The sequence below is a fragment of the Osmerus mordax genome, chromosome 12 (genome assembly GCF_038355195.1).
Source record: "Osmerus mordax isolate fOsmMor3 chromosome 12, fOsmMor3.pri, whole genome shotgun sequence".
NCBI classification, from domain to species: Eukaryota; Metazoa; Chordata; class Actinopteri; order Osmeriformes; family Osmeridae; genus Osmerus; species Osmerus mordax.
The window spans coordinates 16985248-17129426 of NC_090061.1; the positions used below are offsets into that span (position 1 = coordinate 16985248).

Sequence of the window (144179 nt, forward strand, 5' to 3'; positions counted from 1 at the left end):
TTGTGAGGCTTGGTCTGAAGATCATCTCTGGTCATTTTGAAGAAGATATGACAAAAATTGTAGGAGGAGTAGGCTTTCAAAGGTTTTTGATACAACCGGAAATAGCGGAAAATCTATATAACCGGAAATTGACGTCATAGGGTGCGTTGAACTCGTCTTGATCCAGGGAATCCAATGGTACCTCATTTTAGAAAATCAGTCATACGGTTCAAAAGTTGCGTGTGTAAACACAAGTCCAACTTTGACCCATTGGTGGCGCTAGAGTGGTCTGATGGGATGCATGAAACTTGGTGTAGGTATAGAAGGAACTGTCCTTAATGAGTGTGCCAAATTTAACAAAAATCAACTTTTCATCTTAGAGTCAACTTTTTCTGAGATTTGTGTACTAAACATTCTCAAGAGTCTTTATGAACATGTGATTGAATCAGAGTTTTTTGACTGGCGGATGTGTAAAGCATTATTTTAGCGTTAGATAGAAATAAATTAGATTTCCTTTATTTCAATCATTTTTGAAGATATTAATTGGCCTTCTCACATGGGAACATGATGTAGTGTCTTTCACGTGACACACCAAGTTTGGTGGTGATATTTCAAAGATTTGCTGAGATTTGATCCAACTTCCTGTTTGGTTGCTTTGTTGACGATTTTGATTGGCTGTACCGGACAAACGGTTTTGAAATTCAAAAATCTGTTGAAGAATTCAGTGAGGGTTGCTCTGACGATGATACCTGCTAATTCTGGGGAAGATTGGACAAAAATTGTAGGAGAAGTAGCAAAAAAACGTGTTTCCTAAATCTTTATTGTACAAAAAAATCCAATATGGCGGCCGTTATAGGTTATTGAGGCTTTTTTGTTCCTCTTGAGAAATAAGGCATATCTAATGAATTTCAGAATTTTGGGACAAATGGGATGCGAATGGCATCACTTTGTAAATGGAAAATTGGGGCTTGGCCGTAGCGCCACCTATAGATAATGGTGCGTCATTTGTGGTGTGGTAGTTACTCCTGGCCTATACTATCAATGTTTCAGGATTTTGAGAACTTTTTCTAAAATGCATTAACATCAAGATCCACAAGGGCCTTCACTTCAAGCCAAGGAATGAGTGGGGGCTTGGTCAGCCCACAATTGCCTGAAATGTTGTGTATGCGTCTCGTCAAGCCCGCCCGTGTCAAGGGAAAGGCTGAGTGTGTGAGAATGTGGAGCGCGCGCGCTGAGGAGCAGAGGGAGACATTACATTGGAAATTTCGTTAGCAATTAGCCAAGCATGCATGTTTCAAATATTCACCAAAAATCGACTTTTCATGTTACAGTCAACTTTTTCTCAGATTTGTGTACTAAACATTCTCAAGAGTCTTCATATGAACTTGTGATTGAATCAGAGTATCAGTTTTTTACTGGCGGATGTGTAAATCATTATTTTAGCGTTAGCGATAAATTTGATTTGCTTTATATCAACCATTTTTGGAGATATGAAATAGCCTTTGCATATGGTAACATATGTTGTAGTGTCGTCCACCGATATACCAAGTTTAGTGTTGATATCTCAAAGATTTGCTGAGATTTGACCCAAGTTCCTGTTTGGTTTCTTTTATTGCTGATTTTGATTGGCTGTGCCGGACAAACGGTTTATAAAATCAAAACGCCATGGGATAACATTTGTGAGGCTTGGTCTGAAGCTCATCTCTGGTCATTTTGAAGAAGATATGACAAAAATTGTAGGAGGAGTAGGCTTTCAAAGGTTTTTGATACAACCGGAAATAGCAGAAATTCTATATAACCGGAAATTGACGTCATAGGGTGCGTTGAACTCGTCTTGATCCAGGGAATCCAATGGTACCTCATTTTTGAAAATCAGTTATACGGTTCAAAAGTTGCATGTGTAAACACAAGTCCAACTTTGACCCATTGGTGGCGCTAGAGTGGTCTGATGGGATACATGAAACTTGGTGTAGGTATAGAAGGAACTGTCCTTAATGAGTGTGCCAAATTTAACAAAAAGTTATCCAAGGGTTCTAGGGGCTGCCATTGACTCCCATGGAACTAGAATAATAATAATAAAACTAACAATAACAATAGGTTTCCTCCTTACGGAGGAATCCTAATAATAATAATAATAAAACTAACAATAACAATAGGTTTCCTCCTTACGGAGGAATCCTAATAATAAATATAGCTGCAAGCAGCAATGGCGGATTCCTCCAAACATTGCAAACCATAGAAAAATGTATATTCTTTACAAATTGTCACTGTATATAAAAATACATGCTGCAGACTTACCAATGGGATAGCAAATCTGAAATGCAATACCATCAAGATCCACAAAGGCCTTTATTTCAACCCAAGGAGTGAAGGGAGGGGGCTTAGTGAGCCTACCCATTCCAGAAAGCCTTGTATCTTTGTGCATAAAGGCGTGGCCAGTAGCGTCACCTATGGGTGATGTTGGGACATTTGTGGTGTGGTAGTTACTATTAACCTATACTATCAATGTTTCAGGATTTGGAGAACTTTTTACCATTGCATACAAAATCGGAAATGCAATACCATCAAGATCCACAAGGCCTTTGCTAAAGGCCAAGGAATGAGTGGGGGCTTGGTCAGCCCACACTCTCCTGAAATGTTGTGTATGCGTCTTGCCAAGCCCGCGCGTGTGTCAAGGGAAAGGCTGAGTGTGTGAGAATGTGGAGCACGCGCGCGCTGAAGAGCAGGGGAGACATTTCATTGGAAATTTCGTCAGCAATTAGCCAAGCATGCATGTTTCAAATATTCACCACAAATCGACTTTTCATGTTACAGTCAACTTTTCCTCAGATTTGTGTACTAAACATTCTCAAGAGTCTTCATATGAACTTGTGATTGAATCAAAGTATCAGTTTTTGACCGGCGGATGTGTAAAGCATTATTTTAGCGTCAGCGATAAATTCGATTTGCTTTATATCAACCATTTTTGGAGATATGAAATAGCCTTTGCACATGGTAACATGTTGTAGTGTCTTCCTTGTGACATACCAAGTTACGCGTTGATATCTCAAAGATTTGCTGAGATTTGACCCAACTTCCTGTTTGGTTGCTTTTTTGCTGATTTTGATTGGCTGTGCCGGACAAACGGTTTAGAAAATCAAAACGCCATGGGATAACTTTTGTGAGGCTTGGTCTGAAGATCATCTCTGGTCATTTCGGCCACGTCCATTCGAATTTTATGAAAAGTTATTAATAGTCAGGCTTGATATCTCACAAGACATCAACCGACAAAGAAATTACTTTATTAAGGTAAAAACTTCAACAGTTATTAGCCAAAACATGTTTATGCTTCCGGTCACGCCCCCTTTTAGTCACATGACACAATCTTTGGAGGACATCCTCAAAATAAGGTTCCGAGGCGGCGTACCAAATTTAGTTTCACTGCCTCAAACAACTGCTGAGATATGACTTCCTGTTTGGTGGCTTTTCTGCTGATTTTGATTGGCTGTCACGGACAAACGGTTGTGGGTATCAAAATGCTCTACCATAACTTTTGTGCTGCTTGGTTTGAAGAGCATATCTGGTAATTTTGAAGAAGATTTTACAAAAATTGTAGGAGGAGTAGGCTTTCAAAGGTTTTTGATACAACCGGAAATAGCGGAAAATATATATAACCGAAATTGAGAAATTGACGTCATATGGTGCGTTGAACTCGACACATTGGTGGCACTAAAGTGGTCTAATGGGATACATGAAACTTGGTGTAGGTATAGAAGGAACTGTCCTTAATGTGTGTGCCAAATTTCACAAAAAGTTATCCAAGGGTTCTAGGGGCTGCCTTTGACTCCCATGGTACTATAATAATAATAATAAAACTAACAATAACAAAAGCAGCAATGGCGGATTCCTCCAAACATTGCAAACCATTGAAAAATGTATATTCTTTACAAATTGTCACAGTAAAAATCCATGCTGCAGACTTACCAATGGGATACCAAATCTGAAATGCAATACCATCAAGATCCACAAGGGCTTTTATTTCAATCCAAGGAGTGAAGGGAGGGGGCTTGGTGAGCCTACCCATTCCAGAAAGGCTTGTGTCTTTGTGTTTTAGGGCGTGGCATGTAGCGTCACTTATGGGTGATATTGGGCCATTTGTGGTGTGGTAGTTACTCTTGGCCTATACATCAATGTTTCAGGATTTTGAGAACTTTTTACCATTGCATACAAAATCGGAAATGCAATACCATCAAGATCCACATGGGCCTTTGCTGAAGACCAAGCAATGACTGGGGGCTTGGTCAGCCCACAATTGCCTGAAATGTTGTGTATGCGTCTCGCCAAGCTTGCATGTGTGTCAAGGGAAAGGCTACAACCGGAAATAGCGGAAAATCTATATAACCGGAAATTGACGTCATAGGGTGCGTTGAACTCGTCTTGATCCAGGGAATCTAATGGTACCTCATTTTTGAAAATCAGTCACACGGTTCAAAAGTTGCGTGTGTAAACACAAGTCCAACTTTGACCCATTTGTGGCACTAGAGTGGTCTAATGGGATACATGAAACTTGGTGTAGGTATAGAAGGAACTGAATGTGTGTGCCAAATTTCACAAAAAGTTATCCAAGGGTTCTAGGGGCTGCCATTGACTCCCATGGTACTAGAATAATAATAATAAAACTAACAATAACAATAGGTTTCCTCCTTACGGAGGAATCCTAATTATAAGAAAAGGTAGAAACACTTGAGGTGGCTGCGCCGCTTCGCGGCTTGGCCACCAATAATAATAATAATAATAATTATAAGAAAAGGTAGAAACACTTAAGTGGCTGCGCCGCTTCGCGGCTTGGCCACCAAATATAGCTGCAGGCAGCAATGGCGGGTTCCTCCTCAACATTGCAAACCATTACAAAATTGACATGACACACATGTATTTCATACATGTACCCAACATTTCAAGACAATTGGATCAATGGCTGATTTTAAGTCATTTTTTGAAATTCTTCACAAATTGTCACTGTACAGAAATAGCCATGCTGTTGACATTATGGGTTCTTGAGACTTTTTTGTTCCCCATTGGCAATAAGGCATGCATACCAACTTTCTGACATCTTGGCCTGATGGGGTCAAAATGCCACCATTTTGAAAGTGACAACTTTGAAGCGTGTTCTGTCAGGCCACCTGTGCTCTGGTCAGGCCCATAATGCAGAGATCCATTCTTTAAAAGCTTTGATTACAACAATAACTTTATGAAAGTGAGGATACACTTCACTAAAGGAAGTGTGTAGGTTTTGTACTACTACTGCTTGCTCTGCCCACACACTTTCCCCATCCATGCTGTTTCCCTCTTTCCCAGCGCAGGTCATGCCAAGGCATAAATGCGGCAGCCGTATGAGTATTAGAAGTAGCACAAAAATCATACCATACACAGTGACACTGTTTTCAAAACTGAAACTGGTTAGAAGACCATGGCTATTAGAACTCTACCTGAATTGAGCTCTCTCTAGAGTCTCAGTCAAACAACTGTCAAGAGTCATGTAGGGAACTGGACCAAGGTATAGGTAATGTCCAGCTGTTGGCAAGTGTACCTTGTGATGGTACAGCAGCTTGATGATATTTTATCATGGTCAGACTCTCTTATCCCATTAAACTACACAACATGCACAATCAGGGTGACCAACAGTATTATCTTAAGTCAAAAACAATAACATTACACACATTTAAGTGAACGAACACAACAACTGAAATCCCTTGCACAGCTGTTGTAACCAAAATATTTTCCACAACTATTTGCGTTTTTGGTGTGCACTGCATGCTGGGTACCTAAGGGCGCTGACGCTACAATATTTATTATCTAGCTGTCTTCCGGCTGTGTAATATAACGAGATGCTAGCGATGCAAACATGAAAGCTTGTCTCGGGGGGTCATGCATGTGATCTCACTACAAGCTTTTGATTAAACGTGAGGACTCTGTTAGCAAAGTATTTCTATTCATGTTTTGTTAGTGATTGAATGGTAATGTCAGCTAGCTAAAAACAATGTTAGTTAGCTTGGCTAAAATGGTTTTCATAGCAACAGATATCAACAAATCAGACCAATCTAACTTTATTCAGAAGGGGGAGGGGTGGGAACATATACACTAAAGGTGAAATGGTAGGCATTGTTCTGCCTTGAAGCTGCCTGCGCATCCTCATTGTTTGTAACCACCAACCCATCTATTTGTAAAGATAACATCCAAGCTAGCAATTTTGCCAAATTTGACTGCACCTTTTTTACACCATATGTACTTTGTTATGGTTTTTGAGTCAAACAACTTGCTAAATGATTAAATGTCTGTTAAATGTCAAATCCAACTTTAAATGTATAAAAGAGAGAATTAAACCTAGAAGGCTACGTTTGTCTAAACTGACATGCACAAACTCAGAGCACTGAGTTTCAACATCCATGAACACATTTTGTCTCTATTTTTTACTCTGCTCTTAACGCATGACTATGTTTAACTTAATGTCAGCACGTTCTGTCATAAATTGTCTCTGGAGTGGGGGGTGGGGGCTTCTTATCCAACAAATTACATCCCTGAACTTTTAAAACATATCAATGGCCTACTACAATTGTAAATATCCTTTGGCCTTCCCATGCTGGTAAGAAAACTACAGTTTTTCTTTGATTAAACGTTGACCTTGAATAAACGCTGCACCAAAAATGAACATTGTGTAATAAATGGCACCTTCGATTAAACGCCTCCCCCCAAAAATCAGAAAACGGTTATTTCATTGGTTAAATTAAAACACAGTATTTATTACACAAGTAATTTACAAGTGTAGCATACTATTATCCCATGAAACACTGGCAGGCACAAGTGTCTTTCTTGCTACAGGTTTATTTGAAGCTTTTTCTCCAAATCCACCGTTAAAACTAAACTCACGATGTAATGAGAAAATAAAGACCACATTAGCTTAATATGAACATGCAATGACATGCCCAGCATGTAAATAACGTTCATCAAAGTCAAATACAGACACAAAACAACATACTTTGTTGGCTGCATGCTGTAGCCTACACAAGGGAATAGAGGTTTCCTTAGATTGCTAACAACCTCTATAACAACCTTAAACTTATCACTTAGAGTGAATGTGCATAAAGCTCCAGGACCTGACAACATCCCTGGCTGTGTTATCAAGGCCTGTGCTCCTGATCTGGCAGGGGTGTTCACTGACATCTTTAACCTCTCCCTGTCGCAGTATGTCGTCCCCAATAGCTTCAAGGGGGCCACCATCATCCCAGTCCCTAAGAAACCATCAGTGAGCTGTCTCAATGATTACCGCCCTGTTGTACTCACTTCTGTTGTCAATGCTTTGAGAGGTTAGTCAAAGACCACATTACATCCTGCCTGTCACCTGCATTAGACCCATTCCAGTTTGCAAATAGGCCGAACAGGTCTACAGATAATGTTGTAGCTTTGGCCTTGAACACTGCTCTCTTTCACCTGGATCAGAACAACATATACGTGCGGATGCTCTTCATCGACTTCAGCTCCGTTTTCAACACCATAGTACCATCCAGGCTCATCATGAAACTACAGGACTTGAACATCAGATCTTCCATGTGCAGCTGGATATTGAACTTCCTGACAGACAGGACACAGGCAGTACGGCTAGGTAACATCACCCCACCAGTCTAACACTCAGCACTGGTGCCCCACAGAGTTGTGTGTTAAGCCCACTGTTGTACTCTCTGTTCACCTATGGTTGTGCAGCCACAAACAGCTCCAACACTATCATTATGTTTGCTGATGACACCACCATTATTGGCTGCATCAAGAATGGTGATGAGTCTGCCTACAGAGCAGAGGTGGCAACAATGACATCCTGGTGTCAGTATAACAGCCTGTTGCTTAATGTAGCAAAAACCAAGGAGTTGATAGTGGACTACAGGCGGCTGCAGGGAGAACATGCACCCATTCACATCGAGGGCACAGCTGTGGAGAGTCAAAAGTTTTTGAAAAAGATTTTTTGGTATCAACATCAGTGAGGATCTGAGCTGGACCACCATATTGGTGTGGTTACAAGGACAGCGAAACAGAGGCTCTTTTTTCAGCGGCGACTGTGGAAATTTGGCATGGACTGCACTATACTGACCAATTTTTACCGCTGGACCATTGAGAGCATACTGACTGGTGGCATTACAACATGGTTTGGCAACAGCACTGCCCAGGACAGGAAGACACTACAAAGAGTGGTCAAATCTGCACAGCGTATTACAAGGACTGCATTACCATCCATTCAGGACCTTTACAGCCAGCGGTGCAGGAGAAAGGCCAAGTGGATCATTTCTGACCCTAGTCATCCCTGCCACAGTCTTTTCTCCCTCCTGCCTTCTGGAAGGCGATACAAGAGTATAAGGTCCTGTACCAGCAGATACAGGGATAGTTTTCTCCCACATGCCATCAGGATGCTGAACTGTCCTTGAAATATCTTTTTGCACTACAATTTTTCTTATTTTTTCTACCCTTTTTCTCCATTCTTTAGTATTTAATTTTTTTATTCTGTAAGTTGAATGGACATTGAGCACAAAGAATTTCATTACTTATAAAAGCTGTTTATGAGTATATGATAATAAACTTGAACTTGAAACTTTTATCAGAGCTTTAAATTGTCTGTGCTTCGCTAGCTGTTAGGTTGTCGACTCTCTCAGTCATGAGCATCCCAATAGGCCTTCAAAATAAAGTCACGTAATAATTCAGAATACAATTATATAATTCAAAATTAAGACATTGCTTGAAAAAAAATTAGACATTATTATAATGCAATTGCGACAATTGCATTCAGGCCTATAGATATAGTTATACATATTGTATACAATATGGCGAGGTAGCTGACTTAACCATTCCTGAATGTGCTTTTCATCAACACCAAGTTTGCGTGCTATAGATCTGTTGCTGGTGGTGAGTGCTTTCTGCACAGGTTTCTGTTTGAAAGCTAAAGTATAAGAATGTTACGGCATGCTGCGTCAGATTTGTACACAAAGTAGAGACACGCGCAGCATACATTTTACACTGGGCTTTTGTTTGACTTCCTTGTCTATTCTGTGTTTGTCTATGGCTGCACTGCAGCTACAATTCACTGAATCTCTCTTACCAATTAAACGTTGCCCTTGAATGAACGCCACCCTCGAATAAACGCTGCACCACAAATGATCATTGTGTAATAAACGCTGCAGCGTTTAATCAAAGGTGGCCCCAGCTTGCCCCTTATGGTCTAGGTGCATTGCAAATTAAGACAAGAGCCTTTTCATTTGGCCCAGTGGCAGACTGTCTGAAGTTGTCAAATGTCACCACTCATGGAATTCTTCTTGTCCAATAAAAGTAAACCTACTTGATTGAAACAAATTGTTTTGCATACTATTATATTCCAATTATAAACAAACATCAAGAAAAATTGTATATGTACAAAGTTGCTTCCTAATTGCATTCAGTCTTATTTTCATAGCTATTGTGGTGTCAAAGTAGAATAAATACATATGTGTTTTACATAAACATACGTACTGAATTTTAGTCAGTGTAATTACATGTGGTGATATGTCCATGTCATTGTTGTGTTGGAAATGTATGTGAATGCTGGGTGGTTGACTATTTGATATTGTATGATCTGTGTGAGATGTAAGCAAGGTAAATATTCTGTGAGGTGCTAAGATAGACAGCAGTTTTACAATAAACAAATACTTTATTAGCAATGAACAAAATATAAGTTAAGACAAATGTAAGCGTAAAATGAACATGAGTAAAATAAGAACGTATGTTTAAAAATAGGTGGTTTTTAACCTTTTGTAATTGTTTACAATAAGCAAAGAATTTACTAGAAATGAACAAAAATACAAGTTAAAGACAAATGTATAAGTAAAATGAAGATAAGTAAAATGAAGATAAGTAAAAGAACGTATGTTGAAGATTAAGTGTTTTTACACATTGCAGGTTTTACATTGAAAACACATTTAAAGCGAGAGTAAAATGAATGTGTTTGACAATAGTAAGAAGGCAAAATATTTACATCATGTGATTTACTGTGTAGGGGTTGTGGAATGGAGGGGTGCTGTTAGAAACATGTACAAGGCAAAAATCAAATAAAAACATTTACAAGTATAACAATTATGAAGATTATTAAGATAGCAACTGTGAAACAATAGGATTATCAAATGTTAAGGGTATGTTTATGACAAGTGTTGTATGTGAAGATGTATGTTTTGGTGAGTGTAATGCAATAAGTTGTCAGAACTATGTGGTGTGTTGTGTTGATTTACACGTCACTGGTAGAAGGCGTTTCATCCAAAAAGGTCAAGAGGGTCTCATCAGCGATGTCTGTATCTTCTTGAACAGATGCAGAAGCTGTGCAGGGGTGTAGTGTCGAAACAGCATCATCTTTGACACGCACAGTTACTAAGCCTATGGACAGGAAATGTGCAGTGACTGTGATTGGGTCTGTGTCCAGGTAGATGTGCTTCGGTGCCGTGTTTAAGACGACTGTATGATCCATCTTCAATTCTCTTGTAGTGGTGTCATTTAACTCCAATGTGAGGGTAACATTCCATTGGTGCCGGAGCTTTGGTGTAATATAATGTTGGTTACATGTAGGGCACATGTGGAAAGGTGCACCAGGAGGACAGTTGGGAAGAGGGTGCCTTTTGGGACAGGTGATGGTTGATGTAGTCATGGCTCCAATGATGAGTCCAGCGACTTCTTCTGAGTTGTCCGTTACTGGTGCAGCTACACCATGTCTGGGGGGTCAATTGATGGTCTCTGCTGTGGTGGATGGTGATGTGCTGACAGTTATGGTGTTGTTATAGTCCTTAACAGTGACAGGTGAGAGGGTGTACCAGCTGTTTATACTGAGGTCCATGTTGTTCCACGTAGTTAGCAGGATACTGGCAGTGCTGTCGGCGACAGTAGGTAGACATCTGTATCTCCCGGCATTCGTGTTGAAGCCAACGGGTGGTGTTGTCTCGGATGTCTTGAATTTTGACTTTGATATTAACCTGATAAACAAGAGGAGAGCATAATTTTAGAAACTGTGAGAACAGATGTAGGCTATGGTAGATGGTAGGTAACTGCAATATATTATTGTGTGTTGTTTCAAAAGTTAATCAAAGAAATGTAAATGTGTGTGTAGCTGAAATGTGCATTGATTAGATATGTTAAATTATGAGAATGTGTTGTATAGGACTATACAATTAAAGGTTTGATTTTGTAAATAAAATAATACTGTGTGTAAAATGACGATGTATGAATGTGTAATTTATATAGCTGTGTGGTGTATGAAATTGTATTGGAAAGTTGGAGTAAACATTTACCTGTTGACGATTTCTTGGTTTAGCTAATATTTCAGCTATGGTTATGGTTTTGTTTTCCATTCTGGTGCTTGGTTGTTGGTGAATGAAGTGTAGAGTTGGTATGATGTCCACTGATGTACTGCTTCCAACCAACACAGAGAGCTCTTTGGGATTGTGCAACGCAGGGCGGAGGGTTGGATTGGTGAGCGCAACTGGGCTTCTGAAATAAAAATACAAATTGGATGGATCAGCATTCAGAATATGGTATGGAAATTTGTAGGTAACTACATAGTTAATTATGTATGTCAAAAGCTGGTGCTATGTCTATTAATGGATGGAGAAAGGATTAACATACTTGCTAGTTGCAATATCATTAAAAGCAGAGTGCTGTTGCTTATTGAACACAACGATGTCCCTGTATGTTGTCTCTTCTTGGATCGTTGCCGTGAAATAAGGTTTTTGCTTCTGGCTCATCTTGATCGGTGAAACATTATGAATGAAGCCTGTGACTTCGGTTTTGGATTTCTTGGTGGGTGTCTGCATCTGAAGTAGACAGGGAAGATAAAAACAGACACAAATATTGGAAAGGTTAGAATCATGGCAACAAGATGACAGCATGCATAACAGCACCAATTTGATAAGATTGTGAAGACGATCTTTCGTAGCCTAGGCTAGGGCCATTACAGCAGAAACGTAATTAGCCAGCACAGAATTCTGACGAAGACCTGCGGAATTTAAAATAGAATGCTTTGGTATGAGGCCAATTTTAAATAAACATGTCAACTGATATTACGTGTCTATTCTTGCGAAATATTTAACCTGTAAACAGAGCCCATTGCTACCAGTGTAGGTCTGTGATAGCAATCGAAGGAAGTTTGTCAACCCTGAAACTGATAAATAACATTCACTTAGCTGTAGGAAATATTAAAACGTTAGCCAAAAATACAGAGATTCAGGCCTGCCTGAAGAATGGACACGGAAACACGTACAACCAAAATTACATCAATAGACAGGGACTTTTTAGGCGATCTTTAAGAGGGTGGATCAATACTTTTTTTATAAGTCTATCAACATTCAGTCGAACATATTCGGCGTCAATTGTTGTAAAACATCTGCGGTCATCATAACAACAGAACGGTAGATTTTCAGTCTGAATAACCGCAGAAAATGTGAAAGAATCCGCCGAGATTTAGTTTGGACTTGGTCATTACCGTAGCATAACACAAAATGGTTGCCCAAACAAATTGTTATCGTAATTACATTGTGTACGTTCAGCTGAATACAAAACTAGGCTATACCTCACATAGGCTATAAGAAGTGTTTAAAAGGCTATTATAAATCATGGATCTAGGTAGGCTACATCCTAAGCAAACATCTACACAAGGCGAGTTAGGAAGGTGACGATTTGGAATCTCATGTCGGTCTAAGTTAACATGAAAATTGCAGTTTACCAGTCTCAATTTGAATAATGGTGCGTGTTACGATGAACGTATAGGGTAGGTCCTAAAGACGATTCTAGGCTAAATTAGGTGGTGGTCAAGGTCAATGTACGCATTTAGCGGTTAAATGAATTGAATCATAGCTACACATATGGCTTAGGCCTAAAAAGGTTAGCTTACCCAGTTATAATCAATTCAGTACACTAGTTTGAGTAAAATAGCCTATGTGGTGGCGTGTAGTGCACTCAAGTTTACGTTTTAGTCTTTAAATAGTTCAAATGTTAGCCAAAGATATAGGCTAGTGAATAATTTAGTTCGAACTTACCGAAGTAGATGGACGAGAAGACATTTTCAAAGTTTTGGAAATTGAAAATGTTTGAGTCGCGCAAAAGAAAGTCTAGAATTTCAAGTGAATGAACAGACAATTAAAGCGATATGAAGGTAACTGTAGTATTATTGGGGTTTTATTCAGCGCCGTGCATCTGTTTCATTGGTCGGCTGGTGCCCCAGGCATGGGCATTTACATGTAAATGTAGAACTTGTGAAATAGGTGTGTCTCTTCGTTGTGGGCAGAAATGTATAAACGTTGCAATTAGGCTACTAATTTTCTAAAAGTTTAACTAGCCTACTTTAAAACACAAGCACATAGCCTATGTGGTAATTAGGCCCTACTCATTAAAACAATGCTTGTGACAGTTAACAGGAAACTATGTCGTGAACATTAGTTAGCCTAACACCTAACAATTATTTGGCAGTCTATAGCCTACTTTTTACATATCTACATTTGAATATTTCTTATGATTGTCACAATGCCAGAATTGATGCTGTTTACATAAGTGTTTGCTGTGTATTTAATATTATTAAGGAAAGATCAATTTTGGATTAAATAAAATAGATTTACCTATTCAGTGTTGTGAGCAAGCGTGAAAAAGTCAAACACACATTGGGGTGGACAGCTGTGGGACTTTCTGTGTTGGCGTAGGCTATACACAATTAATAAGCAAATTCGAATGTTTTATAAACAAGAGTTCGAATGTTTGTAATTGCATCTGATCGTCAAACCAATGTATACTTGCTCTATGATTCTAGCATTAGCCTACTGCCATATAGCCTAGCCTACAACAGTAACGCAATTCCTGGGATGATGAAGGAAGAAAGAAGAAATGGCAGGACTCTAATAATAATAAAAAAATTATAAAAAATTGCTAGATAACCCAGTAACGTGGTCCAAAACGGTAGCTGGGTAGCTGGGTTTACGTTTGACAAGGCTGTCTCTGACCGCACCGTTTGCTGTAAAGCCAGGCTATGTTACCCTGTTTAAGCTGTATAATATTGCAATCGAAATGTGCACTAATTCTACAATTTGAAATTCTATTCAAATGCACCTAGGGATCATGTTAGCTAGGCTAGGATATTTACCATCGATAAATGTGCCAAATGTCTGTGTGACTTTGCGCTCCTAACTCAGTCATTGACGGTGCACAATAGTACAATTATAGGGAAAACATGACATGGATTTCAGGAGAAATAGGTTTCGTGGATGTATGGTGTAGGCCTAAGGCAAATGGAATAGATATGGGAAATGGACCGGCCGGGATTTGATATTTTCGGAGCTGCAAGAAGACGGTCCACATTTATATTGCCTGTATAATTATACAGTATGATCAGATATTGAGAGACGTGTCCCATAATCATACAGTAGGCTATGATCAAATATTTTAGACTTGTCCCCCTGTTCCCCATATAATTATGCCTATATGGTTGTGAGAAATCAGAATAATATTATTATTTGACTTAGCAACAGTTTAATATCCTAAGGTAGGCCTAAGTCTGCAGTTGAATCACTCATTTCAATGTTTTGTACTCATGGTGAATTACCTTATTTGCTTAGTTCACTGAGTATTGAACATAGTAGTGAATAAACCAATGTTCAAATGTGTATGGAAATATTGGCCTCAAACATTTTAGGAAAATGAGACAGCCATGCCATTGATCATGAAGTAAAGGATACTCTTCAGATGTCCAAGGGACAATTCCATTCAGCAAGAATGGATGTGTGTGTGTTTGTGTGGGGGCGACTGAATAGATGGACTGAATCAACATAATAAAGAATATATTGTGCTTATTAAAGTTATGCATTGTGCTTATTAAAGTTATGAACTTAGAAGTGTGCTCAGGCTTAAACATTGGGTCTCACACTGAGTGTGGGAAGCAGGCTGTTCTTTGTGTCTCTATCTCTTCATTTTCAGAAACAACCTTGAAACCGGGTGGAGACGGCACACGAGCAGGTGGGACGCGTAGGCAAGAACAACTCCCTGATGCACGAGAGAACAAGCTCAACCCTTTTTTAATACTTGTGTTTCAATTGCACTGTATAAATATATGCTGGGGAGGGACAGATAGCCAGTTGGACTTCGTGAACCAGCCCAAACTCTGTTGCGGGTAAGGAAACTTAGAAAACTCCAGAGCTCTGTACTTGTTGATTTCCAACTGCTGCATTAAAGCTGATATTATCGGACCTCTGCGACTCCAGACCACTCTTTCTAGAACACAGATTTGTGTCATTGAATACTATCATTACATATTGGAATAGACACATTGTGTTTGAATCCTTCAAATGGTGACCCAACGCTGAAAAGAGGGAGTCCAGAGGGTTCCGGCCCGACCGACAGATCGGGAGAAAGACCCATACACCGGTACGAGGAGGCAGACGTAATCGTCAGAGGCGCCTCAACATTAAAAAAAGGTAAGCAGACACCTGTTAGTTCAAAGTACTGCTATTCGGAACTGAGAACCAAATTTAGACGATTACTATGTTTCATCGTACCTAATCAAACCAACAGTGGTGGGAAATCAACCGTGTTTACACGTTGTCTTTGTCCAAGGGGAGGTTAGAGTCCCCTCCAGGGGTTAGAGTCCCTAAACTCGTTGTCTTTGTCCAAGGAGAGGTTAGAGTCCTCTCCAGGGGTTAGAGTCCCTAAACTCGTTGTCTTTGTCCAAGGGGAGGTTAGAGTCCTCTCCAGGGGTTAGAGTCCCTAAACTCGTTGTCTTTGTCCAAGGGGAGGTTAGAGTCCTCTCCAGGGGTTAGAGTCCCTAAACTCGTTGTCTTTGTCCAAGGGGAGGTTAGAGTCCTCTCCAGGGGTTACAGTCCCTAAACTCGTTGTCTTTGTCCAAGGGGAGGTTAGAGTCCTCTCCAGGGGTTAGAGTCCCTAAACTCGTTGTCTTTGTCCAAGGGGAGGTTAGAGTCCTCTCCAAGGGTTAGAATCCCTGAACACTGTCTATTTGTGTGGAGTCAGATTGAGTTTAATAAAAATAGAGAGGAGTGTGGTGTGTCTTTTCTTTGTCCTCTCCGGTACAAGAGGGTTACAGAATTGAATTGATGTGAAAAAGTAATATTTGTGTGAAGTCGGGTTGAGTTGAACGGTATTTTAAACAGATCTGTCGTTCTTTAAAAAATAAAATAAAAAATAAAAAGATCCACTAGGTGTCCTCCAAGGACCATAATTGCCTTCAGTGCAAAATCTAACAAGTTGTCAAATTGTGAGATCACTCACTTTTATCAATCTCGTGCTTTTTTCTTTGACCAAGAAGTTACAGAAATCCTGAGGAGAGTTGGAGAAAGGTGGGGGCTGAAAGAGTCCAGTTACGTTGAGATCTTACAAAGGTGATCCCAGAGGGTATACCCCTGGTTTATAAATTGGTTCTAATACAATTGGAAGAGTTATACTAGAGCAAACCAGCTGTGTTGGTCAAAGAATGGTTTGAGGAAATGTATGTGAAAAATTATGAGGAAGCAATTGGAAAGTTACATAAAGGATTGGTTTAGAGAGGATCATGGAAGGTTATGAAATAAAACAAGAACGTTTTGTGGATGTGAAGAGATGATTGTTTTAAACACGGATGTTTTGAAGAGAAAACTATGAATATACTTTGATGGTATATGGGATAACATTTTAAGTCAAAATAGTAAAATCTAGGGTTTTTAAGAGTTTTGATAAAAGTATTAGATATAATTTGGTTAAAAATGAGAAAGAGAACATAACTAAATGTACTTTTATTTGGAGTTTAATTGTAATTTGGTTTTACGTTTTATTTGAGAGTTTTATCAGAGCCTGGCATACTGTTTGGGATAAACAGTTAGGCTGTGATAATGTTGTATTATGAAGAGGGTTATTTTAACATTCAGTTCTGAAATAATTTGGGAAGACTCATCAAGTCTGATAAATTGTGGTTATGATGGTTTGAGCTAATTGGCTCGTTTTGAACTGCAGCAAAACGAGTTATGAAGTTCTACCTATCTGACCTTTATAGAAAATATAGTTGGGAAAAATGTTTGGTTAATAGCTACATTAAGAACATTATTTGGTTTATATTTCATTTAAGAACCATACGGATTCTGGTTTGGCATAATGAATATTGCTTTGATCATATCTTTGATAAAAAGAGCTGTGATTTGGTAAAATAGAGAATCTAAAACAATAATGGTCTTAAACTTAACTGTTTTAAAAGACAGAAAATGTTTTTTGGAGTGAAAGAAATTAGACTAACAGTTGATTTTCTAAAGAAGGGAACAAAGAAACAGATTGTCATTTCTAGGCATGACTAATAGGAGTTGAATATCAAATGATGATGTATGGTCTTATTAGATGCTGTTAAATGTGTTTGCTCAACAATAAGAAAACTGAAGGGTCAATACTGCCTGGTAATTATAGATATGTTCACAGTGGATTGAAATCTTTCCCAGTCCTGTACCAGATGCATTAACAACATTTGAATTGAATTATGGAAGATCATAATTCCACAACTTAAACCTAATGCTCACGAGAAAAGAGATGTCTTCTGCTAAATTCTGTTCCAGGTGAAGCAGTAAACCAAAGAGTGGAGGAGTCAATCGAGGAGATTGGGTATTGATTAAAGTTATCAATGAAAGGAGGGATCTTATGAAAACTTTAAAATATCCTGTCTTATTTCTGGTTTTTCTATTTGTTTCGAATTTATTTTATTTTATTACAATTCTAAAAGCTTGGCTAAAGTTGTATGTGGTAAAGGGGGCCTGTGAGCATGTCCAGGTCTGCCGTGGATTCATGGATGTCGAATGTCCACTCTGTGGAGTGACGGTGGGTTTTCCCCTATAACATCATTAGGGTTTTCCCACTGTGTCCAGTGTGTCCACACCACTTGGCCATAACACTGCATAGTCTCATCATTATTGTTGATTTGTATGTCAACATTGTGTAATCGGTAATGGGATATTTTTTTTATTTGGGTTTGTTGTCACACCTTATAAGGGTGTGAAAGGAGGGATTTATTTGAACTTTAAAAATATCCACTTTAAATCCTCAAATGGGTTCTTGATTTCAATATCTGTGTTTAATCATTGTGTTCGACTGTTCGCATCTCATTTGACTCAGTTACTGCTTGATCATGGGAGATAAGGTGAGGCTGGGACTTTAACTCTTTTCTGCTTCAGGACAAGTCAGACCGGCTGGTCTGACTACCTAACCCCTGTTCTAAGGCCCCATTCCCCTGGAGACCATGTCCCCCCCCTTTCTCACTGGATGATCTACCCCTTCCCCTTGGAGACCCTGCCCCATCTGCCCCAATACATCATCAGATGTTCGGGGAAGCCTGTTGTACATTTATGGACAGGACCATTCAAGGTCATCGAGAGAACCTTGCACGCCCTAAGGGTGCTGGGGAAAGGAAGTACGTGGTACCACTGGAGCATGTGTTGTGCTGCTTCAGAATCCAGTCGTACGTTGCAGGAGTTGGTGGAGAAAGGCCAGTGAACCTTTTGCTATTGCTACGAATGTGAGAGTCCGGAAAAGAGGGTTACGACTAGGTCAAGAGTGATACTGCTTGACCACACTAGAATTGTACTGGACTAAGAAGGTTTCCGCTATTTTACTTAAGAGTGTGCTGTATCAATATCAACATGATTGTTGCTGTATCCCGTGTATCAGGTCCCTGTGAAACCGAATCATTGTCTCGGCTGTGGAGAACCCAAAGACGGGGTTCCAAATGCCGTTGCTGGGGCTGGCTGACCAGGACGAGGAGACGGTGGTTGGTCCGGGCTATGTTGATTGATCTCTGGTGTTTTCAGAGATCAAAAGAGGGATTAAAGAATATATTGTGCTTATTAAAGTTATGCATTGTGCTTAATAAAGTTATGAACTTAGAAGTGTGCTCAGGCTTAAACATTGGGTCTCACACTGAGTGTGGGAAGCAGGCTGTTCTTTGTGTCTCTATCTATTCGTTTTCAGAAACAACCTTGAAACCGGGTGGAGACGGCACCCGAGCAGGTGGAACGCGTAGGCAAGAACAACTCCCTGATGCACGAGAGAACAAGCTCAACCCTTTTTAATACTTGTGTTTCAATTGCACTGTATAAATATATGCTGGGGAGGGACAGATAGCCAGTTGGACTTCGTGAAGCAGCCCAAACTCTGTTGCGGGTAGGGAAACTTAGAAAACTCCAGAGCTCTGTACTTGTTGATTTCCAACTGCTGCATTAAAGCTGATATTATCGGACCTCTGCGACTCCAGACCACTCTTTCTAGAACACAGATTTTTGTAATTGAATACTATCATTACATATTGGAATAGACACATAGATTTTGAATCCTTCAATAATCAACTATTTTCTTGAGAAGGATTACAAATTGTTTTTCAAAGTGAGTGAAAGCTACTTTTTTTTGTTGTAAATTTACTGATAGTGAAATAAAGAACAAAGAGTGTATGGACATTTTGAGGGCATGCAAAAAATATAAAATGAGATTTACACCTAATGTGGTCATTTCAACTTTTGTCTCACCTCCTTCTTTGTTTGAAAGGCAAGGATGGTTCTTCGTCTCGTTCACTCTCTATTGTTTCTTTGTATAGGAAGGCAGAGTGGGTGCTTCATCCCTCGTTATGTTCTATTGTGTGTTTCGTCTGGCAAAGGTGTGACGAGTACACTGCATGGTGTAAATTGACAGACTTTGAGGAGACAGGGAGATTTTTTCAACAATTGTCATCATGGTTGAAACTGTATAGGTATGTACATATGTTTTCTCAGTAAAACAATTTATTAAGAACAGAATTGTTTTCCCCCAGAGAGAATAATTGTGTAATTGTAATGAGGTAAACCTTATTATTGGGTGTGCTTTGCCTTCGGCAAGGGCACAACCTTTGTTCTCTCACATATATATTATTATTATTTTTTTTTTCTTCTTTTTGCCCCCCTAAAACTCAGTCAATATTTGGCCTACATAGACAACGTAGGTGTCAAAAGTTTCGTCTTGGTAGCGATTGAGTTGCTTCTATTGGAATTAACGTTCCGTTGCATGGTTTAGGCTCAAGTTAAGTTTTTGTGGCGAAAAGTGAAGCTAACGGTGGCTAATTTGCTAGCCACAGTCACTGACGTTACTAACGTCACGAAAACACGCGTGACTACCTTTTGCAGAACATTCGTTTTGCATCTGTTAACTTGGGGGATAGCTAGGCTAACTATAGCTTTACTGCAAGGCAGCTGCAGAAACGCCACAAGCAAAGAGGCCAGGGTGATAACTATTTACTCATTTTACTTTGTGATATGACACACAATTGTGATGTGTAATGTACAGTATAAGCTGATATTATTAAGGAAGTACATTTACTTTCGGAAACAGTAGTCTACTATTTCACTGAAGTATTAGCATCATGACCTTAGCCTGTGTTGCCCGGGCAACACATACTACAGTGGTCTATGATGTAGCGTTATCTGTTTTCAATCGTTAAAATAAACATTCCTCACATATACATTTTCGTTGTAGGATTTATTCTGACATTAGTAAACGATTTGTTGGTGAAATTACCATTACCTGTGGTTTCAAACCAGTGTAGCTCACTGCAACGCTGTAGCTTACGCGAGACACACTACAAAAACATCCACACTACACAGCTGTTTAGGAAGTCAAACGGCGACAGAACATGTTCGGCACTCCCCTTACTTAAATCAAAAGTCTATCTAACTACTAACCTGAACTTCATTGCCACAGCCTAAACGTTGTCAATCTGTTCATGAAAATAATTAATTTCAGCTTAAACCGTACAACGGAACGTTAAATCAAATTCAACCAACGCAATCGCTACCAAGACGAACAGTAGTCTAGTACTTTACCGTAGTAGTACAATTTACCGGGGCAGCTTCTCCACACAGGGCTATATCGCATTTTGCGTTGTTACTGACAATGATCGCTACCAGTGAGCTTTTTATGAATGAGCGATTTTCCACTAAATAAATGTCAAGCTTATTTACGTTTTGGGGGGCATATTTTCAGTTAGCAGATGGTACTGTTTGAATCGCGATTCCATCTTCTACTTCCGGTAACGTCGTAGAATAATCTTCAAAGGGGGTTCTTTATTAATAAATGAATGCAATATGAGTAGGCTAAATGCCTGAAAATATCACGAGAAGGGAAAACTTAAAAGGACGTTTAAGTCATAGAGATTAGGTAAATTTTTACACCGGTCTGCCAAATTTATTCGTTTTGATTCAGCTATGAGGCTGCCTCTTGCAGGGGAAATGAGAAGACATCTATTTCATTCTACACTTCACTTGTATTTTCAGTTGTAAATGAGCAGCAAAAAAAAGATGCTTTTAAATTTATGTAATATTTATAAATAATAAGTAGGCCCTATGCATTTTAATATAAAATATACAGAAATATCAGTTGTAAAAAATGTCATTAAAAAACGGATGCACCCCTGTGCAACCGACGCAAGCAAGCACACCCTACAATTTCCCCAGAAATTGTACCCTCTCTAGTTATATAGTTGGTTTCCTATGCCAATGTCTACATTTACTTATTGAATACCACACTTGCTTACACTGAGCAGATATGTCCGTCCGTCCGTCATCTGCCGCTTGTCCGTGGGTCGGGTCGCAGGGGCAGCAACCTAAGCAGGGAGGCCCAGACTTCCCTCTCCCCGGCCACTTCCACCAGCTCTTCCGGGGGGACCCCGAGGCGTTCCCAGGCCAGCTGAGAGACAGTCCCTCCAGCGTGTCCTGGGTCTTCCCCGGGGCCTCTTCCCAGTGAGACGTGCCCAGAACACCTCACCAGGGAGGCGTCCAGGAGGCATCCTTATCAGATGCCCGAGCCACCTCAACTGGCTCCTCTCGACGCGGAGGAGCAGTGGTTCTACTCTGAGCCCCTCCCGGATGACCGAGCTTCTCACCCTATCTCTAAGGGAGAGCCCGGACACCCTGCAGAGAAAACTCATTTTGTCCGCTTGTATTCGCAATCTCGTTCTTTCGGTCACTACCCACAGTTTGTGACCAAAGGTGAGGGTAGGAACGTAGATCGACTGGTAAATAGAGAGCTTCTCCTTTCGACTCAGCTCTTTCTTCACCACGACGGACCGATGCAGAGCCCGCAACACTGCGGACGCCGCACCGATCCGCCTGTCGATCTTGCACTCCATTCTTCCCTCACTCGTGAACAAGACCCCGAGATACTTGAACTCCTCCGCATGGGTCAAGATTTCCTCCCCGACCCGGAAATTGCACTCCACCCTTTTCCGGTCGATAACCATGGCCTCAGATTTGGAGGTGCTGATTCCCATCCCAGCCGCTTCGCATTCGGTTGCGAACCGCTCCAGTGAGAGCTGAAGGTCATGGTCCGATGAAGCCAATAGGACCACATCATCTGCAAAAAGCAGTGATCTGATCCTGAGGTCACCAAACCGGACCCACTCAACACCCTGGCTGCACCTAGAAATTCTGTCCATATAAGTTATGAACAGAATTGGTGACAAAGGGCAGCCCTAGCGGAGTCCAACCCTCACCAGGAACAAGTTCGACTTACTGCCTGCAATGCGGACCAAACTCTGGCACCGGTCGTACAGTGCACTGCTTACCCCTCCTGAGTCGCCGGATGGTGGTCCAGAACCTTTTCGAAGCCGCTTGGAAGTCGTTCTCCATGACCTCGCCGAACTCCTCCCACGCCAGGGTTTTTGCCTCTGCGACCGCCAAAGCCACATTCCGCTTGGCCTGCCAGTACACATCAGCTGCCTCTGGAGTCCTACCAGCCAATAAAGTCCAATAGGCCTCCTTCTTCAGCTTGACGGCATCCCTCACCTCCGGCGTCCACCACCGGGTTCGAAGGTCACCGCCGCGACATGCACCGACCACCTTGCGGCCGCAGCGCCGGTCAGCCGCCTCAACAACGGAGGCCCGGAACATGGCCCATTCTGACTCAATGTCCCCGGCCCCCCCCCAAGACATGATCGAAGCTCTCCCGGAGGTGGGAGTTGAAGCTCCTTCTGACAGAGCATTCTGACAGCCGTTCCCAGCAGACCCTCACATTACGTTTGGGCCTGCCAGACCTGACCAGCGTCCTCCCCCACCATCGTAGCCAACTCACCACCAGGTGGTGATCAGTTGACAGCTCTGCCCCTCTCCTCACCCGAGTGTCCAAAACATTCGGCCTCAGGTCCAACGACACGACTACAAAGTCGATCATCGAACTGAGACCTCGGGTGTCCTGGTGCCAAGTGCACATATGGACACCCTTATGCTTGAACATGGTGTTCGTTATGGACAAGCCGTGTCTAGCACAGAAGTCCAACAACAAAACACCGCTCTGGTTCAGATCGAGGGGGGCCGTTCCTCCCAATCACGCCCCTCCAGGTCTCACTGTCGTTGCCCACATGAGCATTGAAGTCCCCCAGGAGGACGAGGGCATCTCCGGGAGGAGCGCTTTCCAGCACCCCCCCCACAGACTCCAATAAGGGTGGGTACTCTGAGCTGCCATTTGGTGCGTAAGCACAAACAACAGTGAGGACCCGTCCCCCCACCCGAAGGCGGAGGGAGGCTACCCTCTCGTCCACCGGGGTGAACCCCAACGTACAGGCGCCGAACCGAGGGCAAACAAGTATTCCCACCCCAGCTCGACGCCTCTCACCAAGGGCAACTCCAGAGTGGAAGAGAGTCCAGCCCCTCTCAAGAAGACTGGTTGTGGAGCCGATGCTATGCGTCGAGGCCGACTATATCTAGCCGGACCCTCTCTACCTTGCGCACCAGCCAGGTAGAGAGGTAGAGAGGCCCCCAGCCCCAGGTGGCAGGCAAGGGCAACTGGGAACCATTGTTAACTTTCTTCATGGTAGGTTTTTTTGGAGCCACGCTTTGTCTGGTCCTTCACCTGGAACCTGTTTGCCTTGGGTGACCCTACCAGAGGCATAAAGCCCCCCGACAACTTAGCTTCCAGTATCATTAGGACACGTAAACCCCTCCACCGCGGTAAGGTGGTGACTCAGGGAGGAGGAGCAGATATTTGAAAGTCAAAATACCTTTTTGTTTTCCCCCTCGCTATATTTGTCAGATCTCTATACAAAAATGGCAGAGTCTGAAAAGCGGGTCCTAATGGCAATTCAGAGAATGCAGGCAGACATTGCCAATTCCATGGAACGCCTGGTCCAGGCTATTCAAAACACACATCCTGGTCCAGGGGCATCTATGACCATCCAGCCACATGAGGCCATTGAGAGGCCCTGCAGAACAGTGCAGGAGCTGGCAGAACTCCAACTTAAATTAGAGGGCCTCCAACAACAAAAAATCATGGTATGCTGATTTGCTATGTACCTTAAATACCTATTTGTGTGCTTATGATTTGTTTATTTGCAACACTAACACTTGCTTTTAAATAGTTTTCTTCATATGTTGCATAGACCAAGTTTTTGAAATTGATTGCAGCATTGGGGACGCTGTCCGAAGAATACTTCGCAAACTTGCAACGAATGAGACATGGTCCAACTACAGGGCGAAAGGGAAAACTGCCCTTCATGGGGACAACCCTTTACAATATTATTTTACGTAAGAAATTCGATTTCATACAATGTCTATAATTATTAGAACTTTTCATATATAATGCTTTTTAAATAGGAGCTTGTGCTGAGCAGTTCCCAAGGGTGAGCAAAACGGAGATCGAGGCGTATATAGGAGATACCCTTAAGCATGCACCTCACCGTGCCAAGCTGGTCCCAATAACTGTAAGTTTTCCTTTAATTAAACAAACTAAGGTAGCATAACACTGTAGCACCCTGCTAAAGTGTTAAATATATTGTTCTATTGGTTTTATGTAAAAGAAAAACGTGGGCTGGTTCAGTTGTCCCTAGTGTTTAATAACTTTCTTTGCGTTTGTATTGGGTGCGGTCATGTTTCAATTTTGTGACTAGCCAATCAGAGTCGGTAAGATATTGTTTGTGGGGAGGGGGCGTAAATGAGAAGAACAAGAGAAGACAGATCGATATCAAGAGGAGAAAGAGAGACGCTGAGAGTAGGGAGCGAGTTTATTTTTTTTCCTATTGGAATGCAGTTAGAAAACGGGGGATTTTGTATTGTGGTGTGGCTCTGCTGAAGTGGGGGAGTGAACTGTGGTCGAGAGCGGTTTCACCGGGTAACGCTGGGTTTTGCTGAAGTGGAGATAGCGGCGTGGCTGCAGGTGGACTGTTGCTAACTTCCCGCTGAGGGTGGACGAGACTGCTAGCTAACGGCTTTTTGTTGCTGAGGAACAGTGAGTAATGACATTCTCTCTACAGAGCTCCAACAAGCGCGCCAACGTTGTGGTACCACACAATAACAATAGAAAACCCCGGGTATATTTTGTTTATTTCTCTGTCCGGATACAATTGAAAAGTCTCTGTAATAAACCTGTTATAATGTGTTCAGTGGTGGTGATGTTAATGTGTTTCATGTATCAAATAACAGTATAGCTATATAATAAGCTAACCAGGCCTCTCTGCACCCTAGGCAGTCATATGCCCGAATTGTGGCTATTGTAAATAAATATTATTTGTACATTTTAGTAACCTTCACCAATTCCTCTCCCATGCTGCGGATCTATTAGGACGATTAGAATTGAGTGAGAGGGCTACAACACTTTACCATTAACTTTTTCACTTTTAAAAAGTTTCTTTTTCTTTGATTATTATTAATGGACATCTATATTTTAACCAGTTAAAATCTTACTTTGTCATATCAATAGCCACTCTTGTATGGCAAACATATTTACAATTACATTACATTTATTCATTTAGCAGACGCTTTTATCCAAAGCGACTTCCAAGAGAGAGCTTTACAAAGTGCATAGGTCACTGATCATAACAACAAGATAGCCAAAAAACATCGCGAGTAGCCAAAACATGAAGCACACATTGTGAACAACCAAAGTAAGTGCCAAAGGGAAGAACCATAAGAGCATGTAGTTAAACAAGTTACAATTAAACAACATGAACCGCTATAAGTGCAAGTGTACCTGTGGAAAAAAGCAAGCAACAGTAATAAAAACAATATATCACAGCGAGAACAAAAATTTAAAACAGTTACCACTAACCACAAGAGCAACAAGTCTCTAAGCAAGAGTCATTGTGATCCTTGAGGAAACTAACATCGGGTCAAGCAAACCATTCCTAAGTATCCATTCACTGCTCGGAAGGTTAATTTGGTTAATACTCTCCCTCATAGTTGGATCTTATACATCTAAGTGTAATTAAATGCAACAATGAGAGATTAATAGAGTTGTTTTTTTTTGCCAGGCACCAGAAGAAGAATCTGGGGCACAAGAAGAAGAATCTGGGGCGCCAGAAGAATTAAGCGTGATTAAGCGTTCTCGCAGTCTCTCACTCTAACTCTCTGACTCTCCTATCATTTCTATGTTTATTTTTTCAATAAAATATTTTAGATTAACTTTAATTCAAGATTCTTCATTCCACGTGTTGTAATGTTTATTACGATGCTCACCCACAGTAGCCTATAAGCTGAAAAAGAACAATGAGAATGTTTAAACATATTTTGATGATGTTTCAAGATAACAATGTTTGGATCCCTTAAAGGGTTCTCCAAAAGTCTTGTAATTAGTTTATATGTTAAAGGTTCTGCAAATGTTCTATAAAGAAGTGTGGACCCAAAAGCATACTCCAAAATATGCGTCCTTTTTTTGGAAATAGAAATAATATACAAAAAGCAGATTGTCAAAAAGCAAGGAACTCTAACTCTGTGGCATGTGAGAGAGAAACTAAGCACAGAACTAAGAATCCAAGCCACTTAACCCTTGTGTTATCTTCGGGTCTGTTGACCCATCAGTCATTGTGACCCCCCCACGTGTTGCAACAACTTTACCTCATACAAAAATAAAGTGAAGCATTTTCTTTTAACCGTCAGGCTGTCTCACACCCCCCACAGCGCGAAGGTTATAAGAAAATGCTTTTTATTCGTTTTTGTATTGGGTAAAGTTGTTGCAGCACAACGATGGGTCGTTGTGAACCTTTGGGTCATTGGTCCTCATTCACCAATATCTTCCTAAGTTATTTCTTACATTTGTTCTTAAGAAAGTTCCTAAGAAAAGTCTACGTGTGATTCATGACATGTTCCTAAACAGCAGAAATGTTTGCAGGTGTTGTCTTAGAATGATGAATCCCAATATGTCGTAAATTGAAAGCCTGTAACCCGTTGCTCCTATTTAGCATAGGTAAATGCCCCGTTAATTCCCATAAAAGGACATGAGATGGCAGGGCCATGTGCATACTCAGAAAAAATTCGAAAAGACATAAAATTTAACTGATCTATGCGAGGCTGATTTCTCTGCTCTGACAGCAGTTAAAACTAAACATCGGCAAAGACCGGATGCTGTTGAGAAAGATTTGAGGCTTAAACTGTCTTTAATTGCGCCAAACATCAGAGAGCTTTGTGCCAAGATGCAGGCCCACCCGTCACATTAATATAGGCACGGGTCTCAGCCAATCAGAAAACAGAATTCCTTGTTGCCGGGTGAGGTCTGACATAGCAGTGGACGTAAACCCCCCCCGTTCCATGAATGAACAGCGGACGTAACCGCCCGCCCGGTTGTGCGCAGATAACAAAGTTTGGGAGCCACTGATTTACGTTATAAATCTATGTGGTCTGGTGGCCTACGCCGAACAGCTCCGCTATTTCCTTTATTTTTAAACCATTTAATAGCTTTCAATGGACTCGAACGGGATGTTGATGGTTGGTCTTCCTTGTTCCATTTGAGGCTCCACAGCATCCAGCCGTTCCAGGACTGAACAGAGGTTTACTATGGCAACCTCATTAATGTGTAAATCTGTGACAGCAGAGTATTCAGCCAAGCTCTCTATGACTTGTTCTACTCGGTCACGGGCATCAGACTCAGATATATTATTAGATTCTACCTGCTCAGCTAATTCTAACAGTGTTTGCACAAATATTTGAGGGAGCGCCATGATCTGTGATGCGTCCTCTAAAGACCCGGCAATTCAATAAATTTCCAGGCACATTTGCAATGTAATGCAATGCAGATGTGCACACCGCCCCCTACCGAACAAGATGGGTAGCTCGGTCAGCAGGGAGCTGAAGAAGAGCGGCTACTGACGTCACTCTACTGCGCCGCTCAGATCGCTTTTTCATTTTTGAATTATGGGCAGTACTTTGCGGGCAGACCACGAAAACGAAAAAGCAATGTCCGCCCTGTTTTCTTTTTGATTATGGCATGAAATGTGCAGTCTTGAAGAAGAAAATGCAAATAGAATGATTGATTACTAATTGTATTTATGAGTCCAATAATGCAGCCACATTCTTAAAATGAAAAAGCATTTCTGCAAATGCATTTTAATTTTCAAATTTTACATTTCAAATTGAATTTTGGTATTTATTTGCTCGGGCATATTTTGAAAATTAAATCTCAAATGTCTATTTCATTTTAATTAAGTGAAAGATTGAGCACTCTTGAATAAGAAAATTAAAATGCAAACAGGATGATTGATTACTAATGTCATTTATGAGTCAAATAATGCAGCCACATTCTTAAAATTAAAATGCATTTGCAGAAATGCTTTTTCATTTAAAATTTGGGTCACGATTTGCTTCCATAGTGTTCCCTCCTCAGGGCACGATCTGCAACATTTTGCAGAAGCAGGAAATAAGCCATTGTGTGGTGTAGTCCTAGTATGCGGAATAGGCCTACTTTGGGCCTATAAATACTGTGATCAGTCACTTATTATTGGATGGCAAGGTTCCTCGTTAACATAATTGATTCGAATTGAAGGCAAATCAAGGCTAGTTAATTTATATAGGCCTAGCACAATTCATACACCATGGCAATTCAAAGTGCTTTACAAATGAGCAGAAGTGTAAGTGTAGTGTAATTATTAAAACAAACACAATTATGTGTAAAATAATACAAATAATTAGTTGCAAGATTATAAAGGAGAGAAAAATTCAATTTTAAATTAGAACGGACGAAAACGGTATAACTACTTATTTTGCGCAAACATGTCAGCTCTCAATTGTGTGTAAGTGTGCCTAAATTCTGTTCTTACCCAAGAACAAATCCCAAATAAGAAAACATTGGTGAATGCAAGAATCTTCGTGAAAACTGCGTAAGTGGGGTTTAAGAACAAATTTGTTCTTAAGAACATTTGGTGAATGAGGTCCATTGTGACCCGAAGGCAGCACAAGAACAAACAAGGCACAGGTGTAAACAATGTCATAATGAGAACAGGGGCCCGTTCTCCGTACGTCGCTTATTACATCCGAGATCAAATGACACATCCAAGATGACATCATCTTGCTTATCATCTTGCTCACAAAAAAACGATAGGCTATCCTCTCAAAAAGTATAGGCTAGCATATCGCGCTGTGCTTAAGGAGCCTCACGCAATGAGCAATTAATTCGGTTTCATGTTAAATTCTGCTAATTATTCTTGCACCTTCTGCAACAGGTTCCTGTAGTAAAAACGGACAAGACATGTCTGTGACAGACTTCTTGTATCACCTCTGCTTGTAAAGCCTCAATCTAATCGTGTTTACATAAAATAAACCTGCTCCCGAGCAGGTTTAAGTTTACGGACCTGTTGCTATGACAGCAAGTCCAGGATGAGCTTCGAAGAACCGAACAATCCAAGATAATGACAAATCGTCAACAATCAAATCCAGCTAACTGAGTTAGCGACGTACGGAGAACGGGCCCCAGATTAACAGAACCAAAACCAAGAAAACACAGTGAGGGCCTCTGGTGGCCAACAAAGGGTCACAACCCTGACAAAGATGAAGCAATATTGTTCCAATAATGGTTCAGGTAACGGGATGCAAGGACCGGAAACACATTATAGGTTGGTCCCCTGAAGGTTTGATATGTGACTTAAAGGTTCTGCAAATGTTGTGGAGCGTAGCATTGATACAGCGGAAATGTCCTGTAATGGTTCCCTAAACATTTCCAGAAAATCCTGAAAGGCCCTGAAATAAAGTCCTCCTAAAGTTTAAAGAACTCCACATTGAGACCAACATGGGACGTTCTGGGAACGTTACAAGGCGACGTCCATTACACCAACGGGAACGTTCTGGGAACGTTCTAGGAACGTTTCTAGCTGGGGCAATAGCATGGAAGCATAGATGGTCCAAACGTGTACAGACTTTAAAAACGGCCGTGTACAGACGTCAAAACGTGTACAGACGTTAAAAACTGTGCCTGATGATTGAGACGTGGAACTTGCGATGTGGCTATGATCGGTGATTAACTTCCTTGACTCTGACCACCGAAATCATACTAATTCTAAACGTTGGATCTTCTGCTGTAGCTACTTTCTACATGCGCTATAGATACAGATGCAAAATGTTATTGTCCCTCATGACTCCATATTACACAATTAATGGACGAGGCGAAGGCAATTTTCAGAAGAGTTGAGAGCTGTCTCGAATACAGTTTTATGCCACCTACCAGCACCTCACGCCAAACTTTAGATAAAACTTGAGAGCCCAGTAAACATTACAGTGCGTTCACACTGCAGCGACGCGAATCGCTTGAACCACAGAACGAAGTTACGTAATGTGACTAGACTGAATTTGAAAGTACAAGCACCAACAACTTTGGCAACCTTGCGCCATGCATCGCTTTTTTAAATTAACATCTCTGTACGAATACAGTTATGTATCGTACAGGACTGGGTAAGCAGCCACACAAACGATTAGTTTCTCCTCCACCTTGAAACCTAGAAAGCTAGAAATGTTCACCATGGTTGCTACGTTACGAAAAAACAAGAAAACACTCCAATTGGCCATCGCTAGCGAAAATCGCTCCTCATTTGCATAAAGTTGAGAAAATCTCAACTCGGTCGCGTCGCTACCCACAATGCACCACGCAAGCGATTTGCCTGGCTCCATAGAAGATGAATGGAAAACACGTTGTCGCTTGCATCGCGTCGCTGCAGTGTGAACGCACTGTTACTGTCTGAATCCAGGGGGCCGTTCTCCGTACGTCGCTTATTACATCCGAGATCAAATGACACATCCAAGATCATCATCTTGCTTATCTGGCTAATTCGGTTCTTCGAACACACTTGTTGTTTATGATTAGTATAGCTGGATTGAGTTATATGTTGGTCTAAAAGGGGGTATGTATCGATAGTAGAAACCTTGATCAGCAACGCTTCTATTGGCTGCTCTCATAAGTCTATGGCTGCTCACCATGGCCAAAAAGGGCGCCCCGAAGGCTACTCCGAATTTGAAGATTTAATCAGAACGACAGGGAACACCTCAGTCTGCAAAATTCAAGAAAGAGGGCTGGGAAAAACAGACCAAATTAAATGTAGGCCTATAGCAGTGACCACGTTAGATGTTTTATCGCTTATTACAGTAAGCAGGCATGTTTTTTTCATATCGTAAAAACGGACAAGACATGTCTGCGACAGACTTCCTGTATCACCTCTGCTTAGATAGTCGCAATCAAATCTTGTTTACATAAAATAAACCTGCTCCCGAGCAGGTTTAAGCTAAAGGACTTGTTGCTATGACAGCAAGTCCAGAATGAGCTTCAAAGAACCGAACAATCCAAGATAATGACAAATCGTCAACAATCAAATCCAGCTAACTGAGTTAGCGACGTACGGAGAACGGGCCCCAGTGCTTCACTTGCAATGTAATGGTATGCAAATGAAGACGGTGCTGCCTGCTCACCAACAATGAACTAGCATAAGTAATTCATCCCCAGTGTTAGAAGAAACCTTGGCCCCTCTATTATTCTCGGAGCCTTTCTAGTTGCTCGCAGTCCATTGAATGCGACATTTTGTCAGTAAGATTCGACTCTCCGCCGTCAGCAACTGTGTTCATTGTTGGTAAAACAGAGAGCATGATGAGAATGATATCCGGGGGCTGAGAAGACGAGACGCGCATATCATCAGTGGACCAGCTGCGGGAGAGCAGCGAAAGGCTACGGGCTACGGGCATATATTAAACGCACAATCTTCTAGCCATGGGTAAGTAGAGCAGTTGCAGTCGACTTTAAATACACAATTCCTCATAGATGTCGTTGTGTCATTTTATCAGTGCAACTGACAATGACTAATAAGGGATTTCAAGTGTAGCCTACTTCTAAGTTTCGGAGTCGAGATCTGCTGCAGTGGTGATTATTTGCTTGAATTGGCAACAGGTGCTTCTTGACAGACCCTCGTCGCCTCTGCTTTCTTTAATCTCTCCACGTTAAATAAACCAAATTAAACTCGTTTAATTAAGTTTAATTAAGTTAGTGTCAGGGCTCTCAAGTTAATCAAAAGTCTGGCGCGTGATTACCATACCTGTCAACGTTTGGGTAGCCCACTAAAATCTTGGAGACCGGTGGGGTGTATAACTCGAGAAGGCGCTCAACTCGGTAGAAAACTTCATGTACCTGCACCGTATGCAGCCTGCGCATCATCCATACATTTTATATAGCGGGACAAGTTATCCCTTAGGCCTACTTCTCAGCGTGAGAAATACAATGTGTGAGTCTCACGGCGATGCTTGAGATTTGAGAGCCCTACTAAATTAGTGTCATTTGACAGGAAAGTAGGTCCCTCAAGGTAATTGTGCCATGCTAGATAAAAGGATGTATTGATACTTGTGCTACAAGATGTTAGCCTGGGATACTTTGTAAACGTTTAAGTAGCATCTTAAAACATCAATGTACTCGCTTTAGAAAGGAGTAGTTATGGATATCAAATATTGGTTGTGTATGAATGATTTGAGTGATGTCAGTGTTGATGTAGTCAAACTTTTTAATTCCTTGAGAACAGATTTCCATGCCTCTATGATTATACAATCTGGATGGCAGCCTGCAATCACACAGAGCATGTCTCTCTCACACACACACACCCTTTGGGCTGGCACATCACCCACCAGCCCCCCTCTTACCATCTGTGCCAACTGTAATGGTACCAGCCACTGCTTATCCACTTCCTGTGACTGTGTTTCCACACATACTTAGACAGCTTTCAGATGGTTACAGCCTACAACTACAACAGCCTATGCGCTTTTGTAAAGCTCTCTCTTGGAAGTCGCTTTGGATAAAAGCGTCTGCTAAATGAATACATGTAAATGTACAACTATCTCCTATAAATCTCTGATGGGGAATATGTGGCAGTAAATGGAGAATGATGTGTGTGCGTGCGCATGTGTGTGTGTGGGATGGAGGTGGCTCTGGTCTTTGTTTGTTGGTGGCTCTTGTATCCCTACCACACAAGGGAACAAAGACTGTTGTCTCCCTGGTCACAAAAGCGGTCTCTTTCTCCTTCTTTCTCTTTCGGCCCTCCCTCTTTTCTCACACTTTACTCCTATAGTGTGTCTGGGTGCGTAGGGGATGACTTGAGTGCTGGGGTCGTTGCAGGCGTAGGTCCATGGCCTTGGCATCTATTCAAGCAGCACATGACTTTAGAAAAGAATGGTCAACTAGAGAATAGCTGTAGCTTATTTCATCTGGGCTGGACTAGACAGCACAGTGGATGGGCACTGCTGGTTTTACACTATTGTTGAGGATACATGGCCTTTGAGGCCATGTTGTCACATAGTTTACAGAAAATGACAGTGAAGTGAATGAAGTAATCTGCTCCCCCTTATGATTGTTATTTATTTATATATTTTATATAACTTACTTGTGTATTAATTTATGTAAAACATGATTTATTTTGGGAAAAATATTAATCACAGCCCATACAAAACACATAGTATATTAGTCTATTATTTATTTTTTGTGTGTTTTGTATTGGATATAATTTAATTAACTCAATTAAATTACTGGGTTTATGTTAAGGTAGATGAGGACATGTATTGTGTTTTATAGTGCTGCCTGCTTCAGGTATACGTGTGTGTATTAATTCTGTTTCTTTGTATGATTTCTAGGTTGCTATGACTGCTGTATGCGCTGTCTGGGTGGGGTGCCCTACACCTCCCTTGTAGCCACCCTGCTGTGTTTCTCTGGCATTGCTCTCTTCTGCGGCTGTGGCCATCAGGCCCTCACAGAGACAGAGAGGCTCATTGAGACCTACTTTGCCCGTAACCTCCAGGACTACATTACCCTGGCCTACCTGTGAGTCTCCAGGGCTGCTTCTCCAGGGCTTGGTCCTAGACAGGGTTTCTAGGCAGACACAATAATCTTGTTTAGGTATTTTTGAAGTCTTCTGCAGTTGAAGGGATTAACTCACCCTGGTCAGGATGTCCTCCACCTTTAATACATGTCTTTCACAATATCATGAATTATATTTTGAAAGCATATGTGTCAGGTGGCTGAGCGGTTAGGGAATCAGGCTAGTAATCAGAAGGTTGCTGGTTCGATTCCCCGGCCGTGCAAAATGATGTGTCCTTGGGCAAGGCACTTCACCCTACTTGCCTCGGGGCAATCATACTGTACTTACTGTACACACACTTTACAGTAAAATGTGTGTGTCCAGGTGGTGTAGAAGGCCAAAATAATGTTTCATCTTCTCCATTTCTCTCTCCCTTGCACTCCAGTATCCAGTATTTTCAGTATATCATTTATGGCCTGGCCTCCTTCTTCTTCCTCTACTGCATTGTGCTTCTGGCTGAGGGCTTCTACACAACCAGTGCCACACGCCAGACCTTCGGAGAGTTCAGGAGCACCATGTGTGGACGCTGCCTCAGTTCCATGGTCAGACTGTGTGTGTGTGTGTGTGTGTGTATGGGAATGCTGCTCCAAGTTCCTTGGGGAGGGAGATATTGAGTTTTGGAGAGGAGGTAGGTGCCTTTGCTCGTCAGTAGTAAGAGAGAAGTGTGAGGAGTGGATGAGAGAGGGATGGGAAATGGAGAGACTTGAAGATGGTGCAATGAAAGAGGAGGAGTAGAAGGGTGGAGGAGAGGTGGCATAGTGGAGGATGGAGATGCAGCCTATGCCTGCCTTCTAGGATTACAGGGTTGAGGTGTTTAGGATGTTATGCAAAAATGGAGGGGAAAAAGTTAGATTCTAAACCATAGATATTTTATGCCATAGATCCCAGGATCAATAACTTGTATGTTTGCCTGTCGGTCGGCCCTTTTTTTCCAATCACAGTTCATTGTGGTGACCTACGTCTTGGCTGTTTTGTGGCTCCTGGTGTTTGCCTTCTCGGCACTTCCTGTTTACTTCTGTTACAACATGGATGCTACCTGTCATACCATTACTGTACTGACCGAGACGCCGGCCAGCATCAACCAGCTCTGCATCGATGCTCGCCAGTACGGTACGCGCACCTTTCTTCCACGCTCCAAATGCATTGTCTTATTTATGGAGGCCCTGATGGGACTTGAGAAAATAGAAACACTTTCCCATTGGAACGTGAAACTTTCTTGTCCGAGTGAGAAGTTTCTCGTTACAGTTTCTGGTGTGTGTATAGCATTACCTATAGCTTCATTGCCTTCATTCAAGACACTTGTATCGTTTACATGTATGCTACTGTTTTATTATTGACTTGTAGCCTATTTTTATGAATGTTATAGACCTAACACTAGGCGATTAATATAGGCCCTAGTAAAGCAGAGCAAAGACTATCGTTTCACTTAATTTACGGTACATTTAGGCGTAACTGTTTTGGTAAATGGGACTTGTTAAACATGCTGGCGTATATACATACACAATTAGCAACGTTGACAACTCTTATATTTAACTAGAGAGGGTACAATTTCTGGGGAAATTATAGGGTGTGCTTGCTTGCGTCGGTTGCACAGGGGTCCGTTTTTTAATGACATTTTTACAACTGATATTTCTGTATATTTTATTTAAAAATGTATACTTAATATTTATAAAGATTACATAGATTTAAAAGCATCTTTTTTTTATGTTCATTTACAACTCAAAATACGAGTGAAGTGTAGAATGAAATAGATGTCTTCTCATTTCCCCTGCAAGAGGCAGTCTCATAGCTGAATCAAAACAAATACATTTGGCAGACCGGTGTAAAAATTGACCTAATCTCTATGACTTAAACGTCCTTCTAAGTCTTTCCCTTCTCGTGATATTTTCAGGCATTTAGCCTACTCATATTGCATTCATTCATTAATAAAGAAGCCCCTTTGTATGGAGGATTATAGGGGCCAAAACTAAATAAATAAATACTTGGATAAATAAATAATTATATAACATAAAGCTTAAATAAATGACTAATTATATAATGAAATGCCTAATTGACATACAAAATATATAAATTACAAATTAAATGAGACACTAAATATATAAATGTTACATGTATTTGTGTGTGTATATATATTAGTGGTGGGCATAGATTTTTTTATTTTATCTAGATTAATCTCACTGTAATCTTGGCGTTAATCTAGATTAAAATGGCTCATTTGAATTCCGCCGAAGGCATTCAGAATATGTGTGCTACCCAAATAATGACTAAAAGTAAGTCTTTGAGAACGGGTTTCTCAAGCCAGGTGGCGCATTAGACCAGGAGCTCATCTCCTGTTTCCAAAATGCATCACAAACTGCTTGAGAAAGCTGTTCTACTATGATAATTGGTGATGAACATAAATTATGTTCAATAAGGTGTACTTGTTTTTATTAACTGTTTATTAGATTCGTTAGCTTGGCTGATAGAGCTGTGCTGACAGGCTAGCCTCGGTTGCAGGCAAACACCGTAGTTTGACGACGACTCTTCCCCTGCGCTACATCAGTGCTTGGCCCGGCATCTTCCGCATTAGCTAAGGGATGCTTTGCGTTTCAGTGGTATTTGAGACTGGAAGAACTCTTACAGTAAACTAATTCCGCATAGCACAAGGTGCAAACAACCTTAGACTTGTCGAGGTTTCCATTGGGAAGCTTCATAAAAATACATTTTCCCTGAAGCAAACCAGGCGGCTTCATAGCTGCATCCATGGTAGCACGTCAAGTTTGATGTGATAATTTCATACACAAGGCGTACACACAGGTTCGAAGACTCGTTCTCGCCCCCTACAGTGCAATTCGGCTAGGTATATATCCGCGCTAAAATATCAAGGTGAAAGTCATCATAGCTTGCGTAGTATAGACCCAGCTCCCAACCCAACTTTGAGAATAGATTAACGGCGATAAGTCGCAGCGCGTTAACGCCGATAACGGCCCACCACTAATATATATATGTAAATATATATATAGATATTTACGTTTTAATGTGTTCACATTTAATTATTTATACTTACATTTATTTATTTATCCTTACATTTATCCACAGTGTAACTTGCTGCAGCAAAATAAATCCGTCGTCTACGTCACCAAGTCAGGGGGCGGGTTTAAGCCTCTGATTGGTGGTTCAACTTGAATCGACTGCTTTTGACTCATTCAAGATGGCAGCACCTAGTGCGGATTCAATGAATGAAATATTGCATGCTACAGTGGTCGAAATTTTGTCGGTAGCTGAAGAGATGGAGGCAACTGCCAATTCACTTTTTTTTTTTTACATCATATTGAGAGCTTCGCTGAAATTATAGCAATGATATCGGCCCTGACTGACACAGACATCAATGAAAATGTGTTCACGATCCTCGGCGAGATGGTACAGCATAGGGGGTGGGCGAATCGATCTCAAGACTGATAGTATCGATACCAACGTAGGTATCAGTAGCCTATTGATTGATACGACTCAGCGGCACACACTAACAGTATTTTTGACAAAACTCTTTGTCCTGTGTTTTATTATGACCATAATCACGAACAAGTAATTAAAGGAAAAATCATTAAATGATCATGAAATTGTAAATTTTAATTCAAATTTTCATATTGATGTTGCATTCACTTTATAAATTATGAGGCATTGCGCCTTCGACACAAAGGTAGATAAACTGTTTTTCTAAGTAAAAAGTTATATTGCAAATCAGCAATATTGGTATTGGCAGGGGCGCCGTATGGCCCTGTATTTACTCTTTGGTATCGGATCAATACCACATTTTGCAGTATCGCACACACCTCGCAGCTGCAGAGTGAGGCGATAGAGGATCCCTCTAGATCGAAGAGAGCTTGATCAACTGGTTGAGCATGCCTGGTGTGTAATACTGTTCATTCACCAATCAGAGGCTTAAACCCGCCCCCTGACTTGGTGACGTAGACGACGGATTTATTTTGCTGCAGCAAGTTACACCGTATGGAGGACCAAACCTGCCATATTTACAAATGAATGAATGAATAAATGTCCACATCCATGCATTTAGACAGAAATAAACGAATATATGTATTAATTAATGCACAATTGTCAATCAATAGTTACATATATTTTACATTTATTCATTTATTCATTTATTCATTTATTCATTTATTCATTTATTCATTTATTCATTTATTCATTTATTCATTTATTCATTCATTCATTGTTCCCAATATGATAATGAGAGGAGGCCAGTAGGCGTGGAAACTGACATTCAGACATTGCAATCAATCCAGTGCCATAGATTCAATCTAGCTAACGCCTGGGACACACTGGCTGCGAAGCGGATATCGTTTTTATGGACAACATAGCCTACATGGCCAGGCTGGCCGACCTCGTTGAAAACAAACATTTAATTCACCATATGATATTTGGATAAACAAACATGTTATAAAGAATTGACTATGTTAGTTGTGGGCTATCACTTAACACCCAACTTCACTACGCTGACCGGCCAACCATGTGTTTACCCCGATAAAAACGATATCCGATCAATTCTCAAAATGTAAACATTTAAAAATAAAAAATCCTGATTGTTGATTGTCAAACCAACATTTTTGTCCTGTGTGTAAGAGCGAGATAGACAATCTGTCATAGCCCCCAATCAATTAGAAGAGAAATTTGTGAAGATTGACGACACAAAGTTAATCATCGAAGAGGAAATGTAGCTAGTCCTACATGGAGTTGTATGCCCCACAGCACGTATTTTACAAAGACTAAGGCAACAAAAGACAAACATTGCCACGTTATGTTGGGAATGGGATGCTGTTGCGACAGTTGTTGGAGCAACAAGTTGCGTAATTAGCCTGTAGCCTATGCCATGTTTATGTACCATGTCAGCTTTACATGTATTAAAGGAAAGCTCAGGGAAGGTGAAAGGCTTGGTGACCGGCGTGGAGAAATGCGCGTCTAGTGTCAACAGCATCGCGTCATTCGTAGCAGATTGTGGCGCTTCAGGGCGCTTCTCAGCCAGTGTGTCCCAGGCGTTAGCTAGATTGAATCTATGGCTCTGGATTGATTGTCTGAACGTCAGTTTCCACGCCTACTGGCCTCCTCTGATTATCATATTGGGAACAATGAATGAATGAATGAGTAACTATTGATTGACAATTGTGCATTAATTAATACATATATTCATTTATTTCAGTCTAAATGCATGGATGTGGACATTTATTTATTTATTTATTTATTCATTCATTCAATTGTAAATATGGCAGGTTTGGTCCTCCATAACACCGTGGATAAATGTAAGTATAAATAAATAAATGTAACTATAAATAAATGTGAACACATTAAAACGTAAATATATATACACACAAATACACGTAACATTTATATATTTAGTGTCTCATTTAATTTGTAATTTATATATGTTGTAGTCATTTAATTATTAGTCATTGTAATTAGTCATTTATTTAAGCTTTGTGTTATATAATTATTTATTTATCCAAGTATTTATTTATTTAGTTTTGGCCCCTATAATCCTCCATACCTTTGAAGATTATTCCACAACGTTACCGGCAGTAGAAGATGGAATCGCGATTCAAACAGTAGCTACCATCTGAAAACTGAAAATATGCCCCCAAAAACGTAAATAAGCTTGACATTTATTTAGTGGAAAATCGCTCATTCATAAAAAGCTCACTGGTAGCGATCATTGTCAGTAACAACGCAAAATGCGATATAGCCCTGTGTGGAGAAGCTGCCCCGGTAAATTGTACTACTACAGTACGGTACTAGACTACTGCTGTGTTCGTCTTGGTTGCGATTGCGTTGGTTGAATTCGATTCAATGTTCCGTTGTACGGTTTAGGCTGAAATTAATTATTTTCATGAACAGATTGACAAAGTTTAGGCTGTGGCAATGAAGTTCAGGTTAGTAGTCAGATAGTTTCACCTATTGAAAGACTTTTGATTTAAGTAAGGGGAGTGCCGAACATGTTCTGTCGCCGTTTGACTTCCTAAACAGCTGTGTAGATGTTTTTGTAGTGTGTCTCGCGTAGGCTACAGCGTTGCAGTGAGCAACACTGGTTTGAAACCACAGGTAAGGATAATTTCACCAACAAATCGTTTAATTGTAATGTAATGTAATAATAAATCCTACAACGAAAATGTATTTGTGAGGAATGTTTATTTTAACGATTGAAAACAGATGCATCATAGACCACTGTAGTATGTGTTGCCCGGGCAACAGAGGCTAATGTCATGATGCTAATAGGTGCGTTCGACATGACCTGACTTCATGCAGCGCTGCAGCCGGCTGCAGGCGGCTGACTTGAAACAGTGAATTCTGGTTAGACTTTTTGTCCGACTTGAGACGGCGCCGAGGCTAGGTCACTGTGACGTAGCCATCAAAGTACCGTGAGATCGATTCGAGAACTGCCGGCTGTGTAGCTGTGCGCATTTTCTTAAGAGCAACTGCACAGGTTCTAATGACGACACAGCTATTTCATGATTGGCCAGACTCACACAAGACAACTTTGACACGTTTTTTGTAATTATTCTGACACCTTCAGTTTCGCCAACGCTCAAATCCTGACCAAACAGTTTAATTGAATAAAAAAATAGTTGAAGGGTTTTAGTCCGCCTCTTCACTAACGGAAAGACTAAGTTTAATTATAAATAAAGTAAGCAAACAGCGCTTGGTCCGCCATGACTGACGTCAACGCAGCAGACCACGAGAAGCTGGAATGTCCGACTTTGCAGAGCCGTTTTCAACTCCTCCCCGACTGCAAGCGGCTACTCTCACCGGTCGTTTCATGCAGCCGCAGGCCATGTCGAACGCACCTAACGCTTCAGTGAAATAGTAGACTACCGTTTCCGAAAGTAGATGTGGGCCTACTTCCTTAATATCAGCTAATATTGTACATTACATTTCACAATTGTGTTTCACATCAAAAAGTAAAATGAGTAAATAGTTATCACCCTGGCCTCTTGCTTGTGGCGTTTCTGCAGCTGCCTTGCAGTAAAGCTATAGTTAGCCTAGCTATCCCCCAAGTTAACAGATGCGAAACGAATGTTCTGCTACAGGTAGTCACGCGTCTTTTCGTGACGTAGTGACGTTAGTAACGTCAGTGACTGTGGCTAGCAGGTTAGCCACTGTTAGTTTCACTTTTCGCCACAAAAACGTAATTTGAATTTAAACCATCCAACGGAATGTAAATAAAATACAACCAACGCAATCGCTACCAAGACGAACCTTTTGACAACATACACAACGGGGTGCCGTTGTGTATGTTGTCCAAATATTGAGGCATCCTTAGGGGCGCGAAAATAACTAGAAAAGGCTGTTCCTGCGAAACAGCAGTGAGAATGCTGAAAACCTGAATGGGGATAGCTGACCATGCAAAAAAACTGAAAATAGTGAGAATTTAGTAGAAAGTTATAAGCTGAAGCTTCAAAGCAACCAAAAGGTATTTTTGAAAGGGTCTGGAGCAGCATTCCAACAATGATTTGAAAGGATGTACCATTACTTCTAAAGGGAGAATAATTTGCACAAAAACCTTAATATTTTAAAAAGTATAAAAGTGAGAAATACCCGCAAGCTGAAATGAATTTGAAAAATGTGTGAGTCACAAAAGAGGCAGTGTGGAAGCTAAACTGCATCATCTAACAAAGCTAAGAGCTAAAATAGCCTACAATGCGGGAGAACTGTTAAACAGAAGAAGTAGGCTAGCTAGTCGTAACAAGAATATTATAGTTTTAACAGCTGAAATTATAGTTGGCATAGTAATAGCAGTAGCAGATGTAGCCTATCATTGAGTGCGTTTACTCGGCTTTCTTAGTAGGATTCAATGTGTTGATGGAATGAAACATACAGCAGTAGGGCCGATACAGGAAGACACTGCGACACTTTGTTGCAGAAGGATGATGGTGCAAGTTTCGTCCATGGAGCATACATACAACGATTAATAAAAAAGAATCATGTAGACGCGTTTATTGAGTAATCGCATAACTAATTCCATATGTAAACGGAGTAATCGTATTATTGGCATAAACCGACAATTGCTTGTAATCGGGTTTCTCATGGTCAAGTCAAAGCACCAATCACCTGTGTGAGAGACTGGGTGGTGCGTGTCTGTCGTCCCCGTGGCAACGACAGACACGCACCACTCAGTCTCTCACACAGGTGATTTGTGGAGTCACAAGACAGAGCTATTCAGTCAACTCGTCTCATTAAAAGACTAAGAGCTGTTATGGCAGTTTTTGACATAGTTACAATATCTATGTTTCTTTAAGCGGTAAAAAGTAAGTTCCTTTGTTATAGACAGACGAATGTTAGAAACTGAGGCTCTGTGGTGTGGTTTACTCTGTAGAATGGACACTTAGATTGTCTTAAGGTATTTATGGTGTTGTTTTATGATACCTAACTAAGAGCCCTAACTAACTAGGGAGTCAGGTGGCTGAGCGGTGAGGGAATCGGGCTAGTAATCCGAAGGTTGCCAGTTCGATTCCCGGTCATGCCAACTGACGTTGTGTCCTTGGGCAAGGCACTTCACCCTACTTGCCTCGGGGGAATGTCCCAGTACTTACTGTAAGTCGCTCTGGATAAGAGCGTCTGCTAAATGACTAAATGTAAATGTAAGAGCCAGAGGGTCTTAGTTAGGTCTGGGGGTTGGGGGAGATTGTTATCTCAGTTGAGCGAGCTGACCTAACCTTTTGGCCAAGGAGATTGTGTCCTGTTTGTGTATCATTAACCATCTCCTTCTTTAGAGAGGGAGCTGGGGCATCAAAGAACTGTGGGACACTTGGTATGGAGTCAAACTGTCACTGAGCAGTGCTGACCAATCACAGAGTTTGCTACATTGATAGATTGACCATCAGAAGAACCATTTGATCTAAAGTTTATATAAGGCAGGGTTTTAGGGATGTTTTTCATCACTCTTGCGAACGACCTGTGGCTATAGCACCTCCTTCGTAATGACTGATCAGCAAAGCTTTGTTTAATATTACGTAATTGTATAATCTAAATAAATTGTATTAAAACCACATCTCTTGACTACTCAGATCTACACAGTGCCACTTGAATTTCCACTATTACAGAGCACTATAATTTCAGCTACTAAAACGAATATACTACTTCTACTACTTCTACAGTTGAACAGTTCAGCTTTCAGCTTCTCCCGCATTGTAGGCTATTTAAGCTCTTAGCTTTGTTAGATGATGCAGTTCAGCTTCCACACTGCCTCTTGAAATTCTACTATTCTACTACTATTATTTCTTCGATAATTCATATTTCAGCATTCCAACGCATTTTCTGCAGGAAATGCACTTTCTAGTTCCAACTTCTTAGTTCTTCCGTGTCCTTTAACTAGTCCTGCATACTTTCACCGATTCCTACAATTTTGGAATCAAAACGTTCAGCTCCTTCAGGAGATGTGTGCTATGACTTTTCTCATTTCTCACTTTTATACTTTTTAATATATTAAGGTTTTTGTGCAAATTATTCTCCCTTTAAAAGTAATGGTAAATCCTTTCAAATCATTAAAAAAGCTTCCTCCTCTTTCAAACTTAACTACTTCAGCATACTTTCAGGTAGAGACACCATTCAACCTTTAAAATGTTCACAAGACATTCAGCTATTCCCAAATGATTCAGCTTTTTCAAATATTCAGCCAATTTTGAATTGACAGTTTCAAATACATCAACATTTTGCTCCTTCTTGATTTTTATGAATATTCAACTAAATTGTCAAACAAATTCCTCTAACGTTCATATAGTTTAACTTACAGAAACAAGTTATACCTTAAAATGTAGGAAAACGTGTCCTCTTTCAGCCAATGTAACTACTAAAGAGATTTCGAATCACATTTTCAGCTATGAGCCTTGAAGCGAGAGCAGCCTTTCAAATTCTCTCACTAACTTCAATGGAGAGGTGGGTAAAATTCGTCAGAGAAAACCGAAGGAACAAGATAACGCGCTGAGGGCAGAGAATAACAGAAATGTAGCTAGAATCCACACCTCAAACAAGTTAACGTAGACGCAAAACTATACGTCCAATCCCAAAAAATAAGGATATTTTCCGAGACCCAAGACTCTGCCGAAACCAGAGATGTCCCTTATATGTCTGTGCGGTCAGAAATATGACTCTACCGGCAGTTTCAAAATCTTGTTCTTTTTGCTTTCTCTGACGATTTTGTCACCAGATTTGCATTGGTCTCTATGGGGCGACAGTTGGACTTTGTCTTGCTTTCGTAGGGCTCTGAACAAATGTGTACGTCTGTTGGATTCAACAGACAACTGTCTACGACCAGCACAAAATTAGCTATCTATTGATCCATAAATGAAGCATGAAGAGCGGAAATTGTGGCAATGCTGGCAAACTAGAAATATTTTTTCAATGACATCCGAAGCTCAGGCCTCCACTCTAAGTGTTTCAGTCTGCACTCTAGGGTTTCACGTACACACCCATGTAAATCTCAGAAACGGCTTGAAAAAGTCATGAAACATAATCAGTGATATTGAAAAAAGATGAATTATTTAAAAATTGTTTAGGGTTTTGTCAACATCTTAAAGTTTAAATGGTGGCTCTAGCTGAAAGATTGAGGAAGAAGAAGGATTTGGAAGTTGAAGAAGTTTAAAGAAGTTGGAGAGGATTTGAAAGAAACTCCATTGGAAACCCATGTTAAAAATATTATGAATATTGATTTATATTAATTCAAGCATAAGAGGTACAAAGCTGAAAAGTCATAGCAGGAATGGCCTGACACTGCTGAATTTTTTGATAGCTGAGCGGTTTTAATAGCTGAAGATTTGAAGGCGCTGAAAGGTGCCACGGAAGAAATAGAAGAAAAATAATAAGTTGATTAAAGATTCAAAGAATAATACTTGGAATGCTGAAGCAGCATTCCAACAATAATAAAGATAAACAGGAAAACAATCACAATAATAGATAATATATGTGAGAGAACAAAGGTTGTGCCCTTGCCGAAGGCAAAGCACACCCAACTAACAATAACAATAGATTTCCTCCTCATGGAGGAATCCTAATAATACCTATACAGGGTATTTCCTGCATAGAGAACATTTTGGCGCGCGCCAAAGCTGTTTTCCCGAGCGCCAATGACAAATCCCCAGTGCCAAAGGCAAAAAAAGTCTGCAATGAAGAAAATTTAAAAAAGCTGTGTTCATCACGCGTGCAATGCATGTCAGCGAATATGTTCTCAATTGGATGGTTCAAGTAGGCTACAGCCGAACCTTCTTTCTGTTTTGATCAATAGTAATCGAGTTGATAAGCGTGTCTTCTTGTCTGATCAATACGCAACTGTGAGGTGCGCAAATGGACAGAGTGGCCACTAAACTGTCGTTCCGCTGGAATGAAAGTTCTGGAATGATAATATATAGTGCAATGTTTCCTCTATGGCTAAATTTCTGCCGCCACGGTATCAGAAATCAGACAAAATTTTAGGCCGTCTATCAGCAGTGATTGTTAGAGTGCATGTCGGAGAATTGCACCGACATGCGCTTCACACCGCAGTTGAGATTGCGTGTGTGCGTCCTTGAGAACTGTAAGTCGTATAACTGATGTTGTCAGTTCATTTAAGCCTGTTATTGTAGTCTATAGTTCTTGCAAATTTAAATCAAGTTAACTGGCGATTTTTGTTGTTTGTATTCTTTCCCTGCTTGCTAAATTGCACATGTCTGTTTATTCGATAGCGATTGCTGCCCTTGCTCAGGTTTGTATTTTAGGTGCATTATTATGCTGAAATAGTTTTAATTAATAAAAAGTGGGTTTACTGTTATTATTTGCTACAGAATGCTTAGCCTATCAAGATCAAATGAAGCAGGCAGTGTACATGCTTCAGAGTGGCCTACCTTAATGGATAGACTAGGCTACTGACCATTTACAATAAGTTGTTACGTCAATTATTAATTGGCAGCATTTATGGCATTTAGAACATACTTTATGAGTGTAAGGTGGCTTTAAGTAGCCTAACTTAGTTAGTAGTGGAGCAGTCCCAGCTAATTCAGATGTAGCCATACCTGTAAATATAAATGGCACGTAAACTTGAAACCATCTAATATATTTTGTCTGGAAGAGAAAGTTTCCTTTTTTTTCAGGGGCTCTGTACATTTTACATATGAGGACATTGTGTCCTTTTAATTTGTATACTTTGTTGTGCAGGGAATCGTTAATTATGGCTAGAGACTCTCTCAAAGTTGACCTATGTACATCATTACAAGATGCAGAAAAGCCTATACGAGCCTTCCACGTGGAACTGTTCTATGTGTGCTTTATCTAATATGTCTTCCTTGTGGTTCCGAATTAAACGTTTTTTCTTTCAGGGCTGCTTCCCTGGAACGCCATGCCAGGGAAGGCCTGTGGGATGACACTATCCACTGTGTGTAAAACCAGAGAGGTGAGATTGGTAATACCGTACATGGTAGATGTTGTAGAGACACACAAGTACCTGAGCAGCTTGAGTGACGATAATTTGAATTTCAACCCCAACACAGAATTAACGGGTCAGCAAGGACTGTTCTGCCTTTGTAAACTTGTCAAAGTTCCATGTTGATAAGACCCTCATGACCCTTTTTACAAATTCTACACTGAGTTTGTATAACATTTTCTGTAATCTGCTAGAATGGCAATCTCAGAAAGGCCAAATCTACTCTTTCCAAAATAGTGAAGGTCAGCTGTAAAGTTGACCTTCACTGAGATCCCACCTTCTGGCTCCCGGTTCAGATACCCCCCTGTAAAGAGCGATACAGGCACTTGTTCATTCCCACCGCACTTTCCCTTCTGACCCCGGCCAGGGGGATAGATGGTAGTGATGGTGTTCTTCATTGATATATTTTGATGATGGTTTTATAATATATGTAGGCTTTTTGTATTTTATAGTCTTGTACTATCTATGTCGGTTTTATATGTCTTGTGGCAAAACCAATTGCCCTCAGGGGTCAAATGAAGTTGAAATATAATGGATAAATGTCCTAAACTAATGTGCATAGATGAGTATGTGAACAACTTTCTTTCTTCGAAAACTTTCTCTCACACACTCTCTCTCTCTCTACCACACTCTCTCTCTCTCTCTCTCTACCACACACTCTCTCTCTACCACACACTCTCTCACACACACTAAAGGCAGGAATCCACCGGCTTTGAATTGCCACAAAGCGCCACTAACTTAAATTTGCTATAGAAATCCTATAGTGACCTGCACAGAAAAATGCGCTTCTGGTGGGACACTGGCAGAGTAGACACAGGACTGGACACACTTGAATGCGAGTCCAGAAGTGGACCAGGAATTGATAAATATCCATCATTGTGGAATTTCCTTTGGGATTTTTCAAGTAAATTGAATCAATCCATTGACCCTTCATCTGTGCAGACACAGTGACACATAACTGTACTGTCAAATTTGGTAGAACTGCAATAAACTGTATTCGATGTTTTGATACTTTGCTGTGCTCCTTCTAAAGTTCCGGATGACGTATGACCTCTATATCGCTGCATTTGCTGGAGCTGGCATCACCCTCCTGGCGCTGGTGAGTGAGTAAGTCTCAACTGGGCAGGGTCAAGAACCTGTCCAGCCCCGCTTCAATACAGATAGATCCTGATTTTCACCCTCCCTTCCTTAAAGGTCACTGCACTAAATGGGGGGGAATACATATGTGGAACCTGTGTGAAGAATCGCAGGCTCTCACCTATCCAGAGATCACTTTAAGGAAGGAAGAATGCATCTCTAGTGTAGTGAAACAGGACATGTGTCTGTCTCCTCGTTGGTCCACAGTGGGGAGTTTGTAGTCCACGTTTCCGTGTGACCGTCAGTGACATACTGTGTAGGCGTTCAGGCATCTCAGTCCTGCATGTCTGAACTGACTGCTGCCCTCTGTTCACGCTCCAGTCTCAGCTGATCCAAACAGCTCAACAGTGCTGTAATACTATTTGGCAATTTTCCAGCTGATGAAACGGTCATTTATAGCTTGATGCCTCTTAGAGGTTCTTATATATTTATGGTGTCTTGGTATATGAATGAGGCTATTAGATCTCAAATCACATCTATGGTAACAGATAAGTGATAGTTATAGCGCTTATACCAGAAAACGGGAGGAGTTTAACCCTTGTGTATCTTCGGGTCACTGTGACCCATCAGTCATTGTGACCCACCGTCGTATTGCGACAACTTTACTGCATACAAAAACAAAGTAAAGCATTTTCCCGTCGAGCTGTCTCAGACCCCCCGCATCGCGAAGGTTAAAATAAAATGCTTTTTATTCGTTTTTATATTGGGTAAAATTGGGTAAACACAACGATGGTTCGTTGCAAACCTTCGGGTCATGTGACCCGAAGGCAGCACAAGGGTTCAAATGGTTATTGGGTCTGTTCAAGCACTGAGTACTGTTTTGTTTCTTTTTTTCTTTCTCTCTCTCTCTCTCCAGCTCACCTACATAGTCTCCACCACCTATAACTTTGCTGTTCTCCGGTACCTCGGGAGAAAGGGCATAGGCACAAGGTGTTAGTCTCTTTTCTTCCTGCTCTACAACACAACACTGAGAGCTAGAGGAACAACTGGGACTCCCTGTCCTCTCTTCCCTTTCCCCGCCTCTATGGAGACGGCTGCTTGGACCCATGAACATTGTTCTATACTGTCTCCCCTGTATCCCAGCCCAAACAACCTTTCCCTGTTTCTTCAAAGTCTTATGTTGGGGTTCAGGGGAACCTATTTACACCACACAAATGTCTTCCTAAATGTATAAATGGACGTGTTCATCATTTGACTCTGCTATTGTGAACAATACTTGCAAACCTAACTTACTTAAAATTACTAGATGCCTTGATATCCTTTTATTTTTGTTAGTTATGCAACACTCACGGTGTCATCTAAAAAAAGGCATTTCCATGGATACTATCCTTCACATCTTGTTGTCATGCTGCTAGAAGAGCGTGAGTTTGGGGTCTTGTACTGACCTCTGGGGATTTTCTCACCAGCAAATGAAAAGTCATCACAATGCAGCAAGGCTGACTTAAAAAGCTAGCCAATCAGATATGTGCCCCAGGGCCCACCTGCTCAAGGGTTTATAGCAAAGGGTCATGTTGGGTGTCAGTGTAGGTGAAGGGGTTGGCGGGAGGGACAAAGAGAAGGAATGGCTTCTCACAGCCCTGAAAGACATGCCCTACTTCCTGGGACAGCGGGGCCAGAGGCATTGCAGAGAGATGATGGCTCAAGGACCAGGGTTAGAAGGGGGTAGATTGAGCATGATTAAAGTTTATCTCCCAACAAAACATTTTCTTCAGTCACTTTGAACTGATTGGAAGAAGTTTAAAAATAAAACAAAACATTTTAGGGAAATGGAAAGCATGCTATACATTTCCACCTGGATTTATTTAGAGGACTGTAAAAGGACTGATACCACCAGAGCTAGGGAAATTGTCAAATTCTTGTGTTTGATCTTCTTTACTCCAACAGTCCTAACTGTGAGGCACATCAGACTGGGTTACCTTAATTTGCTTTCATGTATGTGATCTCTGTAAGTGGTCCACTGCCCTGCTGTAAAGTGTGGGTGAGACAGACTATTATTATAATATAATCGGTAATTTTATAGGATAACATGTAGTTATTGTATAATACATGTGCATTTTATGTACTGTAGATAAATGTACTAATCTTAACAACCCTGCAAAAACAAAAGCACTATGTGTACTAACAAGCCATGTTATTTAGATGAGTCATATAGTTAGTGGCTGGCTCTGTTTGCTCAGTGTTTTATGATGCCATGTTGGTAATATTTGTTAATAAAAATATGGGCCTACATTTCAAGACAAACTGTAAATTGTTCCTTGGTAAGCCTACATCTGGTTGTGTGTGTGTGGAAGATTCCTTGGCTTGCTCCTAAGGTATATTTGTTATGATATTTACCATCCTAGAGTATTCTCTGTTGTCCTGTGACTTGCTCGGAAACTACTAGGAAAGTAAAAAATGTTCTGGGGTTTTGTGGGTCATCTACTCTCAGGGCATGTAGGGGATCATGTGGTTTCATATCCCTGGTTCTGATCCTTAATATTCCACAGTGTTGTGTGTTCCAAGAGACCAGGTCAAACCAAACTGACAACAATTCTGTCAATTGCATTAGATTTAGTGCACCTCAATGGGATTATTGGTACAGTTCCAAAAATGTAAAAGTGAGTTCAGTGTACCCCATAAGTATCAGGTATCACTCTCCCTCCTCCCCAGGTACTCTGGAGTATCCAGCTGGCAGTGAGCAGGGGGTCTCTGAGCGACCAGAGGGAGAGAGAGGAGGAAAAGAGCTACACCCTGTATGGGAAACTGCTCAAAGACAGAGGGGGGAGCTTGTTCTCTCCCTATGCGCCACACACACCCTCTTCCTCATCTTCACTAAGAAACTAATCCCATTGCCAAGTCGCAAAATTTCGACCTCTCCAATGTGCCAACTCAATTTGTGGTACAAAATAGACTGTTAAAAGGCTGTAAAACAATTTATTTTGAGACATTCTCAAGTTATATTCAGAATATTCTGACCACACTGAGTTATTCTTTGAGGATTTAAAATGTCAAATGAAAAATTAATTTGGAAAGCTGTTGTACTGATCCTCTTTTTGTCTTTGTTCGGAGGACTGGATTTAAAAAAAGATGTTTGTCCATATTGTCCCCAACATTATATTCAATTTAAATAAAGACCAATGCAGTGGTTCATTATTTGTATGAACTAAAACAAAACATCACAGAAGCATAACATGTTAAATGGTGTTTTATTCAAAGATAGACAGACTAGTCTAGGAGTTTACGTTATACGATAGAATAGTATTCTCCATCACACTAGTCTAAACATATTCAGTCTGGATCCTCATGGTTATGAGGGGTACATGAAACTACCTGTATGTGATATACAAACAGCAAAGCAGGTGTAACTGTAATAAAGGTCAACCACATCCTTTCACATCGTTAAAATCATATCAGATAGCACCGAGGTAAAGATAGGATTTGTATTCTGTCTGTTAAGTTAACTTAAGAATGTCCTTGTCAGTGTACATATTACATCATATGGTTGTATGCATTATGGAAAAAACTAACATTCCTTGTTTCAAGATCGAAAAAACTGGTATGTTTTTATTATAATTCATTAGTGTAGATGAGGAAAAGCTTCTTCAGTCAAGCAATCAATGAAGGATGGTCGGGAAGTGCTGTCTACATACAGCCCTGCATCTCACCTCTTGTCAAGTCAGGTAATGTTTTTCTATATGGGATATGGTTCACAGACATCATTACACAATCTAGTTTAATTACTGACATTAATAAGACATTATTCCCCCCCCCAAAAAAGAAGCCCATTAGTTATGTTACAAACTATAAAACATGAATAGAAGCAAACACTAACTTCACAAACACTATCTGAAGTGTTGGGTCAGGACTCACTGCTGAATAGAACAGTGGGCTGTTGCAGAATACATATCAAGTAAATTCAACACAGTACTTGTTTGAATTGATTATTTCTTCTGTGAGCTTCCTGTAACAGCTATTCAAAAGCTAGATTATGTTATCATTATAGAAAAGCAATAGTGACGTACCAAGAAATCATTCAATATAAATCAACATAATACAGAATATGATAAATGTAACCTGAACCATAGTCAATTATGCATGCATTATGCATGCTAATAAATATATTAGTTTTATTTAACTGATGCAACAATGTCACCGGTAAATCACACAACCCAGGAATTACCATGAATACTACACCTATACTGACAGTGGACAGCCAAAATAGAGATACGGACACTGGACAATTTGTTTTTTTAAGTTAAAGGACAATTGAAGGGCCCATAATTACTGAAATCCAGTCAAACACATCCACTAAAAAGCTACCCCCTACAGACTATAATGTAAAGAACAAATCATTACGTACCCTTTAAACCTGCCTCTGAACACTGAAAAAACATAAAGGCTTTCAGATATCTACAGCCTTGTTTGACTCAGTATGGATAAGAGCAGATATCAGGCAGGTTTTTTGTTTTAAAGAAAACAGAGCTGTCTTTGTACTCCAGCTGTTTCACATTCAGTTAAGATTAAGTGTATCTAGTATGACAATGTTAATAGCTAAGATTAGCCAGCATAATAGTATTACTAACAGTATCCATAACCTTTACTGCTAGCTAAGACTACAATGATACTAACCAAGTGAAGCCAGCATTGGTTGGAGTTTTAATAGCGTATTAAACAGTACTACCCAGTATTATGGTATTACTAACTAACAGTACTGTACCCATTATTACAGTAGAGTAGCCAATATTTTAGTATTACAAGCAAAGAGTAACCAGTATTATTGGCTATCATTGACAAATCTTTATCAGTAGAATAATTGCCATATGTTTCGTAAAATAAGCTATAAACTGCACCCCACCAGAATGGGAGCTTTTTGTTTGTAAATCTGAGTATCCTATAAACCGCACTGGAATATATGCCACACTTGATACGGGAACAATGATACCAAGCAATGCACGAATATAGGCAGTAGACATGCCATTGTGTAACACACTTCAAAAATGAAAGTGCGTAATGTATGTTTTCTATTGCCTGGGAATCAACAAATATTTACCTTGAGACGGGTGAGTTCTAAATATTTCCAACGCTCCCCAAAGCATAAGTTATTTTTCCGAGGCGGTAGCTAGCTAGCTTTAGTTAGCCTCCGGGCTAAATTAGCTAGCATAATACTCGTATCAATTTATTTCTGAAAAATATGGTATGGCTTATGACAGTGTAATAAAAGTGTTCCAAGACTATAATGTCCAGGAAGGCAGTATGGCTGACATACGTCACATAATGTCTCTCGGTCATCATCACCTTTTTCATTGGTTACATAGAAAGAGGCTCAAACCATCATATCCACCCTCGTCAGGTTGAAATTCCCTCAAATACAGAACCATAAACAAGCGCCCAAAGAACAACTGACCTGCCTACCAACACCTTTGTATGTAAGGAAATGTGCTTCTGTAAATTGCCATTTAGTCCACCTTTGTTTTTTACTCCACTTAAAAAGTACAAGGTCTAGTCAATAGGCCTTGTGTAAAGGGATATTTAAACACGGAAGTGAGTGACCTGACAAATGTGCATCACATGGAACATAACTGCTCTGTCAAGCCACTTGTCAGGCAAAACAGCATCAGGTGACTGGGAGAAAATACGAGTTCCAAATGAATCCGTACCATGATTCTGTGCCACATGCATACTGGGCTCTTAAGAGGGGTGAGGAGACAGAGGGGTGAGGAGACAGAGGGGTTCGTTAGTAGCAGGGCTAGCGCAGAAGACTACAGTAGTAGGGATAGCATAGCAGGCCTGGACTACAGTAAAAGTCTGACGAAACACTAAAATGAAACTGGATACGGAAGATATAAATCGAGAGGCTGATTTTTTTGGTGAGTTAAGTGTTGGGAAAAATCTGTAATTGTAAAAATGAAGCATCGATAACTTCTCACCTATAAGTTATAAAACCAGCTGCATTGATCATTGACATACTACTCCTCAAAGGAGCTCTATCAGTCAGTACCATCAGTAACTTACAGGAGAGCATTATCCATAGTCCTTATGGTTGGCGGAGTGTGCCTCTTAACAGACAATTCCAGAACATACCATTTTCAGAAACCAATGGGCTGCGTGGAAATACAGATCCTCTCATGCTCTCCATTGAGCTACAGTCCAGGTACAGCAAGAGAGACAAGAGAGAGACAAACAGACAGGCAGGAAGCAAGTAGAGCGGGTCAACAGTCCTCCAATAGTACCAATCAGCAACAAGAGTACCGTTGTGCTTTGCGGTTGCCGTGGAGATCAATGGTGCTGCTTAGCAGCGCGTGATCAATCTGGTCCTCGGTGGCCAGCACCTCCCTCACTGCCGCCTCGAAGGCCGCGCCCACATTGGTGTCATCCTTGGCGCTGGTCTCAAAGTACGGACAGCAGCCGGTCTCCTCGCACCATGCCCTAGCCTCATCCTCGCCCACCTCACGTTCCTCCTCCTTGTCCACCTGGATAGAATGATTACATTTTAATTTAGGAAATCGACCTAAGAGTAAGAAAGTCAGAAGCCAATAATAGTCTCACATACAGCATCTGTTGATTTACAGCAATGCAGTGTTTTACCTCTGCCTATCAATTAAGTTGATGTTCAACCAGACCGGGGATACTTGGGTGTGCTTGATTTGTCTCATCCACTACAGTAAACCAATGGATCACTCCAAAAGAGCAACCTCTGAGGCTAATCAAACTGTGATAAATCATTCTACATGTTATGTAACTGATTTCTGTATTTGATCCCAATTCTGTGTTCACCATACCTTGTTCCCGAGCACTACAAAGGGAAATCTGTCGGGGTCTCGTACGTCAGAGTAGTACATAAACTCCTTCTTCCAGGCTGGAAGGTTCTGGAAGCTGTGGAGATCGTCCACAGCAAAGGTGAGAAGGCAGCAGTCGGCGCCTCTGTAGAATGGAGTCCGCAGTGACTTGAAACGCTCCTGCCCTGCTGTGTCCCAGATCTAAAAGATGACAGAGTTGTTATGCGTTTTTTTGGAGGTTTAGCCCCCTTGCTCTAGGGCACAACTTGGAAACATTACAGTCTGAACCAACCACTACTCAATGTTCTCTTTTCCCTCGGCCCGATTAGGGACTTGATCTGACAACCTTCAGCTATGGTTCCATTCATTATGGGGTTATGCTTAACTACTTACAGTATGCACAGGTGCCTACCTGCAGAGTGACAAAGCGCCCATCGACTTCCAGGTCTCTGTTCAGGAACTCAACCCCGATGGTGTGGAAGGACTGGGAGTCAAATCGGTCCGTCACATATCGATTCATTAGGGAGGACTTCCCCACTCCTCCATCTCCCAGTAGAATCACCTTCAGCAGTAAGCTCTTTCCACTCATCACTACTCACCTGGGGTAAATGTATTATTATAGTAGCAATTAAACCATCCGCTTTAGGTGCAATTTATTTAGCTCAACCAGTGTAATGACATCAATGTAACATTACAAAGTTTGAAAACATCAAACTCACCCTTTCAAACAATTCAAGTGTTTAGATTGGTGCTTTTGACCAAGGTCTGCATCACGGCCGCTTCACTGCTAGATGGACCCACTGTCATCAGCCCTTTTCTCTGGGGTCTGAGGAGTACTGCAATCAGCCTCGATCCAAGCTAGTCCCTGTTGCCCTATTACATCAATTCAGAGATCGGTATTTAAGCAAAAGGATTATGCTGACATTATGAATAGACTAGTGCAGTGCCTGTGCTCGTGATGCCCCTGCCCCTTGATGCAGCCGGTGATAAAGATGTCAGTTACTGTAGTCGATTCAGTGTTAACTTAATTGGAGTTAGAGCACATGGGTGAACCCAATTCACAATACAGATATTACTGTGCATCCACATGGATTATCAGTAAACACATTAGATTGATTAATTTTGTTACCTGAATTATACAGAAAATAAAGTGTCCCCTTTATATTGTCTTGCTGTTAGCTAGCCAGTATCTCATCCATAACATACAGTGTGAATCAGCTTCTTTAAAATGTTTTTCTTTCATTTATTAGGCTACACCTGGGGCCAAATGTACAAAGACAAGTACGCAAGAAAATTGCGCCGAAACATGTACGGGTGTTTCAACACAGAGATTCATATTTATGAAAAAACACGTGTCATGGGAATCTGCGTACCTTCTGCGCACTTTAGAACCCATGCGTACACCATTATTTGAGATGTGATACGGTGACACAGAATGGCCAAAAGGCAAAAAATAAAGTGCATGCATAACAAATGACAGTTTTACTTGATCTACAATGTGAGTAAATTCTGTAAGTTATCAAAACATTATGCGAACGTGAATGTAGGCCATTTCAGCGGGAGATGGCAGACAGGTCGGAGATAAGCCAGCCCACCCTCAGTCGTGTGATGCAGGGGTGTGGAATGACATGATCCGCCTGTCCCCAAGGTACATGAGATTCTCTTACACTGTGGTTGAACAGGCCAACATTAAAGCGTTTTTCCTAATGTAATCAGTACTATCGACTGCACCATGGCCGGTGTTATCGCCCAACTGGTTTCCACGCTAACTGGTTCCCCAGTTGTGCGTTCACCTATCAGTCTTCCTCTATCACCTGATTCGTCACAAATTCACAAACATCTTACTGGCGATTTTCAAGTCGGATCTCATATTTGCTGCGGCGAATATTAAAGTATAGGCTACGTGCGCACTACATTACATACATTCACGACAAAATAAATGGAGACAAAATAAAACATTTGCAGGCTCGCATGAAGTGGGATTCGATCGAATTAGAGCAAAAACACGTACTACACCAAAGCCCATTGCTTTACACTGTGACCTATTCTAACTCATACAAGATTTGCCAAATTGTTACGTATTTATTAACTACGTTGGCCTTCAGGTAACATCTTGTTTTGGCTTCTTCTGAAACAACTGGGTCCCATAGACACTACCCGAAAGTAGGCTACTAATCACGTATTTGGGGTTGTTTCGAGGCAATAGCCGTATTTACCACAACATCACAGTTCCTTCTGACACCACATATATAAAATTCATACTAAGAACGTTGCTGCTAACCCAGACAATACGATCAAAATGGTCTACACGTAACCCTTTGAAACACAACATGGGTCTATTCGTTTCCTATGCGATTTCGTGTATGGCTGAGTGTTTCTTCGCTATATCTATACTTTCATATTCGCCGCAGCAAATATGAGATCCGACTTGAAATTCATCGTTTGTGAATTTGTGGCGAATCAGGTGATAGAGGAAGACTGATAAGTGAACGCACAGCTGGGGAACCAGTTAGCGTGGAAACCAGTTTGTCGATAACACCGGATGCAGCATGCTTTGACCAGGGGTGCAGTGAACATTTCTGGGGTCATGATTATGGAAAGGGATCATATAATTTCTTATATTTATATCATTTTAGGGACTGCTTAACGATCCAAGTGTTCACATTTTTGGGGCATTCATTTGAGCGCAAAATAGTTTGAGCTTTATGTAGCCTAATATAAACAATACATTGGACTCATATTTTTATATTTGCCGAAAATGACAACCCAAATTTTTACCTAAAAGATTCTGGGCTTTTGAGAAAACATTCGGGGCTCAAACCCCAGAAGCCAACCCCCCGATGCGCCATGGTGTCAATGCTAAGGACTAACTTGTCAACAATCATAACCAATAATGCATAACAATGAAGGTTTGCGCGAATTTGAGATTTTTCAGTACAATTCTGAAAAAGTTATTAAGATTAGCGAGGATTTCATGTTATTTTCAGAGATGAGCAATTTTCTATCATTCTGTTTGAAATGTAATTGAAAATGTAAAGGGTGTGGAAGTAGGCCAGACTTTATTAGAATAATCTGGTGTATATTTGAGATTTTTTGACACCATTTTGAAAAGGCTTATGCTTCGAAACTAGCCTGGTCAGGGCCAGGCTAACTGTCAGGCTTAGCCCGTGTTCTTGCTTAACCAGACGTTCCTGTAACACTGACCCAAAGGGAATACGATGATTTACCACGGACATTCTCATTTTCTCATTCTCAACAGTTCAATATGTAGGCTACATTTATAGAAAATCAACTTAAATACATAGGCTACAACCTTTAGCCTAAGGCTTCAACCTTTAGCCTAATGATTAAACAATGATGAACACTGATTTCAGAATGATACAAACATAGCTTGTTTGTGATTTCAAATGTTTAGGCATTAGGCATATAGGCCTAGCCTGGCTCTGCCCTCCTACGTACTTCCGCTCAATTTTGATTTTGCTTCTGTACTAGGTCTGGGAATTCGGCACCAGTCGATTTTCTCAAATAAACTTTTTGTAGGGCCAATCAGCGAATAGCGGGAGTGGCTGAGAACGATGACGTTGATGCCGTGCGCTAGTTTGAGTTGCAGTTCAGTAATGGCGGCGGAGAAATATGCGAGCGAAGCCATTCGGTCCGTTGTGGCAACGCTGCCGAATATCCAAAAGTTAAAGCCGGAGCAAGAACAATCTTTGCTAAGTTTTGTTGGTGGCCATGATGTTGTGGCCCTCCTTCCCACGGGGTTCCAACTATGGCAGCTAGCTCCGTTACAGTAGTGGTGAAGGAGTTGGCTAAGGCGAACGCTAGCGATTCGTTATGGCAGATCAGAGTGGCTCAGGGCAGATCCAATAGTTTTAAACTTCAACAGAGTACCCGCCTTCAAGGAAGTTAACGCTTGTCAATGGGTGATCCCAGACCCTCTGTACAAATGAAATGTACGAGGGTCTGGTTAGGACCAGGCTAATATAGGCCTATATCTCAATCTAAATTATCCCAGTATAATTATCATAGCTACATAATGGTTAACAATTGCATAACGAACCTAAATCCATACATCTATCCTCAATTTTCCCTATACAAAAACCATGTTAAAAAGTTAGGCTACTGGATAATGTATCGATTAATAGTAGGCTATTTATAAAACAATGTCAAAAAAGTCAATTTAGATGTGTTTAGAGGGTGTCTTTTTTTAATCAATGGTAAAGGTCTATAAAAAAGGACCTTGACCTTTACGTAGCCTATCGTTCACGTCAATAATGGCGTGTCATTTTGATTAAGTGGTGGATGAGGGAGCTGTCATAGTACACGGCTTAAAGGGAACGTTCTTTCTGGAAGTCACGTGGCCATGTGCATTGCTTTTAGCCGTGGTGGATTGATATGATCCATGTTCTACCTCTATGGCTGCTTAAGAATAGGGTGCACGCGCAATTTAGCCTGGTCCTAACCAGACTCTCGTGCATTGCATTTGTACATAGAGTCTGGGCTCAATCCATTGACAAGCGTTAACTTCCTTGAAGGCGGGTACTCTGTTGAAGTTTAAAACTATTGGATCTGCCCAGAGCCACTCTGGATCTGGCACAATCAATTGCTAGCGTTCGCCTTAGCGAACTCCTTCACCACTAACTGAGCTAGCTGGAAAATCAAACAAACCCCGTGGAGATCAAAGATTGTTATTGCTCCGGCTTTAACTTCTTTAACTTTCTCCGCCGCCATTACGTAACTACAACTCAAACTAGCGCACGGCATCAACGTAATCGTTCTCAGCCACTCCTGCTATTCGCTGATTGGCCCTACAAAAAGTTTAGTTGAGAAAATCAACTTATGTGCCGAATTCCCAGACCTAGTACAGAAGCACAATGAAAATTGAGCGGAAGTACGTAGGAGGGCAGAGCCAGGCTACGCGCAATTAGCTTGACAACTTAAATCAGGCTCAAATTAGTAGGAGTGCGTGAGTTGAAATTGGCCTTTATGGAACCGCTTTAGCCCCGCTTGACTTGTTAAGCTAATTCAAGTCAGGTTTGGGACTTTAAGTCAAGCTTTTTTGAGCGGCCTTTATGGAACAGGCCTCAGGTAATGTCCGACTTGATGGAGCCGTTTTCAACTCCTCCCCCGACTGCAAGCAACAACTCTCGCCAATTTTTGAAAATGTTTGGCTGAAGTCAGAAGGAGCTAGGGGCGCCACAGCAGAAAAAGTCAGAAGGCACGGCAGAATTCTGGGGGGGGGGGGGCATAACCTTTGCACCCCCCTATATCCAGCCGCGGACTGCACACGTCACGATAAGCACAATGGGTTGATTAATTATTTTTTTGTGAATCGAAAGCATTTTTACTCCATCAACGTTCAAACATCTGCCACCCTAATGCCATCGAACAAGATGGTCCTCCTATTTAGCAAATTAAGGTCTACATTTCACATTCAGTAAAGTTTGTTGCCTTAGCCATTATTCATTGAATCATTCATTGTTCACAATGGGAACATTGAGAAGTTTATTGAGAAACTTGACAAAATATGGGCGTTTCAACAACCATGTAAGGTCAAATATGGGAGTTGGGGGGGTGTGGACAACAAGCTTGTTCATGTGCGCACAATCACAATTTAAGATATCGCTTGCGCAGTGTTCATAAATATGAGAAAAACGAGTTTCCCTGTTTTCTCCGTATGCATACTTTTACGGATGAGTTTACAGAGTTTGATACATTTGGCCCCTGGTGTGATTTTGATGAAGTACTGTGGCCTATCAGGGAAGAGCGACTGGATGTTCAATGAGACCGTAATATTTCATGTGATGAATATTATAGTAAGCATGTTTCTCATATTCGTGTGCCCAAGAAATCTTTAACATTGACAACAACGTCTGTACACAGTTTGTCCAGTTTTGATGAAAATCCTTGAATTTTGAGTGTCCGTTTTTATGCAATGATCAGAAGATGCTAGACATTTGGTAACATTGTTGTAGTGATTGACTGACTGTGTTTGGAAGATCGTGATTAACATGTTGAGTGCACTTGTACTTGTGCCGCTAATACTAGGAGTACTAGGAGCCCACTGCTCCTGGCTGCCCTGAGAGGAAGGACACTTGGATGGGTAAAAGCAGAGGACACATTTCTTCGGTGGACACTGGAGCATGTGTGTGTGTGTACCAATAAAGATTTCTAACCATTATACTATGACATCTAGATGCAGTAGCAGATTATGACTCAAAATATATATATTTTTAAATCCCTGTTATTTGGAGTGCTTTCATATCCCTCTCCAGCCCAGATGTGCTGTGGTCCAGATTGACTAGCATGTGTACTTACCTTCAAGGACACCTGTTGGAGCAAGGACCTCTCATACTGAGATGAATGACAGAGACCCTGAGAAACTCCCCCTCTCAATACAGACTACGATTGGTGGAACTATAACTGTGACAGTGCTGAAACGAACAGTCACAACTGTAGACCTGCCATTGGCACTGTCTGTGCTCATCCACAAAGTACTGTATTGAGATCTAATAACTAATTAAGCCTAGATAACAGCTTTCGAGAATTAAAACCTGTATTGGGCATATGAATCACTCGAATAGTATGTACCAGTCTAAAACCCCAAAAGACAAAACAACAACAGAAAAACGATGAGTCAGGACTCAGGAGTGGACCATGAGTAGACGGGACTGAACATGTACTTCGCAGTGCACATGCGCAGGCAATCCCAAACACACCAGTTTGCTGTCAAACGTGGCTAGCTAGCTAGTTAGCCAGCTATAACCAAAAACGCTAAGAAAAACGACTTTAAACTACACTTAATGTATAGCTATTATTTATTTGCAAGGCAGTTCATGGCAGCTAACTACTACTAAATGTGTAATATTTAAAGCTACAGTAGCAAGCTTTCCAGACTGACATACATTTTGTAGACAACCAGCCAGCCCAGCAGTGTGTGTATAAGTAGCTAGCTATTACTAGATGGTCTAGATAAATGCTCTGAAATATCTGGACCAAAACCTAAAAAATGCAACAGACGTGAATCATAAACACTACGTTTTTGCTTACCTCATCATCTAACCACTTACTTTCGTGGCTTGCTCTGCCAGTTTTATAGCTCTGGCAGTCTTCTTGCTAGGTTTGCGAAGCCTGTTCCACGAAAAAGCAAGGTCTCATCAGGGTCCTAAAGTCCGCGGGGCTAGTTCTAGTAAACAAACCAACATATCACTCACTGTAACATACATGCATGAAAAATTATGAATGATGATTTGTACATAATTGGTAAATATTAAGAGCTTCTTAACGAATCTGGGAAACCCGGCCAATGTCGATTCCAGGATCAGATGTGAATTTCCAAGGAAAGTTAGTGCCAGTACCAAGGGGACATGAGGACTGTGACACGTGCTATTGTGCAGTGCACTGATCTGACTAGCGTACAGTTCTGTTGTCGGTGGGCTAATATTGTACACGTTTATTATATTAGCACAGGGAACCGAGGATGGTGGTTGCCAAAAATGTAGTCGAGGTCAAGCCTGAAGTGCAGTGAGTCTACCCAAACTGCAGAGGGCAGCAATATGCAATTCGACGTCTTTCCTGTAGCTAATGCAAAGAAAAAGAGGAAGCTGCTACCAAAAATTCCTGTCCGACCTCAGATGGTCGGCTCAACCAAAACACTTCTTACGGTTTCTACTTTGTTGATCATGGTAGGATAAAATACCACATCCGTTATCGTTCTGAAGTGTGACACCATGTATCAGCTGTACCAATATCAAGTTACACTACGAGTTACGATACTTAGATACTTTGCATCTGAAATATAATCGCCTGCTGAGTTTAGAAACGGAAAACACAATACTAGACATAGGCTAGCTTACAACTAGGGTGACCACCATCAAACAAAACAAATGTGGGACGATTCGAAGTTTGTGCGGGACAATGTGGGCCATGTTACCAAAACTAAAACATAACCTGAAACTGTTATATAATGTCTAGCTCTATCTAACTGAAAACCATGTATAACGCTTTGTTGTAACTTAACATGTCGGGGAACACGAATCTCCGCTGTTAAAAATGGGAAAAACTACACCGCAAAATAAATAAATGCTTTTATTAAAAAGGCAAAAGAGTGCACGTATGTTTCTTAATATGATCATTAAAACCAACAGACTGATAAAGGCGGGACATTTTCTCAATATGCGACTTGCAGTAGAAGGGGTGAAAATGCTGTGCGGTACAACGCTACAATATTTTGCTCACTGCTCGACTTTGTCTGTTTCAGATGGTTGAGGAGGGCAGGTTAGCAGCTAGTGTTTGTTTGGGGATGCTGTGCGTCCTGGGCACCCTGCCCGGTTCGGCTGCTCAGGACCTCCAAGAACCCGCCTTAGACCTTCTGGACTCCCTAGGCGAGCAGAGTGCTTTTAAGCCACAGAGCACCCTTTCTGATATAGAGTTTGCTTCTGTCAGTTCCTTCCGTGGCCCCGGCAACAATGACTCCCGTGGCAACAAGGAGTTGCCAATCATCCTTTGGTGGAGCTCTGGCCTTTTCCCTCACTTTCCAGGTGACACGGAGCGCATAGACTGTGCCACCTCCTCCTGCCTGGTCACACGCAACAGAAAGGTAGGACAAATTCGGAACAAATGCAATGATTGGACTGGTTACTTGTTTGTCTTCCTGGCAGAAGTCAGGCAGCACGTTCATGTGTTTTGGAGGGGTGGGATATTTTCAAACTCCAGCTAAAATTGCTAGGTTTGCAAAACCTACCTACCATGCCTTTAAACAAAGTTAAATTTTCTCGACAGAGTTCAGTGACTGACTTTCACAAAATGTAATATGACAACTATATTATTTCTTACAGAAAAACAGTTACTCTTGTGTACACTTGAATTGAAGTGTCAGTTTATAGCAATCTTAATATTGAACTTCTTATGCATGGAAGGTCAAGTTGTATAAGCGCACAGCTTCAATTATCTTCTACGGGACGGACTTCCGAGCGTACGAGGCACCCCTCCCCCGCCTCCGCCACCAGACCTGGGCACTGTTCCACGAGGAGTCGCCCATGAACAACTACTTCCTGTCTCACGCGCCGGGAATCCGCCTTTTCAACTACACTGCCACCTTCCGGCGGGGCTCGGACTACCCCCTGACCTTGCAGTGGCTCCCCTCGCTAGAGTACCTGCTGCAGCCGGTGGCCGTGTCTCTGGAGGAGAAGAACCGTTGGAGGAAGCAGGGTCTGGCTCCAGTGCTCTACATGCAGTCCCACTGTGATGTTCCCTCTGACAGGGACAGATACGTACAGGAACTCATGAAGTATATCAAGGTAGGTTTCTCGCTAAGGAGCGTGGATTGCGCAAAATATAGAAAATATAGAAATTGACATTTGGTGTGTTAGTAGACACGTTGTGCAATGTTCATGTCAAAGCTGTGTGCATAACTCTTAATTTCTTGCTAATTTGTGTCTGTATTTTTCTGAATATTCTTATTTTTTTACTCTCCTGTCCTTTCTCTCCTCTTACAACACTCTTTTGTTGTTCTCTTCACCCAATCTTCCTCCACTTCTCTCCCCACTTCCACGTCTCTCCTTTCGCTTACGGTCCATCCCACCCAGGTGGACTCATACGGTAAGTGTTTAAACAACAAGGCCCTCCCAGAGAGCCTAGAGGACACAGCCACAGCCACAGGTGAGGACGCCCGCTTCATGGGCTTTGTGGCGCGCTACAAGTTCCACTTGGCACTGGAGAACGGCCTCTGCCACGACTACATGACGGAGAAGCTGTGGCGTCCGCTGCACCAGGGCAGCGTGCCTGTGTACCGTGGCTCACCCTCCGTGAAGGACTGGATGCCCAACTCCTGCTCCGTCATCCTCATCGATGACTTCCCCTCACCCAAGGACCTGGCTGACTATCTGATAGCCCTGGATGAGAACGACAAGGAATACATGAAATATCTAGAGTTTAAACACCCCAGCCATGTTACCGACTCTCGTCTTCTGGAGGCAATAGAAAGCAGGGAATGGGGCGTGAATGACATGAGCAGGCCCAACTATCTTAACGGGTTTGAGTGCTATGTGTGTGACCAGGAGAACGCTCGATTGGCATCCAAACGGGCCAATCGAAAGGCTCCCAAGCAGAACCAGCCCCCTAAGCCAAAGATGGCCAATAACAGGCATATGGGGTGCCCTCTCCCCTGCCCGGGGTACGGCGACCTCCAGGATATCCCTGTCAATGACAGGTATGTGTAACCACTGGCCTTTGAGCCAATAATTTGCATTTTGTGAATTGTCCATTAGATTTCATAGTATTCCTAATTTTAGCAGTTAACCTGTATGTGTTTGTGTGTGTAGCTGGCTGCAGATGTGGCCACAGGACTACTGGCAGAGCCTAGAGCAGGCTGAAGGGTTGGAGTCACTGATCAGACACAATGAGTCAAACCCCGAGCTGCTTTGGCACCACATCCAGGAGATTTCCACAAGGATGGCTACGGGCCAACACTGACCCTGACTGGGGATGCTTAGCACCTGGAGTGCCTTCAATGTACCACAGAGTTTGCACTGTTCAGGACTGTTTTGTCATACAGGTTAGGCGAAGTCAAGTAAAAAAAGAAGTACATTATGCCTAATGCTGTGTTCCCACCAAAAGCAATTTTTTTGCGCTGGAGATATAGGCTATTTTCGCTTTGCGTTACTTGCACGTTTATATGCACGATTCGCCTTTCTCTTCAGGAGCTTACCGTTTTTTTTAGTTGTCAACCATGTCCGAAATGACTACCATGGCCACCGGCGTCAGTATTGCCACTGTTGCCATGCCAATTATACTTCTCAATCAAGTATTTCCAGGCAATACAACTTTTTCGCTGACCTTATGGCGTTTATGTCAATTAGAAGACCAAAGTAAAAAAATGAAAACCTAATTTTATGTAGTGAATCTAATTAAATCTGCTGCGATAATTGAAACTTTCGACTTTTGAATGCGCTAGATTGGCTCCTATCATAGACTGTAGCCGCAGCCGGCTGACTTGAAGCAGTGAATTCTGGTTAGACATTTTGTCTTGACTTGAGACGCCGTTGAGGCTAGGTCACTGTGACGTATCCATCAAAGTACCGTGAGATCGATTTGAGAACAGCCGGCTGTGTAGCCGAGCGCATTTTCTCAAGAGCAACTGCACAGGTTCTAATGACGACACAGCTATTTCATGATTGGCCAGACTAACACACAGCAACTTTGACGGGTTTTAGTCCGCCTCTTCACTAACGGAAAGACTAAGTTGAATTGAGTTCTGGTTGTATTATCAATCTGTAGGTTGGAGAAAGAGTTTAACATAGCCCAATTCATAGTTTTCAGTCACGTGACATCCGCGGTGACCTGGAGGGCAGAAAGCTGCTGGCGCAACAAAAGCCGGCAAATTACCTTCCCACGTTTCTTTGGATCACGTCTTAGCTAAACAAACTGCAAGTGTTGGGCACTTACGATCCATATACAGCACCCGCTGCCGTATTTCTGCCCCTAAAAACCGCAAGGTTTTATATATGTGATGACTGTGATATCATTACTGTAAACTAGCTAACCCCTCTCTCAGAAAACTGCTAACTATTCAAACGGAAATTCTTTTCCTTTAATTTTTACTTATTACAACCTCAATTCCAAAAAAGTTGGGAGGCTGTGAAAAACCTAAATAAAAACAAAGGACCAAATGAGTATGAAAAACCAATCAGTCTTAACACAAGCCTCACACATTGTCTTTGTTTTACATTCAGTTGAATATCGGTGTAAAGGGATTTCCCAATCATTTAATTGGGTGTGCTTGCCTTCGGCAAGAGCAAAACCTTTGTTCTCTCGCATACAGTTAGGTCCATAAATATTTGGACATTGACACAATTTTCATCATTTTGGCTCTGTATACCACCACAATGGATTTGAAATTAAACAATCAAGATGTGCTTTAAGTGCAGACTTTCAGCTTTAATTTCAGGGTATTTACATCCAAATCAGGTGAACGGTGTAGGAATTACAACACATTTGATATGTGGCCCCCCCCTTTTTAAGGGACCAAAAGTAATTGGACAATTGGCTGCTCAGCTGTTCCATGGCCAGGTGTATGTTATTCCCTCATGGGAGTTCGTTATTTCATTGACAAGGAGCAGATAAAAGGTCTAGAGTTCATTTCAAGTATGGTATTTGTGTTTGGAATCTGTTGCTGTCAACTCTCAATATGAAGTCCGAAGAGCTGTCACCATCAGTGAAGCAAGCCATCGTTAGGCTGTAAAATCAAAACAAACCTATCAGAGAGATAGCAAAAACATTAGGTGTGGCCAAATCAACTGTTTGGTACATTCTTAAAAAGAAAGAACGCACTGGTGAGCTCAGCAACACCAAAAGACCCGGAAGACCACGGAAAACAACTGTGGTGGATGACAGAAGAATTCTTTCCCTGGTGAAGAAAAACCCCTTCACAACAGTTGGCCAGATCAAGAACACTCTCCAGGAGGTAGGCGTATCTGTGTCAAAGTCAACAATTAAGAGAAGACTTCACCAGAGTAAATACAGAGGGTTCACCACAAGATGTAAACCATTGGTGAGTCTCAAAAACAGGAAGACCAGATTAGAGTTTGCCAAAAAACATCTAAAAGAGCCTGTACAGTTCTGGAACAACATCCTATGGACAGATGAGACCAAGATCAACTTGTACCAGAATGATGGGAAGAGAAGAGTATGGAGAAGGGAAGGAACTGCTCATGATCCAAAGCATACCACCTCATCAGTGAAGCATGGTGGAGGTAGTGTTATGGCGTGGGCATGTATGGCTGCCAATGGAACTGGTTCCCTTGTATTTATCGATGATGTGACTGCTGACAAAAGCAGTAGGATGAATTCTGAAGTGTTTCGGGCAATATTATCTGCTCAGATTCAGCCAAATGCTTCAGAACTCATAGGACGGCGCTTCACAGTGCAGATGGACAATGACCCGAAGCATGCTGCGAAAGCAACCAAAGAGTTTTTTAAGGCAAAGAAGTGGAATGTTCTGCAATGGCCAAGTCAATCACCTGACCTAAATCCAATTGAGCATGCATTTCACTCGCTAAAGACAAAACTGAAGGGAAAATGCCCCAAGAACAAGCAGGAACTGAAGACAGTTGCAGTAGAGGCCTGGCAGAGCATCACCAGGGACGAAACCCAGCGTCTGGTGATGTCTATGGGTTCCAGACTTCAGGCTGTCATTGACTGCAAAGGATTTGCAACCAAGTATTAAAAGTGACAATTAGATTTATGATTATGTTAGTTTGTCCAATTATTTTTGGTCCCTTAAAAAGGGGGGGGCCACATATAAAATGTGTTGTAATTCCTACACCGTTCACCTGATTTGGATGTAAATACCCTGAAATTAAAGCTGAAAGTCTGCACTTAACGCACATCTTGATTGATTCATTTCAAATCCATTGTGGTGGTATACAGAGCCAAAATGATGAAAATTGTGTCAATGTCCAAATATTTATGGACCTAACTGTATATATTTATTATTATTGGGTGTGCTTTGCCTTCGGCAAGGGCACAATCTTTGTTCTCTCACATATATATTTATTATTATTTATTTTTGCCCCCCTAAATCTTCGTCAGTATTTGGCCTACATAGACAACCTAGGTGTCAAAAGTTTCGTCTTGGTAGCGATTGAGTTGCTTCTATTGGGATTTACGTTCCGTTGCATGGTTTAGGCTCAAGCTAAGTTTTTGTGGCGAAAAGTGAAGCTAACGGTAGCTAATTTGCTAGCCACAGTCACTGACGTTACTAACGTCACGAAAACACGCGTGACTACCTGTAGCAGAACATTAGTTTCGCATCTGTTAACTTGGGGGATAGCTAGGCTAACTATAGCTTTACTGCAAGGCAGCTGCAGAAACGCCACAAGCAAAGAGGCCAGGGTGATAACTATTTACTCATTTTACTTTGTGATGTGAAACACAATTGTGTAATGTACAATATTAGCTGATATTATTAAGGAAGTAGGCCCACATCTACTTTCGGAAACGGTAGTCTACTATTTCACTGAAGCATTAGCATAATGACATTAGCCTCTGTTGCCCGGGCAACACATACTACAGTGGTCTATGATGCATCTGTTTTCAATCGTTAAAATAAACATTCCTCACAAATAAATTTTCGTTGTAGGATTTATTATGACATTACATTACAAGTAAACGATTTGTTGGTGAAATTATCATTACCTGTGGTTTCAAACCAGTGTTGCTCACTGCAACGCTGTAGCCTACGCGAGACACACTACAAAAACATCTACACAGCTGTTTAGGAAGTCAAACGGCGACAGAACATGTTCGGCACTCCCCTTATTTAAATCAAAAGTCTTTCAATAGGTGAAACTATCTGACTACTAACCTGAACTTCATTGCCACAGCCTAAACTTTGTCAATCTGTTCATGAAAATAATTAATTTCAGCCTAAACCGCACAACGGAACGTTAAATTGAATTCAACCAACGCAATCGCTACCAAGACGAACACAGCAGTAGTACTGTACTGTAGTAGTACAATTTACCGGGGCAGCTTCTCCACACAGGGCTATATCGCATTTTGCGTTGTTACTGACAATGATCGCTACCAGTGAGCTTTTTATAAATGAGCGATTTTCCACGAAATAAATGTCAAGCTTATTTACGTTTTGGGGGCATATTTTCAGTTAGCAGATGGTACTGTTTGAATCGCAATTCCATCTTTTACTGCCGGTAACGTCGTAGAGTAATCTTCAAAGGGGGGTTCTTTATTAATAAATGAATGCAATATGAGTAGGCTAAATGCCTGAAAATATCACGAGAAGGGAAAACTTAAAAGGACGTTTAAATCATAGAGATTAGGTCAATATTTACACTGGTCTGCCAAATTTATTCGTTTTGATTCAGCTATGAGGCTGCCTCTTGCAGGGGAAATGAGAAGACATCATATTTCATTCTACACTTCACTCGTATTTTGAGTTGTAAATGAGCAGCAAAAAAAAGATGCTTTTAAATCTATGTAATCTTTATAAATAATAAGTAGGCCCTATGCATTTTTATATAAAATATACAGAAATATCAATTGTAAACATGTCATTTAAAAACGGACCCCTGTGCAACCGACGCAAGCAAGCACACCCTACAATTTCCCCAGAAATTGTACCCTCTCTAGTTCCAAATGCATTTTGAGTTTTGTTGTGTGTAACACAGCAACCCAACTATTTAGCTAACTAGCTATCTTTAACTCACTACGACCACTGCAGTTGGTCGCCTCGATACACAACAAACTATGTCAAACCGATTACATAAAGATGTTTTTTATGGCAATACCATAATTAATATACCTGTATATTCTTGTGTTTAACTTTACTTGAACTTGATGTAGTGTTAGCTGCAAATACGTGTATATTTGGACGGCTGGCATTGTTTGCCCTCCTTGGAGACAGAGGTAACGTTAGGTTTAATGGCACAAATCCACAATCTCCTCCTCTCTGGGTTTTCTTTATTGGACGTGGGGTGTGCCCCTTGGAACGTAACGTCACGTGAAAACTATGAATACATAAAATTACAAATTTCAGTGCACTGGTTTGTGCAAGTTCTAATGTGAAAACAATTAAATTCGCAACCATGCAGTTCGTCAGCGATAAAGTAAGCAAACAGCTCTTGATCGGCCATGACTGACGTCAACGCAGCAAACCATGAGAAGCAGGAATGTCCAACTTTAAGGAGGCGTTTTTAACTCCTCCCTGAATGCAAGCGGCAACTCTCGCCAGTCGAGAAAAAAGCCTGTTTTGAAGCCTCGATTTTTGTTTTTTGGAGTTGGGAAGGGGCGAAGGGCGGGAGAGGCCGAGGACAAAATGCACGCCCACCTCGCTAACAGCCTTTCTCCTCTATGCCCCTGGCTAGTAGACCTGTCAATCAAGCCATCCACCCCCCAAAATCTACGGATCTTTGAGGCTTAATATCTACATAATGATCTAATTATTTTCAGATGGACCACCAGGACACTTGTTGAAATGCGTTCATTATGTCCTCAATTGTATGTGATGTAGTGCTGTGCTGTTCTGTGGTTGGATGTATGTTTGTGCCGCGGGGAGGCGCTACCTCTGTAGCGTGTGTGTTGTGGAGGGCACGTCGGCGTCGTTTTTGTTCCAGTTGATTTGTTCAATCAGAAGCTGTCTGACCGTGAGACTGATGTGTCTGCAGCTCATACAATAAATATGCCAAGAACGGCTAAAAGGTGATCAACCTATCGTCCACTCTTTTCCTCCGAATACAACGTTAGCTGCAACAACAGTATAACTCAACAACACTGATAAGGGAATCTAGCTAATGACACCATAATTGGGTGTGCTTTGCCTTCGGCAAGGGCACAACCTTTGTTCTCTCACATAAATATTTATTATTATTTATTTTTGCCCCCCTAAATCTTCGTCAGTATTTGGCCTACATAGACAACCTAGGTGTCAAAAGTTTCGTCTTGGTAGCGATTGAGTTGCTTCTATTGGGATTTACGTTCCGTTGCATGGTTTAGGCTCAAGCTAAGTTTTTGTGGCGAAAAGTGAAGCTAACGGTAGCTAATTTGCTAGCCACAGTCACTGACGTTACTAACGTCACGAAAACACGCGTGACTACCTGTAGCAGAACATTAGTTTCGCATCTGTTAACTTGGGGGATAGCTAGGCTAACTATAGCTTTACTGCAAGGCAGCTGCAGAAACGCCACAAGCAAAGAGGCCAGGGTGATAACTATTTACTCATTTTACTTTGTGATGTGAAACACAATTGTGTAATGTACAATATTAGCTGATATTATTAAGGAAGTAGGCCCACATCTACTTTCGGAAACGGTAGTCTACTATTTCACTGAAGCATTAGCATAATGACATTAGCCTCTGTTGCCCGGGCAACACATACTACAGTGGTCTATGATGCATCTGTTTTCAATCGTTAAAATAAACATTCCTCACAAATAAATTTTCGTTGTAGGATTTATTATGACATTACATTACAAGTAAACGATTTGTTGGTGAAATTATCATTACCTGTGGTTTCAAACCAGTGTTGCTCACTGCAACGCTGTAGCCTACGCGAGACACACTACAAAAACATCTACACAGCTGTTTAGGAAGTCAAACGGCGACAGAACATGTTCGGCACTCCCCTTATTTAAATCAAAAGTCTTTCAATAGGTGAAACTATCTGACTACTAACCTGAACTTCATTGCCACAGCCTAAACTTTGTCAATCTGTTCATGAAAATAATTAATTTCAGCCTAAACCGCACAACGGAACGTTAAATTGAATTCAACCAACGCAATCGCTACCAAGACGAACACAGCAGTAGTACTGTACTGTAGTAGTACAATTTACCGGGGCAGCTTCTCCACACAGGGCTATATCGCATTTTGCGTTGTTACTGACAATGATCGCTACCAGTGAGCTTTTTATAAATGAGCGATTTTCCACGAAATAAATGTCAAGCTTATTTACGTTTTGGGGGCATATTTTCAGTTAGCAGATGGTACTGTTTGAATCGCAATTCCATCTTTTACTGCCGGTAACGTCGTAGAGTAATCTTCAAAGGGGGGTTCTTTATTAATAAATGAATGCAATATGAGTAGGCTAAATGCCTGAAAATATCACGAGAAGGGAAAACTTAAAAGGACGTTTAAATCATAGAGATTAGGTCAATATTTACACTGGTCTGCCAAATTTATTCGTTTTGATTCAGCTATGAGGCTGCCTCTTGCAGGGGAAATGAGAAGACATCATATTTCATTCTACACTTCACTCGTATTTTGAGTTGTAAATGAGCAGCAAAAAAAAGATGCTTTTAAATCTATGTAATCTTTATAAATAATAAGTAGGCCCTATGCATTTTTATATAAAATATACAGAAATATCAATTGTAAACATGTCATTTAAAAACGGACCCCTGTGCAACCGACGCAAGCAAGCACACCCTACAATTTCCCCAGAAATTGTACCCTCTCTAGTTCCAAATGCATTTTGAGTTTTGTTGTGTGTAACACAGCAACCCAACTATTTAGCTAACTAGCTATCTTTAACTCACTACGACCACTGCAGTTGGTCGCCTCGATACACAACAAACTATGTCAAACCGATTACATAAAGATGTTTTTTATGGCAATACCATAATTAATATACCTGTATATTCTTGTGTTTAACTTTACTTGAACTTGATGTAGTGTTAGCTGCAAATACGTGTATATTTGGACGGCTGGCATTGTTTGCCCTCCTTGGAGACAGAGGTAACGTTAGGTTTAATGGCACAAATCCACAATCTCCTCCTCTCTGGGTTTTCTTTATTGGACGTGGGGTGTGCCCCTTGGAACGTAACGTCACGTGAAAACTATGAATACATAAAATTACAAATTTCAGTGCACTGGTTTGTGCAAGTTCTAATGTGAAAACAATTAAATTCGCAACCATGCAGTTCGTCAGCGATAAAGTAAGCAAACAGCTCTTGATCGGCCATGACTGACGTCAACGCAGCAAACCATGAGAAGCAGGAATGTCCAACTTTAAGGAGGCGTTTTTAACTCCTCCCTGAATGCAAGCGGCAACTCTCGCCAGTCGAGAAAAAAGCCTGTTTTGAAGCCTCGATTTTTGTTTTTTGGAGTTGGGAAGGGGCGAAGGGCGGGAGAGGCCGAGGACAAAATGCACGCCCACCTCGCTAACAGCCTTTCTCCTCTATGCCCCTGGCTAGTAGACCTGTCAATCAAGCCATCCACCCCCCAAAATCTACGGATCTTTGAGGCTTAATATCTACATAATGATCTAATTATTTTCAGATGGACCACCAGGACACTTGTTGAAATGCGTTCATTATGTCCTCAATTGTATGTGATGTAGTGCTGTGCTGTTCTGTGGTTGGATGTATGTTTGTGCCGCGGGGAGGCGCTACCTCTGTAGCGTGTGTGTTGTGGAGGGCACGTCGGCGTCGTTTTTGTTCCAGTTGATTTGTTCAATCAGAAGCTGTCTGACCGTGAGACTGATGTGTCTGCAGCTCATACAATAAATATGCCAAGAACGGCTAAAAGGTGATCAACCTATCGTCCACTCTTTTCCTCCGAATACAACGTTAGCTGCAACAACAGTATAACTCAACAACACTGATAAGGGAATCTAGCTAATGACACCATAATTGGGTGTGCTTTGCCTTCGGCAAGGGCACAACCTTTGTTCTCTCACATAAATATTTATTATTATTTATTTTTGCCCCCCTAAATCTTCGTCAGTATTTGGCCTACATAGACAACCTAGGTGTCAAAAGTTTCGTCTTGGTAGCGATTGAGTTGCTTCTATTGGGATTTACGTTCCGTTGCATGGTTTAGGCTCAAGCTAAGTTTTTGTGGCGAAAAGTGAAGCTAACGGTAGCTAATTTGCTAGCCACAGTCACTGACGTTACTAACGTCACGAAAACACGCGTGACTACCTGTAGCAGAACATTAGTTTCGCATCTGTTAACTTGGGGGATAGCTAGGCTAACTATAGCTTTACTGCAAGGCAGCTGCAGAAACGCCACAAGCAAAGAGGCCAGGGTGATAACTATTTACTCATTTTACTTTGTGATGTGAAACACAATTGTGTAATGTACAATATTAGCTGATATTATTAAGGAAGTAGGCCCACATCTACTTTCGGAAACGGTAGTCTACTATTTCACTGAAGCATTAGCATAATGACATTAGCCTCTGTTGCCCGGGCAACACATACTACAGTGGTCTATGATGCATCTGTTTTCAATCGTTAAAATAAACATTCCTCACAAATAAATTTTCGTTGTAGGATTTATTATGACATTACATTACAAGTAAACGATTTGTTGGTGAAATTATCATTACCTGTGGTTTCAAACCAGTGTTGCTCACTGCAACGCTGTAGCCTACGCGAGACACACTACAAAAACATCTACACAGCTGTTTAGGAAGTCAAACGGCGACAGAACATGTTCGGCACTCCCCTTATTTAAATCAAAAGTCTTTCAATAGGTGAAACTATCTGACTACTAACCTGAACTTCATTGCCACAGCCTAAACTTTGTCAATCTGTTCATGAAAATAATTAATTTCAGCCTAAACCGCACAACGGAACGTTAAATTGAATTCAACCAACGCAATCGCTACCAAGACGAACACAGCAGTAGTACTGTACTGTAGTAGTACAATTTACCGGGGCAGCTTCTCCACACAGGGCTATATCGCATTTTGCGTTGTTACTGACAATGATCGCTACCAGTGAGCTTTTTATAAATGAGCGATTTTCCACGAAATAAATGTCAAGCTTATTTACGTTTTGGGGGCATATTTTCAGTTAGCAGATGGTACTGTTTGAATCGCAATTCCATCTTTTACTGCCGGTAACGTCGTAGAGTAATCTTCAAAGGGGGGTTCTTTATTAATAAATGAATGCAATATGAGTAGGCTAAATGCCTGAAAATATCACGAGAAGGGAAAACTTAAAAGGACGTTTAAATCATAGAGATTAGGTCAATATTTACACTGGTCTGCCAAATTTATTCGTTTTGATTCAGCTATGAGGCTGCCTCTTGCAGGGGAAATGAGAAGACATCATATTTCATTCTACACTTCACTCGTATTTTGAGTTGTAAATGAGCAGCAAAAAAAAGATGCTTTTAAATCTATGTAATCTTTATAAATAATAAGTAGGCCCTATGCATTTTTATATAAAATATACAGAAATATCAATTGTAAACATGTCATTTAAAAACGGACCCCTGTGCAACCGACGCAAGCAAGCACACCCTACAATTTCCCCAGAAATTGTACCCTCTCTAGTTCCAAATGCATTTTGAGTTTTGTTGTGTGTAACACAGCAACCCAACTATTTAGCTAACTAGCTATCTTTAACTCACTACGACCACTGCAGTTGGTCGCCTCGATACACAACAAACTATGTCAAACCGATTACATAAAGATGTTTTTTATGGCAATACCATAATTAATATACCTGTATATTCTTGTGTTTAACTTTACTTGAACTTGATGTAGTGTTAGCTGCAAATACGTGTATATTTGGACGGCTGGCATTGTTTGCCCTCCTTGGAGACAGAGGTAACGTTAGGTTTAATGGCACAAATCCACAATCTCCTCCTCTCTGGGTTTTCTTTATTGGACGTGGGGTGTGCCCCTTGGAACGTAACGTCACGTGAAAACTATGAATACATAAAATTACAAATTTCAGTGCACTGGTTTGTGCAAGTTCTAATGTGAAAACAATTAAATTCGCAACCATGCAGTTCGTCAGCGATAAAGTAAGCAAATGCTATTAAGCATTCTCACTATTGTTTTCCTGTTTCTATTTCCTGTTTCTCTTTACTATTATTGTTGGAATGCTGCTTCAGCATTCCAAGTATTGTTCTTTGAATCTTTATTCAACTTATTGTTGGAATGCTGCTTCAGCATTCCAAGTATTGTTCTTTGAATCTTTAATCAACTTATTATTTTTCTTCTATTTCTTCCGTGGCACGTTTCAGCTCTTCAAATCTTCAGCTATTAAAACTGTTCAGCTATCAAAAAATTCAGCAGGTTCAGGCCATGGGTGCTATGACTTTTCAGCTTTGTACCTCTTATGCTTGAATTAATATAAATCAATATTCATAATATTTTTAACATGGTTTTCCAATGGAGTTTCTTTCAAATCCTCTCAAACTTCTTAAAACTTCTTCAACTTCCAAATCCTTCTTCTTCCTCAATCTTTCAGCTAGAGCCACCATTTAGACTTAAAAATGTTGACAAAACCCTAAACTATTTTTAAATAATTCAGCTTTTTGATATCTATTCAACTTTTTTTCAATATCACTGATTATGTTTCATGACTTTTTCAAGCCGTTTCTGAGATTTACATGGGTGTGTACGTGAAACCCTAGAGTGCAGACTGAAATGCTTAGAGTGAGGCCTGAGCTTCGGATGTCGTTGAAAAAATATTTCTAGTTTGCCAGAATTGCCACAATTTTCGCTCTTCATGCTTCGTTTTTGGATCAATAGATAGCTAATTTTGTGCTGGTCGTATACAGTTGTCTGTTGAATCCAACAGACGTACACATGTGTTCAGAGCCCCACGAAAGCGAGACAAAGTCCAACTCTCGCCCCATAGAGACCAATGCAAATCTGGTGACAAAATCGTCAGAGAAAGCAAGAAGGAAGACGATTTCGAAACTGCCGGTAGAGACATATTTCTGACCACACAAACCAGGCCCGTAACGGAAACACATGAGGCCCCCCCCGCAGAATAAGCCTGAGAGCCCCCCCCCCCCCCCCCCCCCCCACCACATATGTAACGGATAATGTAATACAAATACCGACAGGACGAACAGGACCCCGACACGATCAACTGAACTTTTTGGAACATTCTGAAGAGCCGTGTAATAAATGCAAGATATAAAAACTCAAGCTTGTCTTGTGAGGGAAATTTATTCAATAAGAAAAAAACGCTCAAACGGTTTGCAGGTGAATAGCCTATGTAACCTGCATTGTGTTTGTTCTTCAAGGACTGCAACCCTCAGGATGGACGAAGATGTTTCTTTTTTTATTTCTGCACAATGAATCATCAAATACAAAGTTGTGGGCATTACTTTGGTCCGCCTGCAGCAGTTATCTTTTCTTCTGCTATATTAATAACTGTGTTCTAATTAATTCCTAATTACTAAAACATACAATCTTCATCCAACATTGTATCACACAGAACAGCACATATCACCCAGTAGACACTCCACTCTTGTGGTGAAAAAAGAGTACTGCATGTAGCATGCACGAAGACGTTACTGGCTAGTTATTCTAAAACGGGAATGCTAGCCACGTCACCAGTACGATAACCGTATAATAACAATTTTACCACACAAAATAGAACATTTCAAATCAAAACAACAAATTGATTTTGTTACCTGCACAATGAATCATCAAATACAAAGTTGTGGGCATTACTTTGGTCCGCCTAGACAAAATACATGTGAACATAGAAAATAGAAAATAAAATACAATTCTACGTTTCATTGAAATGTGATTTATATGATTGCTTATTGACAACACAAAATAGTCATTTAATTTGTATTTGTAATACAAATATATATGAAATTATTCTAAAGATTTTAATGCGAACACTTTTTGCCCAACCTACCTGCAGCAGTTATCTTTTCTTCTGCTGCAAGGCCGGATATGCTACTAACATGTGAACAATATTTCAAAATAAAAGTCTTGACCCAATGATGCAGGATTTAACAACCGCTAGCAAGGACTGTATATACAACTCCGTTACACCTACACATGTGCGCGTCTTTTAGCAAATTTGTGTGCAAAGTCTTTTACCACACTCTTTACATCTAAACTGCGCGCACATTCATTTTCTATGCTAAGGATGGCCAGACCTGACAGCCTCTCTTGTGACATGAAGCTTCTGAGATATGTTTTGATCAGTTTCAGCTTGGAAAATTACCTTTCAGCGCTTGCGACAGTCACGGGTATTGTCAGAAATAATTTGATGCCCGTGGCTACATCAGGCACACTTGATAGTATGGAGTTGTGTTTTATTATTGCGTGTTTGCTAAATCATAAATAGAGACATTTTTTGTCGTGTGAATCTTGTAGAAAGCAATCCCAGCTAACACAGTTACGTTGCCCTTACGTTGCCGCAACGTCACTCGATGACCAAACATACGTTGCCGCAACGTCTTTGGCGACGTTGCGGGACCGTGCATCTGTGGGACGCCAGAACGTAACCGCAACGTAATCTTGTGACGTTGCCAGTCCGTAACCGCGACGTCGTGGCAACGTTATTTTCCGACGTTGCCAGTCTGTAACCGCGACCTCCTAGCAACGTTGTTTTGTGACGTTGCCAGTCCGTAACCGTGACGTCGTGGCAACGTTATTTTCCGACGTTGCCAGTCTGTAACCGCGACCTCCTAGCAACGTTGTTTTGTGACGTTGCCAGTCCGTAACCGTGACGTCGTGGCAACGTTATTTTCTGACGTTGCCAGTCTGTAACCGCGACCTCCTAGCAACGTTGTTTTGTGACGTTGCCAGTCCGTAACTGCGACGTTAATTAAGTAACCTATATTTCATATGCAGACCTCATTTGCCCAAAAGGCTACTTGTTTTGGTATAATAGGCTACATGGTAGCCAACGTTAGGAGGACTATGTTTGTGTGATGTGTAGCCTAACTTGAGCTAAATCATAAACGAGGCAGCATTTCAGAATCAGAGTGTTTTAATCGCCAAGAAGGTTTGCACAGACAAGGAATTTACTTTGGCAGGAAGGTATATACATTCAACATATAGGAATCTTAAATATGTGGTCTACCTATACTAAAGGGGAGTCAGATGGCTGAGCGGTTAGGGAATCAGGCTATTAATCAGAAGGTTGCCAAATGATGTTGTATCCTTGGGCAAGGCATTTCACCCTACTTGCCTCCAGGGAATGTCCCTGTACTTACTGTAAGTTGCTCTGGATAAGAGCGTCTGCTAAAATGACAATGTACAAACTCTCACCCCTAAGGGGCTTAAGTATGTAACATTTAGAATAAAAACTAAAATGGCCAAAATATATACATACTTGATATAAAAAGTGCAAACACTGCAAAACAAAAGTGCCAAACAAACAAAGTGCAAAACTAAAATCTTCTCCCAATCCGCTACAGGTCCTGTCTGTTGGCCCCGACAATGAAGCACAAAATAAGTTAGTGTCCCATCAACATAATTGCACATGTGAAAGGGGCTACACAAGTCATAAAAAAATCACATCTAAAATAACATACATCTTCAGAAAGATATGTGATTCTAGTTTGTCACATAGCCATGTGACAGGTTGGATATGGAAGCTACAATCATGAGTCATTCACCTGGCTCGTTTCAAATGGGCTGCCGGGGCATGTTTGAGCATGTCCCCTATGAGGAGCTCTACCGCCTTCTCCCCCAGTCCGGTCTGCCACTTCATCACAGCATCTGCAATTAGAAGTCATGAACTTATTGTCAGCACCAATTTGAACGTTGAACGCTGTTGCCAGCCAGGTAAGATACATATGTTCTGTTCTTTTTTGCAATTCTAATATGACAAATGGATTTAATCAATAACCAACCAGCATTAGCTAGCCAACTAGCTACATTACAGGTAGTTAACTACGGTGGGCCTACTTCACCACTAGCAAATCTAATCGGAATTCAAGTTGGTAATGGACGTGATAGTTATTTGCCTGTGATCTAATTACTTTTACGTAGCTTGTGGTTATGGGACATGTGATATCACATACAGTTAGGTCCATAAATATTTGGACATTGACACAATTTTCATCATTTTGGCTCTGTATACCACCACAATGAATTTGAAATGAAACAATCAAGATGTGCTTTAAGTGCAGACTTTCAGCTTTAATTTCAGGGTATTTACATCCAAATCAGGTGAACAGTGTAGGAATTACAACACATTTTATATGTGCCCCCCCCCCCCTTTTTAAGGGACCAAAAATAATTGGACAAACTAACATAATCATAAATCTAATTGTCACTTTTAATACTTGGTTGCAAATCCTTTGCAGTCAATGACAGCCTGAAGTCTGGAACCCATAGACATCACCAGACGCTGGGTTTCGTCCCTGGTGATGCTCTGCCAGGCCTCTACTGCAACTGTCTTCAGTTCCTGCTTGTTCTTGGGGCATTTTCCCTTCAGTTTTGTCTCTAGCAAGTGAAATGCATGCTCAATTGGATTTAGGTCAGGTGATTGACTTGGCCATTGCAGAACATTCCACTTCTTTGCCTTAAAAAACTATTTGGTTGCTTTCGCAGTATGCTTCGGGTCATTGTCCATCTGCACTGTGAAGCGCCGTCCTATGAGTTCTGAAGCATTTGGCTGAATCTGAGCAGATAATATTGCCCGAAACACTTCAGAATTCATCCTACTGCTTTTGTCAGCAGTCACATCATCGATAAATACAAGGGAACCAGTTCCATTGGCAGCCATACATGCCCACGCCATAACACTACCTCCACCATGCTTCACTGATGAGGTGGTATGCTTTGGATCATGAGCAGTTCCTTCCCTTCTCCATAATCTTCTCTTCCCATCATTCTGGTACAAGTTGATCTTGGTCTCATCTGTCCATAGGATGTTGTTCCAGAACTGTACAGGCTCTTTTAGATGTTTTTTGGCAAACTCTAATCTGGTCTTCCTGTTTTTGAGACTCACCAATGGTTTACATCTTGTGGTGAACCCTCTGTATTTACTCTTGTGAAGTCTTCTCTTAATTGTTGACTTTGACACAGATACGCCTACCTCCTGGAGAGTGTTCTTGATCTGGCCAACTGATGTGAAGGGGTTTTTCTTCACCAGGGAAAGAATTCTTCTGTCATCCACCACAGTTGTTTTCCGTGGTCTTCCGGGTCTTTTGGTGTTGCTGAGCTCACCAGTGCGTTCTTTCTTTTTAAGAATGTACCAAACAGTTGATTTGGCCACACCTAATGTTTTTGCTATCTCTCTGATAGGTTTGTTTTGATTTTACAGCCTAACGATGGCTTGCTTCACTGATGGTGACAGCTCTTCGGACTTCATATTGAGAGTTGACAGCAACAGATTCCAAACACAAATACCATACTTGAAATGAACTCTAGACCTTTTATCTGCTCCTTGTCAATGAAATAACGAACTCCCATGAGGGAATAACATACACCTGGCCATGGAACAGCTGAGCAGCCAATTGTCCAATTACTTTTGGTCCCTTAAAAAGGGGGGGGCCACATATCAAATGTGTTGTAATTCCTACACCGTTCACCTGATTTGGATGTAAATACCCTGAAATTAAAGCTGAAAGTCTGCACTTAAAGCACATCTTGATTGTTTCATTTCCATTGTGGTGGTATACAGAGCCAAAATGATGAAAATTGTGTCAATGTCCAAATATTTATGGACCTAACTGTAGATCCTTTTTAGAAACGAGTGGTTAGACTCACGTTTAATTGTCGTGCTCAGGGCTGTGCCGAGGAGTGGCAGCTTCCCCTTCTTTCCCCTGAGGCTGTAGCTGCTCCATACGGCATTGGTGGCCAATGCCCACATCACCCTCCTCACGCACTCTCCAGGGCTGGACCCACTGACAAGGCTCAGATGGTGGATCTTGGATATCAACAAGGTAGGTACAATATTACAAGACATTGCTGAATTGTTTACTAGAATTAAAATGATGTTGAACGCTGCGTGTAAGTCATAGTTCCTGGCATCTCCAAACACCTACCACTCTCTTTCGGAACTCCAGGTCTTGGAGTTCGGCCAAAGTTTGGGACACCTGAATGTCTAAAACAGTCCTGTCCTGTCCGCCCTGTGACCGACTGAAGAGGAGAGCCTCTCTCTGGTTCTCCTCCAAGGTCTCCATTTTTTGCAAAATAACCTGTAACGTGTCTACTCAAGGACATGTAAAATGATTTTACATGATTGGCATACACTGTGGTTCTTCTAGATTAGCTGTAACATTGATATATTTAACAAATGTTACCTTGAATTTTCTGAAATGTTTTCTCCCAAGATGGTACAGCTGAATGGGGTATAAAAAGCATTAGTATGACAACGTGTTGTTTGACAAATATGTTTCCCCCCGCCACGATCAGAACAACTTAGGTATGCCTTTTAATGAGTTGGCAATGCTATTGAAAAGCTTTTAGTATGTTTTAGAGTGTCTTATATTTGAACTTGCCTGGCTGCCAGCTGTTTTCTTGGGCCTCCAATGGGTTCTCCTCTACCACTCCTGGGTGTATGGCATCTGGTGATGCAAAAGTTCATGCTTTTGCTTCAAAACATAGCCTTTAGGGTTGCCATGGCTCATACGATTATACGGTCATTCATCACCTTACCATTATTTAACAGGGACACGTTGCCAGGCCGTGTGACGGTGGTAGGATAATCTATAGAGAAATGAAAGTGGAATGTAATTTATGTACAAAGTATTAGCATATTGATAGTACAACTGTGTTAAAAAATTTAATTACTGTTGATTATTGAGATTCTTGAACAACCTACAATTGGATGTTGCTGGTTGTGGTGAAGTAGGTCGTGGTGGAGTAGGTAAGGTAATCTCTGCACAGTTTAAGATGAGTGACATTGTGATGAAATTATGGCATTTATACTAGTACAGTCTTTGACATAAACATTTAAAAAAAGATCCAACCTTTATGGGTCTTTTGGTTGCCCACCATGGCATGGACATTTGGAACCGGGCCTTGTATAGAGAATACATGATGTTATATTACAGCGGCTGGCCACTTAGTGTGTTTTTTTGTAGCTGTCTTGTAGACAATAACAAATGTACCTTTAATTTTCTTTTGCCTCTTCTCCATGACCCATGGCTGCTCCTCATCTAAACAGAACTCAAATGATGAAACACTTTGTTGCACAGGCCCATTATTTTATTTGTATATTATACTAAAACAAACTTAATTATTAACGTAGATGTTTTAGTGCTACACACATTTATGTACCACAAAATACCACACACGGTGGTTCTGACATACCTCCACTACTGTCCACATATTTGTGCGGACGTTTGACTACTCGTTTTTGTGGAGCTTCGTCTTCCGTCTCAACGGTGGATTGATATTCAGCCGTCTTGCTCCACCGCAAGGCTTTCTCAAAGTCTCCTATGTACGAAATGATAATAGAAAATAGGTTCAATCAAAATAAGACTAACATTTAGTCGTGAATGTTTTCAGAGATTTGAATATACATTCTAGTGTTCTGTTTTGTTTGTGAGTACATTGCCTGTTATCATGTACCTGTAGTTGCAAACACCCGCACTTTCCTGGAGATCCATAATGTCGTATCGGGCATTATGTCTGGCCCTCTTGGTTGGATGGGCCGGGGGCCAATAACTGTATGTCTCCTGAAATAAAAACTAATAAACTTCATCCAAAAACAGATGTCATGCACAACTTGGAAGAATTAGTGACATGATACTCTTACAGATTTAAAGTGATGACTGTACGTTTTACACAATCATAATATGTATATAACTGAAATACAATATCTTATTGTAACTTTGATTATGTTTTTTGTATGTTTAAATAGTCAAACACAATCGCTGCAACTGCACGATACTACTGTTGCATACGTTATCATGTTTGCTAATAATGTCAGTTATGTAATATATTTTATAATTAAGCACTTTTGTACTTTCTCTTTTTTTTGTAGTTTCACTCCATTTCAATGCTGTCAGCTTAATAGAAAGTCAATAAAGGAGCAAGGCTAATTTTCCTGGGTCTTGGAAAGGAGGCTCTGTTAACGCTAGGAAGCACAACACAGACAGACCAGTACAGCTGTCAAAGTATAGGCTAACGTTAGCTACGTGGTACAGTAATGTTAGCTATAGCAAACAGTACAATACCTGTATCTTCTGGCAGATGAGTGCATCCTTCACCGGCTGGTCGAAAAAGAAATTTGTAATTTTGGGAAGTTTGGCATCTAATTCAGAAATTTTCTGTTTTGAATGCCGCTTTTGGGCACCGCTTTTAAATGTGCGTTTCATTTTTCCTACGCTACGCTACAGTTAGCTACCTATTTACAGCGGGCTCGCTGGTCTGTTTGACCATCTGACCTACTTCGTCATGTCACGTACCTAGCTAACAAAGAAATCACAATTAAATATACTTTCCTTTATTTTTATATCAACTCTGGAAACACAGACAAGACAATAAGACATCCCATGTAATTCAAATTGGATAAAAAAAATAAAAAAAACGGGGGGCCTGCCACGCGAGGCCCCCCATCCCTGCGAGGCCCCCCCGCGGTGCGGGGGCTGCGGGGGTAATCTTTACGGGCCTGGCACAGACATATAAAGGACATCTCTAGTTTCGGCAGAGTCTTGGGTCTTGGAAAATATACTTATTTTTTGGATTGGACGTATAGTTTTGCGTCTAGGTTAACTTGTTTGAGGTGTGGATTCTAGCAACATTTCTGTTATTCTCTGCCCTCAGCGCTTTAGCAATCATAGCTGCACCATCACCGTGGCAACGACAGACACGCACCACTCAGTCTCTCACACAGGTGATTGGTATTAGCTGATTAGTGGAGTCGCAAGACGGAGTTTGATAGTATTTCAATCTGAAACATCATCTAACAAAGCTAAGAGCTTAAATAGCCTACAATGCGGGAGAAGCTGAAAGCTGAACTGTTAAACAGAAGAAGTAGGCTAGGTAGTCGTAACAAGAATATTATAGTTTTAACAGCTGAAATTATAGTTGGGATCGTAATAGCAGTCGCAGATGTAGATCATTGAGTGCGTTTACTCAGCTTTCTCAGTAGGATTCAATGTGTTGATTGAATGAAACATACTACAGGAAGACATGGCGACACTTTGTTGCAGAAGGATGATGGTGCAAGTTTTGTCTGTGGAGCATACAACGATTAATAATTTTATTGATTGGACGTGTAGTTTTGCGTCTAGGTCAACTTGTTTGAGGTGTGGATGCTAGGTAAATGTTTATTTTTCTCTGCCGAGCTTGTTAGCTATCACTGCTGCGCCATCACCGTGGCAACCAAACAGACACGCACCATGAACGTTTTTGAAACTGCCAAAGGAGTTGTATTTCTGACCGCACAGACACATAAAGGATATCTATGGTTTCGGCAGAGTCTTGGAATGAAATATACGTAATTATGTGGGCAATGTAGAACAGTGGACAGATTCGATATTTGATCTTTTGTTAGTTATGGCCATTCTAGTGACGCTACTGTCATCATGGCTGCTAATAGAACGGCGAAACCAGGTCACATACGGTCTAATAACTATCATTCATTACCTAGCTACAAACAAATGCTTCGTAACTGAAGAGTATTTACTTTTTATTGGCGATATTGACAACAGAGGTTAAGGAACTTGTCTTTAATCAAAAGATGGTCTCCGTTTTCAATTTGAAGCAGTAGATCTAGCTTATGCAGGACATTTTCCATTGCATCCTCTCTCTAGCTTCACGCCTTCGGATATTATTCAAGCCTACGGTGTTAATACAGTCTGTAAAAATACCACTTTGACACACTTGCAAGAAATAATCCGCTGGTTAGATGTAGCATGATCTTATTATTTAAGTATAAAAAACTCACCAGGGACAATAACAACATTGGCAACCCTGCACTATGAATTATTATTTTGATGTCATCTTAAATTAAGTGTCTGAACAGGACTGGGTGTGCAGGCACACATGATTAGTTTCTCCTCCGTCTTGAACCTGAAACCTAGATTCCAGGTTAGAAATGTTGCCATCTGTTGCCAATGACCAACGGTTGCTACGTTTTTCCAGCAAGTTCAAGTCATTCCAGTGTTGTCCTTTTACCTTCAAATTCGTTCAACCCAGACTTCAGCAACTGGTTTTCTGCTAAATTTTCACATTTTCCTGCAGCTCATCTGTGGTATCGTGATCATCTGGTTCATATAGATACTATTGCAATACCACCCCACTCCAGCAGGAGGCACAGTTCACCCTAAAGGTCAAGACCTTGACAGCAGATCAAGCAGTCCCAACCTGAGTGATGTCTGTCATCTACAATCTCTGTGAGTTCTTATATTAAAGACGGAACATGATCATCTGGATTGAATCCTCATTTAATGGACACTACGTTATCACATATTGGCGACGAGGATACTGGATGGAAAAAAAAGGGCCTGATTGAAGTCGGATGCGTCGGGATGACCGCAGGTGGCAGATGGTAGGAACGTGCAAAGTGCTATTGGACTGGAGGTGACGAGCAAAACGGAAAGATGACTACGATGATGATAGGCACCCTGTCAACTTTTGATGCAAAAGAGCAGACTTGGGAAGAGTACTGCGAGGTTCTTGATCAGTTTTTTGAAGCTAATGGGATCGATGATGGAGAGAACAAGCTCGTACAAGCTCATGAGAAACCTGGTGAGTCCAGATAAGCCATCTGCGAAAACATTCGATCAGTTAAAACAAGTAATGAAAGAGCACTTCAATCCTAAACCAAGCGAGATGGTGCAGAGATATGTGTTTGACTCGCGTTCACGTCAGCCTACGGAATCTGTGAGTGCATATGTAGCGGAGCTCAGACGACTAGCTCATGACTGTAACTTTGGCACTACACTGGAGCAAAGGTTAAGAGATCGTCTTGTGTGCGGTATGAATGACGACCGGATTCAAAGACGTCTGCTCTCCGAAATAGACCTGACGTTTGAAAAACCATTTAAGATAGCAGTAGCTGCAGAAACTGCAAGTAAAAATCCCCAAGACCTACAAAAGGCGGCCGTAGCATGTAACAGCATGAAAACGGAGGGTAATGAGACAAGAGGAGAATGGAGAAACAGAGAGAGATTGTTATCGTTGTCACGGAAGACACAGTGCAGCCGAATGTAGATTTAAAGATGCCAAGTGTCATTTCTGCGGGAGAGTAGGGCACATCGCTAAGGCTTGTAGGAATAAAAGTAAGGATGATGCCCGTCCCAGTGAAACCAAAGCACACAGAGCAGAGCGGCGCGCACGCTTTCAACCCCGTCCACACAGGTCACACAACGTGTGTGAGAGACAAAATGATGATGATAGCTCTGATGACGAAGAAGCATTCATAATGGCATGCCTGAATACAGAAACTTCCATGCAGAGAATGAAACCATTCGAAGTCAACGTGGAAGTGAATAAAAAGAAAGTACACTTCGAAATAGACACAGGATGCAGTGTGAGCATTATGAATGAAAATAAATTCAATGAGATGTGGAAAGAAAAGAAACGCCCCAAATTAAAGGAAAGCAAAATGTCTCTGAAGTCATACACGGGAGAAAAAATCAAAGTAGTGGGAGTTTCTGAAGTAAAAGTAAACTATGCTCAGCAAATTAAGACATTACCCCTAGTGGTGGTGAAGGGCACTGGACCTAGCTTGTTAGGTAGAGACTGGCTGGAGGCTTTAAAGCTCAAGTAGGATGAAATTAACCCTTGTGTTATCTTCGGGTCATTCTGACCCATCAGTCATTGTGACCCACTGTCGTATTGCGACAAATTTACCTCATACAAAAACAAAGTGAAGCATTTTCTTTTAACTGTCGGGCTGTCTCAGACCCCCCACATTGGAATGGTTAAAAGAAAATTATTTTTATTTGTTTTTGTATTGGGTAAAATTGGGTAAACACAACGATGGTTCGTTATGAACCTTTGGGTCATGTGACCCGAAGGCAGCACGAGGGTTAAACATGTAAAAACAGATGCACATGAGCTACAGGAAGTACTGTCAAAGCATGAGGATGTTTTCAAAAAAGAACTAGGCATGTTAAAAGGCATGAAGGCAACCATCCGTGTGTCTGCGAATTCCCGTCCAAAGTTCTATAGGCCCCGCTCAGTTCCGTATGCCATGAGGGCGAAAGTAGAAGAGGAGATAGATAGGCTCCTGAAAGAGGACATCAAGGACCTGTCAAGTACACTGAGTGGGCGGCGCCAATTGTTCCGGTGTTGAAGCCGGAGGGCTCCATTAGAATATGTGGCGATTACAAACTAACAGTAAACAGCGCCTCCTCACTAGAGCAATACCCTATTCCTCGTGTAGAAGACCTGTTCAATACACTGGCAAGAGGGACACAGTTCTCCAAACTTGATTTAAGCCACGCCTATCAGCAGATCGTGATGGATGATGACTCCAAGAAATACCTAACGATAAACACACACAGAGGCCTTTTCACCTACAATAGGCTCCCGTTCGGAGTTTCATCTGCTCCAGCCATATTTCAGAGAACAATGGAGAGTTTGTTGCAAGGCCTGCCCGGAGTAGCTGTTTACCTTGACGACATTTTACTGACTGGAAGAGACACTAGAGCATTTGAGCACGCTGGAGGAGGTACTCAGGCGACTGGAAGAGGCAGGACTGCGACTGCGCAGAAGCAAGTGTGCATTCTTGCAAGACCAGGTTGAGTACTTGGGTCGCAAGATTGATGCTGAAGGCCTGCACCCAGTGCTGAGCAAGGTAACAGCCATCGAGGAAGCTCCACCTCCAACCACAGTGACTGAGCTGAAAGCATATCTTGGCCTTTTAAACTACTATAATAAGTTCCTTCCTAATCTCGCCACACGTCTAGCACCATTATACAGATTGTTAAGAAAAGACATTCAGTGGACTTGGAAGAAAGAACAAGAAGATGCGTTTTGTTTGTCTAAACAGCTGCTGAAATCAGCAAAAGTCCTGGCTCACTATTCAGCAGACAAAGAACTTGTGCTGGCATGCGACGCCTCACCATACGGAGTCGGCGCCGTGCTGTCGCACATCATGGAAGACGGAAGTGAAAAACCCATAGGCTTCATGTCACGCACACTGACACCAGCTGAACAGCGTTACTCACAGCTCGACAAGGAGGGGTTAGCCATCATATTCGGAATCAAGCGATTTCACAAGTATATCTATGGACGAAGATTCACGATCAGCACTGATCACAAGCCATTGATCTCGCTTTTCCATGAAAAGAAGCCGGTGCCACAGATGGGGTCACCAAGAGTGCAACGGTGGGCAATACTTCTGAGAGCGTACGAGTATAATATGGTGTACAAGCCAGGCAAAGACCACGCAGACGCATTGAGCAGGCTACCACTGCCACACATTGAAGAGGAGGATGACACAGGACAGGTCCTCATGCTGGATGTGGTGGAAGACCCACCAATCACAACAGCCCAAGTGAAGCAGTGGACTGCGAAAGATGAAATATTATCACAAGTGCTGTTGTGGTGTTTGAATGGCTGGCCAAAGGAGGTGGCTTCAATGTTCAAGGCCTACAGCCCGAGAAGGCTTGAACTCAGTGTCAGAGATGGATGTGTGCTCTGGGGAGCGAGAGTGGTTGTTCCAAAGAAGGGGAGGGCCACCCTTTTAAAACATCTACACTACACACACCCAGGCATCTCCAGGAGGAAGGGCTTGGCACGTTCATACGTTTCATTAAACGTATGAACGTTCAATTCGATTATGCCGGCCCTCACTTAGGCAGGATGTTTCTTATCGTGATCGATGCACACTCAAAATGGCTTGAGGTGTATCCAACAAGTAATGCAACAAGCCAAGTCACCATTGAAAAACTCAGACAGTGCTTTAGCACACATGGCCTGCCTCAGACAATAGTATCGGACAATGGCACATGCTTCACAAGCCAAGAGTTTGAATCATTCCTGAAACAGAATGGTATACAGCACATAACATCTGGACCCTTTCGCCCGGCATCAAATGGCCTAGCCGAAAGAGCCGTGCAAACGTTCAAACAAGGAATTAAGAAAGCAAAAGGAGATACTTTGGAAACAAAAATAGCAAGATTTCTGTTCAATTACAGAATAACACCCCAAAGTACGACTGGCTTGTCTCCAGCTGAAATGCTGATGTCTAGGAGACTGCGGTCCACACTGGATCTTCTGCTGCCCGATGTGAAGTCAAAGATTCAAAAGAAACAACTCAAACAGAAAGCACAACATGACTTACACAGCAAATGGAGAAGCTTCTCTCCTGGTGACGACGTGTACATCCGAAACTATGGTCACGGACCAAGGTGGGTCCCAGCCGTCATTGAGATGAACACAGGGCCTGTCTCCTACACAGTGCAGACAGGAGATGGACGCGTCATGAGACGTCACGTGGACCAGATCCGTAAACGTCACGCGTCGATGACAGAGACATCCATGCCGGACATGACACTGGAGCCCATGAGTCTTCAGGTTCCAGAGAACGCAGCGGAGGCTTTGACCAGAGACTCGGCTGTTCCAGCATCGGTGAGAGGAGAAGGGAGTGAGCCCACTGAAGGGAGTGAGCCCACTGAAACAGCCCAGGTTCACCCTCCAGCTGATCCGCCAGAGACGAGTGCAGACTCACCACCGGTGCTGCGACGCTCTGAGCGCACAAAAAAGACTCCAACTCATCTGAGAGACTTTGTGAACTAGTAGTGAGCTCCCTCAAGCAAGAGCAAGAATGCGCTCTGGGACTCACTGGAAGATGGTAGTTCACCCACCTTCCTAGTTATTGTTTTCTAAAAAAAAAAAACTGCACAACACCTGTAAACATTGCCATTGATGTATAGGCTAATTATACTTTTCAATTAAGAGTTACATCGGAACACTATTTTAAGATAGTCAATAGTGTTATGATTTTATGTAGATTATTTTGATAGTTAAAGCATACAGGATGGTTAGTCAGACTGTTACTGTCTATAGTATATAGTGAGCAGTTAAGGTCACAGTTAACGTTGAAGCTCACCAGAGTAGTTTACTCTTAAGGGGGGAGGAATGTGGTATCGTGATCATCTGGTTCATATAGATACTATTGCAATACCACCCCACTCCAGCAGGAGGCACAGTTAACCCTAAAGGTCAAGACCTTGACAGCAGATCAAGCAGTCCCAACCTGAGTGATGTCTGTCATCTACAATCTCTGTGAGTTCTTATATTAAAGACGGAACATGATCATCTGGATTGAATCCTCATTTAATGGACACTACGTTATCACATCATCTTTCAGAATTTTTGACCTTATTGTTTTGCATTTTTCTTCTTCTTTTACATTTAGACATTTAGCATTTTCTTCTCTTTTCTTCTCTTTTCTGCCTTCATCTTGCTCTTCTCTTTTCTGCCTTCATCTTGCTCCAGGTCCTTTCAAAAATACCTTTCACAGCAGTACCTTCCAACTGCCAGTACTTTTGCATTTTTCTTCTATTTTCTGTACTTTTCTGCCATCATCTTGCTGCAGGTCCTTTCTAACATACATTTCAGGACTTTTGAAACTCCAGCAAATAATTTTCTGCTAAATTTTCAAATTCTTCAGAAATATTTCTATTTTTGCATTTTTCTTCTCTTTTCTGTAGTTTTATACCTTCGTCCAGCTCCAGCCCCTTTCAAAAACACCTTTCAGGCGCTTCAGCTTATAACTTTCTACAAAATGTTCACAATTTTCCCCTTTTTTACCATAGTCAGCTATCCCCATTCAGGTGTTCAGCATTCTCACTGCTGTTTCGCAGGAACAGCCGTTTCTAGTTATTATTTATTTTTGCCCCCCTAAATCTTCGTCAATATTTGGCCTACATATACAACCTAGGTGTCAAAAGTTTCGTCTTGGTAGCGATTGAGTTGCTTGTATTTTTATTTACATTCCGTTGCATGGTTTAGGCTCAAGTTAAGTTTTTGTGGCGAAAAGTGAAGCTAACGGTGGCTAATTTGCTAGCCACAGTCACTGACGTTGACGAAAACACGCGGGACTACCTGTAGCAGAACATTAGTTTCGCATCTGTTAACTTGGGGGATAGCTAGGCTAACTATAGCTTTACTGCAAGGCAGCTGCAGAAACGCCACAAGCAAAGAGGCCAGGGTGATAACTATTTACTCATTTTACTTTGTGATGTGAAACACAATTGTGAAATGTAATGTACAATATTAGTTTAAGGAAGTAGGCCCACATCTACTTTCGGAAACGGTAGTCTACTATTTCACTGAAGCATTAGCATCATGACATTAGCCTCTGTTGCCCGGGCAACACATACTACAGTGGTCTATGATGCATCTGTTTTCAATCGTTAAAATAAACATTCCTCACAAATACATTTTCGTTGTAGGATTTATGACATTACATTACAAGTAAACGATGGTGAAATTATCATTACCTGTGGTTTCAAACCAGTGTTGCTCACTGCAACGCTGTAGCCTAGGCGAGGCACACCTAGGTGAAACTATCTGACTAATAACCTGAACTTCATTGCCACAGCCTAAACTTTGTCAATCTTTTCATGAAAATAATTAATTTCACCCTAACCCGTACAACGGAACGTTGAATCGAATTCAACCAACGCAATCGCTACCAAGACGAACACAGCAGTAGTCTAGTACTGTACTGTATTAGTAGAATTTACGGGGCAGCTTCTACACACAGGGCTATATCGCATTTTGCGTTGTTACTGACAATGATCGCTACCAGTGAGCTTTTTATGAATGAGCGATTTTCCACTAAATAAATGTCAAGCTTATTTACGTTTTTGGGGGCATATTTTCAGTTAGCAGATGGTACTGTTTGAATCGCGATTCCATCTTCTACTGCCGGTAACGCCGTAGAATAATCTTCAAAGGGGGTTCTTTATTAATGAATGAATGCAATATGAGTAGGCTAAATGCCTGAAAATATCACGAGAAGGGAAAACTTAAAAGGACGTTGAAGTCATAGAGATTAGGTCAATTTTTACACCGGTCTGCCAAATTTATTCGTTTTGATTCAGCTATGAGGCTGCCTCTTGCAGGGGAAATGAGAAGACATCATATTTCATTCTACACTTCACTCGTATTTTGAGTTGTAAATGAGCAGCAAAAAAAGATGCTTTTAAATTTATGTAATCTTTATAAATAATAATTATGCATTATTATATAAAATACACAGGAATATCAGTTGTAAAAATGTCATTCAAAAACGGACCCCTGTGCAACCAACCCAAGCAAGCACACCCTACAATTTCTGGGGAAATTGTATCCTCTCTAGTGAAAATTGTGACACATTTTTTTGACTTAATATTTCATGAGGGAAGTTGGCGATTTTTGAATGAGAGTCAAATGGTGCCAGTTTTTTGGATCCAGCCCCTAGTGACCATCGACAGTTTTGCAATTTAAGCCACATTTTTCAGCCCGGGAAGTTGCCCCTTGGCTCCATTTGAGCGCATGTGAATGACTACCGCGGTAGTCATTCACAGTTCAGGGGCTAGAAATTTGTTCTGGGGCACGTGCCCAAGTATAAATCTGCTATGCCCCTGTAAAATCTCAAATTTGAGTTTTAACAATTTACTTTATTAGTCAGTGTATTAATTTAGATTGATAATCCTGTGAAAAAAAAGAACTGCGCTAAGCACTGCGCTGACCAGCTGTCTCCGGTGTTTACCTACATCTTTAACACCTCCCTTGAGACATGCCATGTGCCAGCCTGTCTCAAGTCCTCCACCATCATCCCTGTGCCCAAAAAGCCAAGGCCAACAGGACATAATGACTACAGACCCTGACCTCTGTGGTAATGAAGTCTTTTGAGCGCCTGGTGCTGGCACAACTTAAATCCATCACAGACCCTCTACTGGACCCCCTGCAGTTTTCCTACAGACCCAACAGGTCTGTGGACGATGCGGTTAACATGGCCCTCCACTTCACCCTACAGCACCTGGACTCCCCAGCATCCTATGCCAGGATCCTGTTTGTGGACTTCAGCTCTGCCTTCAATACCATCATCCCCGCCCTGCTTCAGGACAAGCTCTCCCAGCTGAACGTGCCTGATTCCACCTGCAGGTGGATCACAGATTTCCTGTCTGACAGGAAGCAGTGCGTTAAGCTGGGAACCCAAGTCTCTGACTCCCAGTCCATCAGCACCGGATCACCTCAGGGCTGCGTCCTTTCTCCTCTGCTCTTCTCCCTGTACACCAACAGCTGCACCTCCAGTCATCCGTCCGTCAAACTCCTGAAATTTGCGGACGACACCACCCTTATTGGGCTCATCTCTGGTGGAGACGAGTCTGATTATAGGTGGGAAGCGGCCAACCTGGTGACCTGGTGCAGCCAGAACAACTTAGAGCTCAATGGTCTTAAGACAGTGGAGATGGTTGTTGACTTAAAGAAGAACACAGCCCCACTCACCCCCATCACCCTGTGACTCCCCAGTCAACACTGTGGAGTCCTTCCGCTTTCTGGACACTATCCTCTCCCAGGACCTCAAGTGGGAACTGAACATCAGCTCCCTCATCAAGAAAGCACAACAGAGGATGTACTTCCTTCGGCAGCTGAAGAAGTTCAACCTGCCAAAGAGAATGATGGTGCACTTCTACTCAGCCATCATTGAGTCCATCCTCACCTCCTCCATCACCGTCTGGTACGCTGCTGCCACTGCCAAGGACAAGAGCAGGCTGCAGCGTATCATCTGCACTGCTGAGAAGGTGATTGGCTGCAATCTGCCTACCCTCGAGGACCTGCACACCTCGAGGACACTGAGGCGAGCGAGGAAGATTGTGGCCGACTCCTCCCACCCTGGACACTCCCTGTTTCAGTCACTCCCCTCCAGCAAAAGGCTGCGGTCCATCAGGACCAATACCTTACGCCACAAAAACAGTTTCTTCCCTTCCGCTGTTGGCCTTGTAGGGGGTTAAATATTGTCCAAACAACCAAAACGAATTCCCCAATGGTTTAAAGGAAGATGGGAAACTGAATAGTATATTAGCATGAACCAAATCATGCCAATACCAATAGAATTCCAGGTATTTGACTCTATGGGTTAAATCAGAGCAAGAATGGTCAAAGTACGGTTAAATGAAATACGCATTTAATAACATTGCAAATGAATGAAATCAATTACAAGGCAAACATGTTACAATATGAAAGCTTTAAATCTTACATACTCTACCATGATCATTGTAAATCAGAGAGAAAGCAAGACGTGAGCAAGGAGTAGGACAGTAGGACAAGGGAGAACTGAGGAGAAAGTCTCAGGAGATGAAGAATCCACAGAACAATGCATTACAATTCCCTTTATACACAAGGACAACCAATCAGACCACATCTTGAATGGGGTGTGAGGGCCGTCCAGACCGTCCAGAAACTCCAGACTTTAGCATATGAGAGGTGGGGGCAGGTTTGACACCCAGCCTTACAATCCTCCCTCTTGGACACAAAAGCACAGGCAAAAGCTGCAGTGTTCGTGTGATAACCTGCACCCATAGGAAAAAGGAACTTGATTGCAGACAGGTCAGCATTGAGATTCTAATGGTCATGGCTGTTTGCTCAGAGGACCACTTTTGGATCCTGGCTATTGCTCAGAGGATCACTTGGAAGAACCTTTGTATTGGCATGCAGACGTGCCCTTGGTTAGCATATTCCTGCTACTTAAGTTTTTGTCCTGTTACAGCAGAACACAATTGGAGCACAGCACTTGGTTAACAAAGAAAATTGTAAAGTTTGGAGTGACGTTTGGAGTGACGTTTGGAGTGGTCTGGGGTCTGAGAGAGTCGGATTGGATACAAATGGAAATTAGTGAGACAGTGTCCTAAAACTCAAATGGAAAAAATAGGTGAACAGCAGTCCTCCCTTTTGATAGATGAGAGGTACACAAACATATCATCTAGCAGATGAAAATGGCAATTAAAACAAAAAAGTGTTCTTGGGTCCAAAATAAACAAAAACACAAATTACACAGCAAAAATAAAATACAAGTTATACCAATCTACATTTACAGGTCAGGAACCATTGTGAGTTTAGCTAAAACCTAGAACATTTACCACCAACTCTATAAAACACACAAAGGTACATACTGATCCACAATACCCAATACTCATCCACACAAAACTCATGGATGGACAAACCATATGCACTATGCATATGCAGCTAAAGGAACTGGAGCAGCAACAAATAAACGGTCCCTAACGAATCTTTGAACTACAACAAAGACTAAACACAGGGGTAATACAGTAGGAATGAAGCAATATCACAATTTGGACCTGAATTAAGTAAATGTAAAAGATAGTTGGAATTGCATGTAATCACGTTAAAAAGTTCAAGGTTTGTTTGTCTTGATAAAGGCTCAGCTTATGCTGCATGAACAATGGGGAGGCCTACCCTTTCCCAGATCCCAACATTTGGACTCAGTGCCACTTCTTCAACAAGCATGACAAAATCTAACTTTGTTGTTAGCATAAAACAAGCGTGTGGGTTGAATAGGCATATTTTTACCAAGATCCCAACATCGCATTTCGGTGTGTCCTTGTCTTTTACAGAAGTTACACTGTATATGAGGGGGCTGCTTGGGTTTTACCTCTGTCACCATTTTTATGGCAGCAATGCGTGGCGGATCAGGAGCACGACGGTTCTTTGTAGAACGCAGTTTGGGGATTTGCGCAACAATTCCACTGTCTGTGTCTGAACACTCAGTAGAATGTGAGCCAGCATGGCTGGTCTCTTCACTGTCTTTGTTAGCGGTGTATTGCCTTGTGGCACAAAAAGGGGTCGCTGCTTTGAGGACAGAGTTGAGAAGACATTTGCCAATTAAATGTACAGTAATCTTCAATGTTTGTTTCTTTTCTGCTTTCTTTTTATGGACTCCTACAGTTCGCCAATGTTCAATTATTTGAGCTAGCGTAAAATCAGTTTTAAGACCGTTCTTGTCTTTCTTGATAAATTCAGATAACGTTTGGTTAACGTTAACTTCTTCCCATAGGTTAAGTAATTTGTTAACTTCAGTTTCCCATTCCATTTTTTTTTGTTCTTTTTACGCAGGAGCTAATATCAGAAACTAGTCATAGGCTTCTACCAACAGAACCAGGCGGAACACAATTAATGTACATTTGTAAATGCTTACTCACCGCACCATGGTTTGAAACGCCGGTATACCAAACTGTAACTGAATTGCTCGAAACATATCACGTCGGGGTCACCAAAACTGTAGGGGGTTAAATATTGTCCAAACAACCAAAACGAATTCCCCTATGGTTTAAAGGAAGATGGGAAACTGAACAGTGTATTAGCATGAACCAAATCATGCCAATACCAATAGAATTCCAGGTATTTGACTCTATGGGTTAAATCAGAGCAAGAATGGTCAAAGTACGGTTAAATAAAATACGCATTTAATAACATTGCAAATTAATGAAATCAATTACAAGGCAAACATGTTACAATATGAAAGCTTTAAACCTTAGCTACTCTACACTCACAGAAATATTTAAGCCTAATATTTTAGATTTATGTAATTTAATTGCATATAGAATTTCCATTCATTTACATTACATAGTTTGAATTTAAACAAACTAATAAACTTAATATGATTTGTATTTGTCAATGTAATAAAATGTATTAGTTTGAAATGCATAAAAGCAGGTTTATGTAAATAAAGACTATTTGTTTGAAATGCATTATAGGCAGGTTTACAGGATAAACCCTATTTATTCAAAATGGATAAGATGCATGTACTTTTTATTAATACCCTAAGGATTTTAAATCCCACAAAATTTACGGTAAAAAACTGGCAGCTGTGGTTGCCTGAAATCTACTGTAAAAAATATGGTCGAAATGTTCTTCTGTTAACAGTATACTTAAAAGTGAACTGTAACATTTACAGTAAAAACTGGCAGTTTTGGCAAAAACTTTTTTATTTACATTTATTCATTATTTAAATACCACAAAGTCAATACATACTTTGGACGTTGTCTTCAGCTTGCAGAACAAACATTTTGAATAATTGCAATCTTTACCAGAAAGCCACACATTCAATAACCTTAAGACAATGCATTCTACAGAATGGATTAATGAACAAAATTCTTGGGTTAGGGTTAGAACTTTGTTATGGGCAGGGGGTGAGGGGTTCGGACAGACCTTCCCCAACTGCAAAAAAAAATGATAGGAAACACTGCATAAGTACACATATAAACATAACTATTGCTATAGCCATCCTTTTCTAAACCAAACACTGCAATCTAAAGGAAAACCCAGGCCCATTCCAACCTATTGAGTTTACAGGCTTACAATAAACAGCCTGCTGTGAAATCATTTAGGACACACAATATGCTATAACTTATAACAGTGATATATTCTCGGGCTAAACATATTTTTATGCATCTTCACCCCAACTGATGTTCTGGGTGTTGATGGTTGTTTGTTGTGTGGTCAAGGCCAGAGGTAACATCTGACGCACTCTCCCTAGTAGGCTACATAACTGTTGGCTGCTCAAATACCAAACCATTAGTACTATAGAATAGAATATGTTTTCTAAGTATTTTTTTTTTTACAATGACAATAAAGATATTCTATTCTACTAATGGTACGGTACTATAAGGAATGAAGAAAACCATAAAATACATAAAAACATGTCTTCACTGTGGGAATCTGAAGCCAAGAGAAAGAGAGAGTTGAGTATTGGGGGGTCAGTGGTTAGGGAAGCGGACTATTAATCTGAAGGTTGCTGGTTTGATTCTCAGCTGTGCAAAATGACTATGTCCTTGGGAAAGGCACTTCACCCTACTTGCCTCGGGGGAATGTCCCTGTACTTTCTGTAAGTCACTCTGGATAAGAGTGTCTGCTAAATGTCAATGTATTGCACTACTCAAGTCCTTTTTTGATGAAGAAAAGAAAATCTAAGGAGACCTGTTGCTAAAGACTATAAAAAATCCATTAAAAAACAATGTGCCAAGATTTTTGAACAATGTATCTACATATATATACATCTGGTGAAAGCTGTAGCATGGGCCAACATAATTATGACCATGATTCGTCATTAGGCTCCTTAACATCACTGCAAAAGAGCTGCAGTTCCTGTGCAGACAGGAGAACCTAGCAGAACAACCATCTCTCAAACTCTCCATCGTAGCCAAAGCCCACCTGAGAGGTCACGACAGCTAGCCAGACTCGTTAGATCAGAGAGGTATATTAACATCGCATCGTTTGAGTATCGTAAAAGTCGAGACTTCAGGACCCCGGGTTCTGGACTGGATGGAGTGCTACAGAGATGGCGTTCTGCTAGGTTCTCCTGTCTGCACAGGAACACTGAAGCTATGTAGGAGTGTCTCTTTTTAGTACAGGTTTACTGTGCAACACTAGTTCACTCCATACATATATACACACATGGAATAGTAAAATACTAATTGTCTAGAGCTGTACTGTAATTACAACTCTAAAACACTATACTGGTTGTAACAAAACCAGGCTGCAACACCACTCAGTCCTGGAATGTAGAGTCTACAATGTACCATGTTCTCTACTCATACTGGAACAGAAGGGAAAGAAGGGGTGGGGGGGAGAACGATACGGTCTCTTCACTGGCATAGCTTAGTTTTCCAGCTATGAGCCTTTCTTGACAGTTCACCCGCATCCAGCTCCATGATGATCTTCTGAAATGTCTTTAACGTGTAGCGGAGCTTTGTAGGGTACTGCATGTTCAAGGTAGCCTGAAGTTGTCATACTCATAATTCTAGTCAGAATATGAGTCTGATACCGCTCCGTTGGGCTGTGAGTATGGGGCGTGTTTCAACCGAACTCGGAAAAAAATGCCTCTTCGCTCAATTGTATAGACCTACAACCAATTAGAACAACGTAGTATGTTGTTTGTTGAAAACGAATTCAACCCAAGCGCTCTTTGGTGACGTGGTTGATTACGTTTCTGTTGATCATCTGTCCATCATCGTATAAAGCCCACCCTGACAATTCGATTGGTCCGAACAGCTCTTGTTCGGACATAGTTTTTCCCCAACCGAGTGACCCCAGACCCAACTTCCTGACCCAATTTTTTTGTGCGCGGTGTAAGTTCGGCTGGCACCCAGGCTATGTTCAAGGCATAAAAGAGCCCAAACAACATTGCAGAAGCAAGTGCTACACTCTCAAGATCTTGAAGCACCATCACACCCTCGAGGACTATCCTGACGTCAGAGGGTTCACTTCTGGCAGTGTCTTTCACGACATAGATCCCCACTGTCGTTCTCTCTATGGCACTGAGGAAATCGTCTCAGCCATTTCCTGGTGAAAAGAACATACAATGCAATTCTTTAATGATAGGTTCAGCATTTTGTCACTTGGCTTGTAAACAATCCAACAGGGTGATAATTTATACCTTTAGCAAGGACAAACTATCTTATCTGAAAATAGACAAAACACTTAAATAAATCCACTGTTTATGACCTCCTACCCAGGCAAAACCGCTGCAGGTCGGAAGGTATGTTTTCTCTCCTGTGTGTGTGTTTGAATGTCGGTCTGTATGTGTGTGAACACATAACAAAAACTACCAGACCGATTTGTATGAAACTTGGTGAAGGGGTGTAGCATGGGCCAACATAATTATGACCATGATTCTTCATTAGGCTCCTTAACAATCACTGCAAAAGAGATGCAGTTCCTGTGCAGACAGGAGAACTTAGCAGAACAACCATCTCTCCAGCTCTCCATCGTAGCCAAAGCCCACCTGAGAGGTCACGACAGCTAGCCAGACTCGTTAGATCAGAGAGGTATATTAACATCGCATTGTTTGAGTATCGTAAAAGTCGAGACTTCAGGACCCCGGGTTCTGGACTGGATGGAGTGCTACAGAGATGGCGTTCTGCTAGGTTCTCCTGTCTGCACAGGAACTGCAGCTCTTTTGCAGTGATTGTCTCTTATGTATGCACAAGAACACTGAAGCTATGCAAGTGTCTCTTTAGTACAGGTTTACTGTGCAACACTAGTTCACTCCAATGTTAATACTTAGCTATAAAAATAGCATTTGCATTCGCCTGACCCACAGCTGACTTAGCTAATAGTTAATCCTAAATTTGGAGTCGGGAAAACCTACACATTTGTATATATAATTTGAACAGTACTTGCTACGAGTCTCTATCTCAGGCAACATACTCTATGTTCCTATTTTACTGACGCCAGCCGCAAATTAGCCACCCTATCTGAAGGTTCTAGCATCGACTATGTGAGACTTAGAGCTAGCTATCAAACTAGACGAAAATGTTTGGTATCATGACGGATTTACTGGATTAGATTTTTAAAAATAATGTAGTACGGTATTAACTGCACAAGTAAAACATAAGTACGCACACGGATTACTAGCAGATAAATTGGATGACTGCAGATATCTTACCGTTACAGAGCAAAAGTCACGATCCTGGCAGGCAGAGCTGAGTTGAAATGGTGGAAAAGAAAAACGGTTGGGAAAGCGCAAAATCTGACGTCATTTCCACCTCTAAACTATTTCACTTCCCGAAAATTGCATGTAAACTAATCTCATACGTTTTAACCACTTGAATCTTGCTTGTTTCACAGTTGACCATATTTAAAACATTTTAGTATGTTTTAATTGATTATGTTTAATATATTTAAGAATTAATAGACTTATGCTAATTCTAAGACATTTTAATGAAAACATTTTGAGACAATTACTATTTAAATAAAATCTAATAGATGTAAATACTTAATTATAAAATATGCCATGATTCATTTCTGAGTGTACCATGATCATTGTAAATCAGAGAGAAAGCAAGAGGTGAGCAAGGAGTAGGACAGTAGGACAAGGGAGAACTGAGGAGAAAGTCTCAGGAGATGAAGAATCCACAGAACAATGCATTACAATTCCCTTTATACACAAGGACAACCAATCAGACCACATCTTGAATGGGGTGTGAGGGCCATCAAGTTGAGACCGTCCAGAAACTCCAGACTTTAGCATATGAGAGGTGGGGGCAGGTTTGACACCCAGCCTTACAGCCTCTTCAACAAGGCCAAGGGACCACACTGACTCTAATGACTTCCTGCTTAAAACACACATTTTTTCCACTGCATTACAAAATTGTATCTTGTACATTTGTATTTTTTTTAATATTTGTATTTTTGTATTTTTATATTGTAAATTACGGCAACTTATATTTAATTTTATTGTATATTTTATTTAATTCTAATTCCACTTAGTACTGCTAGTTTATGTACCCTTAGTATAGATAGTCCACATATTTACATTTTAGGTCCCTATGTGTTTATTGTATGCACCTTCCTGCCAAAGCAAATTCCTTGTCTGTGCAAACTTTCATGGCGAATAAATCCCATTCTGATTCTGATCAACGCTTGTAAAATCAACACAGTTCAATCTAAAACACAAACTGATGCGTGCCCACAGAATTCCATGTTTGCGTGCTCTTGTGTGCTTGCTATAATAGCCACTGCAGCGGCACAGAATTCCAGGTAAATAGTAAATGGACTGCATTTATATAGCGCTTTTCTACCTTAGCGGCACTCAAAGCGCTTTACAATGTTTGCCTCTCATTCACCCATTCATACTCACACTCACACACCGACGGCAGCGAGCTACCATGCAAGGCGCCGGCCTGCCCATCGGGAGCAACTTGGGGTTCAGTCTTGCTCAAGGATACTTCGGCACATGGCCTTGGAGGAATCGGGGATCAAACCGCCAACCTTACGATTAACAAACGACCCTCTCTACCCCCTGAGCCACAGCCGTCCCAGGTGTCGGCAAGCAAGTCAGAATTGAGGTAGGCTCAGAAAACATTACAAAACAAAAGAAAGTTTTCTAAGTAATAGGCCTATCGATCATCTTATTTAGACTCAAACATAATAACAACATGAGTCTATAACAACATGAGTCCATTACGCTCATACTGTATTTGCGCTCAAATTACCGTATCTCTTCGATTAAACGCTGGATCGTTTATTACACAATACAATGTTAATTTTTGGTGCAGTGTTTATTCGAGGGCGACATTTAATTAGTAAGAGAGATTTAGTGAATTGTAGCTGCAGTGCGGCCATAGACAAACAAAGAATAGACACTGAGGTCAAACACAAAGCCACAGTGTAAAATTGACGCAGCACGTTTAGTGCGAACTATTCACATAGCTTTTACAAAGAGCCCACTTAAGGCCGATTTATACTTCTCCGTTTTTACGGAGACGGACACAGGGAACGCCCTCTCCGACGAGGAACTCCCTCTCCGAGCCCCTCGGAGAGCTCTACGTGCACCTCCTGATTTTCATGACTATCTGTCCGTCCGTCATTTTACGGATACCCCTTGGCTGTGATTGGTCCGTATTAAGAACCGCTTGCGTCAAGGGCGGGGTTGCCGTGACCAACAAGACGGAACAGAATCGTTTGACCGCCATTGCTGTAAGTTTACAATTCATATTTCAGCTAAACAGTACATGTAAATCAGCATCTGTATTAAAATGTGACAAGAAATGGGCAGTGTAGTTGCTAAAAATGTGCTTATTTTATTGATGAAACGGCTAATTTGTAAATTTGCTCCGACTTTTCGATAACCTAGCTAGCATCGCAGTGCAGCGCCACCTACTCTTCTGGCAGTGAAGTGTTTTCAGCACCCACAGCGTTCGGAGTACTATAAATGCAACCAATCCGTCCGACTTCGTCTGTCCGTAACGGAGTCGGAGAAGTATAATTCGGCCTTTACAATGCTTGGTGGTCAATTAGGTGTGCGTGGGTAATACTTTAACTGTCTCAAATAGGCATGTTCTACATTATGTAGAAACCTGAAGCAACATGCCGAAACGTTCTTACACTTTAGCTTTCAAACAGAAAGCTGTGCAGAAAGCACTCACTCGCAGCAACATATCTGTAGCGAGTGGCAAAGTCAGCTACCTCGCTTCGATGAACCCCCTGGTACACTAACATGTACATGTAATGACAAATTACCAAAAATGCAAACTACCAATGAACATTTGTATGTGTGTGTGACCAGGACAGGTATGTGTTGGACCCAGTGTTCAAATGTTGTAACACTTATCCACAGGATCTCCTCCATGCCAATTATGGGACCTCCCCAGCCTCCCTCAATTCAAACACTGGCTGGATGTCTATGGAACATATTGGTCAAGGAGTTTATGTGCAAAATAGACATTGTTACGTTCACACGTAACACGTCAACAATTGTGCAATACAAACAAATACGTTGAAGATGTTGACAATCATTTAAACCCGTGTATTACCAAATCTATTGGATAAAACAGGACTGCATATTCATTTCTTTTTGTAAAAATCATTTTATTGGTTTTGTAAGAAATAAAAAGGAAACTTTTAAACAGTTTAGTAGTTACAATAGGTTATTTTGTATAAGAGAAGACAAAAAAATGCTCCCAACTACCCACACATTATACAGTCAGTTCACAGTTCTTTACTTGTGGCGCATGATACGTTCTTTCCTTCATAGTTTTACCAGAGCAGGACTGCAAGACATTCATCACTGAAGGCAGTTAGTCAAACATGTAAAGAAAATTATAACAGCTGTAAGAATAAAAATGTCATTTATATCTATGTTTACCAGGGGTGTCAAACATACGGCCCGCGGGCCGAATACGCGAGCCCGCCAGGGCGTCCAGCTCGGCGCGTCGGATGTCTTTGCTAAGTTTGAAAATTACAGAAATGCATAAATTGCATTTCTATAAAAGTAACTGCTATTCCGAATCCAAATGTCTATTAAGAATATGGAGGTTTATGAGTACAAACGTTGTGTAATATTTTTAATCGATCCAGTATTTGCTTCAAAAATGAGATGTCTGCTCCGGAGGCAGAAGCGCTCATTGCCACAGGCAGCAGCGCTTGCTGCACGCTTTGCGACGCGTTTGACGTCAAACGCGTCACAAAGCAAGGGAATCAGCAGAGGAGAGCCCAGGCAGACAGACAAACAGTGGGCTGAAGTCTGAGTTTTTGGTCTTTATGTTTCTAGTTTATTGTAGAAAGACCTTAAAATAGGGTTTATCATCAAAAACCTTCACCAATGATTTAAACATCAAGAAATAGTGTCGTCATGTATGCGTTATTATGCTAGGATTTTACTGGTCTGGCCCACTTGAGATCAGAGTGGGCAGTATGTGGCCCCTTAACTAAAATGAGTTTGACACCCCTGATGTATACTGTAATATAACCTGACTTTGAAAACCCCTTTATACCAAACAATAATGCATATATTCAACATTGTAACCCAATTGAATCCTTTTCAGCTTTTAGTGCCCATTGAGAAAAGGAGGTGATGGAAGGAATCGAGGGAAGGAAGCAGGATACGAGTATTCAGACTCAGCCAATGACTTTGGAGTAGCAGGTCTCACAATGAACCTTTTTACCATGCAGGAACATATTGTAAATCAGGTCTCCCATTGCACAACCACACACGCCACACTGAAACCAGCAAAATCAGCAAAACGTTAGCGGAGTAGTACAGGATAATACTGCTACTTACATTTTCGAAATAAAGCTAAACCTTGCATGTACTATGTGTCAGCATACAGCTTCTTGTGAAACGGTTTCAGTTTTTGAATATACTTTCTGATTGAAACTGTATATAGTTTCATGTAATATTTCATTTTACAGACTTAAAATGTGTATAAACCATGAATAAGTATATACAGTATATTACATAAAGTAAAAGTAGACTGCTGCTATAATAAAGATCTGTGACAGCCTGCAATACCTTGAAGCAGCTTGGATGACAGGAGATGTTGAGGTGATCGATTGTGATTTTGGCATCGTCACCCACCAGTTCGCCACAGTAGGTACAGGGGGATGAGGTGGAACCCCTGGGAAGGCATAGAATATTGATGATGGATGAATGGACTAATTTACTGATCACATCTACAACACAACTAGATGCACTACATGTTTTTTGTGAATGATAGACAAAAGGTCTGATAACTTATTTCCATTGTGTTTCTCGATTGCATCTATGCATACAGACTTTGGGGTTGGGCTCCATTCCACCACAGTTAGATGGATAACAACCCTTTGCCTTAACCCTGTCGTTGCTGGTAAGAGCGAAGGAAAGGGATAGGTGTAAACAATACACTGATTAGGGGGCATGAGAAGCATCCGCCTCATTGGCTTACACATATCTGATTCCCTCAGAGGAGTCGATGCAGGATGGGAAAGGTCAGAGTTTGTGCGTTTACGTGTGTGTTTATGTCATGTGGTGTGTATGTTACCTTGAGTAAGTGGTGGGGCTGCTGTAGGAGTAGCTAAAGGATTCCGATGTTACGTAATCAGAGCCACTGGAAACACAAGGCCAAAGCGTTACTTATTAACCACACACAGACATACACATACTGTGCACACAAACACACACAACAGATCAACAAAATCAAACAAAAACAAGATATTTGATTAGATCTCACTTTCCGTTGCTGGCGTTGACATACTCCTTCACAAACACAAAACCCCTAGTAAAGGAGATAGATAGAAATACAGAAAGAAACAGAAAAAGGGAAAGAAGAGTGAGGCAAAGGTAGGGAGAAAACAAAGTCACTCCCTACTCTAACCTGTATGATGCCAATTTAACAAAAAGGTGTCATACTCACTTCTTGGTGTCAGGTGTCTGGTCAGAAGATCTGTAAGAGAAGCATGTGGGTCAGTGGAAAGAATTCTGATGGAAATCTAGAGGTTTTGGTCAAGTTTTTCTGAAGGTTTGAATTGGTTCTAGTTGGACTTATTGTGGGTTCCAATCAGTTCTTGGTGTAGGTGAAGTTTCTACAAGGGTGTTCTAATTGGATCAAGGTAGAGTTCTGGTTGGATGATGAGATGGTTGGGATCAACATAATTGTACAAACAAAAGGTAATGAAAGACTGTGAAAGTAGAGAGGGTTGGGCTGAGCAGAAAAACGAAGGTTTCTTTTAGCAGAAGTAACCCTAGCACTCTCTAGCACCCCTCAGCAAATAAACAGGTAGGACAAGTCGACCTGACCTTAAAGCAATTGATCATCATGGCCAGATTTTACTAGGTGTTCCTGCAGCTTCCTTTACTTTGAAGAATTGTTAGAACTCACACACACACACACACAGTCTTTAAATATAGGGAGTCAGGTGGCTGAGCGGTGAGGGAAGCGGGCTAGTAATCCGAAGGTTGCCAGTTTGATTCCCGGTCATGCCAACTGACATTGTGTCCTTGGGCAAGGCACTTCACCCTACTTGCCTCAGGGGGAATGTCCCTGTACTTACTGTAAGTCGCTCTGGATAAGAGCGTCTGCTAAATGACTAAATGTAAATGTAAATAACTGCCACTTCTCCAAGACCGGGCAAACATTCTAAAGGACTATGAGGCCAGAAGAGATGCTATGTGGAGTCTGAGTCCTCCCTACATTCATACTGTTAACCATTACCTATCCATAGATGCCACCTACGTCACTTCCAAAGAGAATGCCGCCATATTCATGACCGATCTCGCCCTGTATGGCCGCCCACACTGCCCATTTGAATGAGAGACAGAGATATCTCGAGAACATTTCAATTTTAGGCTACGATACTTATTTGTTACCCCCAGTTTTCTTTTGTCCCTCATTATCTGCTCCAGGCTTGCCCCAATTGGCTTTCCATGACAGAGCTATAAACATTTATCTTGTGCATAACCCCTCCCCATACAGTGGGGATAGCTTGAAGGCTTTCAAGAGTACGGATGCTTATCAATATGCTGTGGCTGGATGGGTGAAAGACGTGAAAGTGCGGCACCTGGCCACCAAGGATTTATATTTAATTATGGGAAATGTAAGTATTATTAAAAAAAAATCTAATGTATGATTTTGGTGGTAGTTTACTCTGACGACTAGGTAGCGAGTTGTTAGCTAAGTGGCTAACAGCTAGCTAGCACTCATCTTAGTGCCACTTAGCTCACGGCTAGCTGTCATTAATCTGGATAATGTTCTTTAATGTCAGATGCAGGGCTTGACATTAACTTTTTGAGGCACTTGTCCTTTGGAGAAGTACATTTACGTTCCATGCACAAAAGTCACTTGTCCGAGACCTTTAACCCTTGTGCTGCCTTCGGGTCACATGACCCATCGTTGTGTTGCGACAACTTTACCCAATACAAAAACAAATAAAAAGCATTTTCTTTTAACCTTCGCGATGTGGGGGGTCTGAGACAGCCCGGTTAAAAGAAAATGCTTCACTTTGTTTTTGTATGCGGTAAAGTTGTCGCAATACGACGGTGTGTCACAATGACTGATGGGTCAGAATGACCCGAAGATAACACAAGGGTTAAATAGCCTGACCTAGTGAAACGGGCAAAACTAGTCTGGCTAACTGAGGTCGCTTTCTCAGGCAAATGACGAATGAAACAGGCTTGGTTAAAGAAATCCGAGATTCTGGCTATCTTCAGCAGGCTCGTATCTACAAAAAAGCAGCACTCCCTGAAGTTTTTGGTGTAGAATGGAGTGAAATACAACAATATGAACACTGCCAGTGAGCGATCCAAGTCTATGACTATGGCGAGGTGATTGTGACTTTATGTGAACAGTTTGTGGTGGGTTACTCTGATCATTGTTGATGTCAGTGCTGCTATAGTGAGCACTTCAGCGTTCTGCTAGAGCTTTAGCTGCTCAATTTTAGTGCTACCTGGATTGTCCTACAGAAGGTTTACAGAAGATCTACGACTCCAACTATTATTATGCTATCCATTACAACAATAGTAGGAGAATTAGCCTTTAGTCTTTTGGTATAGAATGAAATACCAATCTTTCCGCTGTTAATTGAAGCTAACTGCATGACATATTACAGGCATGACTGAGACAGTCGGTCGGTAAGATGGCAGCGCAAAGTTAAAGTGGCGTCATGTGACCCAAATGAATCCCCTGTGTGTGTGTGTTTGCTTCTTTAGCAGCAAAGGGGGTGCCAACTCTATAATAAGACCCTTGGCTTTGGGATGGGATGTCCAACAAGTATCCAAACGTGTGATGGTGAGGTGTCCACATTCTTTTGGCCACATATTTCTTTAGCAAATAGATAGTCAGTGAAGTTTACATTGCAGAGCATTAACAATGTGATGTAGAAACTATTTAGAAGACCGTATGGATGAGCTGGATGGTGGAGGCTGGCAGCAATTACACATTATGCAGGTACATAGCAATGCATGATGTGTATGCCTGCTTGTCCGGGTCTGTGAATGCATGTACTATCCGTCGCCTAAAGGGGGCGGCCTATTACCTTAAACTAATACACCTGCAGTGACTGCATAAGTCTGACAATGTCAGCTGATGACTTGCAGCCTGAGTGTGTGCCTGAACTAGCATCGCCCATTAAAGGCCAAATCTACCAGTATAACTTACCTTTCCACCTCTGTGATGGTGGTATAGACAGTGGGTGAGGTCCATCTGTCCCATGGAGAATCATTCTCAGACGACCTGCACACCACACAAACAGACACATTATGCTATTGTATACTGTAGGCTATATATACATGTAACAAGAACAGTAACATCAAGATCATTGTTGCATTGACAAAACAGGTTGATGTGAGATGAGACATGAGATGTATGTGTCTTTAGCTTCCACTATAACTAAGGAGTGTTGACACTGTAACTGCAATATCAAAACAGGAAGGAGGGGGATTGTAGAGGGAGGAGAAGAAATTGGGATATCTCTGACCTGTATTCCCTTCCTACACACACACTCACAGCCCAGGTTGAGTGGGTTGTTTTCCGGGGTAAGTACTAAAGACGTGACTCACTTCCTCTCAAAAGTCACCAGAGTTTCCTCCTCAGTGTTCCCCTCCACAGCAGCAGGATCCACACTGAGAATACCAGAAGAAAAGACTTTTAGTGAAGGTGGGAGTGTCAGTGTGTGTGTATCTGTGTGTGCGCTTTTGAGGACGTGTGTGAGTGTGGGTGCAGATAGTGGTGGGATGAAAGCACCTTTCAGGCATGTAAGACGGAGGAGGAGATGGGTTGACTTTCCAGGTGGTCTCCCATGTTTCGATGTCTGTGCTTTGTCTGAGGCCACAAAGAGAAGAGCAGGAGAGAGGTTAAGCATAGTCCTAGATCCTTCTAGACAGACATACATTGCAATAGGCTGTGCATAACCATGTAAACCAAGGCTCTAGAATACATTTACATTTAGTCATTTAGCAGATGCTCTTAACCAGAGCGACTTACAGTAAGTACAGGGACATTCCCCCGAGGCAAGTAGGGTGAAGTGCCATGCCCAAGGACACAACGTCATTTGACACGGCCGGGAATTGAACCAGCTGATTACTTGCCCGATTCTCTAACCGCTCAGCCACCTGACTCCTGAGTGTGACCAATTTGCGACAACATTTGTAAGGGTACGACTAAAAATGTTCTTAGGTCGCACCAGTGCACCCAACGTCCTCGCATCCGCTGCCTCTCCACGAATTAAGCGTTTGTTCTCCTTTGACGGAACTCACACTCATGGTTGAATCATATCTCGGTCTAAACCAATCAGAGACAGAGATGGGGCGGGTCTTTGCCTCTGAATGGCTGTAGTCCAGATATTCCTGTAGGCCTACACCGCTCCGTGCTGTGTGATTGAAATTGCGACCTAAGCACCAGAGAATCAGTTACGGCAATCAGCATCAGCAAAATAAACACAAGAAAAAACAGACAACGTACAATGAAAAGAAATAGACCCAGTTTTTTCTTTAAGAAAAGTAGGCAGGCCTGTTCAAGACTGGTCTAACCAAAGACTGGTTAAACCAGTTTCCCTGAATAATATTTAATAAGAAAGAGAACGTAATGCACTGCATTTATTGTAAAGAATGTGGCCAGAACATGGCAGGGAACAGTGCATTTGTAAGCGGATCAACGTTTCAACGTTTTCAGCGTTTCAAATTGAAACGCTGAAAAAGCACACTATAAAAAAAACACACTTCATGCTGCGATAAGTGTGTGACTAAAGTGGCCCCTCTCCCGGCTGCATTTCAGTGGTAGAAAGCAGCTATCAGGTCATCAGAACAATCAGAGATGATAATACAATTCAACGTTGCCTATAACATCGCAAAAGAAGAGCTGCCATTCACAAAATTTAGATAGAAAATTATTCTGATGAAGAAAAATTGATTAGACAGGAACACGACGTACATCTATGACGTTGCATGTGCCCAATTTATTTGGGTAATAGCCCAATAAATGTTTTATTTTGCTTAAAATGTTTTAGTTTGGCAGCTCAGTGAAGCACTTTAAAAGGTCCCATGACATGAAAAATAACCTCTTAAAGTGAAGTTAACATAAATATGCAGGGCTCTCAAGTTTTGAAGTCAGGCAAGAGTGACATTCCCCCCCATACCACTCCCCCCCCCCCCCCCCCCACCAGGGTGTCAAAATTAATTAATTAATTGCTTTTTACCTGACATCTTTGAAAGGCAGCAATGATTAATGCATCCATGGCCAGGATATAATTATAAAATATGACATTATTTTAAAAGTGACCTATAACATCGACTATGCAAAACACATAAAATGATTACGCGTATTTGGAAAGAGATGTTTATAATGTGACAATATGTCAGTCATCGTGTGATAACGAAAATATGACTAGGCCTATTATTATGTATCAGACGAAATATTGCAAGCTCCGTCAAAGGTATGTGGCCTATGTTCGTCCCGCACTGGGTTTGAACCTGCCACCTCTGACATTCCAAGCGCCACCACTACCAACTACGCCAACAAAAAGCTAGCTAACCATTGACGCGGGTGGCCTTTTACATACCTGAGGAGTGAGTTTCACCAATACACACCGGCTACATCTATGAACTACTTGTTCTGACACATGAAAAACTGATGCTATTTATCTGGGAAACATTTTCTAACAGCAGTCAAGTTGTCATTGTTTGTGTCAAACAAGTTGTGAATTTGTTGTAACATTTAAACAGGATATCATGACTGTGCTCAAAGTGATGCTCGAGCTCCAGTGGTTTGCTCTGTAGGTGAACGAAACTTTTGGAAGACGTTGTAGCAGAATCACGTGAAAAATTACAGGATATCCTTTTTTTCCATTGGCTGTTGCATTAAATCTTACCCAGATACAATGGTGCTATTTTCCGATTGTATAGACCCTTTCTTTTTTTTGATTGGCTGATAAGTGGCAGGCTCGACTAAGGACTCCAGGGGAGACGCGCTTGATTCCTGCCGGTTCCATAGTGAGAGTGGCGCGGCCAGAGGAATTTTGGTTGGGTGCTGCGGGCTGCGGCATATTAAATATATTATAAATATTTTTTTTCTGCGTGAGAAATACAATGTGTTGCGGGAGGGCGTGACAAAAGACCGAAATGAGTGACTGTCACGCTCAATGCGTGACACTTGAGAGCCCTGAATATGCGTTCCCCTAGCCTGCCTTTGGTCCCCCAGTGGCTAGAAATTTCGATAGGTGTAAACTAAGCCCTGGATATTCTTCTCCGCATTTGAGAAAATGAGAGCTCAAACGCACGGATTTGAAAGTGTTTTCATTGGTGAGGGGGTTACCTCCCCTTTCTCTGCTTTGCCCGCACAGAGAATTTGGCCCACCAATGAAAAAATTGGCTAAGACCGTACGAGCGCGACATTGGTTTTTCCTCGAGACATCATGGCTTGCAAACCAGAGCCATAGAAAATGTTCTATGGCATTTTCTATGGCTCTGTTGCAAACGACCGAAGCATGGCAGTTAGCCCCGCCTCTTTCTTCCTCATAGCATTTAAAGCTACAGACACAGAAACGGCACGTCCTGAGGAAAGCTCATTGTGGGACTGCTCGTAGTGGCTGTAATTCTGCACCAAGGCTGAATTTCTGGAAAGAGACTTCAGATACAGTGTTAGGGGACCACTAAGGCCTATATAAAAGCATCCAAAAACAGCATGTCATGGGATCTTGAAACATTTTGTATGAAGATTTATTTTTATTTTTGAGTATTTACCTACAACTTATTCCTGTTTAAAATCCTTTACATAATATATATTATGAATATACAGACACGCAGAGGTGACCTTGAAATTGTGGCGTTAAAGGCGACGCAAGGAAAAATTTGGGTGCGTGTACATTTTGTGCTGGTGCACCTAAATAAAAAAGTTTGGCGCACCAGTGCAAACAAGGCAAAAAGTTAGTCTGGAGCCCTTATGTAAACAGATGTTTGTCTCATAGAGCTGAGTTGGAGGCAGAAATCTGTGTGTTTAAACATCAACTTTGAATGGGCCAGAGGAGAAGAGGAAGTAGAGAAAAATTAAGAGAGAAAGTGACACTTTTTTTTACCACACTCTCTCTCTAATCAGACATGTGTGTTTTTATATTATCAGTGTCTGAAAAAGGAAAGGCAGTGTTGGACCAGGCCACTGTGATACCTGTGAGAGGAGGTGTTGTTTATGAGCAATGGATCCAACAATTTCACACTGGTTTCACTCAGTTGTTAAGAGAGGGCCCATGGTGGAGTGGAGAGGTAAGGGAAGACAAAGAAAGAGAAAAGGAAAGAGGGTGAAGATGAGACAGTGAGTGGAAGGGGTTAGTAGAGTGCCTCTCATGCAGTATTCACCAGAGTAGTTCATTGGGGCAGACAGCAGCAGTCTTAACAAGACAGGATGACACACTGCTACCATTAACACTGACAGGACCATCCCCTGCCTGACATAATACACACCCAGTAGAGAGCCCATTCGTCTGTGAGAGAAAAGTACTACAATGCTAAGAATTAATAAACATAGAACACCTCAAACTGTGTTATGCGTGTGTGTTCTGTGCTGGGAATGTCAGTGAACTGATACATACACACACTGTATACAAACAAAGGTCAAAATATGCAGTACATAGACGTGATGTCAGACAGTCTGAATCACCCTTAGATCAGACTGATCAATCGGCGTATATGACTGATCAGACTATAGACGATGCAAGGAATCTTGGGGCCTGTGAAAGTTGTATTCAAGTTATAGAATAACACTTATTGGGTGTGCTTGCCAATGGCAAGGCTCAACATTTAGTCATTTAGCAGACGCTCTTATCCAGAGCGACTCAACCTATATTCTCTCTCATACGGGAGAGTGGGGTGATTTGTGCCAGCGGGGAAGTTGTGCCACCCCCTGTTTCTAGGGAACAATAGAAGAAATTGGTCAAGTGACCGCACATTTTTGAAGTCAGCCAATTTACTCATCCTGCAAAGAAGAGAGCCTCATTGAATGAGAGATAAGCACATTTAAGTAAAAAAAAAAAAAAAAAAAAACCTTGATCCTAGAAAAATTGTTTGGAAGGCAACATTTTTTTCTAGGATCAAGGTTTTTTGATTGTTGTGTCTGAACAGTTATAGACAAGTTTGAAAACATTTCACACGTTTTAGTGCTTTGGTAAGCTACACAATGAGTCTATATAGCTAGCATGATTTTAGCTCAAAACTGCTGGATGATGCATTTTTTTCAAAAACATGGGATTGGGGTGATTTGTGCCAAAGGGCCTGGGGTGAGTTGTGCCACTTATGAATATTTTAAACATATTATTTTATTGTAATTGTACTTTGTATTCTTACATTTTATCACTAAAACTATGTGACATTCTTAATTTTAGACAGAAAATAGAAATAGACCATCATGCCACGGAGTTATAAGAGGAAGACAGGCAGGGCTTCCACTCCTCTAGAGCAGCGTTCCCCAACCACCGGTCCGTGGACCGGTACCGGTCCGTGGGTCTGAAAGATGTTTTATTCTGAAAAAATTACCGGATTCTCTCTGCACGCCTTTTCCCCTGAGCAAAAAAGCTCAGCAAAGACGTTTGTTTACTCATTTTTTAGCAAGTTTGTGGGCTTCATTGAGCGGTAACTATCACGCGCGTCTCTTCCTCTTGACACATGACACGTGCAGGGTTCTAAATGAACTTTTTTGATCACCAGCCAATGTGAATGTCAATCAGAATTTCCACTAGCCAAATTCTTTCCGGTGAAAATAAGAACAATTATGAGTTTCACTGAATGCATTTGATCATTTTATTAACATTGTTGCCATGAAAAACACAGAAAATTAAGTAAAATGAAGCACAGAAGTATGATGCAAGGGTATGTGAAATCACCAACACGTGACTAAGGACACGATTTATTGTAAATGGCTAAAACGTCCATTCGCGTCATGAGATTTACTCCTGCCCATGCATTTACAGTAACGTTTTGTCCTAAGCAGGCATTAATCAAACTGACCTAATATACTCTTTATTAAGAACAGTGTATTTACATTACGGAAGACAGTGTCAGTAAGCAACATAATGTTTCTTATGCGTAGACTACATGCGGCAATCCTTACAAAACATGACAACATTTTCATTGTCAAACACAAGCCATTCCCAACCCGTCAGCCATTTGGCATTACATTTTCTTTTCTTCGTTTCTCTGGTGCTATCAATATCCTCATCCCCTGCCTCGTTCCTCTTCTCGCCCCCAGAAGTTTGTCCTAACCACCGCCGCATTAAGTTAACTTTTTACTTTACTTTTCTACTCTAGCTAGCTCTTATTACCTCCTATGATCCGCTATGCTTCGTTTTACTTCTTCCTTGTGTTTTCTGGTGGACGCTCCGTTCGTTCCCACAGTTTCTCCCGCCGGTTTCAATTCAACTGCGCGCAGCCAATGGGCGTATAAAACGTTATCACGTAGCATTACAGCACAGTGTTCATGGGAAACTTAGGAAGTACTGCCAGGGGGATAAATGACCGAGAACCATGCCGAGAACAGAGCCTTATGTATCATTCATGTAATGCCTCGTGTCACCGGCCAAACTGGCTAGTGAGTTTTTATTAACACCCGCCAACCCGCCAAATGCGGGTTAAAATTCATTTTGGCGGGTGTTAATAAAGTTAACGTAATAATAACGTGTTAATTTAGAACCCTGGACACTTGATAGTTACCACTCAATGAAGCCTGTTTGAGACAACAACTCTGCCGGTGTTTTGGATGAAGGCTGAATATCCTGAGATCGCCACAAAAGCATTGAAAACCCTGCTTCCATTTCCAACATCCTTTGTGAAACGGGATTTTCTGCCGTGACAGCAATCAAACAAAATCACGGAATAAACTGGATATAAGGAACGCACTTCGGGTGTCACTGTCGTCTCGTTTACAAGAAACGTAAAGATGGGGCTGAAAGATTAAGAGACAAAAAGACATCACATTCATTAGACAAGGTTTTACCAATTGAAAAACGGCTATGTTTATTTTACATAAAGCTCCAAAAACTTTTCGCTCAAATCAGCAAAAAAAAGTTCTCGCATTAGATGTGAAAGTCGCTATCTAGGATCACATCAAACCCAGAATGTGCATGCATTAACAGGGCAGCTGTGGTGGCGTAGGCCTATATGGGGGCCGGTTCTGGTGGGCCAGTTTGGATCCATGGCCTATCTTTCCTCCCAGTCCGTCCCTGCCAGTCCGTGAAAATATGTCTTACATGAAACCGGTCCGTGGCGCAAAAAAGGTTGGGGACCGCTGCTCTGGAGGACATGGACAAAGCAGTGGAAGAGGTGGAGAAGGGGAAGTCCATTCGTCACATGGCAAGGTAAATGAACATATGCAGGATGTCATTAAAACGATACATGGAGAAGAAAAAGAGATGGAAAATAAATAAGGCCACGATATCAAAGAACTGGACTTGCCAATCAAGTCTTTGATGTGCTCATGTGGCGCAATAGGCTTGTAGAAAATCGGCCTTTGATGTTGTAAAATAACTTTAAATTAACCTTAAATTAGTAATTTTGTATTGAATTTGTCTAGCTTTTATATAGCATCACAGTTTCTGAAATGAAAATATACTGTTTTACTTCAATAATCAATGGCACAATTTACCCCAATGTATTCTCTCTAAAGGCACAACTTACCCCGCACTAGGGATGGGCGAATCGATCCTAAAGTATCGATATTTTCGATACTGGCATTGTATCAAAAGGATCGATTCTCTCTTACCCAGGTTCGACCCATTGTCCCCTATGAACAGCGCTGGTGTTATTTCTGGTTCTGTTACAGCTAAGCTCATGATGAGGATGGCCCGATTGGAGAGCGAGCTGAAAGAGAGAGAGCAGGCCAGACGATTTGAGTTTGAGCTAGAGAAATAGAGGATAGATGCTGATGTGGAGGCGAGGGTTAGGATAAGACAGCTAGAGTTAGAGGCAGGTGTTAGTGGATCCCCCTCTCAAAGTCAGACGGCCCAATTTGAGGTAAGCAAGAACATTGCACTGGTGCCGCCCTTTCGGGAGGCTGAAGTAGACAGCTACTTCTTTGCTTTTGAGCATGTGGCTGCCGTGCTACGTTGGCCAAGGGATGTTTGGCCTCTTCTTCTGCAGTGTAAGCTGTCTGGGAAGGCCCAGGAGGTCTCCCTGGAAGACAATTTGCAGTATGACATAGTTAAGGTGAGCTGGTCCCCAGAAGCCATTACGTTTGCAGAAGTCATGGAGTTGACTCTACTTGAGGAGTTCAAGAATCACTTGCCTGAGCGAATCATAGTATACCTAAATGAACAAAAGGTGGCAACCTTAACCCAGGCAGCAGTTTTGGCTGATGAATATTCGTTAACCCATAAAACAGTGTTTGGTGGGTCTAGGATGGAGGGCCGTGTGGTAACGCCAACAGCTTCTCATGTGCATTACGGCCCCAGTGACTGTAAGCCCTCACCTGGAACACTGGAGTGCTTTTACTGTTACAGAGTAGGGCATGTGATTTCGGATTGTCCAGTTTTGAGGGGTAGGAGACAGTCCTCACCCCCCTCCGTTAAGACGAAAAGTGTTGGGTTAATTCGAACCCCAGAACTGTCAAAGCCTGATGTTCTGTATGCTCTGTTTGTGCCTAGCGGAAGCCTATCGCTTACAGAGGATCTACATCATAGTAAGCAAATACAGATCCTGCGTGATACTGGTGCGGCGCAGTCAGTAATTCTTGCAGATGTTTTGCCCTGGTCTGTTGAGTCGTACTGTGGCTCACATGTCCTCCTACAAGGTTTCGAAACGAACACTGTCTATTCTGTTACACTGGATCCATTTAACGTCAGATGTGGTGTCGGGACGTTTCGGAGTTGGTGTGGTACCTCGGTTGCCGGAGGAAGGAGTCACCCTGTTGCTGGGTAACGATATTGCAGGTGGTAATGTGTCTCCAGTGTTAGAGGTTGTAGACAGCCCAAAACCCGAAACAGCCAACGACAAAATGGTTGAAGCTTTTCCCCATGTTTTTCCGGCTTGTGTCCTAACAAGGGCACAGTCTCGCAAGCTGGGAGACGTGGTGGACTTGTCTGATTCGATTTTTTAACCAGCACTAAAGGTGCCTTCTGTGTTGCAGGTAGAGTCTTCTCCAGTGCAACCGAAGGGTGTGGAATGCAGAGTCGCACCCCAGGACGTTCAGTTGTCGATCACCCCAGAAAATGTGATTGAATAGCAAAAAGAAGACCTTAGCCTTCTCAAGTGTTTTGACGCAACTGTCTCCTCAGAGGAAACAGAACGTAGGGAATCTTCGTACTTCGTAGAAGCGGGTGTTTTAGTGCGTAAATTGGCAGCGCATAAAACAGGTCAGGACTGGGATATGGTTAGGCAAGTGGTTGTTCCTACCCCGTTACGATAGCAGGTGCTGTCCCTGGCTCATGACCCTGCTTGGTCTGGACACTTCGGGGTAACTAAGACATACAACAGAGTCCTCCGAAATTTTTTCTGGCCGGGTTTAAACTCGGATATTGTACAGTACTGTAATACGTGTCGTGTGCCAACTTGAAGGAAAAGCAAACCAACCTGTTCCGCGTGTGCCACTTCATCCGATTCCTGTGGTCGGGGAACCGTTTGAACAAGTGATCCTCGACTGTGTTGGTCCACTACCAAAAACTCGATCAGGCAACCAATATCTGCTCACCATCATGTGTTGTGCCACTAGGTACCCAGAGGCTATCCCACTTTGTAACATCACGGCTAAAACTGTGGTTAAGGCGTTTGGTTAAGTTCTTCTCCACGTTTGGACTCCCTACAGTGTTCCAAACTGACCAAGGGACAAACTTCATGTTGTTCTCTGCTGTGTTAAGGAATCTGTCCATCTCGCACCAGGTCTCTAGCCCTTACCATCCTGAGAGCCAGGGGGCTCTTGAGCGCTGGCATCAGACGCTTAAGGCAATGCTAAAAAATACTGCATGGATACCAGTGCTGATTGGGATGAGGGATTGCCCTTTGTTCTGTTTGCCATCAGAGAAACGGTACAAGAGTCTTTAGGCTGTAGCCCTGCTGATCTTGTCTTTGGACACACCACGTGGTCCGCTAAAGGTGTTGAAAGAGTCCTGTCTGTTTCACCCAGTAAAACATTTACAAATGTGTTGGATTTTGTCAGTCAATTGTGAGAAAGGCTGCATGCTGCATGCTGCAGGCAGGCTAGCTAAAGAGTCACTGACCTCTACTCAACAACACACAGTGCGGTATGACAGGAAGGAAGACCGTTGTTTTCTGCCAGGTGAACAAGTGCTTGCTTTACTGCCAGTTCCCGGCTCATCGCTTTCTGCCAGTTTCTCTGGTCCATATTTGGTAGAAAAAAAGCTCAGTGACACCAACTATGTCATACAAACCCCTGATCGTAGACGCTCTTCACGCGTGTCATATCAACATGCTGAAGGCTCATCATGTACGTGACTCCCCCAGCAGTTGTTCCATACCAACCCGCCGTGTCCAGTGTGGCAGTGTCTGATGTGGGCCTGGATGGGAGTAGTGATGATGGTTTGGAGTTGCGTAACACTTTGCAGCAGTGTGAACGCCTTTGTAACTCAGAGATGCTGCAGAAGCTACCCTCGATTATGGAACATCTGGACGAATGTCAGATGATCTTGATCTAATACATGCCTTCCTTGATGTGTCTCAAGATGTTCCTAGGCGCACCTCTGTCCTGGCACATGACGTGGATGTTGGGAACAATACTCCCATCGTCAACATCCATATCTAGTGAACGCCCGGAAAAGAGAGGTGATAAAAGGTGAGGTGGAATATTTATTGAGAAATGATATGGCCAAGCCCAGTAATAGCGCGTGGAGTTCTCCATGTATTCTGGTTCCTAAGCCAGGCGGTACGTCCCACTTATGCACTGACTACCGTCGGGTTAATGCAGTTACGGTGCCGGACTCCTTTCCGCCACCTCGTATAGACCACTGCATCGACCAGATAGGTGCCTTCGTTAGCAAACTCAACTTTCTGAAAGGTTATTGGCAAGTGCCTCTAACCCCTCGAGCTTCCGATATCTTAGCCTTTGTGACACCTGACAAATGTATGCAGTATACTGTTATGCCTTTTGGGATGTGCAACGCACCTGCTACATTTCAAAGGCTGGTAAACATTGTTTTCGCTGATGTTCCTAAGTGTACTGCATACCTTGACGGCATTGTGATACATTCGCTCACCTGGTCTGACCATCTTTCCACGTTAAAGACAGTGTTTCAGCGGTTGGAAGAAGCATTCTTGACTCTCAATCTGGCCAAATGTGAATTCAGGAAAGCTGTGGTGACTTACCTAGGGAAACAGGTGGGACGCAGTGAAGTGCTCCCTATTGCTGGCAAAGTTGGAGCTATTGCTAGTTTTCCTACTCCCAAGACACGCCGCCAGTTGCGCAGTTTTCTGTGTATGGTGGGGTACTACCGTACCTTTTGTAACTTCTCAACAGTAGTAGCTCCCCTTACATCGCTACTCAGCCCTAAGGTACCCTTCAAATGGTCTTCGGAATGTGACACCGCATTTGGGTCAGCTAAAGCGCTGCTCTGCATTACCCGTCCTTGCTGCGCCTAATTTCGAGAAACCCTTTAAGCTGGAGGTCGACGCCAGTATGGTAGGGGCAGGTGCTGTTCTTCTTCAGGAAGATGACGAGGGAGTGGATCGGCCGGTTAGTTTATTTTCAAGAAAGTTCAATCCGTGTCAAACAAGGTACTCTACAATAGAGCAGGAGATGCTAGCCTTGTTGTTGGTTTTGCATTTTGAGGTATACATCGGGTCTAGTGCTGTGCCTGTTATGGTCTTTACCGACCATAACCCGTTGACCTTTCTAAAACAGATGTACAACCAGAACCGCCACCTCATGCGGTGGGCTCTGATTGTGCAAGAGTGCAATTTGTGCATTAATTACGTGAAAGGGACGAGTAATGTAGTGTCTGACGCCTTGTCGCGCGCTCACGAGTGACAGAACCACCTGGGACTTACTTGCAGCCTTGGGAGGGGGTTTGCGCTTTTTAGGGTGGGCGTGTTACGTCCACAGTGCTTCAGTATGGTTCTGTGTCCGTATGTCTGTTTGTTTGTGGTTTGTGTGTGGGGGGGGTTCTTTCCCTTAGGTTTGTCATCTTGGGTAGATGGCTTCTGAAACCAGTTGCAGTGGCTGATTGGTTGAATCCCCTGATCAGGACTCTGCTCCTCCCCCCTCCCTCGTCAGTGGCTGCAGCTGTGATGCACCTTATTTACACCTCAGTGGTTGACCAGCTAGAGAGCTTGGCTGACTGCTGTCTGGTTTGGTCTGTTCTGCTTTCTAGTTTCTGGAAGAACGAAACATTGATCCGAAGACACGGTCGGTAGGAGAACGATTCGTTCCTTCTTTCGGGTACCAGTCTTTGGATCATTTTTCATGTGACCTGCATAGGCTCAGTACTGGTAGCTAAAGGAAACAAAAATTATTTGTTCATTTCCCGACTGGGTTTTCTGCATAGGCTCAGAAGAGGAAACAGAAAGGATTTGTTTACCTCATTCACTTTCGTGTGACTGCTAGGTTTAGTATAGGAAGACATGAATGAGATTTGTTCATAAGTGATAATTACAGGTTTTGTTATTTTTACCTTTTTTTTTTTATCTCGCCACGAGAAAATGAACAAATCACTCTCTGAGACTACTCGTTACTCCTGAGTCATACTAATGATTCGTTCAAAATGAACGAATCGTTCATGAACGACACATCACTACTCCAGACTAACTTTTTTTACTCGGAGCACAGTAGCCCCTGACTGAAAATGTTTGGAATGCAAGCAGGAAGCTTGCGTGTCTGTTTTTAAACTGACATTTTTACAACTGATATTCAGCAACGCACCACACAAGCTTGAGTTGAAATACATTATTTAATGTGACATTACGTACTGTACATGCAAGTCTTAGCTAAATGCCTTAAATGTATGATGCGCTAAAGTGTGCTGACGTTGTGCACACCCAATAAATTCCAAATTTGTAGGTTGCACATGCGCGAGTACTTGTAAAAAATGCTCGCACTGTCTCAAAAACTGGTCGCAAAATGCGACCATTTGTTCGCAGTCTGGAGCCCTGGAGCCGTTTTCAGCTCAGGTTTTGTTTAGGCGGGGCAAAACCCAACCTATCTACGTCACAGCCACCTATCTACGTCAGATCACAGACGGTTTATATAACCTGCATTCTGTTACTCAGCTGGTACGATTCTTCTGTGGTGTGATGAACTTAAAAACTAATTTTCAGTTCTGCTTTACAGCCACTTTAACTCAAGTCAACATATTTGAAACCAATCTGGAATGGGTAAACCAGCACCCCATTTATTTGCTTACGTCAAGAAAAGTTGCCTGGAACTGTGGTCGCGGGTACGAACAGGGCACATGCACAAAAGGGAACATTAGCTGATCGCTGATTTACCTGAGCTGAATGAGCACAAGGAGAAAGAATATCATATTGACAAGGTTGTTTTGACCCTTTATTCAAATGGTAATGCTTTTTTCAAATGGCAATTCAAGGTGCAAAGTGGCAATGCTATCCACAATTCCAATGGAAAAATATTTGTCAAATGGCAATTCAGTGTGCAAATGACAATGCAATTCTCAATTCAGTTTGAATTATTTTGATTTTTGTTTTAATGAAAGCCTAATAGGCTAGGTCAAGTTTTTTTCAATGGAAATTCAATGTGTCAGGGAGACACGCATCAAAGGTGTCGTGTGTGAGTCTGGCCAATCATGAAATAGCTGTGTCGTCATTAGAACTCGTGCAGCAAAAATTATTGGGGTGATAGTTTTGGATACGTTGACTTGAGTTAAGAGATAAAATTGACCAGACGAGTCGGGTACCGAATCGGAAATGATATACCACCAACATCCACCGGGGCCGTTGCCTCAAGCCGAGGAGTGGGGGACTGGCCTCACTGCGCCACTGAGCACTTTCTATAGAAATGAACGGGGACGCCATCTTTAAAGAGCCGGTTTGCTTGGTCTACTTAATATAAGTCTATGGGCAGAACGCACAGATTTTGGGAGCCACCTGGTTAGCTATAGAAGGCTATGGACAGGACATGGAAGCTCAAAGACATTGAGTCAAATGATGCATCAATCGAAAGGTCAGAGTGCAGTGGCCATTTGACAAGAAATTTGTAATATTCACAAGGGAACCAAAGTTATGACCATGTTTAGTGAGTGACTGGACGCTTCAAATTTTAAATGATGCAACAGCCCAGACCAGACCATTTGTATTGGGATGTTATGCATAACTGGACAACTGTGAGCATTGTTAGGTGAGTAGTCTGTTTTCTTTCCGTTTGTTTACATGTTCGTTAGTGATGGGCATTCCGGCTCTTTTTCGTGAGCCGGCTCGTATGGCTCAGCTCACTAAAAAGAGCCGGCTCTTTTGGCTCCCGAACGGCTCTTTAAAAAATACATGTTTTAACTATGAATTTGACTATGATACGTGTGAAAACAATTTGAATTAAATTATGAAATGAAATCATACTCGACCGTAACCACATATCTTTAAAAATGCATTGATTTTTCATGGCTCTCCTCCGAGTTTTGACTACTCTCTGCCTGTGTGAGTTGGCTCGGCCCTCCCTCATGCAGGATTGACAGGAACAGAATGTGAGGATGATCGTAGTATTTTTTTTGTTGTTCTTTGAATTAGTCAATAATTTTAAATACAATTTAAAATTCATTATTTCATAATCATTTAGTTTTTATAGGCTGTATTAATCTATAATAAATAGAGTCGGCTCTTCAGATATGCGAGCCAGCTCCCAACATTCACCTTCAAGAGCCGGCTCTTAGAGCCGGATCGTTCGCGAACGAGCCATCACTAATGTTCGTGGTTGGACAAATACGTTGATTGTACCTGCTGTTGCAACTCGATCTTGATATACGTCAATAGAATCAAAAGAATCGTAGCTTTCCAACGATATATTGCATGTGTACCAGTCAAAAAATATTGTTTTGGTGCATCGCATAGTTTAGCACTTAATCATACGATTTTTCAAGCTGGAGACTGAGAAACACCGTTCCAACTTTGTTTGAGGATGATATATACATTTGTGTTGTTTGACCTTTTAATATTGATAACTTTTATGGTTATTATGGTACAGCAGCTCAAAGTGTTAAATAAATGAACGGTTCTCAATGGGATTGAATGTACTTTCCTGCTGCAATCTCAAAAATAATATAGTTTAGGACCAGGGTTGCCCTTTTTTCTAAATTTGTATGCAACTGTTTCAACTAGGCTATGTGAGGGTTCCCACATCACCATTAGCTTACCTCTTGCACAAAGTAAAAAAAAGAGAACCCTGTTTAATTCTACACTTTCACGGTTTGTATTTTGAAGAGTAAATAAGCAGCAACTAATGTATGTTGTATGCTTTTTAATATATGCAATCTTCGATAGTAAGTATGCATACTTAAAAAAATAGATATATATACAGACATATCAGTTGAAAAATTGAAGTACACTTTCTCCAAATGTTTGGACATTTGATATTAGTTTAATTAATAGGTTTGGAGATGATATATTAAAATAAATTGCCCCAACTTCAGCGGACACAAGCACACCTCACAATCTCCCCAGAAATTGTACCCTTTTTGGGTACCCTGTACCCAAAAAACACAATTTACTTAACCCTTGTGTTATCTTCAGGTCATTCTGACTCATCAGTCATTGTGACCCACCGTCGTATTGCGACAACTTTACCGCATACAAAAACAAAGTGAAGCATTTTCTTTTAACCGTTGGGCTGTCTCAGACCCCCCACATTGCAAAGGTTAAAAGAAAATAATTTGTATTTGTTTTTGTATTGGGTCAAATTGGGTAAACACAACGATGGTTCATTATGAACCTTTGGGTCATGTGACCCGAAGGCAGCACAAGGGTTAAGGAACTCACTACTGTGGGTGCCTGCCATGCCAAAGGCCTGTGAATCCTTTCCCCTTTTCCCAACGGGTGATGCTGTCACTTAGAAAGTAAAGGGTTTCTACCTGTCTGGTCCACTCAGGAGGTCATGATTCCAAGTGCCTTGACTGGATGGTATGGGCTCCATCAAGTCCTCTGAGCTAGAGAGGACAGGGGAGAAGGGTACCATCATGAAAAAGGCAAACAGCGACAATGTGGCCATTTTGTGAATAACATCCCGTCACTTTCCAAAAGTCTTTCAATGAACAATAATGGCCATTCTGACCCTACCTGTTAGTGAGAGCAAGGAGATCGTCCGTCATTATAATGCAGTCACTGTGCTCTGGAACTGGGTCCTTGTCAATGCCGCTGCGAAGCAGATCAAGAGGGGATAAAAATAATTGTAATCCGTTAAGGACAACACTCATCAGTTTTTTTCTTCTTCAGTTACCATCTATGAGTCAATTACTGTCCCTGTACTTACTGTAAGTCGCTCTGGATAAGAGCGTCTGCTATATGACTAAATGTAAATTACAATGGTATTTTGCAATTATTTTATATTGAAGCATTGTATGCTGTAAATAAATATATATTTAATAATTGATATGTTTTAAATGGGTGACCTTGGTCTTGCTGTGGGTCTTGTTTGTTAGTTGTTACTCATGTAATGGTCTTTATCTGTATGACGTGTGTCTTAAGTGGCTGAATCTTCACCCTATATCTGGCTTATACGAAATAACTACTTAACATCCTGTCTGACCACATTTTATTTGACATTTTTCATGTTTACCACACTTCCTAGTCTGAGAGTTCCAAAGAAATCAAGGATGTGGTTGGTCTGGTTTTGAGAAGACAATGGCTTCTGTCTTAGTCCAGGCTCTGTCTACTCTCTCCAGAACAACGCAGGAAGACTCACCTGTCGTCAGGAATGTTTTTTTCTGCTTCCTGCCAGAAGCCCTCCTCCTCTTTACACGGCAGGCTGGCAAGGACAGAAAATACCAAACAGACCATATAAACAAAAACATAAATATTTTGCTTTGTCATTGACATCCTACTTAGTTTCTCTCCATGTTTTCATACCTCGATGATCTCCTGTCAAAGGATATGAGGATATCTGATAATGTAGCCAGCGTGTCAACACTACCCCTATTGAGAAAGAGAGAGGGGGGGATAGAGATAGACAGTGAGAGATAGGAAGACAGCGATAGGGAGGGACAGTATAAGGTCCATGAGTGCAAAACCAACACAAATGTTCCTCAAAAGTTTGCCGACCAAACATGCATGTGCCAACTAAGTCATATTCCATTTACAATCCCAAAATGTGACCATACAAAATGTCACATTGTTGAGGCACCATGTGCTGAATTATTGCCCTTCACTTTATTTTTATTGTCCCGAGAGTCCTCAGCACATTTAAAATGGCAGGAAAACATGTTGCATTGATTAGCATTTGTGAGTCTTGGAATGAGTACTGTACTATCTGCTGTCGTGCTGAGTGGACAGTGGACTTCGCTCTTAAGAGTGCAGAACAAAACCGCAGAATCACAGTCATCTTTTCACTCTGCGATGAAGGGGATCACTTCAAATATCAAATCAAAGTCAGGAGTTAAGAGGAGAGTAGAAGGACTCACATTTGTGGAGTAGGCACAGGAGAAGAAGTGGTGGCAGGGGCGGAGGCAGGGGTAGGGGCAGAGGTAGGGGCTAGGGCAGAGACACGGTTAAGGATAGGGGCAGAGGCAGGGGTGGAGGAAGGGGTAGGGGCTAGGGCAGACACATGTCTAGGGGCAGGACTAGGTGCAAGAACAGGAGTAAGAGCAGGGCTTGGGGTAGAGACAGGAGCAGGGACAGGGGTAAGAAAAGGGGTGGGAGCTGTGACTGGGGTAGGGGTAAGAGCAGAAATAGTTGCAGAAACTGGAGTAGGGGCAGAGGCTGGGGCAGAGACAGGGGTAGGGTTAGGGGCAGGAGCTGGGACAGGGGTAAGAGTGGGGGTAGGGGCAGCAGCTGGAGTTGGGGCAGACACAGGGGTATGAGTAGGGACAGGAGCTAGGGCACAAACAGGGTTAGAAGTAAGGGTACGGACAGGTGCTAGGGCAGAATCACAGGTAAGGGTAGAGAGAGAAGTAGGGGTAGAGGCAGAAACAGAGGTAGGTTTAGAGGTAGGGGCAGGAACTGGGGAAGGGATGGGGGTAGAAGTAGAAGCAGGTGCCGGAGCTAGGGAAGAGACAGGGGTAAGATTAGAAGCAAGAGCTGGGGCAGAAAGAGGGGTAGGAGTAGAAGCAGGGACAGGAGCTGGGGCAGAGAAAGGAGTAGAGGTAGGGGCAGGAGAAGGGGCAGACACAGGGGTAGGAGTAGAGGCAGGGGCTGTGGCAGAGACAGGGGCAAGAGTTGGGGTAGAGGCAGGTTTAGAGGTAGGGTCAGGAACTGGGGCAGGGATGGGGGTAGGAGTAGAGGCAGGTGCCGGAGCTAGGGAAGAGACAGGGGTAAGATTAGAAGCAAGAGCTGGGGCAGAAAGAGGGGTAGGAGTAGAAGCAGGGACAGGAGCTGGGGCAGAGAAAGGAGTAGAGGTAGGGGCAGGAGAAGGGGCAGACACAGGGGTAGAAGTAGAGGCAGGGGCTGTGGCAGAGACAGGGGCAAGAGTTGGGGTAGAGGCAGGTTTAGAGGTAGGGTCAGGAACTGGGGCAGGGATGGGGGTAGGAGTAGAGGCAGGTGCCGGAGCTGGGACAGAGACAGGGGTATGGGTAGGGACAGGAGCTTGGGCACAAACAGGGGTAGAAGTAAGAGTACGGACAGGTGCTAGGGCAGAATCACAGGTAGGAGTAGGGGTAGAGAGAGAAGTAGGGGTAGAGGCAGAAACAGAGGTAGGTTTAGAGGTAGGGGCAGGAACTGGGTCAGGGATGGGGGTAGGAGTACAGGCACGTCCCGGAGCTAGGGCATCGACAGGGGTAAGATTAGAAGCAGGAGCTGGGTCAGAAAGAGGGGTAGGAGTATAAGCAGGGGCAGGAGCTGGGGCAGAGACAGGAGTAGAGGTAGGGGCAGGAGCTGGGCCAGACACAGGGGTAGGAGTAGAGGCAGGTGCTGTGGCAGAAACAGGGGCAAGAGTTGGGTGAGAGATAGAGACAGAGGTAGGTTTAGAGGTAGGGTCAGGAACTGGGGCAGGGATGGGGGTAGGAGTAGAGGCAGGTGCCGGAGCTGGGACAGAGACAGGGGTATGGGTAGGGACAAGGACTGGGGCAGAAACAGGGGTAAGATTAGAAGCAGGAGCTGGGGCAGAAAGAGGTGTAGGATTAGAGACAGGGGCAGCAGCTGGGGCAGAGAGAGGAGTAGAGGTAGGGGCAGAGACAGGTGTAGGTTTTGAGGCAGGAGCAGGAGCTGGGCCAGAGACAGGGGTAAGATTAGAGGATGGGGCAGGAGTTGGGGCAAAGACATGGGTAGGAGTAGAAGCGGTGGCAGGAGGTTGCGCAGAGACATGGGTAGGAGTAAAAGCAGGGGCAGGAGGTTGGGCAGTCACAGGGGTAGGAGTAGATGCTGGGGAGGGAGCAGTGGTAGACACAGGGTTTGGAGTAGGGTTAGGGGTAGTTTGGGCAGAAACAGGGGCAGGGCCAGAGGGGGCAGGAAGGGAAGCTGACTTTTGAGGACTCCCTGTGTCCTCATCATCTGTAATCTCCACCCTATAACACACAAGCAACCAAGCACACACACAAACATACAGAAACACACAGCCACAAAAGTACAAAAAAACAAATTACACAGAATTATAGAGCTAGTTTAAATACAATACACTGCAGTGCAATGTATCTCTTAGTCTTTCCATCCATCACGGTTACCTTTTAGCCACAAAGGATATGATGTCTGGTGGGTGTTCTGCAGACCTGCAGGAGAAAAACCTTGTAAATACATAGCTGTCGTATTCATGAGTAAAAAGAAAGAGATGGAAATGAAGAGACATGTATAATAATCCTTCACGTTAGTAAAACTGTTTCCTGGGTTATCCACCCACACATACTCATATTTCTTGGCAGCTGAGAGTACATAGGAGCGTTGTCTGACTGAAGAGGTCATCAGGACACTGCTAGCTGCCTCCCTCCTGGTGAAATAGATAAAGCTATTAGGAGAGGGGGTTAAGAAACAGAGTAGGAAGGGGAGGGTAAAATGTTGTATATCGTCATTTATTTAATATATTTGCACTACAAGATATGATACTTTCAGGTGAATGTGTGAAATAATTATCACCTTCTTTCCTGTTCCTCAGCCGACAGTTTCTCCTCACTCTGGATTGCTGGGGTGTCTACTATGGTTCCCACTGTGTGAGGGGCTCTGAAGAAAAACACATACACACATGCACACACAAAGGTTTATCGTTTATAGGACTTATAGCACACATACTGTATATATGGACGAACAAGTATAAATAGAACAAACAGACCACTCACATTTTCTTGTAACTGTCTGAAGGTTTCTTGGTGAAGATTGTTGATCCACTGTAGAAACATAATTAAGTTAACAGAGACACAGCATCACTGGAAAATTATGTAATTGTGTAAAGATTGCTTTAGAACAGTAGTCCACTCTGCTGGTTAACTGTTAGTTAAACTACTCTAGCTAGTGTTCCTTAGCTTGTGTAATATAGCCAGAGTAACTATACTGTAGAGTGTACTGTAGCTAGATTACTGTAGTATAGCTAGTATACCATATTTTTCAGAAAAAATAAGCCACCAGAATGGGAGCTTTGTGTTTGTAAATCTGAATATAAACCGGACTGGAATATATGCCGCACTTGATACAGGAACAATGATAGGCTACCAAGCAATGCACGAATATAGGCAGTACAGCATGCCATTGTGTAACACACTTCGAAAACAAAGTGCGTAATGTATGTTTTCTATTTCCCGGGAATTAACCCATATTTACCTTTTAAACGCGTGTGTTCTAAATGTTAACTATGTATTTCCGGTTATGAAACCTTTACTTTGAAGGGTACCGGAAGTGGTTGCTGCACGTGTGTTGTACTGGTGAGCATGGAGCGTGACCATTAAAACTGAGTAAACGAAACACAGTGTTTTATATGAGTTAACATTGGTAGCAGAGGATGGTTGCCGCAAGTTACAAGATTCTGCCGACCTTCGACTAAGAAAGGTAGTATGAAAGCTAGAAAAATGTATTCGAAATGTGGACACGAGTTACAGATCTTTAAAAAAAGAAGCAGGCACTTGCGGTAGCTTTGGCGCTAACTGGGCGAGCGCGAGAAACGGCTATGGAAGTACCTATCGATGACCTGAACAAAAACGCTGGTATGACAACTTTGTTTACTGCACTTGATAAACTGTTTCTGAAAGAAGAAAAGGACATAACGTATGAGGCATATTCGAACTTTGATCGGATAACGAGAGACAGTAACGTGTCAATGACAGATTACATCATTGACTTTGAGCAACGTTATTTAAGGATGCGCAAGTACGAAATGGAATTGCCCGATGCCGTGTTAGCTTTTAAGTTGCTTGACACGGCATTTGTAGAAGGAAAAGATCGACAGTTAGCGCTGACGGCATGTACGGATTTAACATTTGCTTCGATGAAGTCAGCCCTGAGAAGGATTTTTGGAGGGAAGACGTCTACTCAAACGATTGGAATGAACCAAGACATTGCCTATGTCACTACTGAACAGAGGCGCCAAAGGAGCAGATCGTCGTGGCCAAAAGGTGAACAGTCAAAAACACCCCTGCCAGGCACTAACCCTTTGGACAAGTTAGGATGCCGATCAAAATGTGCCATAGTGTACATTCCACTGGGCTAAGGACTGCCCACACAAGAGTGAGCAAGTAAAATTAACGCAAGACTGTGAAACTAACATCGATGAGTGTAACATCACTCTCTTTACAAAAGAGTCTCCCACTGATGCAGAAATATTTTTGACAGAAAGTTTTAGCTCTGCAATAATAGACACTGCATGCACACGTACTGTGTGTGGAGAGGACTGGCTAGATAGCTATATCACAGCACTAAGCAAAAGTGAATCAGAGAATATGAAAAAGACAGAGCAACGCAGTAATAGACCATTCAAGTTTGGGGATGGAAAAGTGGTCCACTCCACCAGAAAACTGAAAATTCCTGCAAAGATCGGCCAAACAAAGTGCAACATTGAGACTGAAGTTGTTCCAGCACATATTCCACTGCTTTTAAGCAAGTCATCCATGAAAAAAGCAGGGACTGTTCTCAACATGGAAAATGACAGTGCAATAATGTTCAATCAACCTGTACAATTGGACTTTACAAGCTCTGGGCATTACTGTGTGAACATAATGGACACTAGGGGCGAACCCTCTCAAGGTGATGACTGTGTCCTTGTAGCCACTGGAGGTGGCGCTTCTAATGAACACAGCGATGAGGAAATACTGTCTGTCGCAGAAAACATGAGCAAAGCTGAAAAACAAAAAATGCTAGTGAAACTTCACAGACAGTTTGGTCATGCCTCCGCTGAGCGATTGCTAAGGCTTCTATCTAGTTCAGGCACAAAAGATGCAGAATGTGCCATCATTCTTGAAAAAATTGTAAGTGAGTGTGAGACATGTTGAAGATACGGTAAAATGAAACCCAGGCCTGCTGTTGGTCCTCCTCTGGCGTATCAGCACAATGAAACAGTGGCAGTAGACCTTCATGAACTAAAGCCAGGTCTGTGGTATCTCCACATCATTGATCAATTCACAAGATTTAGAGCAGGAAGCATTCTGACCACAAAGGCAGGACCCGAGATTGTTCATCCATGACGTGCATTGCCCACCTCAGAAGCTATTCAGCGACAATGGAGGAGAGTTTAATAATGATGAGGTCAGAGATATGGTGGAAAACTTCAACATAGAAGTAAAAACAACAGCTGCGTACAGCCCTTGGAGTAATGGACCTTGTGAACGTCACAAACACTGACTGAGATCATAAAGAAATTGAGAAACAGTAACAACTGTGACTGGAACATTGCCTTGGACTGGGTGCTTATGGCAAAGAATACCATGCAAAATGTTCACGGCTACAGTCCTCATCAGTTGGTGTTTGGACAGAACCCTAACTTGCCCTCTGTGCTGACTGACAAGCCACCAGCCTTAGAGGGCAGAACAAAAAGTGAGTGGGTAGCAAAACACATCTCTGCCTTACATGCAGTAAGAAGGGCATTTACTGAGGCAGAGTGTTCAGAGAGAATAAGGAAAGCACTGCCTAAACAGCTACGTAGTACGAATGAGAGATACGAGACGGGTGACAAGGTGTACTACAAGAGAGTAGATTGCACAGAGTGGAAAGGACCCGGCACTGTGATAGGCCAAGATGGAGCAGTGTTATTTGTCAGACATGGTGGTACCTGTGTCAGGGTGCACTATCTGAGACTTATGAAAGAAAGAAATGAAGCTGATGAACAACAAGCCGTCAATGACAATTCAGAAAGTACCACAGACTTTGGAAAGAGACATAACTTGACAGATGCTGCTGACAATAAGGATCATGATGATGATGCTGCAGAAGATCTCACTTTCACATTTCTGACAGTGACATGGATGATACAGGAGCAGGAGTGCTCACAGAGGTGGACACTGAAACACGCCAAGTAGATGATGACACAGGGATACCAAATGACATAGAACTGAGAACTGATGTCCCTCTGAAAACAGGGCAAATTCTGAATTACAGAAACAGCAATAGTGGGACTTCACACAGAGCAGAAGTTCTTGGTCGAGCAGGTACAGCAACAGGCCAATACAAAAACTGGTACAATTTGCTACACATTGAACCAAGCATGGTTGAGGGCAAAACTGATTCAGTTGATGTATCAAAGTTGAATGACCTTCAGATAGAGCCCTCTGTTGTGACGACAGATAACAGTGAGGATGTGCTAATAACAAAAGATGTCTCATTTGACATAGCTAAACAAGAGGAGATAAAGAATTGGAGTGATAACGTGTTTGAAGTTGTTCAAGACAAAGGACAAAGGAGTATTAGCACCCGATGGGTATGCACTCTGAAAGAGACCTCTGCTGGGATAGTACCAAAAGCAAGGTTAGTGGCAAGAGGTTTTGAGGAGCTTAGAGTGTCAGAGCTACAGAAAGATTCGCCGACATGTGCCACCGAATCCCTTCGACTACTTTTGGCTGTTATTTGTCAAAGACAATGGACACTACATTCCATGGACATAAAAGCTGCATTCCTACAAGGAATAGAGCTGTCACGTGACATTTACATCAGGCCTCCCTCGGAGGCAGACTGCAAAGGAACATTATGAAAGCTCAAAAAATGTGTGTATGGTTTGGCAGATGCCTCACTGTACTAGTACAACAGAGTGAAAGAGATAGTGCTGGAAGCAGGGGGCAAAATATCCAAAGTAGACCCCGCTGTTTTCTATTGGACTGACAAAGACTGTGCTGTAAATGGGGTACTGGCCTGTCATGTCGATGACTTCATATGGGGAGGTATCCAAAGCTTCTCTAAAACAGTGATACCCTACCTCAGGTCAGTAGGTCATTGATCATTTCTGCTATGTTGGAATAGACTTTGTGACTGTAAATAATGCTGTGCAGGTTCATCAGGAGAATTACACCCAAAACATGCAGCCCATACATATCGCTCCTTCACGAGCTGTCAAGCAAGATTCTCCTCTTTATGAAGAGGAAAAGGATCAACTCAGATCAAAGATAGGTCAGATTCTGTGGGTAGCAAGGCAAAGCAGGCCAGATGTCATGTTTGATGCTAGCAACTTGGCCTCTAAGCTTAAGAAAGCAACAGTGCAAACGATTCATGAGGCAAACAGAATAGTGTGTAAGCTTAAGTCCAAGAAAGTAGTGCTAAACTTCCAACATTTGGGAAGTGAGAGTGCTCTCAAGATTGTTTTGTTCAGTGATCCCTCCTTTGGAAATCTTTCAGATGGAGGCACTCAAGGAGGACATTTAATTGTTCTGATGGGAGAAGATGGTATATTTTCACCACTCTCTTGGCAAATCAAAGAGAGTTAAGAGGGTTGTGCGAAGCACACTTGCTGGAGAAACATTGGCAATGTCTGATGGAATAGACAATGCAATTTTTCTAGCTACATTGTTCTCTGAACTGACGTCAGGTGGCGCTGCACGCACACCACCTATAATCGGTGTGACAGACAACCATTCACTTGTTGATGCACTTAAGTCTACAAAGTCTGTCTCGGAGAAAAGACTTCGTCTGGAGATAAGTTGCATCAAAGAACTGGTCCAAATGCAGAGGATTGAGCATGTGTTGTGGAAAGCCACAAAAGACCAACTTGCAGACTGTCTTACTAAAAAGGGCGCGTCAGCTCATCAGTTACTCAAAGCACTGAGTGATGGACAATGGAAGCTTAACTAAACTGAACTTAATTTTGTGTATACAGTTGTTATATCTTTGCACTAAAGTGAGGTCAGAAAATGTTAAACCACGTCAGGCTATGATTTGCAATATGTTCACTTTAGTTATTAAATTTTGTTCTTACCTAAGTGGCACCGAGGTACTGTAAGAATATTCAGGTTATACTCACTTTAATATGTGATCGATTTTTTATTTTTATTTAAAAAGAGTGAGTTTGTTAACTATGTATTTCCGGTTAGGATACCTTTACTTTGAAGGGGACCGGATGTAGTTGCTGCACGTGTGTTGTACTGGTGAGCATGGAGCGTGACCATTAAAGTAAACGAAACACGGTGTTTTATATGAATTAACACTAAATATTTCCGACGGTCCCCAAAGCGTAAGTTATTTTTCCGAAACGGTAGTTAGCTAGCGTTAGTTAGCTTCCGGGCTAAGTTAGCTAGCATAATACCAGAGCCTGTACATTCTCTGATAATACTCATAATACCATGCTAGCAGACATCCCAACCTGCAAAAACTAATTTCAGGGAGGTGGCTTCACCAGCTACGCATTTTATGCAACGTTACCAGAGAATAGGTGCGTTCGACATGGACTGACTTGATGGGCTGCAGGCGGCTGACTTGAAACAGTGAATTCTGGTTAGACATTTTGTCCGACTTGAGACGGCGCCGAGGCTAGGTCGCTGTGACGTAGACATCAAAGTACCGAGAGATAGATTTGAGAACTGCTGGCTGTGTAGCCGAGGGCATTCTCTCAAAAGCAACTGCACGGGCTCTAATGACGACACAGCTATTTCATGATTGGCCAGACAAACACACAACAACTTTGACGCGTGTTTTGTATTTATTCTGACACCTTCAGTTTTGCCAATTCTCAAATCTGGACTTAACAGTACAATTGAATTAAATGTTTACCTTTATTGACAGACTGTGATAGCCTACTATTGTTGAAGAAGGGGTTTTAGACCGCCTCTTCACTAACGGAAGTTTAATTGAGTTCTGGTTGTATTATCAATCTAATTATTCTGACACCTCAGTTTCGCCAACACTCAAATCCAGACCAAACAGTGAATTAATAATGTGTTGAAGAAAGGGTTTTGGTCCGCATCTTCACTAACGGAAAGACTAAGTTTAATTATAAATAACGTAAAGTAAGCAAACAGCGCTTGATCGGCCATGACTGACGTCAACGCAGCAAACCACGAAAAGCTGGAATGTCCGACTTCACAGAGTTTTCAACTCCACCCCGACTGCAAGCGGCTACTCTCGCCGGTCGTTTCATGCAGCCGCAGCCCATGTCGAACGGACCGAGTGTCTAACGACGTTACGCCTGGGACACACTGGCTGCAAAGCGCCTGGACGCGCCACGATCGGCTACGACTGAGCAAAAGCTGTTCACACCAGACGCGCATTTCTCCGCGCCAGTCACCAAGCCTTTCTGCTACTCTGAGCTTTCCTTTACATTTACATTACATTTAGTCATTTAGCAGACGCTCTTATCCAGAGCGACTTACAGTTAGTACAGGGACATTCCCCCAAGGCAAGTAGGGTGAAGTGCCTTGCCCAAGGACACAAGTCATTTGGCACGGCTGGGAATCGAACCAGCGAACCAACGACCTTCAGATTACTAGCCCGATTCTCTATCCGCTCAGCCACCTGACGCCTTTACGCTGATATGGTACATAAACATGGCATTGGCTATATCCCAGCATTGATCCTTATCAACGTTGTCCTTGTAAAATTGTTGCTGGGGGTCATACAACAACTCCCTGTGCTTTTCAACTTCGAGAATTAATTTGATGCTGATTTTAGAAATCGACTTGGGGGTTCTCTCTCGGTAGGCTATGTCTGCACACGTGTGTTGTGTGCAACACGTTTCTCTCAAAAAAACAAAACAACTACGGGCATGCTAGCTCAACAGATTAATCCGTTTATTTTCATTCGTTTTCATCAGGGTAACCACATGTAAAGGCCGTTCGTTACCAACATTGTGTAATTATAAAGTCTACAACTTTACAAATCTTCACCGTAGTCTACAATAAAAAGTAAAATCATAATAACATGGTTTTTTATTCAAATATTGTCACGTCTGTGCATGTCCGCCGCTCCTCCAGAGGGCGACACAACCCTTTCACCTTTCACCTGTCACTGACTTCCTATTTAAGAACAGGAAGGCCCTCCCCTTTCACTCCGTCATGGATTCTCGTGAGCGCATGTGAACTGAAGTAGGTGAAAACGCCGCTGCCGTGGACTACTGTTTCTTTTGTATGATTTTGGGATATACCTTTTTTCGTTATGGATTATATCATGGACTATACTGATATCACGGACTATACTGACTGCTCCGCTCTGTGAAGCTCACAGTAGCCAGATACAAACTTTCCTTTGTTTTTGTTTCCTGTGTGGATTACCTTGTTGATTATATTGCCTGCTCTGTTCCGAGGAGAACTCAGGATCAATAAACTTGTTGAACATTTCACCTGCATTCTGCGCTTGTGCTTCAGACCTAGCCTGATAAATATATCAACTAATATGGTGTATTTCATCATCCTGCAGCCGATTTCGCCAGAGTCTTGCGAAAAAATTCGACCAGCTGCCGAAACGATCGCTGCGGATCGCAGGCGATCGCAGGCAATCGCGGCGCTTCGCAGCCAGTGTGGTCGGTCCCATTTGATAACATGGGCGCCGAAAGAAAAAAGACGGCGCTTCCAGGCACGTCGCAGCAGATCGCAGCCGATCGCAGGCAGTGTGTCCCAGGCGTTACGCTGTGAGACCTATCAGACCCCCACCCCTCGACTTGAGGCAACGGCCCCGGTGGATGTAGGTGGTATTGCATTTCCGATTTGCTACCCGACTCGTCCGGTCGTTTTTATTCTATTAACTCCAGTCAACATATCTAAAACGATATCCCCCAATAAAAAATTTTGATTCTTGAACCTGGCTCATACTACTAGCTTTTTAATAGAATACTTTTTCCTGATTTTTGCTAAATTCGAAACCAATCCGAAATGGGTAAACAGTGGCTGGTGTGAAGATGTGACAGTGATTCTGCAGCACTGTTCTGTTTTGTATTGTTTTGTCTGTTAATTCAGTGTTCTGCCAATATTTCTGGGGTTCTCTAACAAGAGAAGTACTTCTAAACATCAGGACTACAACTCCTGTGGATTTATTTCCCACTTTTCTGCTTCCAGCGGCAGAATTAGTGGGAATTATAGTCAAAGCCACCCTCTGCTTTGTCCTAGCAGCAAAGCGTCGTAGGAGAGGTAAACGGGCCGGTGCTTTGGTGCGACAGTCGGCGCGGGGCGCGCACAGCGTTACCGGGGAGATTTCTCTCCAACGTGCACTCACTGAGCAACAAACTGCCAAACTTCAGCTACTGGTGTGGAAAAACAGAGACTTTCATTCATCTTCCGTTTTGTGCTTTACAGAGACATGGCTGAGTGAACTGATCCCGGACTCTGCGCTACAGCTAGCAGGTTTCAAACTGCTGAGAGTGGATCGTGATTCTCTGCTTTCTGGCAAAACGAAAGGCGGTGGTACTTGTTTACAGTGATTCTGCAGCACTGTTCTCCTGATCTGGAATTTTTTTATTAACTGTAAACCTTTTTACTCGCCACATGAGTTTGCTTCATTCATTCTGGTCGGCGTCTACATGCCCTCGCAGGCTAGCATCAACGAGGCTCAACGTGTGCTCACCAGCCAGATATTGAATGTGGAGCATGCAAATCCGGCAGAAGCTAAAGCACTGTAAGCCTGCTGTGAGGACATCGAAACAGTGGACCAGTGAGGCTATGGAGGATCTGCGGGCATGCTTGGACTGACTGGGATATGTTCATGACTGCCTCCAATAGTCTGGATGAGCTCACGGAGGCTGTGACATCATACATCAGCTTCTGTGAGAACTGCTTCCAACACGCGCCAGGGTGAGCTTCAACAATGACAAACCCTGGTTAACAGCTAAACTCAGAAGGCTGAGGCTGGACAAAGAGGCCGCGTTTAGGAGTGGGGACAAGGACAGATTCAAGGAGTCGAAGAACAGGTTTAGCAAGGCGGTGAGGGAGGCTAAACGACTGTACTCAGAGAGACTGAAGCGCCAGTTCTCTGCTAACGACTCTGCTTCTGTCTGGAGAGGGCTCAGGCAGATTACCAACTTCAAGCCCAGAGCCCCCCACTCCACTAACGACTCTCGTCTGGCCAACGACCTGAACGAGTTCTACTGTCGTTTTGAAAGACAATTGGACTGCCCTGAACTATCCCCCTTGATTTGCTAGAAAGGAATTCCACACCTAATGCGAGCGTGCAGAGTGCGCGAGCAACATTTTTTGGTACATTGGTACGCAACGCTGCGCGCCTCCAAGGTCCTCTTTCACATATTAAACTAGTGCTGCTGCCAATGAATAATGCACCTAATAATATGGTGCTTGCAGTGCCATGGCGGTCCGGACCAAATGACGTTCCCCACCCGACCTACATCTTTAACACCTCCCTGGAGACATGCCATAGGCCAGCCTGTCTCAAGTCCTCCACCTTAAATCCATCACAGACCCTCTACTGGACCCCCTGCAGTTTGCATACAGAGCCAACAGGTCTGTGGATGATGCAGTTAACATGGCCCTCCACTTCACCCTACAGCACCCCAGACTCCCCAGCTTCCTATGCCAGGATCCTGTTTGTGGACTTCAGCTCTGCCTTCAACACCATCATCCCCTGCTTCAGAACAAGCCCTCCCAGCTGAAAGTGCCTGATTCCACCTGCAGGTGGATCACAGATCACCTTCATCGCGTGATTAACGTTCTGTTTGGCCTAGCAAACTTTGTAGTTTTTTTCACATGCTGTTGCAACAACTACTGACGTTAGAAAAACTACAACACCACACCGGATCTAGCTAGCCCGGAAACAAAAAAAAAACTCTCATGGGAACGCGCAAAACTAAGGGCTAGGGGTAAGGGGTAAGACAGAGTATTGGGATTCAGCCTATGTTTGTGCTCCTTATGTCTAGCTATTGTTACAGCAGATCAAGCTATTCTTCAGTTGTTTCAGTCTGATACGAGTACTTCCTGAGTTGTTTCAGTCTAAAATGAGTCTAAAAACTCAATGTTAGCCGTTTTACCCGGTGATGCGAAGCTGCGAGTTAATATTTATTTTGCTAGCTTGCTAACTTTTCACTGTACATCACACACGTTCTTAGCTAGTGTGTGATACGTTTGTTGTGGTGCTAACCGTTACTGTGCTAGAGAGGATGTTTATTGGGTGTGCTTTGCCTTCGGCAAGGGCACAACCTTTGTTCTCTCACATATATATTATTGGGTGTGCTCAAGCCTTCGGCGAGAGCACAACCTTTGTTCTCTCACATATATATTATTATTATTTATTTTTTTTAAATTATTTTTTGCCCCCCTAAAACTCAGTCAATATTTGGCCTACATAGACAACGTAGGTGTCAAAAGTTTCGTCTTGGTTGCGATTGAGTTGCTTCTATTGGAATTTACGTTCCGTTGCATGGTTTAGGCTTCAGTTAAGTTTTTGTGGCGAAAAGTTAAGCTAACGGTGGCTAATTTGCTAGCCACAGTCACTGACGTTACTAACGTCACTATGTCACTAACGTCACGAAAACACGCGTGACTACCTTTGGCAGAACATTCGTTTCGCATCTGTTAACTTGGGGGATAGCTAGGCTAACTATAGCTTTTACTGCAAGGCAGCTGCAGAAACGCCACAAGAAAAGAGGCCAGGGTGATAACTATTTACTCATTTTACTTTGTGATATGACACACAATTGTGATGTGTAATGTACAGTATAAGCTGATATTATTAAGGAAGTACATCTACTTTCGGAAACAGTAGTCTACTATTTCACTGAAGTATTAGCATCATGACATTAGCCTGTGTTGCCCGGGCAACACATACTACAGTGGTCTATGATGTAGCGTTATCTGTTTTCAATCGTTAAAATAAACTTTCCTCACATATACATTTTCGTTGTAGGATTTATTCTGACATTAGTAAACGATTTGTTGGTGAAATTACCATTACCTGTGGTTTCAAACCAGTGTAGCTCACTGCAACGCTGTAGCTTACGCGAGACACTACAAAAACATCTACAGTACACAGCTGTTTAGGAAGTCAAACGGCGACAGAACATGTTCGGCACTCCCCTTACTTAAATCAAAGTCTATCTAACTACTAATCTGAAGTTCATTGCCACAGTCTAAACGTTGTCAATCTGTTCATGAAAATAATTAATTTCAGCTTAAACCGTACAACGGAACGTTAAATCCAATTCAACCAACGCAATCGCTACCAAGACAAACAGTAGTCTAGTACTTTACCGTAGTAGTACAATTTACCGGGGCAGCTTCTCCACACAGGGCTATATCGCATTTTGCGTTGTTACTGACAATGATCGCTACCAGTGAGCTTTTTATGAATGAGCGATTTTCCACTAAATAAATGTCAAGCTTATTTACGTTTTGGGGGGCATATTTTCAGTTAGCAGATGGTACTGTTTGAATCGCGATTCCATCTTCTACTACCGGGTAACGTCGTAGAATAATCTTCAAAGGGGGTTCTTTATTAATGAATGAATGCAATGAGTAGGCTAAATGCCTGAAAATATCATGAGAAGGGAAAAACTTAAAATTACGTTTAAGTCATAGAGATTAGGTCAATTTTTACACCGGTCTGCCAAATTTATTCGTTTTGATTCAACGATGAGGCTGCCTCTTGCATGGGAAATGAGAAGACATCTATTTCATTCTACACTTCACTCGTATTTTCAGTTGTAAATGAGCAGCAAAAAAAAATGCTTTAAAATCTATGTAATCTTTATAAATAATAACTATGCATTTTTATATAAAATATACAGAAATATCAGTATCAGAAATATCAAATGTCATTCAAAAACGGACCCCTGTGCAACCGACGCAAGCAAGCACACCATACAATTTCCCCAGAAATTGTACCCTCTCTAGTTTTACTTGCAGTGTGATAATTTAATAATATTTATTTCAGTATTTGTTGTGATTAATATATATTTAGTCATTTAGCAGACACTCTTATCCAGAGTGACTTACAGTAAGTACAGGGACATTCCCCCGAGGCAAGTAGGGTTAAGTGCCTTGCCCCAGGACACAACGTCATTTAGCTTGCCGGGAATCGAACTGGCAACCTTACTAGCCCGATTCCCTAACCGCTCAGCCACCTGACTCCCTAATAACCTATCGATTAATGTCAGATCATAGTAGATATAACAGTTGTGATTTTAATGTACCTTTTTTGGGTTTATTTTCAGAAACTTCATTCCTTCATTCATTCATTGATCCAATGTACAGTTTGTGACTGCCTGTAGTGCACCATCTTACTACCAAGTAAAACCTTAACCTCCACCTGGTGACCCGTGCTCTCTGACAGGAGCCTTGAAGCGGCTAATCCACAACATCCAGCATTCACAGGGTTAAAATCCCAACATTGGTCCTTCGAGACAGATATATTGGCTACTTCAGAAGATGTCATCAAATGAAGAATCCAAAGACGATACATCAGGTTCCAGGTGAAGAGGCAGAAGAATGCAGTGGTCAAGCAGGAAGGGACACAGTCCTCCAGCCCTTCATTTTATAATATTGGATTCCAACCAATTCATCCAACCCCACAGCACCAGCGGGGCTCCCTCTTTTCACCAATCTGCTCTGGCACAATAACTCCGCTACCCATCAAGCAGCAGCACCCCGCCAGTCCAGGACCTGTACCATCACAGCCCACTAGACCGTCTTATCCCTATGCTGTTCCTGACCAGTCTACCCGGCCCCCAGTGCAACGACAGTTACCCGCTTCAGATCCTTTATGTCTGCAGGCTAACCTGCCTCAAGGTTATCAGACTGTGCTACAACCACAGCCGCAACAACAGGCCTACCCCGTTTCAGCGGACTACATTCCCACCCACTATCCTCCTACATATCCGTTAGCCTCATTGCCTCAAACCCTTACCTCTGCTCCACTAGTGCATGGCTCAGCGCCAGTGGTCCCTTCTCAACTGCTCTCAGCCCAGACTGTAGCTACACCTGGCTTTGGGACACCACCTCCCTCATTGTATGGTGCACCGAAACCCACTATTCCAGATCTCTCATCCGACAGCAAGAGAGTTCGCCAATCTGAAACTGGGGTTGGATAACCTCCTCAAACCCCACCTGGGATTGACTGAGAAATACAAGTACCATGTATTATAGGTCAGTCTTGCCGCCACCATCCATACCCGTACTCAGCCTCTATGCAGGCTTTACAGCTGCAATATGGCCAACCACACCAATTAGCTCAGAGTGAAATAGCGGCAATCCTCACATCACCTGAGGTTAAAGCGAATGACGTCCGTAGCTTCCAGAGCTTCTCACTACAGGTCCACCTCCTAGTCAGCATGCTGCTTTCACTGAAAAGACCCCAAGGTATCGAGCTTAACTGCTACTCAAACGTGGACCGTCTACTAAGAAAGCTACCAAAATATCTCTGGGATGGATTTATTGAGTCCCTACAGATGTAGGAGAAGCTCAACTCTGAAAGTCTGAACCCCTACAATCTGCAGGACTTTGGACTTTGCTGGATGGCTCCAATCCAAGGCCCAACAGCACCGGCTGTCCAGCCGGTTACTACAACGCCACCAACAAGAGAAGCCCCCAAGCAATTATAGGGAGAATGCTCCAGCCAAGACCAGGAATCAAAGTGCGACCATCTATCATGGTGCAGAACCAGTAAAGCCCAAAGTATCCGGCTTCCCTATGCAGTCTAAACTCAAGAAACCATTCATGGTGCACTGTCTTTTTTGTAACAGCAATGAGCACTATATTACTCGTTGTGACAGCATTAACCCTTAGATGCGTGAGTTCTAAATATTTCCGATGCTCCCACCAGAGTGAGTTATTCTTCCGAAATGGAAGCTAGCCAGCTTTAGTTAGCTTCCATTAGCTAGCAACCTAGCATAATACTCGTAGCAATGCTACTACCTGCTAGGGTTACTTGTTAGCTTCCTCATTGTACATTTTGAAGCCATACTATAGCGTTTGTCATGTAGTTTTTGTCTATCGGAAAATAGTCCGTTGGAATGTTCGAAATCACACATGTGCGACGCTACGCTGTGGGGCCCCCTTTTGAACGATCACATATGTGCGACGCTACTCCTTAACTGGTTAAAGAGCAACCTGCAAAGGAACTGATCGGATGGATAACTGGAGGGAAGCGCTGCTGGAAGTGTGCCGTTCCCATCCACCTGAGACATGCAACCTCAAGAAACCCTGTAGTGACTGTGGGGGCATTCATCTTCGAGTCCTCCATGGTGTAGCCCAACATGGTTCAATCAACCCTCCATCTGGCACCTCTGAGAGTCGGATCTATCTGACACCCTCCATCCCGTCAGGCCAAGTGCTTCTGAAAGTTGTGCCAGTCCTACTACATAACAACTCCAAGTCAATGGAAACCTTTGCAGTCCTGGATGACGGGGCTCAGCGGACCATGATCCTACCTACTGCTGTACAGCAACTCCAGTTAGCTGGCATGCGGGAGAGCCTTGCCCTCCGTACCGTACGACCTGGTATTACTCACCTCAGTGGATCCAGGGTTACCTTTGAGATCTCCCCCAAAGATAATCCAGGGAAGCGCTATAAGGTCCAGGGAGCCTTCACCGCTTCAGGGCTGGACTTGGTGGAGCAGACCAGACGCTACAGAGACGGCACGCTCATCTGCAGAAGATTCCACTTCACCCCTTCCACAATGCACAACCTCTAGTGCTAATAGGGTCAGATCACGTTCACCACATCACTGCCATTGAGCCGGTGTGCCAAGGGGCCAAAGGCGGCCCCATAGCCATCCACACCGCCCTCGGGTGGGCTCTACAAGGTGCTGAGGGGTGTGACCCAAACCAAACCTCTGAGCCTCAGTGCCTCTTCCTTTCTGTAGCCAGTCCAGAGGATCTCTTTACCGAAACGTCGAGAAATTGTGGCAGCTCAATGTCCTCCCTTATCGAAGCGAGAAGGTGGTTACCCGCTCCAGAGAGGATTAAGAGGCTATAAGTCTTCTTGAGGATAGAACTCAGCGGGTCAACGTCGGGGGAGTTCAACGTTATGCTACTCCTCTTCTGCGCAAGTC

General features: G+C 42.1%; 4 protein-coding genes and 1 long non-coding RNA gene across 7 annotated transcripts in view; 2 read left to right on the top strand and 3 right to left on the bottom strand.

Annotated features, from left to right (window-relative positions):
* The first annotated feature begins 31730 nt into the window (after positions 1-31730).
* LOC136954338 (myelin proteolipid protein-like) lies at positions 31731-50624 on the top strand. 2 transcript variants are annotated; one of them, XM_067247949.1, is made up of 7 exons: positions 31731-31981; positions 33879-34065; positions 34488-34644; positions 35044-35212; positions 46432-46505; positions 47569-47634; positions 48529-48896. In XM_067247949.1, the coding sequence occupies exons 1-7, from the start codon at positions 31978-31980 to the stop codon at positions 48607-48609; spliced, it is 738 nt and encodes a 245-aa protein (XP_067104050.1). In that variant the 5' UTR covers positions 31731-31977; the 3' UTR covers positions 48610-48896. The 2 variants fall into 2 exon arrangements, with proteins under 2 accessions (XP_067104050.1, XP_067104049.1); XM_067247948.1 differs by lacking the exon at positions 48529-48896 and adding an exon at positions 50322-50624 and having other exon boundaries at positions 31913-31981.
* A 217-nt stretch (positions 50625-50841) lies between these two features.
* On the bottom strand, positions 50842-61537 carry rab9b (RAB9B, member RAS oncogene family). Its single transcript, XM_067248107.1, has 5 exons — positions 61478-61537; positions 55147-55300; positions 54840-55026; positions 54431-54628; positions 50842-54121 (listed from the first exon to the last, which is right to left on the bottom strand). The coding sequence occupies exons 3-5, from the start codon at positions 55014-55016 to the stop codon at positions 53885-53887; spliced, it is 612 nt and encodes a 203-aa protein (XP_067104208.1). The 5' UTR covers positions 55017-55026; positions 55147-55300; positions 61478-61537; the 3' UTR covers positions 50842-53884.
* Positions 61538-62061: 524 nt separating this feature from the next.
* fut11 (fucosyltransferase 11 (alpha (1,3) fucosyltransferase)) lies at positions 62062-66922 on the top strand. Its single transcript, XM_067247613.1, has 5 exons — positions 62062-62112; positions 62688-63026; positions 63346-63726; positions 64015-64637; positions 64750-66922. The coding sequence occupies exons 1-5, from the start codon at positions 62062-62064 to the stop codon at positions 64898-64900; spliced, it is 1545 nt and encodes a 514-aa protein (XP_067103714.1). The 3' UTR covers positions 64901-66922.
* An 11764-nt stretch (positions 66923-78686) lies between these two features.
* LOC136954728 (uncharacterized) lies at positions 78687-81539 on the bottom strand. The gene is made up of 3 exons (XR_010878126.1): positions 81386-81539; positions 79285-79387; positions 78687-79090 (listed from the first exon to the last, which is right to left on the bottom strand). It is a non-coding gene; the product is annotated as an uncharacterized lncRNA (long non-coding RNA).
* A 22349-nt stretch (positions 81540-103888) lies between these two features.
* The window catches only part of znf185 (zinc finger protein 185 with LIM domain), a 45664-nt gene continuing 5373 nt past the window's right edge, over positions 103889-144179 (bottom strand). Inside the window, exons 5-21 of one of the 2 annotated variants that reach the window (XM_067247330.1) lie at positions 129131-129178; positions 128931-129014; positions 128704-128784; positions 128525-128569; positions 126332-128368; positions 125781-125846; positions 125617-125679; positions 124992-125069; positions 124787-124861; positions 109537-109614; positions 109353-109415; positions 108952-109026; positions 106213-106242; positions 106030-106074; positions 105841-105906; positions 105333-105438; positions 103889-105040 (exon numbers count right to left, since the gene is read on the bottom strand). In XM_067247330.1, the coding sequence (XP_067103431.1) occupies positions 104939-105040; positions 105333-105438; positions 105841-105906; positions 106030-106074; positions 106213-106242; positions 108952-109026; positions 109353-109415; positions 109537-109614; positions 124787-124861; positions 124992-125069; positions 125617-125679; positions 125781-125846; positions 126332-128368; positions 128525-128569; positions 128704-128784; positions 128931-129014; positions 129131-129178 (3142 nt within the window). In that variant the 3' untranslated portion in view covers positions 103889-104938. Of the gene's footprint in view, positions 105041-105332; positions 105439-105840; positions 105907-106029; positions 106075-106212; positions 106243-108951; positions 109027-109352; positions 109416-109536; positions 109615-124786; positions 124862-124991; positions 125070-125616; positions 125680-125780; positions 125847-126331; positions 128369-128524; positions 128570-128703; positions 128803-128930; positions 129015-129130; positions 129179-144179 lie in introns of both variants that reach the window. The other variant, XM_067247329.1, reaches the window with a different exon arrangement.

What these genes read in the sequence shown, in the direction of transcription:
- fut11 (XM_067247613.1), top strand. Translation starts at nt 62,062, where the DNA reads ATGGTCGGCTCAACCAAAACACTTCTTACGGTTTCTACTTTGTTGATC. An exon ending in TTTCTACTTTGTTGATCATG is followed by an intron (nt 62,113 to 62,687) that starts GTAGGATAAAAT and finishes TGTCTGTTTCAG; the next exon opens with ATGGTTGAGGAGGGCAGGTT. An exon ending in AACTCATGAAGTATATCAAG is followed by an intron (nt 63,727 to 64,014) that starts GTAGGTTTCTCG and finishes CATCCCACCCAG; the next exon opens with GTGGACTCATACGGTAAGTG.
- LOC136954338 (XM_067247948.1), top strand. An exon ending in CATCGATGCTCGCCAGTACG is followed by an intron (nt 35,213 to 46,431) that starts GTACGCGCACCT and finishes TTTTTCTTTCAG; the next exon opens with GGCTGCTTCCCTGGAACGCC. An exon ending in CTGTGTGTAAAACCAGAGAG is followed by an intron (nt 46,506 to 47,568) that starts GTGAGATTGGTA and finishes CTCCTTCTAAAG; the next exon opens with TTCCGGATGACGTATGACCT.
- rab9b (XM_067248107.1), bottom strand. Translation starts at nt 55,016, where the DNA reads ATGAGTGGAAAGAGCTTACTGCTGAAGGTGATTCTACTGGGAGATGGA. An exon ending in GGCGCTTTGTCACTCTGCAG is followed by an intron (nt 54,629 to 54,839) that starts GTAGGCACCTGT and finishes GTCATCTTTTAG; the next exon opens with ATCTGGGACACAGCAGGGCA. An exon ending in TTGTAGTGCTCGGGAACAAG is followed by an intron (nt 54,122 to 54,430) that starts GTATGGTGAACA and finishes CATTCTATCCAG; the next exon opens with GTGGACAAGGAGGAGGAACG.